The 129,733-nt window shown below is 35.7% G+C and overlaps 5 protein-coding genes across 13 annotated transcripts; 3 read left to right on the top strand and 2 right to left on the bottom strand.

Moving 5' to 3' along the window:
• Positions 1-8,044: 8,044 nt before the first annotated feature.
• Positions 8,045-10,815, top strand: LOC106134251 (twist-related protein-like). Its single transcript, XM_013334247.2, has one exon. The coding sequence runs from the start codon at positions 8,274-8,276 to the stop codon at positions 9,060-9,062; it is 789 nt and encodes a 262-aa protein (XP_013189701.1). The 5' UTR covers positions 8,045-8,273; the 3' UTR covers positions 9,063-10,815.
• Positions 10,816-12,456: 1,641 nt separating this feature from the next.
• On the bottom strand, positions 12,457-22,392 carry LOC106134342 (zinc finger protein ZFP2). 3 transcript variants are annotated; one of them, XM_060948798.1, is made up of 15 exons: positions 21,889-22,392; positions 21,496-21,774; positions 21,078-21,232; positions 20,697-20,847; positions 20,400-20,510; positions 19,828-19,968; positions 19,333-19,419; positions 18,694-18,799; positions 18,327-18,558; positions 17,979-18,084; positions 17,159-17,279; positions 14,600-14,758; positions 13,756-13,924; positions 13,267-13,395; positions 12,457-12,926 (listed from the first exon to the last, which is right to left on the bottom strand). In XM_060948798.1, the coding sequence occupies exons 1-15, from the start codon at positions 22,154-22,156 to the stop codon at positions 12,882-12,884; spliced, it is 2,259 nt and encodes a 752-aa protein (XP_060804781.1). In that variant the 5' UTR covers positions 22,157-22,392; the 3' UTR covers positions 12,457-12,881. The 3 variants fall into 3 exon arrangements, with proteins under 3 accessions (XP_060804781.1, XP_060804782.1, XP_060804783.1); XM_060948799.1 differs by having other exon boundaries at positions 18,694-18,784; XM_060948800.1 differs by having other exon boundaries at positions 22,067-22,392.
• A 552-nt stretch (positions 22,393-22,944) lies between these two features.
• On the top strand, positions 22,945-25,432 carry LOC106134252 (transcriptional adapter 3). Its single transcript, XM_013334248.2, has one exon. The coding sequence runs from the start codon at positions 23,227-23,229 to the stop codon at positions 24,613-24,615; it is 1,389 nt and encodes a 462-aa protein (XP_013189702.2). The 5' UTR covers positions 22,945-23,226; the 3' UTR covers positions 24,616-25,432.
• A 735-nt stretch (positions 25,433-26,167) lies between these two features.
• LOC106134308 (uncharacterized) lies at positions 26,168-53,859 on the top strand. 4 transcript variants are annotated; one of them, XM_013334321.2, is made up of 20 exons: positions 26,168-26,359; positions 27,939-28,024; positions 28,472-28,512; positions 28,870-29,082; positions 29,375-29,466; positions 29,719-29,834; positions 30,060-30,280; positions 30,596-30,803; positions 30,931-31,341; positions 31,765-31,872; positions 32,260-32,304; positions 32,644-33,276; positions 33,446-33,601; positions 33,701-33,893; positions 34,127-34,490; positions 35,099-35,264; positions 35,711-35,906; positions 36,340-36,469; positions 36,941-37,079; positions 53,621-53,859. In XM_013334321.2, the coding sequence occupies exons 1-19, from the start codon at positions 26,247-26,249 to the stop codon at positions 37,073-37,075; spliced, it is 3,627 nt and encodes a 1,208-aa protein (XP_013189775.2). In that variant the 5' UTR covers positions 26,168-26,246; the 3' UTR covers positions 37,076-37,079; positions 53,621-53,859. The 4 variants fall into 4 exon arrangements, with proteins under 4 accessions (XP_013189775.2, XP_013189776.2, XP_013189774.2 ...); XM_013334322.2 differs by lacking the exon at positions 53,621-53,859 and adding an exon at positions 43,844-43,916; XM_013334320.2 differs by lacking the exon at positions 53,621-53,859 and having other exon boundaries at positions 36,941-38,314.
• On the bottom strand, positions 38,328-86,879 carry LOC106134310 (protein gustavus). Of its 4 annotated transcripts, none has more exons than XM_060948756.1 (5): positions 86,627-86,879; positions 45,089-45,391; positions 44,055-44,316; positions 42,841-43,096; positions 38,328-42,155 (listed from the first exon to the last, which is right to left on the bottom strand). In XM_060948756.1, the coding sequence occupies exons 2-5, from the start codon at positions 45,277-45,279 to the stop codon at positions 42,019-42,021; spliced, it is 846 nt and encodes a 281-aa protein (XP_060804739.1). In that variant the 5' UTR covers positions 45,280-45,391; positions 86,627-86,879; the 3' UTR covers positions 38,328-42,018. The 4 variants fall into 4 exon arrangements, with proteins under 4 accessions (XP_060804739.1, XP_013189779.1, XP_060804740.1 ...); XM_013334325.2 differs by lacking the exon at positions 86,627-86,879 and adding an exon at positions 79,106-79,849; XM_060948757.1 differs by lacking the exon at positions 86,627-86,879 and adding an exon at positions 64,655-65,047.
• Between the last annotated feature and the right edge of the window lie 42,854 nt (positions 86,880-129,733).

Below are 129,733 nucleotides of genomic sequence, written 5' to 3'. Positions count from 1 at the left end.
CATTCTGAAATAATTCATATCAACTGAAGGAAATTTAGTACGTATAAACCGCTTATATCGCATTCAATAAATGTCATAATGATATAATAACCGACAATATTTTTATGATTCCTGAAAAAACCTGTGGTAAATTGACAGAGAGATGGAATGTGAGAGAAAAAAATACGTCTCTAATTAAGCTCACATACATAACATGCCTTTTGATGGAGAGGCAGAAACAATACTTAGTCACTAACTCAAAGGTCACATTTAGTTGGATAGTTTCATAATGGAATTTACCTAGATTCGAGTTACAGACCGTGCTAGCCTATCGTCTAGAAGGAGAATTTCAAGTAAAGTGTAAGCCAAATAAAAATACCTACCGAATGTTATCAATATCTACTCAGTCTATTCTATGATTAGTTTCGAATCATCATCACATCAGCTTGCGTTTTTCCCGGTGGTTTCCACTGATCTAAAGGAAAGAGATGGAAACCTTGTCAAGAAGGCCAAGTAACCAAAATTCATTTTAAAAACCCTTAGGTTAATGAATAAGAGCATCGGCTATCATTACAGGACTCCGATTATATTGAAACTCTGTAACTCTAGTTTACAAGTCCGTCGACCAATTTAACCAGCAGATGTAATATAACCAATATTTGCAACTAACGACTCTTTAGTTGCCGACGTGGCGGCGCGGCTTTGGCAGCCCTGTAAGTAGGTCTGTAGTACCTACCTACCTAGGTATAGTATATGACACGGGAAATGACTAACTAATGCCGTCCACAGAGGTAAATTAAAATACAACACGAAGTAATTTTAAAAATAGTAGGTAACTAGGTAAATAACTACTAATAGGTAAATAGAAGTAGTTCGATAGGTTCTTCCTTACCATAAGTAACTATGTAGATAACTTAGGTAAAGTTGTTAGGGTGGGTAAGTCAGATTTAATTTGCATACATAAATACATAATAGTCACGTGGAAACCTATCCCTTGCGCTGTAGACAACAATCTTGAAAGGACATGTTCAGCTGTATGGCTTTAGATGGAATTTTAAATTTATTTCGTGACAAATTGAAAGATACCTATGGTCTAGTAAAATGTCACTAGAATGCAATTTTTTCAAATTTTTGATCCATGAACATGATGAAATAATGGGTTTCAAAGGAAAGCATTTTCTGTAAACGCTGCCGTTTGTACCTACAATTTGTTTCGTTAGATAATTCGATATTTAGATTTATTCGTGTAATTAGTTGGCAAAGCTCCGAGTAGGTAGGAATGCAGGGGTTGCGTTACGGGCATCTGCTGAAACAAAACATAATTCGTGTGAACCGCCGGACAATACGGTGACGAGGCGGTGACCACGCTTCCACGCCTTCTCAAAATTTTTGAGATACTAGCCTGCTTAAAAATAGAAAATATTTGCATTTTTGTTTGCAACAAATAAAACGGAAATCCACTGCACGGTTTTTAAATCATTTTGGCACTGATAAATCTGGATGGTAAAATGGCAGAATATTATCACTATCCTTTGAGTGACTATCAACACGCCAAGAAGAAAAAAAGATACTTACCTAGACCAAAAAAGAATACCTACTGTCCTAGGCCAGAATCTTTGATTTCCTTTCATTGAATAACATAGACTAGGTACTTTTAATTCTTTGAAATTTCCACAAGAGCATAGCACCAGCCTGGTCGAAAATCTGGTCTTTTGTTATGGATATCTACATCTACCTACATATAGTTTTTACCACACATAGTAATCTGAATTTTCATCGGATATTATTTAATCTCTGACTAAGTAATGTACTGTTTGACCCCTACGAAGTTAGGTTCATGGTCTCCCTAACTAGGGCGGCGTCGTTGGTGCGGAGAAAACACCACACATGGGACGCATCTGTGAGCTCGCCGGAGGTGTACCAGCCGACTGAATCTATAGTCCTGACTTCTTTGACTTTCATTGAAGGTTATTATTATTTATTTCGAACTTGTTACTTTTAATTTAAAATACTTAGTGCTTTAAGCTTCAATAGATTAAGGAAAGCCAAGAGATTTAAAAAATTATGTGTCAAATATATTTAAATAGACTTACTGGTATAAACAGACCTTTAAGCCTGAAAGAGTTGTGTCTTAATTAGATAGGTACTCAAATAACATCCAAACTAATTACTAAAAAATCTTAATGAGTATGTAGCGGGAGCGATGATTCGGCTCGACCGCCACCAAAGGGAAGATCTTCCGCCAGGCTAGGTGTTATGCCTGGGGAACCGCGGCTCCGACGATGTTATGTCGGAGGTTGTATATATAGCTCCAATCCGTGAAATCTTTGAAATCGCGTCTTAGATTCTTCGCTGCTATTGGTCGAGCGCGTCAATTTCTTCGCGATGATTTACAATAGTTGTTTGATTTGATGTTGTGACGAGTGGCGTAGAGATGTCGCCACAAGTAGGTACTTAAATCAAAGAGATTGTGATCAAGCACTTACATCTCAATTTACGTTAACGTACACGTTAAATGAAGATAAACCAATGTAAGCCAAATAAACTCGATAACCCCAGCGCCGCATTCAATAAAGCGTTGTGTAGCGGGAGCGAGTTAGGATCCACCGCCACAACGGGAAGATCTTCCGCCAGGCTAGGTGTTATGCCTGGGGAACCGCGGCTCCGACGATGTTGTGTCGAAGGTTGTACCTATATATGATCCAATCCGTGGTGAAATCTTTGGACTCATCACTGTTATTGGCTAATAGCGTCAGGTGATTACCTAGCTATTGTGACTTGTGGCGTAGGGATGTCGCCACAGTTCTGAATAACTATTTCGGTATTCTTGTCCCCTTGCCATTGTTTTATCTACCTAATCTATGATTCAAAGGTAAGAAAAGTGAGAATTTGTTTTGATACGGATTGAAATGTTATCTTTTTAACTTGCAGGTGTTCAAACAATGCACTAATAAACAACTAGGGTAGGGAGTTGCCAGACTATAGATATGGCACATGTGACGTAATTTCTTCGCATCGCAGCTGCTGACGCCTCCGCAGATGTTTTATGGCACTGAACATTTCTATAACTTATTCATTCCGATTTTGCCGTTTAGAACCTAATCTTCGCTTTTATTCTCGTGAAACAATGGTCACCGCCGGACAGAGCATTTTTGTCATATGGCGCGCAGATGTGGTATCTTTTACCGTATGAAGCATTTTCAAAGTTATCCCACTGTTGTAAAATTGTTTTTTCCGTTTATTATACTTAAAAATGCTTCCAGATGATTCAATAAGTACTTACTAAGAATTCGAAAATTTTACCTTAGTAGGTAATGCTCTATTATGCACTGCCTTTATTCTTGTATGTAAGTATACCTACCTAGGGGTATTAGGGTAGGTACGTTAGTACTAGGTTTAACCTTTAAAGAAAAGAACTAAGTAAGTGCCGTGTGGTTCCCGGCACCAATACAATAAAGAATAGAACCACTCCATCTCTTTCCCATGGATGTCGTAAAAGGTGACTAAGGGATAGGCTTACAAACTTGGATTCTTTTTAGGCGATGGGCTAGTGTCACTATTTGAATCTCAATTCTATCATTAAGTCAAATAGCTGAACGTGGCTATTCAGTCTTTTCAAGACTGTTGGCTCTGTCTACCCTGCAAGGGATATAGACGTGACCATATGTATGTATGTATTACTAAGTATATTTAACCATAGTTTATAAAATAATTTCATCATAATAATATTAGTCAAAGTCACCATAAAACCTTGTTTTCAGTTTTGTGTTTATCTACTTATTTATTTCTATTTTTTCACTTTCTTCGGAGAACATACAGTCATCCGGCCCTCGTTAACTAACTCCTTACAACTTAAGGCCTAGGTATTACAATATTCTCACATATAAGATTTATACTTATATAGATACTTAAATAAACAACTTGTCTGATGCAAAAGAAAATAATACACTGGAAACAGTAAAAAGAAAATGTTTAACTATGCATAATATACATACCTTCTCTTTAGAGTACCTACTTAGTAATGTTTACATTATGAGCCATTGAACCATCCTCTAGAAATTAGAACTTGTTAAGTGTAAGCTTGCCTAACCTCACACTTAACAAGTTCTAATTTCTATTTTCTAAGTTCTAATATTACCTTAAGGACCTACCTTTTAAGCTAAGAGCCTTCTTAGAATATTAGGTAGGTCCTTAAGGTAATATTTATCCTCTCTTCTACTTCATTCTTAATAAATGGTATACTAAACCTAATCAATTCAGGCACCATTTGTTAATTACTATGAATTTCTGTTAACTTAACATTATAATTTTACTTACTTATCTAATCGCCCGTAGTCCCCTATTTCCGAATTCTCAGTGATAAATTAAACTCAGCAGTTGACTCATAGAATCTCAACCAAATTACGACTTGGCCGCTACCGCCGCCAGGGACATCTTTGAGTAGGTATCTGTGAATAGTGAATCTAGTAGGTACCTACTAGATTCACTATTCACAGATAGCTGGTCGCTTTACTTTACTTAGTTGGAAGGAAAAACATTTTTTTCTCTGTCATCTTTGGACCATTTGCATGTTCTTGCATCGTTGCTGCTCCAGGGCAAGAGGTTCACTTTTCTTTTTTATCTCTAGGTATAACTTCATCCAATCTTCAACAATGTTAAGCACCATGGTTAAGCCCTTTTTAGTTAGCTAGTTAGGTATTTACCACTCCACCACTTTCCATTTTCTTCTCTCCCACACACCATAATTTTTCCATGAATGTCGTAAAAAGCGATTAAGGGATAGACTTAAAGTTGGGATTCTTCTTTAAGGCGATGGGCTAGAAACCTGTCACTATTTCAATCAAAATGCTATCATAAAGCCATAAAGCTTTACCTAAGTCTTATTAAGACTGTTAGCTCTGTCTACCCCGCGAGGGATATAGACGTGACTATATGTATGTATGTATGTAGTCATTTACCAAACATATGAATGGAAGTGATAATACAACAAACATTACTAGGTAATACCTGTATGAACAGAGCACGCGTAATACAAAGGCGTTCCGTTCGCCTGAATGTGATTCGCTGCACTTGGCAGGTAATAATAAAGTAGGGCGGAGTCTCCGAGTGGAACCGTCCGCTCGTGCCACCATACCAGACCGGCATTGAATAGATTATTATTGACAAAGGTTTACATTGTATGACACGATGATTGATTTGGCACTACCCAAAAAATATTGTACACATTTTTAAAAAGCAATAACTAGGTATGTCTCAGAAAATGTGATGAAAAAATAAAATATGGTAGCACACACAAAATCAAGAAATATCAAAGAAATTCTTTCTCCTGCCTTCAGTCCCGGTTTCATCCTCACCTCTCTGGAGAGGAGCCCGGGGTATGCTCTTGACCATGGACCCTGGATTGGATGAGTCAGGTTTTTACACGAAGCGACTCCCATCTGACCTCAACTTGTGCAGGTTAACCTAACCCTTACAGGATCCATGGTTATACATCCAGTTGCCTGAATGTGCAAGTTTCCTCAAGGTGTTTTCTCTCACCGTAAGAGGATCGGTTTGTATTCAAATGAATAAACTTCACTTTGAAAATAGTCATTGATGGTCGAGGTGTGAATTGAACCTGTGCCTTTTTGCGCATCACACATTTATACCGGACACCATACCGATTCGAGCACCGACGCTCAGCAACATTGTGCATCGTCCAACACAAATTTTGAGCCAGAACCTTTCCACCTTAGTATCAACGTGTCCAAGCATAAAAATAGGCTTATAAACTTGGGATTCCTCTTTTAGGCGATGTGCTAGCAACCTGTCACTATTTGAATCTCAATTCTATCACTAAGGCAATCAGCTGAGCGTAGCCTATCAGTCTTTCAAGACTGGTGGCTCTGTCTGCCCCGCTAGGGATATAGACGTGATCATATGTGTCCAAGCAATATTACAAAAGATAATCACAAACGCATAAAGACACTTACAGTCATACTCATTATCTAAAGCAGGTGTCATTTACACAAAAAAGCGAGAATTAACTGCAGGCCGCAGAGTCGTAAAACTCTTAAGAAAATAAACCGAACCGATAATCTCGAAAGCTAAAACATGTGTTCCGCGCCCCTAACTGGGGGATGATGTTTTTATCGACACCTATCTTCAGACGGATTAACGCCGATAATTTTTCCACAAACTTACCTATACAAATCCTCTATTATAAACCTAAGCAAGTAGGAAGTACTTACGCTTTTTTACTTTTGTACTCATTCTAAAGTTCATGATTCAGTAATACCTTCTCTGCTTTTACCGTGAGAACCAAAGGAAGAGCAATTCCGTATAACGGCAAGCATAGTTAGACCCACCAATGAAATTTTATTGAGGGAATCCCTTGCCAGATGTTAATTTCATTGAACTTACCGACGGTGTGGCACAGTGCAAAACAAACTATGCGCAAGCAGGTAAGTTGTAAAGGAATAAGAATAGAACAAAAAAATTAAATATATATTTTTTTTAACTCCAGATCCTAATTTACGCTCCCTTTAAAAAGTGAGAAATAATAGAAGAAACTCAATATAGTATCTAGTATGTAGGTATTAAGAGATTCTTTGAATTGGGGGCATTCCTCTATGTTAACTTATGTGACATTACATAGGTATTTTGTTAATGAGATGAACGATGTACCTATACCTAATTTTTCGTACTGTATTTACACAACATACCAATTTCATTGAAATTTGGTTTTTATTAAAAAAAAAGTTTTTAATTCTCACATATTGTTTAAGAGTTATAGATAATTCTCAAGCATAATAATTTAAATTATACTTACGATAAAATATATGTTTTGTTTAAATATTTTTCTTATGAAAATCTTCATAAATCAAGCGATCTCTTTTCTTTATCTCTACTTTCTTTATCAAAACAAAAGAACAAACTTTAGATATAAATTTTGTAACTGGGAAATGTATTTTTAATACAATGTGTAATGAACCTAATTATATCTTGTCACCCGGTGTGGCAATTTTAACTGAAATAGGCAAGTTATAATGATGTTAAAATACATTGTTTTATTTTTGGTTATATGTAGGTAGTATACGAAATGTAGGTGTTCTTACTTTCGTTTTACGTGTAACGATGAACTGTTTTCTATAACTAAGGTACCTATGACGATACATTTTATTGTTATTTGTAGTCATAAACACAAAATTTAACAGGATACTTATAAAAATAACAATTAAAATTCATAAAAATGTTGCTGAGCTGTGTAGTTACTTAATATACCTACATCCCATAAAATCTGCTACCGACCTAACCATAAATAGGTATTAATTATGTTATAATAATATAATAATGTTAGGAATACCTAAGTAACATGAATATACAGACATCGACTGGTAATAAAATAGGACCAGATTATACAAAAATGTGTAATTTTCAAACGTAGTTGAATCTTTCACAAGAAAACTAATCACATGTTAATGATCTATGATACAACACAGAGATTGTCAGCGCAGTTAGCCCAAACATTGCGCAGACGCAGGCGCTGTCATACCTATCTTTGTTATTGGGAGCAAGATAAATAAATTAAATATTTATAACGTAGGTTGATGGTCGTGCGCCCGTGGGATCGTTTCGAAGTTCCTTGGTCACATTGCGTCAGGGATATTTTTAGGATAACCGCCTCGGCAGGACGCGACTGGAACAAAAAACGAGCAAGGGTGGCGCCGAACTTTATGTCACGTGAAATATTATAATGGCCATTAAAATCGATTTTATTACGGCCATAGTGCACAAAACAGCTCTTTTAAATTTTAGAGGTTAAAATAATATATTCGTTTACGCAAAAGGCTCTACTTAAAGAAATTTTATATTTACAGCATCGAAATACTTATCAAGTAGGTAGGTATGATTTGACAGTATTAATTTGCAAAACGCCATCCAATAACTTAGCGTAGGTATAAGTAAGTATTTTCTTTATCATCTACAAAGACCGATTCGTCGAAGTCCCACAGGATGCGAATTCACCGATGCGATCGGTTATGGCGACCCACCCATATCTACATATCTTATACATAGATGATGGACGAGATAAACAGAAACAACGTGCGCGGCTTTTTCCGTCTCTGTCTGGCGCGCGTCCTGCGTCCGGGGGCGGGCCGCGGCGCGATGGAGATGGTTATTTTTTTAATCTAGTCAATGAAGGGACGGCTCGGGGCGGATCGAGGCCCAGGCGCAGGACTACGCAGTCGGCTGCAGTCCGCCAGCGATTCTCATGTCGGGAACGTCCGGAGCCGCGAATACTTCGCCGGAAAATGAACTATGAATCTTGTGACACATCTTTGCCAATCAAACGCGAGCAGGATCTCGAGTACGAAGATGAGGAATATTTCGGGTACGCGCCGGTGGGGGTAGAGCGGCACGCTGAAGCGCCCGCTTTTGCACCTTCCTCGCCGACACTCCTGATGGACCTCAGCAACGGCCACGAGCAACCAGTGCCGCCGCAGTGGCAGACGAACGGCACCTTCGAGTGTCAAGACCGGGATTATAAACCACAGCTGTACTCGTCATACGAACAACAGTACCAACGACAAGCTCCTAGAAGTTTCTATTTCGACGATTCAAACTCGCAGGACAAAATAAGAAACTACTACGAAAACAACGAACTACCGAAATTAGTTGATGCGTACCAGTCGTCAGAGGACCGAAGTTCTGAAAATGAGGAACAAAAGCGTTCGAGGAAGCGTTCTAAGTCTTCGCGGAAGAAGGCGCAGTCGTTTGAAGAGTTACACATTCAGCGAGTGATGGCTAACGTGCGGGAAAGACAGCGGACGCAGAGTCTGAACGATGCGTTCGCGAGTTTAAGACAAATCATACCATCTCTGCCGAGCGACAAGCTTTCGAAGATACAAACGCTCCAGCTGGCGACGCAGTACATTGAGTTTTTGTACCAAATCCTGTCGAACGGCGAGGCGGGTTCGAATAGCGAGGGCAGCAGTGACGCGGGGAGCGAACACGGTAAGTATTTGGCGCAGGACAAGCTGAGCTACGCTTTCTCCGTCTGGAGGATGGAAGGCGAGTGGACGACTAATGGTCAAACGTGATATCTTACTAGGTATCGCAGTCGTTCTTTGTGATATTGAAGAGTAATTAAAGACTATTGTAGATAAAAATTGAAATTAAGCCTAAAGAAACTTCCCAATTGACATAAGGCGCTATAACTAAGGCATTTTAGCACCAAACAGTGACATAAGCCTACTATAAGGCTTATAAATGCTATAAACATTTTAAAAGAGTGGTTTAGTTTTATAAGATAAAAGAGAATTTCGGCCCTATAAATTGGCTCTTTAAACGTTTACTGAATCCTCAAATGAATATATTTAATTTTTTTAAGAGAAAACTTTCAAGAATATAAAACATGCAATTATAGTACTATTTAATACTGTAGACAATCTTTGTGACACTTTAATATATCACTTATCTCTAAAAGTTCGTCAGTATCACTATTGTGGTACTAGTACTATAACAGTATCGAAAACTCTATTATAAAACAAATTTGCACCACAAAAGTTCCTTAAGCTTTAAAAGCTCCCTAAACATCGTTATTCGGTATAGTTCTTTTTTAGCACCAAAGTGTTTCCTAGTGCATTTCGACATAATTTATACATACTTTAATTAGTCCCATAAATGAGTTTGTATTACTGTTATAATATCTACTAATATGTAACATTAAAAACTCATAAATCTACATATATGACTTATTAAAATGTTATTATTAATATTTCAATTTCATATAAGTCAATTAGTCTGTATTTCTTTTCTAAGTTTAGTTAGTTGTAAATTTGACGTTGTTAAATAAAATGCTGCAGTGCAGTATGTTACCGCTTCTTCTACACTAACCCTTTCGAAGCGTCAACCAATGTTGTGATTTTGTTTCACAACATTAGTTGACGTCAAAGATTTGACAATTATTAAGTGATATAGAAGTGTCCCATAATAATGAATAAAAGTTTAGAAGTTGAATTTGTCATGGTAGCACATTAGCAGCACGGCTGGAGCCAATGTTTACTAGAGCAGCCATTGGCAAGATAAGTTTTTATTTCAATATTAAAAAAATAATTAAATCAGGAAAGTTATGAGGGCGCATTGTCAAATTTGAAATCAGTATATTGACTTTAACGATACAATTATTTTCGCAAGTATAAATTACTGTAGATTCAAAAGTGTCCATCAAAGTATTAAATATGTGTGTGTATTACACATGACGTTCATCAACAATGGCTATAGCGACATAATTATTTTAAATTTTTTTATGAATACTACGACACAACACGCACCTACGAAATAGAAAACAACATATTTATACTATAAACGCTGCAAATTGTACCTTCATTCACTCACTTCATTCATACAATCACCGTGACCTGGTATGTAATTTTTTAAAGAATAAATCATAATACTGGGGCCTTTTTTAAACGTTTATAACATTAATATAATAATGCTAATCATGACTACTATTTAAGCAAGTTCCAAAACGCTCTCAGATGTTTTATAGCACCAAAATTTGTTACTTGGGTTGTTTCTACCAACTATGGAGTTACATTCACCTTCACGTATCACGTTTTTTTATTAGTGTATGAAAAGACACTTATTCCATTACATATATAAAATAATACATTATGTTGATATAAATAAATGTGATAGTTAATTAAGTAGATTTAATTAAAATTCGTAACTACTGTATAGATCAGATAATGTTAATCTATTGTTACGATTATTTGTTTCTACGAGATGCTATATTTGAATACAGCTGTATACCAAAAAATATGTACCTATATTGAATCATATGATTAGGTTTAAATGTGTTATATAAATATTGTTTAAATTTCCTTAAAATAAAATTACTTCATAAAATACCATATTTCTTTTATTACTCACAACTCTCAGAAAACTTTGATTTTGACAAAACAAGAAGCTAAATAATTCGAACCGATTGATGTAATTCGGGGAGGTAGGTACTTACATTTCATGCTCACATATTGTAGTTGACCTACACACAATGAATCGACAGGTTAAATGTACGAAGATCTCTTTTACAAATTAATTTTACCCCTGTTTTTGTTACCTACCTTATAATATTACAATAGTTACGAAAGTGGGAGACACAGTTTTGTAAAATAAATCATTATCTGCCGTTTCTTATAAAGTACTTATATTTAATTAAAATTTTGATAAGTTATAGTAACACCTCTTTACAAAATGTGACGAACATTATTTTTATTTATTGATAATGGTTTTTCAGAATAATAAAAGTTACTAAAATAGTAATTTCTAAAGTATAGGTATTGCGATTCCAAGTTGATTATATAAATTGATATCATCCGGTTGAAGTTCCATTTTTCTCAAATGATACTAAACTTTCTTTCCATTAATGTATTGAAAAACTCTTCCTATATTTAGATTTTGTTTATAGACCTACGAGTAGGTCTTTGTCGTTCATCTCATCATAGATGTTTATTGATAAGAGAAAACTCATATTGAAACAATTATCGAAGGTTATACATAATTTTGTTTCACTGTCCACATAAAAGTATATTTAAGTTTTAGAGAAAAACATTGGAAAAAAATAGTTCAGTGTCCTTGACTAAATCTACTATAACGGATTTTAAAAAAATAAAGTCAATACAATATTAAAATATCAACAATTTAACAAATGCTTTTAAATATGTTCGCGATCTTATTTTTCGACTAGGAAAACATATTTTCTAAAACTTATCATATGTAGCCAAAAATGGAATTAGGAACTATTTTACAAATGACGATTAAGTAGTATCATTTACATACTTAGCTTAGGTAGCTTACATATTATTAGGTATGTGTTCACTATAGACTTTGATAAACCACATACGCGGTTAACCCTGTACTGGAAGGACACTGCCTTCAAAGTCATATATTAGAAAATAATCTGACTGACGGCCATAACATAAGCAGCCAAAATAATATAAAAAAATATATAAAGCCTATACTCATAATTGACAATTATAAAATCATAGTCATAAAAACATAATATATATTTAAAAGTACCTACAGAGAAATACTCGTTTACTTACAAACAAGCCAGAATTCATTTAAACTTATCCAGAAGTCAAAATACTGACAAAATATCGGTTAGGTCTCTCTCGGCAAGATAGGTCTTATTAAAAATTGGTAAAGGTACTTCATTTGAACAATGTATTCTCCCGTCCACATTATATTCTAAGTATAATTTAATATTGTGAAGTTGACGTTGTTAAAGAAAATGCTGCAGTGCAGTTTGTTACCGCTTCTTCTGCACTGACGCCTTGGAAGCGGCAGTAAACTTAGTTTTTAAGTAATATATTTGACGTCAACCAAGTTGTTAAACCATACGACAATTATTAAGCGATATAATAATATCCTATAATAATGAATAAAAAATTTTGAATTTTTTGAATTTTTGAATTTTTTTTTTGAATTTCAACATAAAAAACGTCTCAAAATCTGAAATTCAGTTTGTATTTATTCTTTCCTTGGGAAATGAAGGGGAACAGTTTTATACAATTATTTTAATTACAAAACCATGAAGAGTGACTCGCACATAAACATCCACATCAGTTTACTGACCTTCTCAAGGATGGACCTTCACGAGGTCCGATCACGACCACGACCCAAGATTGGAAAAGTCAGGTAATTACATCACATTAGAGATGAGAAATAGATACATAAAATTTATAATTATGATCAAGAGTTTTCTCCTTACAATTAGAAAATGAAAAGATATATTGTCACAAGTGAAAAGTATTTCCTGCTTTGTTTGATTTGTATAATAGAAAACACAGTTATGTATCTACACAATATTATATAATGTACACATTATTTCCTATATTTACAATATCACCGTGAATTCACGGTACTATCATCTCTCCATCGTTTATATCCAGGATTGTAATCTGGAACAAGAAGTATTCCATTTATTTTTATATATTTTAAATAAATATTGTTTTAAATAGAGGGAAAAAGTGAAATGGTTCATCCATCAAGTTATTTCTAATGGTAGGGACTATATATTTTCACTCATAGTTTCGAATATAGTAGGTATAGGTACAGGGCCTGTTTAAATAACTACGCAATATAACAATATATAGCTAACAATTTAAAAATGTTTACTTCCAAACGAAAATTAAAAACAAATTGATGTATTATATATTACTATTTAATAAGTTTACGCGCGAGGGACTCACGCTGCTATCAAGTCCTATCGTGGGTGCGACAAAGCAGCGGTTTACTTACCAATGAATTGGATGAATTGTCTTTCGATGTCGTCACCTCTTCTAAAGTGGACTTGATGATTTCCGTTTTGATAGGCTCAGGTTCACCATCACCGAGAATTATACTCCAGTCTTTTTCGCCATTAGGGCCCTGTGCAGATAAAAATAGGAATATTGCAGCGCACTGGTAGTAAAGGACCCCCAGAGGAAAATATTTAGCTAAGTTTTTTTAATCTATGTATTATATTTAGCTAAGTTTTTTTAATGTTTGTATTTAAATTATCTTTTTCGAGAGTTTAACCTTATTTAAACATGTCTTTTTTTATTTTTTATTTAATTCAGGACATAAAACAACAGAATATATAAAAATAAGCCAAAATAACTTAATTACTTAATTGTACAGAAATTTCTTGCATATCATGCCGCATAGTGGACATGTAACCTTCGTTTCTTTATTAAGTAGAAGGAGTACAGTATCAACAATTCCAATATATATATATATATTACTCACCACTTTGTCTATGGAGTCACCGTCCAACTGATGCGCCTGTTTCACATGGTCCTTCAAAGCAAAAGCTCTTGCGTACCGCGCGCCGCATAGTGGACACGTAAATTTCAAGTTGTTTTGACGCGAGTGCGTCTCCATGTGCACTCGGACCGCGTATAGTGATGCGAAGGGCCTGGTGGATAGGAATCATTTGATTAAACTTGAAAAATAAGGCTTCGTACACTAGGGGGAAGATAAATCTGAACAAAAGTATATATAGTGTAACGAATAGTAGGTCAGACTTATGTCACAAATTAGTTGCAAGACTTTTTTACTGTAAAATTTGAAACAGTTCGGTTTCTTCTCAGTGTGGGAACATTTCTAATATATTTGCATTTAATTCTTTTGTGATATGGTTGCTTGGGTTTAGTGTGGCACTTTTTATGTCCAGCTGGTTGTACGGAGGTTTTAAATGCTTTGGGGCAAATATTTGTACGCTTGCTTCTCAGAATACATCAGAACGTAGAATTATATAGATAAAAAATGTTTACTTGTTCAGATTCTAGATTGTTCCAGAATACCTGTTACAATGCTGCTATGAGAATGGTTTAGTCTGACAGTTTTTGTGTCCGGCTAGTTCTACCGATGTTAAGAACGCATAGAGCACATCGGACAGTTGTACACTCACTTTTTTTATTTCTTAATTTTTCCACAATACCTGTTACAATGCTGCCAGGAGAATGGTTTAGCCTGACAGTACTTGTGTCCGGCTAGTTGTATCTACGGATGTTTAGAACGCTTAAGAGCACATCAAACAGTTGTACGCTTTTCTTAGAACGTATTTTAATTCTAAATTTTTCTACAGTACCTGTTACAATGTTGACAGGAGAACGGTTTGGTGTGGCATTTCTTGTGTCCGGCTAGTTGTACGGAGGTTTTGAACGCTTTGGGGCACATCGGACATTTGTACGCTCGCTTCTCAGAGTGCGTCAAAAGGTGATGGTTGTACACGCTGTGTGCTTTAAACCTGTTGAACAAAGATTAAACTATTAGAACAATAAACTATTCAATCGCCTGATATGTAAACGGCGGTCTTCATTCAAGTCTAGGGCGCTCTTTACAAGTCACCTAATTCAAGCAATCTCCAACCCCGAGAAAATTATACTGTCTTTACACTTATTAACTTAATTAGCCCGTAATATCCTTGAATATGTAGTTCAATGTATAACGGAGAGAGCATGAGGGCCAAAAGGAACCATCACACTATATTGTACTAGCCCCAAAGTAAGTTTGCAACTTATATGAAGTTTAAGACGAAGTAGGAAATAGAAATACATTTACGTGCGATTAAATAACAGCCCAGCACAGTAACCATTGTACTTATTATTAATGGTTTGCCCAACGTCCGCGGCCATATTTTCTCCCCGCCATAAACTGCACATTACTTGCGCAAAGTGATCGTCAAGACAGTTTATATGCAGTTTACATGAGCCACTCCAAAATCATAAATCTGTATATGTAGAGGCAAAATTTCACATCAACGATTTGGCAACGTAAAAAAGTAAATATTTTGTTGTTCATATAAAACAACACATTAATTATACGGATCAATGCAGAAATGTACTTTCAATAATTCAACTTACAAAAACGTACCGAATTTAAAATGCACATTTGACTAGATTTAGGAAATAAATAATCAAAGCTTCACAAATTTACGCAGTGATAAGCGTCTCTACCTTAGATAGTAGTGAATAATTTTGAATATGAAGTGAAAAAACATTAAGTACCTACCTATGAATTACAACAATTGGATTTATAAATAAGTTAAATAATAAGTAAATAAGTTAAAAATACTCCAGGAGCATATAATATTTGTGTTTTTAAATCGTTTTTATATAATACAAATCACCGAAAATATTTTTTTTTCGCTGATTTCTAATACAGTTCATCTCTTAGAATGCGGTAGTTACTGTACTAACTATAACTCTATAATGACTGTTAGATAATGGCGAAACGCCATGTTGCTTGTAGCGCATATGTTAGTGTAAATACTGCAATTATTTTAAAATAACACACAAGGCGAAAACGTTGTTTAATTATTATTGTTATTTATTTTCATATAAAATATTAAATAAAATATAATTTGGCCTGTTATTTAACTACAAGTAAGTTATGTATGAAACTTAAAAAAAATACTTTTTAGTAAATCAGCGTGTAGAATGTAGACAGTCAAAATAAAAATCTCTCATATATTTCTATTTATTCACAGACAAAAATATTTTTTAACACACCATACTTAAAGTTTTATTGATTAAAGGATTTTAGTAAAATTCCTATTCATTCTAAATTAAAACATTTCTATGCAAAATCTTGTTGCATAATTATGCCTAACAGATTTCGCCACCGGATAACGCATAGCCATTATTTACAGTATTGAGCTATTCCTACAGACACATGTGGAAGATATTGCAAAGTCATTTCACGAGTATATCTAGAAGCATTATATCTTATTTCCGGACATACGACGTCGAAACAACGTTCTATGTCTCATGAGAAACGTCAGCGAGACTATTACGATATCCGAATGGGTCACATGTGTGGGGAAATAATTTTACGAGTATATTATATACTGATGGTTCACTTTGTGATTTCGCTACTCAGTTGCTTTACCGTTGGCTTACTATGAGGGACTAAAGTACACCCTTATTTGCTATATATTTTCATCATGAGGGGACATTCATGAGAACTTGTTCCCTATTGCATATATGTTGCTTCAGAACGCAGAGTAAATTTTCCCTAAGCGGGGATAAATTGAGTTTTAATTGAATGACGATTTCGCGTAGACTGCCCAAATAATAAAGGCTAGACAATACGAGTATATACCGCTTCTCGATAGGGAGAGTCAGTGCGACAATAGAAAATTGTAGGTTTCACTCCTGTCACAGAACATTCTGCGTCGTATAGACAGGATATAGCAGTGTAGTTTGTTCTGCCGCTTCTTCTACACATGCGCTTTGGAAGCGGTTGTAGTTATAATTAGATTTAAGTTATGTGACGTCAATAAGTGATACCTTGTATCCAATTTTGAAAATAAATCTACATATATACATACATACATACATATGCTCACGTCTATATCCCTTGTGGGGTAGACAGAGCCAACAGTCTTGAAAAGACTGCTAGGCCACGTTCAGCTGTTTGGCTTTATGATAGAATTGAGATTCAAATAGTGACAGGTTGCTAGCCCATCGCCTAAAAGAAGAATCCCAAGTTTAATAGTACATATATCCCTTAGTCGCCTTTTACGACATCCATGGGAAAGAGATGGAGTGGTCCTATTCTTTTTTCTATTGGTGCCGGGAACCAAACGGCTAATAAATAATCTATTCAATTCTATTCTTCTATTCTATACGACACAGCAACATACCGCTTCCCGCAGTGCGGACAGGCGTAGGGCCGGGCGCCGGTGTGAGTGCGCATGTGCAGCGTGAGGCAGTACGACACTCGGAAACTCTTGCCACATATCTCGCAGCTGTGGGGCTTTTCACCTACGAAATCGAAACATGTTAATTCTTATAAATGTATGCAAATGTACACGAACATACTGTTATTAACATTAATATTGCTGCAACGCGAAAGTTTACAAGTATTGATATTAATTATTCTTCCTCCTTACGTAAATCCCGGTTACTACTCTGGAGGAGCCCAAGTTGAAGCTTTGACCATGATCCTGGATTGACTGATTGACCTGACTTCAGTCTGACTGCCACAACCTTTGCAGGGAAATCTGTCCCATTGGATCATAGTAAAAGCTACACTAGGTGAATGTGCCTACTACCTCAGCCGCCTTTTACGACATTCATGGGAAGGAGTGGGCTGCGCATTTAACAATGATCCTAAATTGGGTAAGTCAGGTGTTACATAAAGCGACTCCCGTCTTTCTAGGTCGTCACTGTTTTCATACAAGGTAGTTGATTATGTGTGTTCATAATGTATCATCTTTAGCCCCTGAAGAAAAAAAGACGTATGTTATAAGTTTGACATGTCTGCTGTGGCATAGCACCTCCCAAAAGGATAAATCGATTTAGATTTTGTTTTGTTTGAATTCGAAACTGTTCTTAGTAATGATCAATCACGACTCATGCAATATGGGTGTCAAATAAAAGGACTAGAGTAGTAGAATGTATAGTATGCCATGCCATGCTAAAATTGTGTTTTAATTTTATATTAAAAAAAACATTAGGTACCCGTGTGAATCCTCTCGTGCTTGACTTTTTCGTGCGGTCTCGAGAATTGTCGCGGGCAGTACACACAGCTGTAAGGGAGTTCTCTGTCTGTTTTGTTCTCAGGAATCTGTAACAATACTTTGGAATATATTTCGGATAAACGCCAAAGCCAATACAATACCAATATGGCGAAAATCAATAGGGTATAAATTTTACATCGCCACGCAAAAGTAGTACTTATATTATAGTGGTCCATGTATCATAAAATTTGGGGCAACACACTTAAGCAATTTTTGATGCAATAAACCAATCGCAACTTTTGAAAGCCCTCATTTACTTAGACTACGAACCTTTACAGTAAGCAATTACCTTATTCATATTATGCGCCTTCATATGCATATCCAAATACTCAGCCGACTGGAACTTCTTGTTGCATATAGTACAGTTCATCTTATTACTAGTCTTGTGCGAGTGTTGGTGTATAGTGCGGTAGTCGACGGGTATCATTTTGTTGCAAACGTTGCAGAGGTAACGCGCGTCATTTGTCACTGCGTCTGTGGTGCCATCTATTGATCTCACAGGCGGATCTATAGGACGAGTTCTGGAAGATATAAATAAATACATATTGATCAAACATATAGGTAGTCAAGGTCAAGGCGCACACTGGGCCCCTCTACAGAAAGTAATATTTAACAATATAGATGTGAACATCAATATCAAAGAAAATAGTACTCACTTGACTGGATCATGCATTCGTTTGTGCAACTTCAACGATTTATTCGTTTGGAAGGTCGTGCAGCAAATCTCACAGTTATATGTGGGCTCCACTGAAACAGATACATCTTCAAACCTATATAAGACAATAATAAAAGTTACTTTTAAACCTTATCTCAAACATATACTATAGAAATTTTATTTCGATATAAGTTTTTATAATAAAAAATATGAATATATATATGGGACATATTACTCGAATGAGTTGGCTTCGAAGTGAGTTCAAAACTTGTGTCACGAGATACTAACTCCGAAACCTACTGTTTTAATAATAAACTAGCTTTTACGTGCGCGAATTAAGCACCACCTTCAAAAAGGCGACGTATTTAGCATATTTTTTACCAGGATGAAAACCTTGTGTACTATCCAGAATGTTAATTACATACACGCGAAATTTCAAAACGATTGGTTCAGTAGATAAGGCGTGAAAAGAAAACAAATGCCTCCATACTCCTACATACATACCTAATTTCAGATTCCAACGCCCAGTAATTTTGCCAGTATGTTGACATTAATCAGCAACAGAAAAATAATTGAATATATGTATTACTTATAAGTACAGTACCAATTTAGGAATACTTGGCAGACATACAACACTTACCTTTTGATGCTTTGTGTACTTTCATATGTGCGCACAGTGACTTTGAGTTTTCATATGCTACTGGACAATGTGGACACGAGTATTTCACTGAAAAAAAAAACAACATTGTTAGTACATAATTGTGTGATGAACTTTATGGTTAGATTATTATTGAATAATTAATATTGTGGACTGTGTGTGTGTTAAAGAGGTAGTCTCTGCCTACCCCTCCGGGAAAGAGGCGAGATTTTATGTATGTATGTGTGTTAAGAGCCACAGTTATAGTAGTTTTGAAGAAATATTTCTTCTCTATTTGCATGGCCTCTGGATCCACTTTCAGGATTTAGAATTCCCTCCTGACGCCCTATTCTCTTATCCCCTTAACTCAGTAATTTTCAAGACAAGAGTGAAAAATGCCTAATTTGAGCTCAAGTGTGGCACACAAAACCTCTACTTGCTTTCCGAAGCAATCAATTTCTCTCAAATTTTTAATAAGAAAAACTATTATACACTTACATGCTTTACAAGGTTGACTCTTCATATCAGTAAGAGATGAGACGTAAATATTACATACTATACATTGAAACATCTTTACTTTCTGTCCGTCTGTTGTTTCCATTTCCTTTACTATAGCTCTGTGAAAAGGTTCATCTTTATCTGAAATAAAAATGTGCAGCATAATTTTTATAAATTTTTTGGGTCCACTCCAATATTTCTCTTTCTCATCCTAAGAGTAATCTCAATCACACTGCAAGATTTACTGTGATAGACAGCTACAATTACTTATTTATATGATAAGGTACTTCTGTTAGGTGATGGGTTAGCCAACTGTCACTTTCAGAATGTCAGACAATTCCATCATTGAGCCATACAGCTGAATGTGGCCTTCCAATCGTAAGGGAAAAACCGTGACTATAAGTATGAATGTATGATACCAAGAAGGGACATTTCATCAGCATAATATCAGCCGTAGGACGTCCTACTGCTGAACATAGGACTACCCCATTGACATTATGTGTGATTAGAAATACCAAATAACATCCTCAAAATATGTTTACAAATAAGATAGGTAATAATTAAGTTATTACCCTTGCTGGGGTTGATGTCTTTGATGTGACTGTCACAAAACTTGTCTATTTGAACATACCGCCTTGTTGGACCACGGGCAGGTTTCTCTGCATTATTTTTATCTGATGTTTCTGGAAATTACACATTTAAATTATCAACGGTGAAGGAATTTTGTTACAAACTCGATTTTTAAGTATGTTATGAATCATCTTTTGTATGGTATAGGTGTACATACATGTGTTTTACAAATAAATGATAGTTTTTGTCTTTTTACAACTCGAAAATCTAAGAATTCAAATGTTGAATGTTTTTCTTACCAATAGGTTTCATAGTGGCTGGAGCTTCAACAATATCACCTGTTTCTGTGATCATACGTCGTGGTGTGAACTTTGTGTCGTTTATGCTACCCTCTGTCATCATGGGATCATATTCTATTGGTAATTCTGTTTCTCCTTCCTCTGCAGGTTCCTAGATTTAAATAAAAAATTGTTCATTTAAAAAGATTTGCTTTGTGTTGGTTTTAGTAAATGGTGGATGAATGCAGAAGTTTTTTACAACACTTTGCATGTTCCATTTTGTCCATTCTTCTGTTAACTTTTAGTCACTGCCAACAACAATGGACCCATTAATTTTTTAATGTCATAAAACCAGCAACTTTAATTGGAAAATAATTAATGACTTTAAATGAAAAATAATACCTCGACTACCACCTCTTGATCATTGTGATAGTTCTGTATATGTTCAATGACTGATGAGAATGAAACGCCACATGAGTTACAACTGTACACTTCTTGATTTTCTTCTAACTCATTTTCTGCTGAATTTAACATTGATTCTGCATCTATTTTTAAATCTGAAAACATTGCATACCTTCATGTTTAAAATAAATAATATTTTTATAAATCCTTTTTTCCTTGAAAATCCTTTTTACATTCAAATCTTCAAAGCACAGTACCTACTTGTAGATAAAGGAGAGTTTATGTAAACTGACTATAAATCTAAAGTGATTTTTACAACATAATATTTCATTGCAAATTTTTGATAGTATAATAATGTTACAATTTAATTTGAATTATATAAACATTATTTATCAACAAAACTTGAAAGGTACTTCACCTTTAACAGTAGTCAATGATATGGTTCCATCATTATTTTGTTTAGTGACGACAGTATTTCCGGAGTCCAAATCAGAGTCCATTTCTTCCATAAACACAAAACGACTCTGTCCATTTTCCTCCACAAACTTCAATTCTTGAGTCTGGAGGCATGTCTTCATAGTATTCTTATCAAGCAATACTGTATACATTTTGTTAACATTGTTTATATCTATGGTCTCATTTACCTCTTCATTATTGATTTGGGAAGACAGGTCTGTTTCTTGACTATTTACATTTTCTAAAAAATAGTTTATGTTACATGTATGTATAACTATTTGCAATTACGAATTTCTACCAAATAGTCAACATAACGTTATTACTTTTAATTAAATATAAATTCAATAAAACTTACCTATAATTTGATTATTGGAAATATAAGGTTTATTATCAGCAGTTATATCTTGATTTCCTTCTAAAGTTTGGACATTATAAGTCTGAGTTGTGTTATCAGACTGGCAATTATCCAGAGTGAGATGCTCTATTAAATGAGTTACGGAAGACCATTTGTTTTTACATATGGGACAACTTACGTTTGAAAGCATTTCTGATAAGTGTTGTATAAGTGATAACTTAGAACCGAAGGTTTTATCACAGCACAAAGGACATTTAAATTCTCCCATCGTATAATCTCTTATTTCGTATTGCTAGGAGATACCAAAAATCATAACCATTACGGCATTTGTTTACGTTATTATCATTCAAACAAATCACTCCATACTCGCTACATTCAGTTTGGATCTAAATTGTTGTGATATTTGAAAATGTTCAAAATCAGAAGAACTTCACACTAATTTATCACCGTGAAGAAAGCACCGAAAGAAAAATTACGAAACACCATTTTGTCATGGATGGAGAATTTGACGTGAAACGTCAATACTTAAAAAATAGTACAAGTGTCAAGAGTGTCAATATGACGTTTAGTAACAACCAAAATCTTTTTCCCTTCAATAGGTATGGCAAAAATAGTTAACCTTGACCTACCGTTCACACAAATTAGAATGTATTATATATAATAATTTTATTTTAGTTTAATCAATGCATGTTTATAATTTGTATATTTTATTTCCAGAAAGTGAGTAGGTTACGAATTACTTTATTTTTAAAATATAACAATGTAGACATATTACATAATGACTGTATCCATGAACTTATTTTTTAGCTTTTAGTACATTTATCCGCAAAATAACAAAACATCAACTAGTGGAATGGCTTATTGGTTTGGACAAGTACACTGCAAAACACGAGCCAATTCACTATGGGAGTGGTAGCGGAAGCATTGGCTCCGCTAAATTTAAAACTGTTTTATTACAACGGAATGGCTTCATCAATAATTGCTCTAATGGAATGTCTTGAAAAATCGCCTCGTGTAAATGGCAAGAAACAAAACGCTATCTTGCTGCCTGTCAGAAATGTCAACTCAAACTTGGAACTAAATTAAAAAGAAACGCCATTTTGTTTATCGTGATCGTGGTGTTTTTAACATTCTTCACGTCATTTTCATAACGTTTGTCTTGCAGTATGTTATTTTCTTATATTTGAACAGTTTTCTTTTATGATCAATTAATATTTTCATACTATTGATAATAGAAGTGTCAAAAATAATCGAGGTGTGATATACGTTAGTACATACATAGCTATGTAAATATATTCTTCAACTGTTTTCGCGGGTGAATTTGATTAAACAGCAAAAATGTTAGGAAAGAGAATGCACCATAACAGCAAAGGACGACTGGCGAGTAAAGGGCATGAGAGCGGGAAACCTTCTAGCCCAGGAATATCACCATACAATAAACCAGCAAAAATACCAGGAGCAGTGTCTGTGGGAAAAACAAAAATAGATATGTGTCCCATACCATACATTAAGATCCAGGATAATGCTGTTAGTCTACCGCGTTTCACGGCAATTGCAGCACGATCTGCTGATGAGCCCATTGGCATGGATGAGCTTGATTCTCTGCAATTGGAATTGGAATCATTGCTATGCAACACAGCTCTACGTGTAAGATATTTTCAGTCTGAAATTGATAGTATTGATACAAATGAGTCAAAACGGGAAAAAAAGGGCAAAGCAGCTGGTAAACAACTGCAATATCCCGTGAAACGGAAATTTATGGAGGAAAAATTTGTTAAAACCAAAGACTACACAAAGCTTTCAAACCAACCTAAAGTGCCTAAATTTAAAAACTATTCAAGTGCATCTAATGCTTCACATAATTATGCTAATGAGCATAATATGAATTCAGATAATTCTGTGAAATTAGAAATGCCTCAGTTTGCATTGCCAAAGAATAATATACCATATAAATTTTGGAATTCTGTTGATCCTTATTGTGCTCCCATTACTCTGGATGATATCAAATTTCTGGATTCTTTATTAGCAACAAGTAGTAACACAACACTGCCTCCTATACCACCACTTGGTAGACATTATTCTGAAGTATGGGCTGATGAACATCTTGCTGAAGATCAGAATGCATCTAATGCTAATAAACAAAAAACCGGAATGTCACCTGACACATCAAATATTCGCAAAAAAATAGAAAAATCAAATGATAATATAATAACAGGACCATTAACACAGAGATTAGTCTCAGCATTATTGGAGGAAAATGTGATGTCCTATGATGTACCTGATGTAAAGGTTAAACAGTCTGGAACAACAAAAAGTTATAAAAATTCCTTAACTTTGGAAAAAGTTCTGAGGAAAGAATTGGTGGAACAAGGTATATTGGATCCCGAAGATTTGCCCCCTCTCACAAATCCTGCTGATGATGAAATCTTGGCTGAAATAAAGAAATGTCAGACAGAACTTACAGCTGTACGAAAGGACAACTGCAAAAATCTAAAAAATCTTATTGGACTTTGTAAGCAGGAAATGATTCGACTTAATTTGAAGAAACAACTGGACCAAGTTGACATGGAGTGTATTGAGGTTTACAAAAAGATGGTGGCAGCCAAACAAAAGAAACGGCCAATAACTAAGAAAGAGAAAGAGGATGCCTGGAAGGTCATCAATGAACAAATCAGATTAAACAAAGAAATAAATGCACTACCTTTAACTGGACCGAATTCTAGTTAAAAGAAAGCATTTTAGACATATGTTTAAGTAAGATTTAATGCCTATTGCTAGAAGTGTTATTTTTGTACAAGACACCACCAAATTACATTGTTAGTTTCCCACTTTTTCATATCTCAATGTGGGGCTTTCTCTCCAATATACCACCAAATAACTGTTCTATAATGTTTGAAGGATCATTTGCTTCTATTTATTGTATTGAAATCTTCAACCATTATTTACCCTCAGATAACATCAATTAGTACCAACCTCATCTATACTATGAGGACAGCTAGTTAAAAAGGGATTGTGTGCTCTTTTTTGTACTAATCCTGTACATTCTGCAGCCAAGTCAAATGATAGAATATTCTACTTATTATTATTTCTTCATGGCTGCTATTTTGTTCAGTATGATTTTTATCGAAATTTAGTGGTGTCTTACCAGAGATAAATTTATTGTAAAAAGACTTGCTTTACTTAACTATGTTGGTAGATAACAGGGTTGCTACATAAGACCACAAAAACTTTTTAGTAATTAATTTCCCAGGTAAAATCATGTATGAAGTAAGAAATAAAATTACGTACCTATATGAGTAATTGCAACTTATATTGTAAAGAATTTTGCAAACTGCATTTACAATCATAACTATAGTTTGTCCCTATAATAAATGCCTATATAAGAGACCTGGCATAGGCTGTCTGTATATTTTGAATATTCAAACTATGTACTGATAGGTATATTTATAAAGTTCCATGGGTCACTACCTGATCGTGTTTATTTTTGGTTATAAAATCAATGTCTGTTTATTGTACTAAAAATAATAAATGATTACTACACTTATGCACATATTTTTTTCCAAAATATCATTATCATATATATTTTATCTTAGTACCTGGGTGACTGAGCGGTGCTCGAAGGCCCGACGAACGAATAACTAAAATGTAGTAAAAACAAAAATCGAGAAATTCCCTGGATGTGGGACCCACCTAGAATGATTTTTTACCTCTGTATGTATTAAGTATTAGTAGTAGTAATTATTTCAACGAAATCTTAGAGCCGTTTTCGAGAACGCGAGTACAGATTATACAAATTTTGCTAGTATAATAGTAGGTATAGGATATTATATACATACAAGATTTCATTAGTGTCAACGCTTAGCTGGTATGTTAAGTAATAGTTCAGATTATTTTCAGTCGTAGGTGTTCAGTTTTATTCCAAACGATACGACATTGCCAATACTTATGCTTTGGAATTATAGTGTTTGATTCTAGCCTCAGCCCAGGTGTAGAATAAAAGCTGCTTCTCTTCTTACTGCTTGGATCTGCTCGGGGCTCGGTTCGGACAAATAAGTACTTGGTCCGAAGCTTGGGGCAAAACATAAGGCGACGTCATGCCGCAGCAAAGTCCGTGCCATATCTTGACGAGGCCCACGCACGTGAACAGATTTTAGTTGTACTGTCGCGACTGACGTCAGGTGCATGCCGTCTCAGAAAAAAAGAATGTTGACATTTGTAACGTCAATGTCATTTTTCACAGCTGAAAATAGTATTGTTTGTTGATTTGAATTGAAATGAAGTCAGTTTGAAATTCAACGAATTTCTGTCGACTTTTAATAAAGTTACTTCCTGAAGCAAACGAACGGTTTTATTAAAAAATGGATATTAATCCTTTGACCCCTAATAAAATACAAAGACTTATACATTTAGCCGAGGACAGGTCGTTCAACTTCCCTCGACGTTTGTTACTAAACGATGAAGATTTGAGCAGGTAAATTGTTGAGTTTGAAATTTGATTACCAAAGGAGCCTGGGACCACTTATATATATAATTAAGGCTTACGCTTCAGGGTGTAGAGTTGGTTCAAATTCAAATTAAAAAAAAATCAAAATTCAACAATATTTTATTTAACTCCACAAGTTACACAATAGATAACACAATAATAGTAAAAAAGAGAAAACAATTACAAAAACTTGTTAGAGTCCTGGAAACTCAAACTAGGCCGGAACCTGTATCTTGGGTCACCAGGTCCCCTTGTTACTTCCGATGTTACAAATGTGAAGTTACACAGTCTTCTGTTATACATACTCATATATATTTATTTATTAATTTTATTATTATTTTTTAAGACATAAATTCTAAAATGCTCTCCGTAGCCTCATAATCTAAATCAATGAACCATTCCTTAAGTTTTAGTTGAAATTCCTTTTTCCTACAATTATATAAATCCAATTTCTTATTAATAATATTATACAACATTCCTCCACGAAAGTCATAAAATTTATGTGCAAAAGACGTATTTACGAATATACGCTCACAGACTGCGTACTTTCTTCTTTCTTCGGCCATATCCTTCTTTACATTCGCGAGAAGGGTAGAATGTATATGCGTAACCGTTGCCGATATATATAGCTGTCTAAAAGTCAATACTCCTGCCTCTTGATAAAGTTTATTTGTGGGATAAAGTGGCGGTTTAGACAAGCTTACTTTGAGTATAAGCCTTTGCGCCCTTTCCAATTCTATCATATCTGTTTTGGTACATCCACCCCAAGTGGAAATGCAGTACGTTATAATTGACTTAGCCAAAGCATCATAGACCATATTAATTGTACTTTTATCTGCCATGTCACGTAATTGTTTGAATAAATAGGTCAATTTCCTGACTCTTAGTGATACCGTATGTATACGTTGGTCACGTAGTTATATGAATCGCTTCCCATGTGTATTAACATTAATAAATCTATGAACTTAAATGACCTAGAATTTCTCGCCTTTAAGGTAACTGTTGATCAACAGAGTGATGAATCTATTTTTTATTAACTATATGCTTTCTGTTTAATTTATAGAATTCATTATCAGTTTAACGAAGAAAAAAATAAAACAATTATCTACTTATATTATATACTAATACTAATATTATAAAGTTGAAGAGTTTGTTTGTTTGTTTTTTTGACTGCGCTAATCTCAGGAACTACTGGTTCAAATTGAAGAATTATTTTTGTGTTGAATAGACCATTTATAGAGATATGAGAAAACAAATGTGAAAAAAAACAGGGAAAACTGCACAGTTAAACATTTAGTTTATTGTTAAAGTGTGGGGAAGTATTTACTATTACTTCCCCATACTTTAACACCAAAATATGTAGAAATTATACATTTTCATTGCACAGTTAATCATTTACTTTGCAACATAAAGAGTTTTATGTGTTTTAATTCATCATAGTCTGAGTGAGAATATACTATTCAACATTTCTTAAGCATTTGCTCAAGAAATATTGACAGATTGTAGGATTTAGAGCTTGAAATTCAATACAAAAAATGTACTTCTGAAATTTATTTGTTGTTTGCAGATTGGCATCTCATCCTGCAGCTCAAGACAAGTCTGGAGCAAACACAAACACATCGTCAGGCATTATAGACCTGGAGAGAGTTGAAGGTAAGGAAATCAAGTGTTTCTCTCTGGTTGTGAACCTATATAAACCATTTGTTATTTGCTACAATAGAATAAACTATCTTAACTAATATGAGTCCATTAGAAAAGAGTAGATTTATTTTCAAAATTGGATACAATGTATCACTTATGGAAATCACATCATTTAAATCTAATTACAACTACTACCGCTTCCAAAGCGCATGTGTAGAAAAAGCGGCGGAACAAATTACACTGCATTCAATTGTAGAATAATTTTTATATGAAAGAAAGCCCCTTTGTTATACTTTTTCTGTAATGAAATTTATTAAAATACTTTAGATTAGGTAAAGTGAGAAATCATAATGTATAATAACATTGATTATGATTTAATACACATTTGCAATTTTATTTTTCTGTATGGTTTTAGAGTAATCATGTATCACAATGTCTGAAAGTTATACTTGTTTTCAGGATTTGGAGACTCTCTTGGCAATTTATCTCTCAGCAAATCTGTAAGTACATATATCATAATACAAGAACACATTTCATATATAAGAACTTCAATGTTGGTCTAATAATAAAGTAAAAATGTAACAGCTATTTCTCTTTCCATGCAGATTCTAAATGTCAAAGAGAAAGGTAAATGAGTAATTTTAAATGATTATTTCTTTTAGAACTGTTGGCTTGTGTCTGTACGTATATAGAATCCTTCATTGTCCCTTCAATACAATTTTCTGATTTTAACAGGTATTCTGCAAAAACTATACACGCACACACATTTCACATTCTTTTCTCTTAAAAATAGCGCCAGACTTGGCTTCATTGACATTAAAAAGGGCTCACCATAACTATGAATTATTATTTTTCAGACCGCTTTCAATCCCGGCGAGATGACAGGCCGATCGACTGGAGCACAGGAGATGGAAACTAAACTAATGAGCACCACCCAGACTTTGGACCAGCAGTACGGCCGCCACTCAATAGCCCTCGACAGCATCACCAATGAAATGGACAGGCAAACCACTGAAGTTCACGATATACTCAGACATTCCATTGCTACTGATTTTTCTTTTCATTCAAAGGTAAATTTTTTATAATGATAAGATATTCTTATAAGCACACAGATACTTGAAAAAATACAGGGGCGGTAAATTCAGTAATTTAATAATGGGATCGACTAGCAACCTGTCACTATTTGAATCTCAACTCAACAAGCCAAACAGTTGAATGTGTTGAATCAGAATTTTTAAGATTGTTGGCTCTGTCTACCCTTCAAGTAGACGTCATTATTTGTATGTATGTTGTTTAAAATTTTGGTTATTTGTGGACAAGAAATGGTAAAGATAGTTTGTAATAAACATTTTTGTTTTGCAGAGAGATCTTACGGCGGACGAGTCATCTTTTATCAAAAGAGAAGCAGTTCTACCAGTCCCTACTAACCAGAGAACAAACATCACAGAAAGCATGTATGTTTAGTTGAATTATTTAGCTACAGAATACACCTGGCAAGTAACTTTTTCGAGGGAAAACATAGTGAGAAAACCCGCATATTCAGGCAACTAGATGTGTTGCCATGAACATTGAATTTCCCTGCTAAGGTTGTGGAAGTCCCAATTGAAAAGCATAATAAATTTTGTATATTTTCTGCATCACTATTTGTTCCATGGTTTTACTCTGGACTGTACTTGTTTCATTTAGTATTATTATTTTGATTGTAGGGTCAGCAATAACACCTCAATGGGAGCCTATTTTCAAAATAGATGTCCCGATTTCGGGAAAATTCTTGGAAAGACCGATAGTCCCGACAGATCCTATGCACCCAGTATTAGTGAAGGTAAAAAATACATCACCTGTTTGATTTGTAATTTATAAATGAAGGTTGTTAATATGAGTATCAACTATCTACTACTATTATAAGCAACCAATCATTATCCAAGTTAGTTGGTGATGGTGAAATCGTTAACAGCTAAAGAAGAGAGATAGAGAAACAATCTTTATGCAATAGATTCGGACAAATCAATACAAATTGTTATTCTTTATCTTTTATTGTTTTTTTCAGTATCAGCTAGTTATCAGATGGATCCAGTTGGGCATTCAACACATTACAAAATGGATCACACCTTAGATAGCGTTCCCGTTAAGCAGCCGCGCATTCCAGATAATGTACCAGAAAAAAGTATTGTCAACAATTTGAACAACACAAAAACATTGGAGAAAAAAAACAATTTAGATCATAAGAAGGATATTCAGAATGTTTTCAGTGGAAATCTGGAAAAACAAGTAAGTATTAAAATTATATTACAATAATTAGAATTTACCATTAGCTTTCTTTAGAGGCCAAAATACATACATACATTTAATCTCAATTTTAGTTTAATGATAGAATTGAGAATCAAATAGTGATGTAGGCTTCTACCCATCAACTATAAGAAGAATCCCAAGTTTATTAGTCTATCCTTTAGTCACCTTTTGCTATATCCATGGGAAAGAGATGGAGTGCCGATAACCACGGCACCAAGATTTGTAACTAAAAATGTGTAATGCATAACATCGTCTCGAAGTCTTGCCAGGATTTTAATACTTTCTCTGATGCAGGATAATACGAAGGTGAACAAATTACTGGAGAAGCCGATGTTGCCATTGTCATACAACACCATGAATCACAAGTCAATGATCAACATGGCGACTGCAACGCCATCTGACATTTTGATCAGGAATCTGGAACATTCAATGAGGCTTGTGCAGGAAGATACAGATGGTGACGAGCCTTCTCTGAGCATTTCCAAGATTCAGGACTTTTTGGGTAAGTGAAGAATATTTTTGGAAAGTTTTTGATGTCATCCTAAACGAACATTTGATCAAATCGGGAATTTCTTAGCTAGATTAAGGCAAGAGTACCCTAAACCTTACCTACCTACTTGAATTTACAGGCAGACAATCCAGCACTAACGTTAGGGTATCAGATATGTTGAAATTAAACAAAAAGAAAACACAGCCGCTCACAGAATTACAGAACATACAGGAATGCAAGCCAAACAACGAAGTACATGTAACCCTTTTGAAGGATACGAAAAGCCTGGCCACAGCCAGTACAGCGGGTAGCATCAACACCGTGATATCAGTTGACAAGAAAACTAATATAAATGAAGAAGTGCCAGCCGTATTTGTTACTGCGGATACTTTGAGTTTTAACGAATTGAAGAATGCTCTAGAAGAAGATGTTAAAGAGAAACTTACGTCTGTGAGATCTAGGTCTCCATCCACTCAGTCAACTTTGACTACAGTTCAGGATAACTACTCGAGTTTCAAGGCTAGCAATAGCCCTTTACATACCAGTAGAGGTAAATTATTATAGTTCTTGAATTTATTTGTAGTACTCAGTTGTAATTGAGATTGTGGGTAGTTATACTTGTTTACACTTGTTTGTCTTTCGCCAAGTTACTATTGAATTCACAAAAGAAATGCTGTATATAGATTTTTATTATTACACAGTATGATTGCATTATTTTATTTTTATCCCTAACTTTATATCAATAGAAATTATTATTTCAAAAGCAAAACAAAACTTAATATATCTGTTACCGTAATACTATACATATGTGTATCGATTAAAAAGAAATATGACCACTATGTAAATTATGTAAAAGATTTGTATTATTCAAAGTAATTTATCATTAGATGTGTATTTACTATATTGCTGCTCCACTTAAAATGTATTTATATTTATTTATACATATATATTTCTTGTATATTAAATTTTTCAGGCGACGCACATATCCCCTCCCCAAATAGCGAGTATAAAGAATTAGATAAATCAGTTAATTGGCACGAGCTGTTGCGCCATAGGCATTTGAGGCAGTCGCTCGCGAAAGGTTGGTGGGGCTTGCTTCTTAGCTTTTCGGAAGTGGAATTCTAATAACCAGTTGCATAAAAAATTACCATAAAATGGTATACCTAACCCATTGCAAAAGCTAAATAATATACTAACATGCTAACAATAAAATATAGTTTTTCACCGAACTACAACAAAGTGATGTTTTACTGAAATAGTCAAAATGAAATTATGTGTACTTGACACATAATTTCATTTTGACTATTTCAGTTTGTAAATAAGCCACTATATACTTTGACTGTTGGGGAAATCGATGTCGCCATTGAAAGCTAATTTGTTTTCATCATTGAAACATTAAAGTGTCAAAGTTTTACCGTTATGATCTTTTTCTTTTGAATAAAGTAAATATGTCCATTTATATTTTCAGAGCAATGGGCTGATATTACTGCCACAGTAGCTAACGGATACGTGGGTAAGTTTAACACAACCGTATGATTACAATTGTTATAACTTTTAAAATTCGAAAACTTTCAATGATACCCTCTATTTCCATGGAAATAGTGGGATACACCAAAACTTTGTGTAAGTTAGATCCAAATTCCGTCTTTACACTGAACTTAATTATATATAGTTATTTTGTTACATTAAGATTATATTTTCTATTAGTTAGCCATTGTTAAAAACTACCCACTTTAGTGGTTTGGCAACTGCATTCTATTTAGTAGCGTGCAGACACTATGTCGGGACTATTTCCAGTTTTATTTAGTTAACTTCCTTCCCTCACCTTACCTAATGATTTTTACTATTCAAGGTGTAAGCTGCCCTGTCACCGTAACAACGACAATACTGACAGAAACCTGGTTGACTGCCAAGTTTCAATTTGACGAGCTCCCTGATGATGGCAAAAATCTCACTATAGAATTACCCCGATTCCCCATTCTCCTGGCTCCGGGGAAGGATGAACGATTCACCCTACACATCACTTCTAACGTCGAAATGAGCACTTCACTACCTTTCACTATGTTCCTGAAAGATGCATCTATAGATTTAGATGTAATACAGAAGGGTAGTGTTGCTATCGATATAAAAATGCCCGTGATACAAGCCATGTCGAGTGATGGAGTCAATAAAGTAACGTTCCCGCCGATTCAAGAAAAGACGGTGCTCACGAAAGCATTTGTACTTTTGAGTGACTGTGAAGTCGATTTGCAGTTAGACCTATCTGTGGTAGAAGGAGACAGTTTGTTTGCTATTAAAAATGTACAGGAGATAAAGAAGTGTGATGTGAATAAAGTGCTGATGGACCGTCAAGGATCTACAGAAGAGGCTCAGGGGAAAGGGAAGGGCAAGATCCTTAATAAGCAGCTATGTAGACTTTCTAGCGGGAATGCTATTAGAGTCACCATAACGTTCAAAGCGCCCAAGTTATCCGATATACAAATACGTAAGTAACAATACATACATAATTTTTTAGCTGGATGGAAAAAAATAGTTGTTAAAAAACAGCCATTGAGGCATTTTTGTACATGGTGGTGCCAAAACATTCGAAATATAAAAAAATTTAATACATTGTAACACCAAATTTGTGACACGAAACTAATTACACATTTCAGCTGATGCAATGGCATCTTTCAACGGAGCCTTGAACGTAAACCTTTATGGGTTGAATACGACCCTGAGGAAGGTGGATCTTATAGCTAGCGTTGGGTCGGTCAATCTGGTGGTGCAAACTGGAGTTACGCCAGAGACCAAGTTAGAACTGACTCATGGTAAGTTTTAAAATTAATGCATTTGAATTTCGGTGTGTTTGTGGAAATAAGTTTATAAATGTATGTATATAAATATATTTAAATCGTTTTCATTTCCAGAACCGACTAAAATAACTCTAACTAACACGGGCACAATCCCAGGCATGTGGTTCGTTAAATTCGCAATGGCGAATGTAGCGGGCCATAGTAAAATTCCTTTCAAAATATCTCCGTCTAAATTCGACATACGGCCTGGAGAAAGTAAAACCGTCGGTGTGGCGTATACGGGACCCGAAGACTGCATAACTGAGGCGTTAGTGTTTTCCTACCTGTTTTAATTAAACTTTATTAAGATTTCCATTACTTTTAATAATGTAGTCGCGATTGTACTCTCAACTGTTTTGTAAGATAATTGTTAAGTAACAGTTTACATATCAATTCATCCTTATTTGTGGATGTCCAGAGGTGACTAAAGGACTAAACACGAACAACTTGTGCTAAAAAATAAATGTCACTAAAGTTATTTTCTCTTATACTCGTTTTCAGAATTTTGGCGTTCGAAGAAGTCTCAAGTGGAAACAAAACAAAGATCGAAATTTGTGGTGGTTCTGAAAAGCTCAAGATATTCCCTGTAAAGTCTAACCACAACGTGTTATCCTGGGTTCGCCCTGGCCGCAAAGAGCTTAGTATGCGGAATGTTCTGGATAAGAAGATTCAAATCAGATGTCATATTACTGGAGATGGATTTGCTATAGATTTACCTGGAGGGGAATTGAAAGGCATATATTTGGTGTCGTTTTCAGCGAATGAGTGTAGACCGCTGCCGATATTGTTTAATCCAAGTTCGAACAGTCCCCAAAATGCAGTGCTTCATTTGGTACATGATAAGAACAGCGAATTTTCGAGAGCTGTAAGTATTGTTATATCTGTCCTCTTTGACCATACTATTTCGGCTATCTAAGCATACGTTTTGCAGTTTTGGCAACCCGTCTAAGCTAGTTATCACCTTGGATATCGTGAGAAGATTCCTATTGTTTACTTGTCTGACAGTCCAAGGGAGTCCTTGAAGCATTAATTGTTAGTGCCTTTGTCTTTTAGTAGAAGTCTCCGTGACATTTACTAAACATAGTTTTTTACTATTTATATTTTGTCAGAAAGCACATGATGTAGTTTTTTGCGTGTAGATAACACTATATATTTATATATTACTAGCTGTGCCCGCGACTTCATCCGCGTGGAATAGTTATTTTGGGCATCATTGAAGCTCTCAAGGATGAATAATTTTACCTGTTTTTTTCACATTTTACATTATTTCTTTGCTCCTAATAGTTGCAGCGTGATGTTATATAGCCTAAAGCCTTCCTCGATAAGTGTTTCATTCAACGCAAAAATAATTTTTCAATTCGAACTATTTGCCGAGATTAGCGCGTTCAAGCAAACAAACTCTTCAGCTTTATAATATTAGTATAGATAACAAGAAAACATGACTTATTTCCTCCTCACCCGTCCACACCGTAGATCCGCCTATACGGCTGCGCAGGCGGCGCGCCCGCGCGCTGGAGCGGGCTGGTGACGTACGGCGACACGGCGCTGGTGCGCGCCGCCGCGCGCCGCCGCGTGGAGCTCGCGCTCTACAACAAGGCGCCCGCGCCCGCCTTCGTCTGCGCCACCGTGCACTTCAACCGTGAGTAGCCCTCATCTACTGGATTTGCACCTAAATTATCCCAACTGGAAGGGATGTAGACTTGATTATATGCGTAGCTGTCATAAATCTCGCATCTGCCTGTAGGGCTACTTAAGAGGATGTTTCAATCGTGATTACTTGATGCTCTTTTTTCGGTTAAATTGTTTGGCCTGTTAGTCGATCTTGGTTTTCTTTGGTCCAATGACTCCATTGGTTTCAAGTCTTAATATTGGTTGACCCCCAGTCCTTCACATAGCAAGCGAGTGGCCTATGAACATCTGTCAAAAACAGAATCTATGAAGATCTTTATCGTATGTAACTATTTTTGAAAAAAAGACAGGAACCGCTGAAGCAACTTCTGATTCAGGCAAATTATTCCTGTTGCGAAATATTAAGATAAATTACTTAACAAAATACATCTCACACGAAATTCGTTTTTGTTCCAGTTCAATTCATGTTCGCGACGGAATCCTCTCAGCTAGAGGGCGCTCGAAGCGTGGTGGGTCCTAGAAGTAAACACGTGGTGAAGCTAGCGCTGGACTGGGGGCGAGTGGAGCGGCGAGCGCGGGACTGCGCGGGCTCCGCGCTGGCCACCGTCACCGTGCTGTGCGGCGCCGAGGTCACGCGCAGGAGGATACTCAGGTCAGTGTCTATGGTCACATTCTGTTTTGTTTGATATTGTTGACTAGAGGGTGCTAGCGTAAGTTGTGAAGCTGATTCTGAACTCGATCGTGAACATGGCCTTTCTGGTCTTTATCCTTTACGGGGTAGACAGAGCTTAGTTTAAAAAAATTTAAAGGCCATGTTTACCTGGACGAATTATTGCTGAAGGCGTAAGATTTAGATAGTGCTAGCCGATCTTAATTAGTCCCAAGTTTTTTAGCCTTTCCTTCGATTGACTTTTACAATATGTACGGAATAAGAAACAGCTATATTTATACAAACAGCTAAATTAGTAAATTATTGTCATTTTTTAAAACCTAGCCAACATCACAGAACTAATTATATCAAAAGGCACACATGATTATACCATCATTTATCCATATGTTAATTCTCAACTTTGCAATATTTACAGGGTGCTTCGTAACGAGTCCGGTGCAGTGGACGCCGACCTCCTCCCTGCACACTTACAGGCGCTGACCGATCAGTACGAAGGCGAGGACCCGAGTATAGACGAACAATTGGCACATTTTAACGAAACTAAGGTATATATTTTTTGCAAATTGTTAGACTGCATCATCGTCCTGGCGTTTCACTCCGTTGCGTCCTAATATCTTTAATGCACACTATTGTGCTACATTTACACACTACAAATGAGAAATTATACTTTGCAGCAGTATGTTAAATTTAAAGTACATGAACAACTAAATTTTTTTCAGAATTGGAAATTTAATAGTAAAATCATGTTACTGTGAAAAACTATGATGTCAAATTTTACTAAAGTGCAATTAAATTTGGTTAGAAGTTTTATTATTATTATAAAGAAATATTGTTCTTGCACAATAAAGATCAAACTAATAAAAACTTTTTATATACCTATGTAATGTAATTTGTTTTCTATTCAATAAATATTCTTTCCATACATACATATAATCACATCTAAATCCCTTGTGGAGTAAACAGAGCCAACAATCTCGAAAAGACTGATAGGCCATGTTCAGCTGTTTTCTTTCCAGTCATCGTTAAACGAGTTGCTAAGCGGTTTACACGAGCTGACGGCCCAGATAGACCTGCCGCAGGACTTCACGGACGAGAACACCATCGTCATCACCGATGATACCGTAGTAGAACATCACACGCTGCTTGATTAGATTTGTAAGTATTTGCCATTGTAAAAAATACTAGCTTTTTTTCAGTGAAATTGTCTGTAGTTTATATTGTAAAGTCAATAACTTATAAGTATACAGAGCCAAAAATTCTGCTATACTTTATCGTACGCACATACAAGGTTACACGTTACGTACGCCTACGCAACGCCGCACTACTATATATGTATGTTGTTCAATCTATTTTGGACAAATTGATTGAAGAGATTTGTATGCAGAAACTATTAGCAACACGTGTGAACGTTTCTTTCCTTTTGAAATTAATAAATAAAACAAAGTTGTAAAAAAGTCTGAATGTAATTATGTATTTACAACAATATTTGATAAAATTATAGCATTTGCTCATAGATATGAGCTATCTCATAAGAATTAGCCTTTTATGTAAATGTAAACGTTGGTTTAATGAAAAACTTAATTTTTTATATCACAGCTCTGTATTCTTACGATTTTGACAGTACACACATAAAGTATTTTTGTATGGAAATCCAAATAACTTAGTAGGGTAGTTCAAGACTGGAATTCCATTTCGTCTACAAAACTTTATTATAATCAATTTTAATTTAGTATGTTAGAGTAGAAGTAGTATCAATTTAGTGTTGTTAACTTTCTGCCAATTGAAAATCTATTGTACCTATTTTTTAAAGGCTTTGTATGGATAATATGGTAATAAGTTGTTTTATATGTGCTCGGGCCGCCTTAATCCACGACGTAATGTTCTGCTGTGCAGACGATTTATGTGTCGGTGTGGAAACAATTTGTTTCTTCAAACAGCCAAAGAATAAAGTAGAAAATCGCCTTTTAAAAACAAAAATAGGTATTTAATTGAAATTTTCTTTTTATGGTTTTAATTTTTACGTCATGTCCAAATTAAATTTGTGGCAATGAGTAAAAATTTATCTTTTGCATGAAAAACACAATTTAGAAAATCCGACAGATTAAAAAATATTATTGTACTAGGAATAAGAATTAGTAATAGTAGTACAGAATAGTGCTTTAAGTTTATTTTGATCTATTTTTTAACACTTCCAAGATTACAAAATTTATTAATGCCTTATGCATAGTATTAACGTATCTGAGACTGGTATTTCAATTGACTGAACTTTGAAATATGTAACATTTACAATCCGTCCATATTTTACATAAAGATACGAAAAATTGATTCGCATGAGAAATGTGATGCCAAATAGGATAGTTATTTATAAATAAAAGCATATTTTTGATTCATATCATTTATTATTTTCTTAACGTTATTTATTCCAATTGTTTTCCTATTTTTTTTATTAATTAAATCATTGTATCTAAGAGATTCGACTGTCAATCGCAGTGATCCGTTAGAAATGACCATTTAAAAATATTGCCTAAAACTTAAACTAAAATGCATTTCCACTTATAATAATCGTTAGACACTGCAAAAAATTATAATATTTTATATACAGGACTAAATTTGACGGTTTATAGAATTCGAACGGTTATTTTTCTCTAATATAGCATCCCTTTGCGGTAAACCCCCTCGTCTAGGATATAGTCTGAGAACGGGCAAGGAAACTACAATACAAAAGAGAAAGTAACCGGTGTTTCAAACGAGACGGTTGGTCCCCGAGAGCGGTTTAGCGCCAAGGGCCGCGTCAACATCGAGCTTGGTGTAATAATTATCATGATTATATCTCTTACACAACGTAAATATCCGTCTAACGCACTTCGAATACATATCACAAACACCCGCACACATTCTTCGCCAGGCACACTGTCCTTCTCTTGCACTCTCTCACACGTTTGGCAGTTTGTCAATAGTCATTCTCACTATGTTAGTATCCACGTTAAACTCATTAAGTATAAAATTGATTTCGCTTATTGTAATTACGATATTTGAGATTATAAAATATTCGCGAGAGCAGAGATTAAACGTGAATAACAACATTGTACAAAAGTGAGCCCTCGAGGGATGTCTACCTTGCCGTACAATCTACATATGAAAAATCTTATTAAAATGGAAGTACTTACACATCTTTATAAGGATAAGATATTAATAACTAATTTGGGTCAAAATGGCTGACGAGTCGATTAGTACAGTGCTTTGAAAATACTATTTTCAATAATTTATTGCATTTATACCTATTAGTCTAAAATTCGCAAAAGAAGACGTAACAAGGAGATATTAATTCAAAAATTTTAACACGCTAGGCTCATGTACAGTACAGCTAACATAATCCCTGGGTGACATATTCATTTGGATACAATGCGTATAGTCATAAATATATACATTACACACGCACACATTTTTACATTAGGAATTAAACATACTAAACTAAAAAATATAATCCAGTCACTTAATGAACTATAAAATATAGTATTTAAGATTGCCAACGATACACTGGCCTAGTGAACGACCGCGCCGCAGCGGATCGCAACGCTATTGTTACAAGAACGATGACATCTAGTTACATTATTACAACTTGCCGAGGCTCGTGAGTTTTACTTCGTCGATCTTCTAAAATATTTCTTAACAAGTAAAATACGCTTCTCTGCTTCGACTGGCGTCAGGTCAGAGATCGTATTTTCTAAGAGATCAATATGGCTTGCATTACAGTTGATCAGTGTAAACATAAATTTATTAAGCAATCGACTTCTACATTAACTTACAATAGTGTCGTATATAAAGCGTTCATAAACTGTATATCGGTAACAGAGTGTACCATATTCGCCCACCATCGAGTCGGATAGTCCAGGCGAAGGCTCGAATAATTTCGACGTCACGAATAAAACAGAAAACCATGTATTGAATTCAGTACAAACGGGCTGATTTCAATTTGTCATTAAAGTATAATTATCACAGATAACATTTAAATAAAAGTAAGATTTTATAAGTCATTGATATAGTTTGCAATGTGTCAAAATAATAACATCTAAACTTTATACCGATTACGGGCGCTGCAAGCTAGACAGAACAGATATTTTTATTTGTCAATATATTTCGCGTTTTCGTCTTAGTATATAAATAGTAATGCCTCCTAAATTTAAAATCTATTCTATCCGACTTGCGCCTTACATAAGTTTCTAATTACTCAGAAAGTTATCGACAGAGGCCTGTAATAACATCTTTTATTTGTAACTCGAACATAACACAATTTTATTGAACCTGAATTTCAGTACCTTTTTATTTCGATTAATCAGTTGCAGAATTTTTGGCCACGTGCATTCTGCCTACCGAAGCAAGTCGATTGATCGCCATAGTTGTCGTGATTTTACGACAATAAAAAATACGCCCTTTATTTGCCTTTAAGTAATAATAATAACAGACTTGTAGCGTTATACGATAACAATTTCAGTCCTTAGGACCATGAATTAAAAAAAAAATTCTAAGAATTATTATGGTACAAATTTGTGATTGCACACGGTACTCGCGATAGGCAGAAGAGGCTGGCGGACGGATTGTAGAACCAATGACCCTTACCACTTAAAATAACATTATGAAATAAAATTATTTCTATCACCACCTGGCTTCGACTAAATATAGCGATTTAATCATTAAATTGTTTATACTTTTGAATTAATGATAAACATTTTTTTTTCTTTAACATCCAAAGCTCACAATAAGCTTAATTATAATTCATTATTTAATTATAAAACATATATTTTGCATGCTTACGGATGGAGTAAGGCCTGTCATAGAAAAAGCTTTCAATCCGTCCGCTTAACCATTTATTAAGACCCCCAATGCAGTTAAATATTGCACTCATTTTATGGACCAATAGACTATAAGACATTGTAATGTAGTTAGTTAAATCACGTCCAAAAAAGTCTTACAACTATTTTGTGATGCCTAATCTTATAAAAAAAATAGTTTTATTGGACTCACGAAATTCATATATTCTCTATTGTCTTTGGATTGTTGTCTATTACAAATTTATGATGACCTTGTGGCAAGGGTGCAATTTCGATTTCGACTATCCAAACTCCTTTGGACAATTCATTTCTAGCAAAGTTCGTTTTGGAAATGACACGCCGGACCGGGCGCCAACTATCGGCATAACTCATTCTAGGCCATATGGTACGCCTAAATAGCATATTACCTCATATATACCAAAACAGACTTCTTGTGGAACAGAACTGTGGTTCTTTTTAAACTACCGGCAAATTGCCTTTTTCTTAATTAAATCTAAGCTACGAAAACCAGGCGGTCGCGGTGGAATTTAAAAACAGCATAAGCACTCCTCCATTTTTGTGTTAGTTTGCGCGACGATAAGCCAAATGATCTTTTATTAACGGCCAATAGTTGACGCTGGGCTGTGGTCGTCGACATATTAAAATACAATTTTAATTATTAAATTAACTAAAAATAGCCGCGAATTATTCGAGTTCCAGATCAAGTTCATAAATGTAAGATCGTAATCGATTTTTAATAATAAAAAATGTTGCTTTATTTATTGGTGGCTGCTGAATATTTCATGGTTGCGGAAACACATTCTGATTTCATTACATTATAGTCTTGGTATAATTTTTAGTATTTAGAAATCTAATCGTGTCGTTTAGATGAAAATATAACATGTTTTCAGTATTTCGTACAAGATCTGTGAATAAACAGTTCAGCAACGTCGACAGCATACTACCTTCTCTCTACAAGTGGAATACTGCAACGGAATCTATCTTGACTAAATCCAACGAAGGCAGCTAATAATTGGGGCCTTTTACCAATAATACGATCTATTCGTTCGAGGCTAAAGTTGCAGAGCAATCACTCCAGGAAAACGTCAAAGAGTGGAATTTCGCAACGGAATCTATCTTGACTAAATTGAACGAGGACTAACAGTGCTTTCGGCGCTATGTTTGCTAAGCGATCACTCAAGAAGTCAAAACAAAAGAGTCTTTCCTCGAGCAGAGGCTTAGGCGACGTCCGGCACTCGCCGGGCGGGGTGGGCGCGCAGGCGGCGCTAGGGCGCGCGGTACAGCAGGTAGGCGGCCAGCGCGGGCGGCAGCGCCAGGCGCTGCGCCGCCGCCGCCAGCCGCCCGCGCCCCACGCGCTGCCGGATCACGCGCCGGCACAGCTCCATCAGCGGCAGCGGCTCCGCTGCGGGGCAACAGAGCGATTCATGAATTGGCATATCTAGTTGACTTCGCTTGTTCACTAACTTATTCACATTAAAAATATTGCAAAAGCAATGGAATATTAATTTTATTGGAAGGGTGGACTTTCTACCAACGGGTTGCATGCGACCACTCTTTAAAATGTATTGTTTAATTTACGCACTGACCGTGAACAAAAAAGTAATAATTTTAAGAGAGGAGAAAGTAAGATTGTCTTTTGTTAGTTTTTCACACAATGATTTAAGGCGCAATAGAAGTCAGGATTATATTTATGTTTTGAATTTTTCTATTATAGTTTTCTTTACTAAAAGTATATTATTTTACATTCCGGCCTAATTATCCATACAACCACATTGATGCGAAAAGGAACTCGTGTCTTGACCCTTCGCTCGGATTGCTTTAAAAGCAGTTTAGGTACTTCCACAGCTCTGAGCTGCTTTTCGCAAAAAACTTTCTAACGTCTTTACTAATAGCGGCATGTAACCCGTAAGCTGTTCTGACTCTGCTCATAATACGACCGGCTGATTTCGAGGCCGGGCTGGCAAAAGAAAAATACGTAAACGAAGTTGAATTCGTAAGAATTGCAAATTTTAATTAAAAACGCTGCTATTACGCACTCCATACAGTCGTCACAGAAAAATTGCAAAACCAAATGAATGAACACTTACGATCGAGCCCGCCGATGTATTTCATCGTGATCTCGGCGTGCCCCCACACGGCGGACACGATCGGGTACAGCGTCTTGCCCCGCAGGCCGCGCGCCGCCACGCCCAAGTACCGGCCGTCGGCGCAGAAGGCCAGGGTGCCCTCGTCCATGTCCAAAACTACTAGAAGTCTGTCCGGGACTAGGAACTGCTCGTTTGGCCGTAATAAAGCCGGATACGTCGTGCCGCTGCCGCCCGTGCCTTTCGCGTTGTGGTATACCTGGAATCGATGACACAAATGTTAAGTAATTTACATACAATACATATATTACGTCTTAGACAGTCGAAGGAACAGTCTGTAAAAGACATGAACGTTCAGCTGGCTAGATTAATGATGGAATTGGATTTGAATAGTCCCAGATTGCTGCTATTCCTATGTCTATTGCATAAACGATTAACATTTACAATCCGCACGGTAAGACGATGCAGCTGTTTTGTTTTTCGAGACTAGACTGTTGTATATTAATAAATAAGATTTGTAAAGTGCATACTTAGTTTTATTTCAAGACAAGACTGATAATGTCATAACTCAAGACAATCTTAACAGCACTAAGAAGTATTTATACAAAATAGACCAGTGGAAGCTTGCACAAGATGATGCGTCTACACTTTTAGTTAACTTACGACATCACACAAATTAAGAGCGTCTTAATGTGTTTTCAGTTTCCTTCCCTCTTTTTAAAATAGTAATTGTTCATTTCTTTGTAAATAAATAATGTATTTGTTATTATGTCACCAGATAATGATATATAGTTAACCGGTTTGTTTAATCACAAATTCATGAAATGAAGTTATATAAAAAAATGTTGTACAGTACAAAGATACTGCCTATTTCTAAATAAGTTTAGGTATGTAAAACAACAAAAGAATACTTAGAAGTGTTTGTCGTTTCATAAAATCACTTTATAGACTTCTTTCTGGGTTTCGTATTTAACATTCATGCCGAAAGATGAATATACTTTTTCAGGATTTTATAATACATAATCACGTTTATCTTCCTTGTGGGGTAGGCAGTGCAAGCAGTCTGAAAAGTAGGCCAGGCTTCAAACAGCACAAGAATTGACGGGCTCTGGCCCTGCGTCAAACTGGCAAAAAGCTGAGAATTCTATATTGTTGTACAAAACTCTTCTGAAGAATTGTTTCAGAATATAAATATTTGTTCATCTTTATATACTCACTTTATTTCTTCCCAAATCCCATCCCCAACTCTGGTCGGTCGCGCCGACTAAACTCTGGTACCCGACGGAATGGAGCGGCGCGTGCGCTGTTGCCACCCCGACTACCGCGTGCGTGCCGCGTTGCCGTGCCGGCCACACTATTTCCCAACAGTGGAGCCCTCGGGAGTAACCCACTCGCCCTCTAATACAGTCTGTACTTTGTGCCACCGGGTGTCGGTGGAATGTTAATGCATCTTCTTCTTTTACAAATATGTTTAGTGATCTGAAAAAATATAAAAATAATGTTTGAGTCTCAGTAGGATGGAAAAGTGGGATAGATAATAATAAATCGAGGTTAACTCTGTCGATTAATTTGCACATTTATGACATAGGGTTCTGAAGTACTCTGCTGTTGGATATACCTATAAAAAACAAATTAACCAATGTTTGCTTGCTTAAAGTAAAGTTTGATCATAACCACGGCAAACAAAATTTGTTTAATGTTTATGTTAAAGAAAATACAAAGCCAGATACCAATTAATTGTTGCGGATAGTAAATGATCGCGCTCAAAATACAACTGCAATGAAGGAAGTGTTTGCATCAATGGCGTCATTGATGTTGACCATTGCGATACGTTGCAGGCTATTGTTTCCATGGAGCAACGTGGAAGAAGAAATCTAAATCGTAAGAGTAATTAGATCTATGACGAAATGCGTAATGGAAGTGAGAAATATTTTCTGAGATAGATTCTACCCTTTCGTAACGGAATATTATAACACGGATAATATTAACACACTTATTCGCTTCGATCAATGACTTGATAAGGGATTACTTTAAGAATTGTTTAAAGATAATAAGTCACAATTTATCAACAAATCTACATCCATACTCAACCCCAAATTTCAATTTGATGGGTATGATGATGCCTTATTTCTTCTTAGACATCAGCCTATTCTAAAGCATAAAAATGTGATATACATTTTGTTCTGTCAATATGACGGCCAATTGCACAACTGAGAACGGTAGCACGTAAAGAATGATGCTAAACCCTTACCTATCTTCGGGATTCCACGCGTGTTTAATTTGTAAGTCAGCGTGCGCTGGCGGCGCGTCTAGCAACGCGTCGAGTCGCGCTGGCCGAGGCGATTCCGGTGCCAGCTCTCTGGCGACTACAGCTTTGAATGGCGCGGTGCACTCGCGCGACACCGACTTCACACCGCCAGATAGCTTTTGCCCCATGTTCATACCCCTGCAGCGTGTACGGGCGCGCTTGGGCAGCGCCTTGAGGCCGCCGCGCCGCGCCTCCTCCGCGCCGCCGCCGCCCCCGCTCCTCACTGAGCGCACCCCGCTCTTGTATCTGCAAATGAAAAATAAAAAATACTTCATTAATGCTTGGAGGTTTTAAAAACATAAGTTCCTTTTTTAAATATGTAAGTTTAAAAGATATCAATCATGTTAAATGAGAAATACAAAACTACACAAAGTACAAAAAGTTTCAACACAGATAACATGGTTTGTCTGGCATGTATTTGTCTCTGCTGTCTTATTCTTTGTTGTTGGCTTGTGTTGCTGATTCTTTGTTAAGTATCGTTTTAAGTATAAGTTTGTACCTTAAACAATCCAAAGATTTGGTAAAGTCTTAACGGTTGTAACAATCCGCATTGGAAATATATTTCAAGTTTTTTTTTAGTTTAGTCGAATATTTACGTTATTCACAGGGTGGATTGAGCGGTGCTATTCTGCTCATTGTCAATATTCAAGCATTTGTGTTGTATATTGATATTGACGCTTTAATATGGTAGAACAGGGTGATGTGAACTTGAACAGATAAGATTTCCGCATCAAATTTGTATTGGTATTATTATTTAATTCTATTACCGAAGCGTGAGGAACCGGTTCGTGTGTTAGTGAGTGGCATCTATGTCGTCAGAGCAGATGCCGGGGCGTCGGCTGCGGATAGCCCGCTCATCTTATGTAACTAGACGGCCGTCTAACCGTGAAAGTCAACGCTCAAAAGCCAAGGTTAACACGGCCCTGGAGCCTCATTCTGACAACACATGCGAATGTTCTATTGCTGACCATTAATTGCTATTTATTTTATCCTTGACCATGATGTCGTGTAATTGTACAGCAAATCCTTGATTATATACACACGCCTTGATGCTTGCCTGTAGCCAGTCAGTGTAAACAACGTATGCAGTTTCATTCACATTATACAATGATGATGATTTTGTACAGGACTAGGGGTCCTTTCGGGAACCGGCATGATGGATGCTTATAATCATGTTTTAGATGAGAAGGGACGACTAAAAGGCACGCAAACCACAAGGCCGTCTGCCTTTCCGTTGCCTAGAGCGACTGCATGACAAAAGCGGGAAGTGAAAGGCAGTGAATGTGTCCCGAACCGCTCCGCGCGCAGCACCGGCATCGCTGTTTAACAACTTAATGTACCTAGACTGCTGTTGATAAACAGTAAGTTGAACTTGTATAACATCCCTATTAAGCTCGTGTTGATTTTATATATTAGTATCCAGAAAAGCCGAATTTGCAGATCAGGATTGATAAGCCAAAGGTTCATGAAGTTATATTTTAACGAATAGGTCTTTTTCAGCAAGGAACGTGTTGTTATAACGGTGTTCAAATATAGATAACAATGCTAATATTTTCCCGATAAAGTAAGAGATTAACCGGCGAGTTCACGTGCATACCCAGTGGTTGGTAAACAAATATCACACGTGACTATATCATCGATGTGACGTCAAAACGGCCCAGGAATAGCCGGCTCATGCTCGGTTCTCTATTTGCGCAAAAGTACTTTTTACTGTACTATATTCTCATGCTGTGCGAAGAACATAACTTTCATAAATAAGCGTTATCGATATTGTGCGTTTGCCGGCAAGTAAACATACCTACTACGCAGCAAACAAATCAGATAATTCAATTTTGAACCCATGACATCAGATTTTATTTTTGTAAGGAATTGGGTACAGCTAAGTTCTAACATTCTCGCTCGGTGAGAGGTGAATGGAACAAAACTACGTTGCTAGGCCAACAACATTAGCGTGTGCCAACGCGCTCGAACAATGAACTAGCTAGCCGAATGACGCGCACTTCTCGTCCGTCATTTTTGTAAATATGGGATCCCTCACACGAACATTCGTGTCACCAATGTCAACGACTCTTCTTTCTCTACTGTCTCACACGATTCATTTTAGTAAATAGATGATAAATAACAACTTTAAGATGAACCGGTTACCATACACTGGTTCGGTATTGCGTGTAATTTTAGCGCCTATCTAGCTTTACAGGACTTTATCGAATATTATGTTCAGGACGCCACCACAGTCAGGAAATGGAAACATAATAACCAATCCATCTTCTTCAATCATACCCAAGTTTTTTTTTGTGATGTTAAATAAATTTAATGGATGGTCGTATAAATAACTACTGATTGGCAACGTTTAATTTGGTACACAAACAACATCTACGAACGGAATTGAAATGTTGTTCTGTCCCAAAACTGAAGTGAATACTGAACGAGCCTGTGAAGGACGGATTAATTGTTAATTGGATTACATCATGGATAATCTGTTTAATAAACAAAATTTAAAAATGTTACAATGTCAAACAGCGCTTAATTGAAGTGATAATGGTTATTTATGAAATGAGGTTCATATAAAAAACTTCATGACAATTGTCTGCCATGAAATAAACAAAATAAGAAAAGAAGAAGTACAAGTCGCACTTTAATATATCGCGGGTCATAAGTAGAAAGTGGGGCTACGATAAGGGTCAACTTGCGAAATGCTGCACAACCGGACGACCGAACCATATAGGGAGATATTAAAAATTTTATGTACTTACCAAACTGGTTACATTAAAAACTCAAAGTTCACGGGATACGCATACGACCGACACCAATGCATAGAATTAACTGAAAATATTTTCTTTATTCTGACCATTAAATTAATTAACTCGGACAGGTATCAGGGCATTAACAATATTAATAGCTCGTTAGGATTTCTATCAGTACATTCTATCGTAAAAATAGATTGAATTCTATCGTTAAGCTACGGTCCAGAAGTAAGATCACTAAGGCATACTTAGCTATTTACCCACAACCACAAGCGTCAAATGGATTATGAACTAATGCGGTAGTATTACATGGGCATTTGCCTAGAGGCACACCAATACGAATTTATATATGTGATGGGTTTAATTTAGAATTTAGGAAAATGAAATAGCAGATAGCAATTAAAGTAACTATAAAAACTGGTACAGAAAAAGTTGGCTGATGCAATGTAATTTTTGGAAATCCTAGGCATTAAGCAGTCTAAATGATCATACTCCCGGCCAGGGCATGATGAGAAACGAACTTTTTCTGATTGGCCTGGGTCTTGGATGTTTATCTATATAAGTATTTATTATAAAATATAGTATCGTGTAGTTAGTATCTCATAACACAAGTCTCAAACTTACGTCGAGGCTAACTCAATCTGTGTAATTTGTCCCATATAAATTTTACTTATAAACATTTGCAAATAATTTCAAAGCTTCTAAGATACCTTACAGGCAAACTAGATTCTTCAACAGAATTTTGATTGCGTTTGCCCCTATCTTGATTGCGTCTTAATTACCCATTTAGCTCAGATTTCTTGCGCGCAGACCTCGACATGGAAGCGATGCACTATCTTTGGTTTAAATAACAATTAAATAATCGCCAGGGCGTGTCTTTGCAACCTTGTAACTGTTGCCGTGTTGCAACTCGTGTCAAGGAAAAACCTACTTAGCAGTTTCCCCGGCAGATTTACAATGAACTTCATACAGTGCTTTGTACGCCTATAAGACTCCTTCCAAATAAATGCATGCATATACACACAGTCAAGTCTAACTTAAGACTACTCGATGATATCGTGAAATACTACAGAATATTTCAATGACGTCGTTATAGTTCAAAATATTGTTATAATTATTTTATAACATACACTTGTAATGCATCTTTGTCATGATACCAGAGTGATACCCGCGGCTGATGATTACATAACAAGTGGCGTGGTGTGACGACGGTGCGCTCATGTTGCGCTGCTGCATTCATCATGTCAAGGATAAACGACGCACACTACTTCAACGGTGCCACGGTCATTCAGATTCGATGAGTCGGGCTTTGAAATGTGTTGCCCTATAGGATAAGATGTATTAGTCCTTTGCTTTTATTTTAATTAGTAGGATTGTATATTTAATGTTATCTATTGAGTAGTATTTATGCGCGTACCTCTGCGCTGATTTCAACGAAAGAAATGCTTTTTGCACATGTTGTGTTATTTAAAACTAGAATACAGATGTCAAAAACGATAATCTTTAACAAGCACAAATACTAAGCTTGTCAATTGCTAGGTAAAAACTGCAAGAAGGATTCAGCGTCAAAGAACCCCGGACTTCTTTGACGGTCAAAGTTGGCGATATTGTTTGTTCATTAGCGCGGTGCATATTTCTGGCGGGTAGGGCATGCACCGGTAGTCGAGGGCCTTGACTGCAATGAGCGCGCGCCGTAGCATGTCAAGGGAGCGCTGCTTTCGCCGCAAAGCCTGCTTCAAGTCTAGGCAAATTTCATGGACCTACTAAGTTCCTTCAAGAATACATACATTGTTCTTCTAATATTACGAAAGTCTAAACATAAATAAATAAATCAAGACTTTTATAATGTATAAATTTCAATAAAATAAAATCTGACTTACGAGGAAGTTTTTATGAAGGGGAAACTAACATCGAATGTTTTCCTAACATTTGTACACAATAGCTTATAACAACACAGCGAAGGCAAAAACAATTTAAGCACGGCCTTCGTGCCAAGAGTTGTGTAGGCCTTAAACGTGTCATATGTATTACGTAGAAGTCTGTGCATCGCTAATTATTGTATAGCAATACAGAGTGATTAAATTCTACCTTGTATGCAGCATGCAATGTAGTACAAAATACTTGCTAAATACCCGAAAAATGCTAAACTCGGAGGATATCGGAGCATATGGATAAACGATAGCGCAAATTTTATGGACCATTTTAAGCAAAACAAAATAAACACGACCAAATAGGAGGACAAAGAAAAGCACGAAGCAAATTGGAGCAATCTTCTAAGAGGCGGGTTGGTGAGGCCGATATGAGAACAAATCTACTCAGACACCGTTGGCAGATAAGCACATCCTTGCCGTATCTAAATACCTTCGGCGCAACCGAAAAAGCTTCCGACTGCGGGTGGATTGGAACATTTTGCAATAAGAAATTTCATAAATGTAAGTTTTGTGAGAAAGAATAAGTTTTTAAGTTCATTCACATTGGAATAAAGCAGCCTACTTAGCAATATGTGTACTTAATATTTGGTCTATCCTGATATACTATGGATGATAGTTTCATTTGACATACATACATACATATAATCACTTTTTTATCCCTTGCGGGGTAGAAAGAGCCAACAGTCTTGAAGACTAAATGGACACGTTCTACTATTTGACTTAATGATAGAATTGAGATTCAAATAGTGACAGGTTGCTAGCCCATCGCTTAAAATTAAAATCCCAAGTTTATAAGCCTATCACTTAGTCGCCTTTTACGACATCCATGGGAAAGGGATGGAGTGGTCCTATTCTTTTTTCTATTGGTGCTGAACATATTTCAATGATTACCTTCCGAATGCCAAAAGAATAAAAAAATGTTCAGTAATTCGAAAAGCTAATCGAAAACTTCGCAGTGAAAAATATATCTCGCTGTTAGTGTTGGGTGGGAATGGAAAACATTTATGAGAGAAGACACAAGGCATGGCAGGAAATAGGTACTATTTGCCAAGCAAATCGCGTCAGTGAGGCGTGACCTAAGTTGATGACGAGGTTCAAGCACTTCCGTGAGTACAGATTGCATTTAATATGGAAGCAGCATCTTGGGCATTGATCTGTTTTCTTATTTACTTCAAAACGGAGGAATTTAATCGGAGTTAAACTAAAGAAAGATAAATTGAAAACTAGACGCCGCCCGCGACTTTGTCCGCATGTTAACCCTATCAATCCCACGGGAACTCCGGGATAAAAAGTTGCCTTGTTATTCTGGGTCTTCAGCTAACCTACATACCAAATTTCATCGTAATAGGTTCAGTAGTTTTTGCGTGAAAGAGTAACAAACATCCATACTGACATCCTGATATACTCACAAACTTCGCATTTATAATATTAGTAAGATATACGCTATGGAATGGAACAAGCTGAAGTATGACTTGGAATAAGACTGTAAAAAAAGATTGTTTTATTTGTTTTTCTGTGGAAGGATCAACAATGCAACGAGTCTCGACTTGGAAGAAACCGGTATGGAGCACGGTGGTGGTCGAATCAACACAGCTTGAGATTATCGACCATACTGTCAATGCCATTTTTATATTATACGTACTCAAGCAGATTATACTATCAGAAATCGAAATTGAAGTTGCAGATGTTTAGAATAGCTCACATTATTTGTCCGTGAAAAATGGATAATGCGTAAAGATGAAAAAAGAACACTGTGCAAGCAAAATACTATAAATAATAGAGCAACAAAGGGCAATGGATTGTGTACGTCGTATGTGCTTGGGGCTGCGAGTGGGGTCAATGACATGCACCCCGCCCTGCAGTGGGGCACAGACACAGGACGTGAGTCACTCATGGGGTTACCAGCTGCTGTCGGCAAAAACTTACCCTCTCAAAACCCAGAATTACAGCGCGTGTTGCTGCGTGCGTCACTTTCTATTGTAAATTCTAATTTTTTTATATGCTAATCTATTTTATTTATCAATAAGATAATAACATGTATCTCGTTATGCATTCCCTAGAAATTTAGGTAATATTTATTTTGATTTAGATGGTTTGCAAAAGATCTATTAAAACTAATTTATATTATTTTATCATGCGCGCCTATTATGTGTTCTTAGGTAGGTATATTATTTCTTTTTGTGCTATTGTATATTTTTATAAAAATACTAAAGCTGGAATAATCCGAATGTAAATTTTTTGTGTGGCCTGAACCAACTTTGTGATGGGAGTGAAAGCGACAACATATGGCCTCGTTCGCTTTATGAAGTGTAGATTTCGCTGCCATATGGTATTCAGACAGCTGATTCAACTCTTTAGGTAAAAACAAACCCAATATTATAATATTACTTAAATCGAAAGTAGGTCGATTTATTTTTAAAGACATGCCATGCATGCTTATAAGTTTGGAGGTTGGTATTTATAATAAGGATTAAAAAATAGGTTGGTATAATTGCGTAGAATATTGAGTGATTATTCGTAAATAATATATTTACTCGCTATTCATTGACAAAGCCGTTCCAATGGGAGCGAAGAACTGGACAATCGTCCTTCACCGAGGACTGACTGGGCATCGATCCTGAATAGGTAGGTGCTCGCTTGACGAGTATATTTATAGATTGTGATTGTATTTGTGAGTTGGGCACTCTTGTGCTAGTTGTCTTCGCTAGGTAATGGCTGACCTCAGTTTTAACCAACTAGGACAATGCACTTCAGATTTTATTATGAAGCGTGGCAGTCGCGTGACTCACATCGTTAACTACCAAACATTGAAGGCGGAAACTGGCTTAGCAATGACGTAATGAGTATTGTAGTTGTTCATTATAATAAGATCGACGTGAGAACAAATACTTCAAGGAGAAGGCGAGCTAAGTCGGACCAGTCACTGTTCGTAGTCGAGTTCCCATGAAAAATAAAATAGTTGTCGTGTGAGGGTAAGCAACCAGGCGTCAATAACCTCGTCGGTACGGATCGTGGAGGTTGCAATAAATACAGCATCGGCGACGCTGGCCTGGTCAAGAGCCTTTCAAGGCCGGGAGGCAAGGCGGGGAGTGCGCTTGCGCCCCACATTTGTGTTTCTGCGTCTGGCTTGGACTACTTCTACAAAAAGTTTGCATTCCAAGACAGAGAACACAATCGTTCAATATGTATAGTATACTGATGCCATTTCAGCAAATTAAACAATAAGGGTTTAACATTTAGATTCTATTTCTGAATCTTGCGAAGGCTTGAAGAGAAAATCGTGACCGCCAATTTAGTTAAGATTACGTGTGCTTGGGTCGCTGGTTTCATAACTTAGTCTGTCAAGGTCGTAAACACTAATGACTTTGTACTTGAAAAATTTTGCTCAAAAGAATGAAAAAGTACTAGTTATTACAGTTTTCTAAGTAATGCATTTCTGAGAAATGCATGCCACACTACACTTTAATATCAAATTATATAAAATAGAATACTTTAAAATGGAATGCGCACACTAAAATTAAGTGAAATTGTTTCTTGTAAGAAACTCAAGTCCCAAGCACAACACAAACACTGAAAACATCTGTCGGTTACACAGCGGCAGGTAGATAGAGCGCGGTGAAAAGAGACGGGTGCACGTCACTCCGAGCGAGGATTCAACAAAGGATCCGCGTCCGTGACAGGAAACATGGTGAGACGATGCGAACTCACCGCAGATCGAGGAAACGCGCGGCTCTAGTTCTCCTGTCACAGGACATGTCGTCAAAAATATTGCACTGCATTAATCACTTCACGTTCACCAGGTAGACAGCACCATGCTTGCGGACCGCACATGCGCCCGCGCACAACGCACACTACCACCAGCGGCGAGAGAACGCGCGCACTGAGCTACAGTCGTCAGCGGCGCGCGAGCTACCTGCTTTTTCCGCGGGCGGCGAAGCGGAGGTGCGCATCGTGGCGCACGCACACGCACAGGTACGCGGTGCCAGCCGACCAGGGGAACTCACTGCTATTCCACTATTTATATTTTGATACCTAAATAAGAAAGCGTCAGTATAAATAGTTTAAACTATTATCTATTCTAACTTATTGACAAATGTACAATTCGTAAAATACCCATTTGACTTTTATTTTTTATAAATTCGCTTTTGTGATCTCTCTTGAAATGACTTAAAACCGGTGGCTGTTCAATGCTTAAAATCATAACCTTGGAACATTTTATATGCCGATGATGTCGTTTAGGTTGCAAGGGCCATTTATGAGCTTGAGAAAAACTTTCGATTCCTGAGAAGAGACAATTGAAACAAATGGTTTGAGAGTCAGTAGAAAGAAAACGGAACATATGTCCTGTGTGTTCGAATAATAAAACAGATCGTAATGACTAAAAGATAAGCAATAGAGTGACGAAACTATCTAACCTTATTCAGTTTAAATATTAAGGTTCATTATTTGGCAATGGTGGCAAAATTGATTAAGATGCTTTTGAGAGAACAACAAATGGTGGCAGCTCACAGGTGTGATGTGTTAAAAACAGATGCCGCTCGATATCAAAGGCAATTTATACAAAATTACAATTAGACCTGCAATTTTGTATGGATCAGAGTGTTTGGCTACGAATAATCAACATATAGCGAAGTTATACCCTACAGAAATGTGCATGTTACGCAGGTCAGCTTGTCACATTACTGGATAAAATTCGGTTCGGATATATAAGAGGAAGTTTCAAAGTTGCCTTAATTTCTGAAAAATTTATTGATCAACGTCTCAGATAGTACGGACATATACAAAGACGGTCAGTTGATATATATACATAGCTATATTATAGTTAAGGTTGCTCTGGAACTGCTAACAAGAAAGCGAGGACAACACAGACCGTCATCCACTTGGTTGATGACGATCCAAAAAGATCTGAAAGAAGCCTATTTAGACGCCAAAATGGTTCAAGATCGTCTGTTGTGAGAGGAAGGAGAAGAATCCGAAAAATTTTTAAATTAAAAATTCACCTTATAATACAAATTTTAAATTTGAGACGTATTTAACTTTATATTGAGAAATTTATAATCTAGAACGGGTAAAATTCTCAATTTCTAATTAGAAAATAAGTAAACGTTTTTAGAAATTGAAACTGTTAAGACGAAGTTATGCATTGCCCTAATTTACATGTGAAAAGGTATTGTTCGTTCAAATATGACTCATTTTCGAACTCTTGGTTAACTTTCACCATTGCTTGTTCTCATTTGTTAGATGCAGATTTAAGATGAAAAGGTTTTCATATTATATAAAACTTCTTAAAAAATCAACTTTGCTACTCAGCCTCACATCAAACGACAATGCTGAAAAAGTTATATAAATATGGAATTACTGATCTACAATTATGAGTTTGAGGCCATACCCACGTTTATTCGTTCGCCGTAAGAGATCAGTGAGAATCTTTTATCCCCTCTTTTAACCCCTTCTCCCCAAAATATCACCCCCATCTGTGTACCAAATTTTATCAAAATAGGTTTAATCGTTAAGGCATAAATGCGTTACAAACAGACAGTTACTTTCGTATTTACAATATTTGTATAGGGATTCAAAGGACTTCTAGGCACATGTACCTTCTGAACAGATGCTTCGTTTTAAGTTTTATAGAGATCATGAGACAGAAATATGACAATAGTTTTGGTTCATTATTTTAAAATCGTTCTTATAATATTAAACGAGCAAAATTTGTATATATGTAAATATATTTGTATGTACATATATTTGTATCGGCGTTCTCGAAAACGATTCTAAAGATTTCGTTGAAATTTGAAATATAGGTGCATACGGCGGTGAAAAATCTATCTAGCTGGGTCCCAATTTAGAAAAATTCATTTTTCTCTTATTTTAACCTAAAAATATTTTCCCATATAAAACGGTCGTTAGAGTTCGACTGTGTTACCGATGGAGGCGCTCGATTGGCTTTCACATAGGTGGACCCCTGTTTGATTCTCGGCAAACGGTAGTTTTATTTTTAATTGACATTTGAGGCTGTTTGTATCGTTTTTACTAATTTTGTGTAGTTTTCCTACGTTTTTGGACGCTTGTTGATTTTTTTTCTGACGTCCACCGAGCACTGCTCTGTCACCCAGGTACTACAAAATAATACAGCGTGGCAGATCTAAATATTAAAAAAAATACCTATCAGATATTTTCTTGAGCTGTTTTCATTTATTTTCCTTTAATGCGAACACTAACAATGGACTCTCTGTGTCGAATTATAAGACTTGCTTTTTTCATTCTACTAAAATATATTTTATGTAACTCCCAGTAGTTCCGCCAGTAATTTACTTTCTTGTCCACAACGAGAAACAAGGTGTAACATGTGGTCGTATTTATAGTATGTAATCACAATAGTAACTTTTTGGCCCAATTTATCAATAAAATAAAAAAAATGTATGTTGTATTCAACTAGTTTAGACATATCGGGAATCTAAAACATCTTTAGAAATATACTCGTATTTCAAAATAGCAACTCGGCGGATGAATCGATACCGCCATGAATACGATATTTATGGATATTGAATATGCACTCGTAAAATAACGACCCATATTTTGTACACTTTGTAGACATTAGATCGGGAAGAAATAACGTTATATGGCGTGGTGTAAAATAGTTATCAGTTGGGTTGTTAACATATTTTATTTCGTCGTTTTAATTCTAATGTAATTTAAGTGCAACAACAGACATTGTGCTGAATAGCAACGTAGTAAAGTACAGTAGTACACAAAAACTTCATAATTGTCTTGGGTAGCCAAGCCAGTTCCAATAAATAGTCGCAACTCTTTCGGCCACGTTTAGTTGAATGACTCAATGATGATATTGAGATTTACATTGATATAATGACAGCTGAAGTCCATCATCAAAAGTAAGAAACCAAATTATATACATTTTTTATAGTTAATAGCTTAGCAGTAAATATTTGTAATGGTGAATATATAATAAAAAAAAGCTAAATGCACGCGAAACCGCTATTAGGAAATAGGCTCTGCCTGCCGCAACGAACAAACGATAACGATTTCACTAGGCAGCCATAGTGAATAGGGAAAATTGCGCTTTTCAGCGAAATGAAAGCTCGCCACCGTTGCAGAATTTCCCGCTAGAAAAAAAGATATATAAATGTTCGGGCTGTCTCTCCTTTGATATTTATATGCTTTCAGGAGCCCTCATAAATCCTGGACATATAGCCAAATTAAACCGTCGCTTTTAAGTTAATATCAATTTTATGCTATGCGATTTGAATTAATATATCGTTATGTTCGGTCTTCTAACTTTATTTTTTAGAAAATACAATTTATTTCTTCGGCTGCTGTGAGCTTACTAATACACATTATTCTGTCTGTGGGGAACTATATTGTTTTTCTATTTCTGCATGTATATCCTGTGGCTGTCATTCAAAAATAAAAATATTCATACTTATTACAGAGAATGCTATATAACACCTCCGTAGACTTTTCTAAGAAGAGTCTCGGCGGCGGAAGTAAGACAAACTACAAAGAAGCGAACGAATAGGAAGAGGAACCGATGTGTTAAACAACGGAGGTCACCAGAACACGCAAAAAATGATTTAGATGGCGCCAGAACTACAAGAAAAATTGTAATTTAGGTATAACGCGCTATAATTTTGTAAGTGAAAATACAAATATTTTAAAGCAGTAAAAGAAACGTTCATAAATGTTTTCATTGTTTATAAAATGTTATTTACTTAATTAGTGAATATTGGGGTCGTTTTAACGTAAAGCGAAAACTATTAGGGTCAAAGGTGATATGATACTTGAGTTCCATTATGGCAACCACCTACTTTAGTTTACTCAGTCATAATCATAATAAATAGTATAATTACGTATACAGAGATATAATTGGCTTACCAAGCCAATACCTACAATACACGCATAAGGCACAGTTGCACTGTTATACCGTCCCTTACGTGCCGGTTGAAGTATGAAAAGATATTATGTTAGTAGCTATTTGACTCTGTCATACAATATGATAACGGACATACATGACAGTATATCATATATGTACCATTGGGGTGATCGTATACCTGATCGTCTACTATGGAATATAGATTGGACCCCAATGTATATACGAACTACGAAGCCACGTGGGAAGCAACAAGAATGTTTTGGAAAAAAACTTAGCATCAAAATTTTAAAGAGTAATTCGGCTAACAATAACAAGATACAAATAGAAAACAATGTATGGGACGGATTTGTATAAGCATCGCATATAATATACCTATATATATATGTCGGATAATGGGAGCATCTCTGTAGCATAAGTTTCATATGATCGTCGATAGATGGCGTAGCTAGATGGATTTTCCGCTAAGAAAACATTCAATGGCGTTTGTTAACTTATTATTTGTGATTGTGTTAAATTAAAGATTAATCAGTACTCAATAATTATGATAATTCGTGATTTGATTTTTGATAGTAATTTCTGCATTGTTTACGTAATAGATAACGGTTGCTATTTTTTTTAATGTACTGCGCCGGAAACGCAAGCGCGCTTGTTGCACCCAAACGCGTTTGGACATGACCCTCTCAGTCGTTGTTTAGAGCCGTGCCTTTACACATCGATTTTGAGGAACTTGTCTGTGACCGGGCAGTGACTATTTTTCTTTATTTAACTGTGGGGTAGTTGCGTTATTGTTATTCGATTATTAAGTACTTTTGTATCTCGGAATAAAACTGTTTAATAGTGAAAGTGTTTTTCGTTGCCTGATTACCCACTCAGCGCCCACGAAATGAATAATGAGGAAACAAATGTTTACAATGAGCCTCCGAAGTCGCCTCCGGCCACCGTCGACGCGACATCAGAAGTGGGATACCTTCAGGCACGAAATAATTCCACGAGTTTACCCGGATTAGACGAATCTCTTCTGCGTGTTCTTCTGGAGTCGCAGAACAGGAATATGATGAGCCTGATCGATGCAATAAAACCGTCTGCATCTGCTCAAAGGATTTCTCTGCCCGAATTCGACCCAGACAAGTCCGACAACGACCCTCGTGCATGGTGTGATACCGTTGACCTCTGCGTGGCTGATCGTGATCTATGTGGCAGTGCTTTGATAATTATACTGAGTAAAGCGCTAAAAGGAAGTGCCTCACGATGGCTATCGCAAGTGTCTTATGCTGGGATAACTTGGCCGGAATTCAAGGACATTTTTAAGGCTAGATATGACTGTATCGAGACACCAGCAGCAACGCTGATTAATTTGCAAAATAGTCGCCCAAAGGAAGGTGAATGTTATGCCGCTTATGCTTCCCGTCTGATGACTTCGCTATCGTCACGTTGGCAAGGTATGAGCGCCGAGCAGATTGCAATTTCTACGATACTTGCTCATGTGTCTCGATTCGATGATAGATTGCAACGTCTTGCTTTTACTACCGAAATTACTTCGCGTGATAAACTCCAACGAGAGCTTCAGGCATTTTCGCATATGAAACGAAAGAGCAATACCGTGTCATTGGCACTCGACGGGCCCAATGACAGCAAGCGCATGAAGCCTTTTTTGCCAAATACCTTCAAATGCAACTACTGTGGCAAACCTGGACACCGAGCTGCAGACTGCCGTCAGCGACGCGATGTGAAGCGGACCACCAGCGGTCCTTCGGCAACGCCTTCAACTAGTACCGGACGAGAGAAGCAGGACCTGACATGCTTCAAATGCGGTGGCAAGGGTCACTACGCATCAAGGTGTACTCAGCGAGCAACCAGCGGCGGCGGCCAGGGATCGTCGAGCAACGGTGCATCAACCAACGCGGCCAGCCAACGACGGGTGGATGTGTGCTTCGTGAGCAATCCACGTGGTCACTTGATGAATAATGGTGAGTCGTTTCCTTTTCACTATGACTCTGGGGCCGAATGTTCTCTCATCAAAGAATGTGTTGCTTCCAAGTTTTCGGGAACACGATTTGATAATGTGATAACCCTCACGGGTATTGGGCAGTCTTCAATTCAAAGTTTAGTTCAAATTTTGGCTGAAGTTACAATAAATGCTATACCTATAGAGATACTTTTTCATGTTGTTCAAGACAGTTTTCTTAGGAGTAACATTTTATTTGGAAGGGAAATATTGGATCAAGGTCCCATTCTTGACGGCCTCTGTGGCGCAGCGGTAGTACGCTTGTCTGTGACACCGGAGGTCCCGGGTTCGAATCCCGGCCAGGGCATGATGAGAAAAGAACTTTTTCTGATTGTCCTGAGTCTTGGATGTTTATCTATATAAGTATTTATTATAAAATATAGTATCGTTGAGTTAGTATCTCGTAACACAAGTCTCGAACTTACTTCGAGGCTAACTCAATCTGTGTAAATTGTCCCGTATATAAAAAAAAAAAAAAAAAAAAAAAAAAAAAATTGTATGTGTTATGTGTTAATAATAATCTTTTGAACTGGACATTGGCGGTTGTCAATGCGATAAAGCACTTTCGCCATTACCTGCAAGGCCTTAAGTTCACCGTAGTAACCGACTGTGCATCAGTTCGAGCTTCAAAAAGTAAGACTGATCTTTCTTCGCGAGTTCATAGGTGGTGGGTTTAGGCAATAAATTCGACTGTCAATCGTGTAACTAAAGCCAGTCCCTTAGAATTAATGATTGGGAAGGTTGCCCGACCGTTCAACTTAATGACTATTGATGAAGAGCCTATCGAAGTTGACTTAGATATGGTGAGAGAACAGGCGACCCAGGGCATAAAGGATAACGCTTCCTATGACAAGAAACGGTTCGACTCCAATAAGGCTAAGGTGCATAAGTTTTCTGTAGGAGACTTTGTGCTTCTTGAAAATGAGGAAAGGAACCAGACTAAGCTGGATCCTAAGTTCAAAGGTCCCTTTAAGGTAATTGAAGTTTTAGATGGAGATAGATACCTACTGAAATCTCTGAACTCTAACAGAACCTATAAGTATCCCCATGATCGTGTTAGGAGGATATCAGACCATCAAGTTCCCAAAGAGCTAGATAATACCGATGAAAATGATTTTGTTGATGATGATGATTGTTAGTTTGTTTGATGATACATGTCATGGTGCTGCTGATGGTACGGGTAACCGATGGACTGGATTACTCATGATTTAGATGGCCGATGGACCGAGCCATGTTAGTGTCCGATGGACTGGATACTATGAGTGTTCGATGGACTGAACACTGATGATTTGACGAGACATGATAGTATCCGATGGACTGGGTACTGAGGGAGCCGATGGACTGGCTCAGAGCCGATGGACTGGCTCGGAGCCGATGGACTGGCTCAAGTATGCGTACCCAGACTTGTGTCATTGATTTTTCTTTTCATTACTGTAGATTAGTACCAATTGGAATATGGGAACTTGTCGGTCAGATGTTTTAAATTAATGATTTTTAGTTTTGTAAACAAAAGCCCTTGAATTATTTCTGGTCGAGATAGCCGAACGGTTTACTGTCTGTGTTTTGTTTTGTTCTCAGATGCAACACCCGAGGACGGGTGAAGACCATCAGGATGGCCGTGTCGGATAATGGGAGCATCTCTGTAGCATAAGTTTCATATGATCGTCGATAGATGGCGTAGCTAGATGGATTTTCCGCTAAGAAAACATTCAATGGCGTTTGTTAACTTATTATTTGTGATTGTGTTAAATTAAAGATTAATCAGTACTCAATAATTATGATAATTCGTGATTTGATTTTTGATAGTAATTTCTGCATTGTTTACGTAATAGATAACGGTTGCTATTTTTTTTAATGTACTGCGCCGGAAACGCAAGCGCGCTTGTTGCACCCAAACGCGTTTGGACATGACCCTCTCAGTCGTTGTTTAGAGCCGTGCCTTTACACATCGATTTTGAGGAACTTGTCTGTGACCGGGCAGTGACTATTTTTCTTTATTTAACTGTGGGGTAGTTGCGTTATTGTTATTCGATTATTAAGTACTTTTGTATCTCGGAATAAAACTGTTTAATAGTGAAAGTGTTTTTCGTTGCCTGATTACCCACTCAGCGCCCACGAAATGAATAATGAGGAAACAAATGTTTACAATGAGCCTCCGAAGTCGCCTCCGGCCACCGTCGACGCGACATATAGTATACCAGAGAAACCATTTAAATATGCCTCCGCTATCTGTCCATCACAGGGCACGTAGCTTTTGACAGATGTACTTAAGACAGCAAAATGATTTACAAAATGACTAGTTACAAGGCCACTGTTAAAATAGTAAGGGAAGGGAAAATCTTATATAATTTAAACTTTCTTCCATATAATCTTACGTGCTAGATATAAGAATGTTATGCAATAGTTTTGCCTAAACCAGGTGGTTTAGGCAGAACTATTGCCCCAAATTTTCCATTTCCAAAATTTCCATTCTGCACAAACAGGGAAAAGTGCACCTACGATGGTCTAATAATCATCCTTTTTTCTTTAAAAAAGTCATTACAAGGAAACTCTGAAATTGTGATTTTTCCAATACTTTTAATTAACATCACATGCGTACAGAATGGCGGTTTATGAAAAGTCAGCTTCGCTGCCCTTACATTTGCCCTAAAAACTAAATTTTATCAACCGTAAAAGGTTTTAAAACACAAAGTAACACGAAATGTAGCGTGCGTGTAGCCCTTTTCGCTTAAGAATACACGGAACGGTTAGAATTATTTAGCAGCATTTTGACAAAGAAAACAAATCTGGCAAGCCTTGAAGCTTGCTTTAGATAGAATAAAATTTTATTTCTATATTTTGATTGTTTTTGTTGATCAATATTATCCTTCGGCTTAATCTGCACTAACAAGTATAAATGTTTTTTTTGCGTGAAAATATCATACTTAATTGTCGGTATTTTATTTCTTATTTAGTTTATGTACTGGTGCTTTTTACAGGAGATTTGGGTAAACATTTTACTTTTTGATGTATTTGGATGGATATAGATAGAGGATATTTCATTTAGATGTTCAATTATACCATAGTTTTGCCTGAAATTGCATAATGCGATAAGTCCGCCTTTATTTCGTCTTAATATATGTTATAATTTTCGAACAATAAAGATTATTATAGATAGCAATTCTAAGAATAAAAAACATACTTAAGATAAGGATAATTAGTAAAAAATATTATGTCAATTATTGTCCACTTTACCTTGCTTACGCGACGCGACCAATGTCAAAACAGGTTTTAAGAAGGATTTTAAAATGTTGAATATTAAAACAATATTTTATATTTTAAGGCAAACAAACACCAAGGATACTAGGTAAGTGATTCAAAGACAGCAGTCGTACTTACATGTGTATATCATCGTAAATGCTTATTTGTGCTTGTCAACCGTCCGTACGTGCTGCCGTTACTCCAACATGTGACGGTTTATCGGCTGAGCTTAAATGTCTAAGTAACTGTCGTCTCAATGAAGAATTATAAGCATTCTTAGCGTATGCTCAACGAATACCGAATGCTTGAAATCTAAAAATGAACGGCACCATAAACATTTGCACAATCACGTAGCGAAGAGCGAAGCTCGTGCAGCTAAATATTCGTGCTCCCTACCGATATTACCAAGGCTTTCCACTTTCAGTAACTATGTTTACCTCGCGAATAGCCACACGTAAATTCTTATCGTATTTATAAGCAAACTTTATGTCTTTCATATTGTAACCGTGCGAATCGGAAGAATTTTATCAGAATATGTATGTCTCCGAATACAAAAGGTAAACTTCATTTACCAGAACAATTACACACAATTGCAATAAATTGTCGGTGAAAATTTATTCGTAATGCAAAGGTCAGACTTAACTGATGGGAAAGGAATTCGTTAAAATGTCAATATTATAGCTCTCAATTTCTTTAAAGCGAATATTAATATGAGTTCTTAAATACATTACATAGCCACACATGGTCATAAAGGCTACAATATATGTAAAACAGAATCGCGTAAGACGTCAGTGCCACTCAGTGTAGTTACATATGACATCCGCACTGATAATGATAAGCAAATCGAACTAGTCGTGCGTATTTCTGGAAGGGTATATCGCATTGCCGTCTGTTATTAGTAAACTTATGGGCATAGGTCAGAGATAACGCCATGTCAGACGATCTAGTTCTTGTGTTATTTATTTAGCGTCATTATAATTGTGTTGCAAATTATTTCAAATGTCAACAAGTTTCTACAATACTTTTTTAACTTAATTTTCCAAAGTCGAGTAATTTGTTCATAATATATATATATATATTTTAAATATTAGAAAATGTTTACCACCTTCTAAACACCACAATTTTGATTTAGCTTACCGTGTCATCCAATCATTTTACAAAATGCCTCTATATAAGTAACTAAATATGTACTAGTTTAATCAAATGTCTTATTCCAGCTTAAATTATTCACGTGCCAAGCAAGTTGAGAAAACTTTGAAATGCCAGTATCAAACTTGTTTGTTTCTTTTTCTATATTGTATATGAAAATAATAATAAAAAATATAGATCCTTGAAAAATAAAGCACCGAAGAATTCGAGTTGTTATAGGCCAATCAATTAGGCTCGTAGCGTTGCTCTCGTGTTGCGCGAAATATCTTGAAACAGCTGATTTGTAAATAAGTGATAGGAACTAAGTGTTTTGTCAGTAAAAATATCTATAATTTATATTAAAGCAAACCAAGCTTTTTTATTTGTAGTTCTCTCGTAATAGACTGCTGTTTTTGCAGATAAAATTAAAGATGTCCTGTCTATTATGAAAAATAAAATTTATAATATTACCACCATTTGTATAGTAAGCACAACACTATCAGCAAACAAATATATGTATAAATTCAAATTTAAGTTCACAAAACAACTAGGTTATGATTACCACAAACATACCTCAAATGGGACAAAACACTGAAGTGTGCATAGTTCCAATCATAGTTAACACTAATGGCGGCACAAAAACTGACAGCGAGTCACTTGTTTCAAACAACAGTATAACATTGGAGGCACCAATTGAATTAACCGCGACGCGATACAGTTGTGAGTGTTGCGACACCAAAATATCGTAAATACACGTGCTCAGTGCAACGCGCCGAATCCAACTGGGACGTGTGACTATCTATTATAGCGGTGCGCGTGCACACAGGCTCTCGGTCCATTTCCCCCACGCGGCTCAATCCGTTAGATATATTTTGCTGTGTCGATCATGTGTTACCAACACTAAATCAAACTATACATATACACGGAACCAAATTAAATTTCAATCAAACATAAAATTAAAATTATATTGGAGGCTAACTTGTTCAAGAGTTGACGAGAAAATCTTGGAAAAATATAGTATTTTAAACAAAACACACATCTAGAGATAACAAATGTCAAATACAATTTGTCTGCGGTAATTTTATCAGAAACGTCGAAAAGCAATTATGATAAAGGTACTTCAGGCAAAAGTACTCGAATAGAATGTCCTCTTGGTAGGTTAATAAACCTAGAAACAATGTTTGTTGTCTTCTTCATTTATGCATTTTATGTCATTTTCATATTTTGATGTACATATGTTATGGACTGGGAAATACCGAATAACAAATGATTGGCATTTTCCATTCATCCATCTATATAATCACGTTTATATCCTTTGCGGGGTAGACAGAGCAATCTTGAAAGGCTGACAGGCCACGTTCAGCTGTTTGGCCTAATGATAAAATTAAATTATAATTAGACATTTTCTAAGATTTAAATAATTAGCTGTTTCATTATCTTTACAATAACGACGGAGTTAACTAAAAAAGGAAACTGATAATTGTATTTTGCCCCAACTATTACAAATTTACAACAGAACCTAGACCTTTCTCATCTCCGAATACCTCAACTTTTTTATTTTCGTTAGTTAAGTTCGTTAGCACCGAGGAAATTATTATCACATAAGTTTCGATACAACTAGCACTATTCCTTTATGTCAAACTGACCCAGGGCTTTCTACTTTAACTTTGAACCAACATTGTAAAAGTTGCAGTCTATTTATTCCAATAGATAAATCAAACCAGCCAGCGCGGGGTATGTATGTATGTCATACGTTCTCCGAGAGCGAATTGCAGTGAAGATGCACCGCTATGTTCAACTTTTTGCACCCATGCAAGGCCGTTATTCACCGCTGTGGGGACAGGTGTCGCAGTTACCGTCACGTTCTCTCCAGTGCGTTTATCTTCCGAGTTTTCGAACGCTACTTTCCCATTACACGGTTTCAAACTTGCATATATTGGAAAGGAATATGTTGAATGGAGATTTGATAGCACTTTCATCACCTTAATGTAACTTCAACAATGATCTTTGGAGTGTATTTTCAAAGAATACATCCAAATAATTTCAAAAGTTGTCTAGGTCAAGTATTTACGGATTTCTTTTGCACAAAAGCCTTGTGCGTTAACCTTGTAAATAATATAGCGTAATACAATTTATATGTTTGCGACTTGCGGCGCATAATCAGTAGGTTCTGTAGTAGAGTAATATGGACAAGATCCTTTAATGAAAATTTACTCAGTAAGGAAAAATATTTAATACTTAGAATAGAACTTGCTTACATAATATCGGTATTTCATTTCTGCATGTTGAAGCAGCTTTGAAGCCTGATAATTACCTGCAAGGATAAGAAAAGACACCGTTAGTATTAAGGTAAATAACATTAAATGAATAAATACAAGGTGTATTGTCTTTAAGGAAAATATATGTAAATGGTTCTGACGTTTTGACTAACGATTGATCTTTACACAGAAACATATTAATTTGACAACTTAATTAATAATTTGTGTACTGAAACTTGGCACTGGTAAACTAAAACGCGATTAATGCAAAAATAAAAGTGAAGGAAAACGAATGAATATTATTTCTATATTCATTTGTCTCCATTTGCATCCTTTACGTGACTCTGTGACTAGAAATGGAATACTATTCGAATAACTGGCTTCCGCGCGGCTGGCACGTTTTATGCGAAAAACACGGATTGAATCGATGCGATAGAGCATGGCATAATCAGTTATGTGATGGTATAGAGATTAACCAAATTGTCACATTGTATATACTACATATGTGTCACTTTCTATATAAATCTGTTTTTATGATGTAAAGTAAATGGATCGTTGGAAGAAATTTTCTTCTAGGCTTCTTTTTTCTTTGTATATTATGGCCCATCTTAGCAGAAAACTGAACCGTGAATAAAGATATGGTTCATAATATCCGGTAAAATTATTTAACCAGTTATGTACCTACTCATTGTAACTGAGAGAAACCAAATTCATTCAACTTCTCCGTTGATCGGTTAACTTGATAAATTGGTAGAAAACCATAGGCGCTTAGATTCTATTACCTCTAGCTACATTTGGCTATATAATCATATGCAATGGAATAATCTTGCTAAGGCTCATCTAGTCCCTTTCTCATCATAACGTGTTCTGGATAGTAATCTCTCTGTTGGTTTAAGTATCGGACTGCTAAAGACATTATGTAAGTGATATTTACTTTAGCTGCCTGTGGAAGGACTTAGTTTAGGTCGGACTCTTGTCTTTATTGGTAAATAACCCACCTTGGCAATGTTTTCCTTATTTTCCTTAGTTTGATCCTGTTTTGATTTATGAAAAACTACATCACAAGTTGTCTCCACGGAGAACGATAAACAAAGATATGAAAATATTTATATACGATTTAGACTCATTACGTAGTATAATGATTAAACATTTAATCCTGACCTAGACCGTGGAGGGCGTTAGAGCGTTTGCTTAACAATTTTTCGTATCCGCATACACATTGAATAAAAATATGACATAATAAAATTTTAGGCAGGCCAAGATCTTACAAATATAGCTAGGTTTGTTGTGCAATGCAGAGACTAGCTAATGGAAGAGAGCGGTCGTTAGAATTGTTTGTTGCCTAATTTGATTACACTTGTACGAATTAGTAATGCAATTTAGTTCATTTTATAAATAAAAAACGAGCCGTGTTGAATGTAAAAATGGAAAGCAAAGATTTTAAAATGTTATAAACTATAAGCTGTGAATATGGAAAATAGTGCTTATAAGACCCGTCGTATCAAATATGGCGACCTTATGCGGTTACGAATAGGTGAGGCATAAGCTAAAACCAATAGCCGGTAATGTTAGCCACTGGCGAACGACAAGGTTATTCGTCTATACATACTATAGATATGCCTGAGGGCCACGGGAAGTATTTGTAACAAGGTATCTGACATCATTAAATATCATAACTTTTCGGTCACTTAAGGAAAATCAAGAGATCAGTCCGGTAGAATCTCTGGACTAAGACATGATTGATGTTTTGATCGTTCCTAGGTCGTTTATTTTCAATTTAACGACTTTGATGTAGGGCTCCTTTTATGTTCTTTAATATGATCATAATTTATTATTGTCGTTTAGCTTCTTTATACGTTCAGTGAAATAAGCTTGTTTACGTTCATATTGCCACTGATGAACTAATAGCCAATCATTGTCGTGACATCAATTAGTGGCGATGAATTGGTCGCGTCACTTCCAATATACCCCACTTTAAAATAAAGCGCGTACAGTAATGGTCCATCGACGGTTCTGCCCTCGACGATATTGGTAACGCCCACAGTATTCGCTTTAAATAAAATTTTGCAGCAAAGCGTAGCAACGCCGTTGTCTGCTTTTATAGTGCTGCAAGTGGCACGTTATCATAGCCGAAGTTTTATTAAATGGTTATATTTATCCATGTTGGTAAAATGGTTCAGTTAGACTACTTCAACAATAACCAGAAATTCGTCTTCGTTGTTCATAAAACTATACGCGCATTTAAAAAAAAATCATATGAAATCCATACATTCATTGAGTTTAAGCTATTTTAAGAGTCGAGATACGCATAATAAAACATGTCTTTTATATTTTGTTTGGTAGTTAAGATTGGGTGAAGGTTTTCGGTCAGCTTAGTCACATTATAAATTTTTGATAGTGTTTTAAGTGTGTCGTCATTAAAACATTTTTTGCGACAGCATCCACCTGAGAGAGATATTTGGTTACCCAGAATATATTGTCGTATATTCTGTTCAGGTTAAAGGGCGCGTTTGATGTTTGCTTTATATTAGACATGGTTTAATTAAATAGCGTCTGATTTAATCAACGCAGCGCCACCATTGGCAACAAGTACCTACAAGATCAAAGAAGATCCTAAACATATTTTCGTTGAAATTAATATTGTGACTTTAATGTTGTTAATATTGAAAAATGTGTTAAGAAAGATTAGGAAATTTTTTGATTAGATTTTGAACATAATCTTCAGTATATTACAAAAGTAAAAAATCTGCTAAAAGAAAATAAAAGTAACGGGAGAGCTTTCATTAAACGCTCTAGAATTTGTTAGAAAAGTATAAAAAAATACTTACACTGGCTAACGATATCGAACAACGAAGTTACGATTTCAAAACAATTACTTATCAGATTAGACGTTCCAATAAGAGGAAACCGCATTGTAGCGAAGTGGTCAGAGGATCTCAAGACAAATGTAGCCACGGCCGGCTTCATCTGTCGGGATGCGGCGAGGCGAGAGGGTCGAAAGAAACGGGGTGATTAATCACACGGGAGGACGCCAGATAAGCGGCGCCTCGTGGGGAGGGTCTGCCCACACAGCTGATCGGTGAATTTATACAATAACCCCACGACTTTATTTACTTTGATAAGATAATTTTGTATTTGATAAGACTGTTTTAGATGTATTATTGTATTATTTCTATACGCCATATTTCTATACTTCATATTATTAAGGCGTTTTTGGTATTAGCAAAATACAATAAATATATAATTTACAAAAAACATTATACAACATTATGATAATTTGTATACGATTTTAGCAATAAATGCGTATCGTTTGGTATACTTATGGGATTGTATTACTAAGAAAGAAGGTAATAAAGATCGAAGTCGGAGGTAAACAGGGGAAGATCGAAAAGAAATGAATGGATAACGTGAAAGAAGGAAGCACTGTTTTGTGAGATGGGTAATGATAAAACAAATTGGGAGAGTAACACACTGTAGTGAACCCATAAGAAAACGAATGAAGGAATGGGAAAACGTAAAAAGACATAATCCGCTATAACTGATATGATCAAGGTAGCTTGTAGCTAGTACGACAGCATCTCATCCGTTGATGGTACTCCGTTGTGACTAAGTGTTCCTTTCAGATGTGGCACGCCAGCGAATCGCTTCAGCGACTGTCTATGTACACTTGGGCAGACGTTGCGCGCGCACACCGATCAATAACCAAGCGCCAAGTTCGCATCGCGGGCTCTCTAGATTCGTGAGCCTATTTTTTGGTACGCAACAATTGAAAGATTAAATAAAAATTCAACAGAATTTTTTTTTTAAGAAAGTACAACGATTTTTTACTTATACTGTTCAGCTTTATAATAAATAAAATAAAGTTAGAAGAGAAAATATGCAAAGACTTTCGGTTATAGTGTGAACGATCCTTAACATGTCTTAATGCACAGTATGCGAAGTTGGTGGTTTTATGGTTTAAGTAGTTACTAGGCGCCGAAAATCGATAGCTTCACTTAGTTCTCCGGTTGTCTGCGTCATCAAGTCTCTTTGGACGACACTTTAGTTTAAAGACTTTGCACATTCAAACTTTGGAAGCTTATTGCCGTGCTTAGAATGTTGGAACAGTTTGCTCAAATATTAATTAGTAATGGTGAGATGAATACTACTACTCGGCAATTAAATCTACTTAAAATATTATGGACTATGTTATGGCGGATTTTTAATCTTAAATTATGTATAATCTTAATAAGCATTACAATCTTGTGAGAACGTTAAGCTTGGTAAACCACAATGCTTCACAGCAAAATTTAGCTGAGCTTACAAAAATAGTAAAATGTTTTTTAGTTTTCTTTGCTTGAGTAAGCTACTTATTTGTCAGGCCAATGGAAATTATACAAAATAGAGGGCATTTGAACCAATTTAGTTTCATTGTGCTGCTGTGACTTTTCAGATTTTATACCGCTGTTGTCCCCGTGGTAACATCGTCAACTAACAATTCTTATGCCGTAATACATTAACGTTGTTTATTTGATAATAAATAGCCTTATCAGCATGCCCTCTTTACTTTATGTAAGGGAAATTAAATTGGAATTCCTTTCTTAAACTCTATATTTCAACTTGTTGAATGAAGTAGGTAGGTACCAATAAAATTATTAAGTATTGGTAAATATATCGAAACTGTAATTTTCCGTTGTTAAAATTTAGGGATTTAGCATAAATTTCACATTTTAATGTTGTATTCTCGTATCTCCTTTACCAGGTTTGCTTTACTTTTCGTAAGTTGATTGTTATGTTCATATCGAACTTAAATAATTCATATGCACATAATAATCACTATCACTATATATATATACATACAGTAGTCCTCTTATTTTCTCTGCCTGTATGTATGCGCTAAGCTCTGAACGTTGTGGACGGATTTCGTTTCTATTTGAAAGGTTGGTAAGACGGTTTCTCACTAAGTTTTATATTTACTACTACCTAGTGCTCGTGCGAAGCCGGGGCGGCGTCGCTAGTATATGATAAATCTATGTTGTATATATAAATATATAAAGACCGACCAGTAAAAACAGACGTTTACATTGAAAGAAATATTAGTATATGACGCATTTGAAATTTAGTTTCCTTTCTCGAAAAACTAACATAAATTGAATCGAATTAGGACTAGGGCAAATGCGACGTTTTCAATGCCTGGTCTAAACGCTTCAAATACTACAATCAATAACAATAAGGATTAAAGTCCTTCCAATCTAATAAACACGCATGAAAATTTTCTCTCTAAATGTTAATCTCGAATAATTAAGTTTGCTGTTTGTTTTGCTATGGGTACTTACCAATAGCGAATTGTATTCGGTTAACAATAACGTATTAAAAAGATTTTGTTTATTTATTTTGGTCATACGCAGGTTACATAAAGCTTTCAAGATCAGTCTAAGAGTTATGTCAAATAAACACATAGGTATAACATGTGTAGGCGTTTCAGACGGCATTGTTGCTCCATGTCGCCCCATATCACCATAAAGGTCACATTTCAAGTTGAATACTTATTTGGTTATCACAATATAAATAGCATGACAACATTGTAGAACAGTTCTAAACTTGTATGAAGTACTTATGTATGTCAATGTAAGAACTAAAACTTACCAATAGGCTCAGAAGTGGACGCTTAAAATACTTTTCGGTTTACATGTTAAATCAAATCGAGTAGACACAACAGGCTTTGTCCTACCTTCACCATGTAACTCAGGAAGTGACAATAGCGTACGTACGCAAAGTTACAATGATGACTGGGTGGGCGTCGCATTGAGTTCATTGAACGCTATTATGGATCTTCAGGTACTTTGCCAAGAATACTTTCCACCTTGTTCCCTACACAATGCACAGCGGAAAAGGACCTTTATACAGAATCGTCAATGTTCTTTTGCCCAGTGAATACAGTCTAGCATGCGAATACAAAATTGAATTTCCTGCACTCTTTGAAAGTTGGATGTTGTTGGAATGAATTGGGGACTCGTAAAGTGATCTGTTTATGTTCGATGAATAGTGCACCGTTCCTTTAGTATTTAAACTATCGTGGATCGAGTATAAATAATTCGGTGGTTTAAAATGGTTTCCAAGTTGGAGAGCTGTGTGCTGGCGGCGCACACGTGTTGTCGCAGTTAAATATAACCGGCGGTTCAACGCACGAGGGGGGCGCGTCGCTGGCGTCCGGGTAACCTACAGCCAATGTTTCATTGCAACGATTATTCTATTTAACATGTTATTTCTGGCTTAGCACAACAGCATTTAGAACTAAGAGTAAGTAAGACCTTAAAGATTTCAAAAAACTGTTCTTAATGGTAACAAGAAAAGACATTTGAAGTTGTTAGAAATTTTCAGACTGAACATCGCATCCAATTAATTCTCACTTCATTTATCGTTGAAATCTACAACCAAACCTATATGATAGTATTGAACTTGGCTCTCCATTACTTATATTTATATATGTTACTCTTAGTATTACATCAACGCCCCTTGCGTCATGCACAAGATAAAAATGCAGTTTACAAACATGTGAGTTTATCGTCATCGTGTTACAAAATCCATATAGGTATTATATGCGATCTGTTGTCTCTCGTTCATATGATATTGCATAAATATGCATCATGACATAATCCGCTGAATGGTAAAACAATAATATTATTGCGCCTGTCATTACAATAAACTGCATATCGAATTATCCTGTATGAAACTACGTTAAGTTAGCGACAAATAGGTACCAAGAATGTCATACAGTAAGGATTTGTAATACGTCCTACCTAGAAGGTATCCATTATTATACGGTGTGCCAATGTATTTAAGTTTAGAACCTCAATCGGTAATCAATTAATCTTTGGCCTGTATTAAAATTAGAATAGACCACGAAAGAGTCCTTATTCTAGCTATGAGTAGTAAAAGACACGGACTTTGAACGGGAAAAGGACTGAGAAGAATAAGGGAACACGAGGATTATCATTTTGCTTACTCAGCGGATTACATGTGTCGCTCAAAATTTTAGGAATGTACGTGAAAATTTGCAAATGGAATATTAAGATAAGAATCCTTGCATATTTTGTAATATCGTTGCCCGATCATGATAAACTAACAAAATATTAAAAATTATCAGATGGTACTATAGTTAGAAACGAGTGGTTCTCGACACTTTAGAATATATCCACTACTTATCTTCTCATGGATAGGATAGATGGAAAGGCTAATAAATTAATCATGTGGCAATTAGCTCTGTCTATCACGTAAAGAGATAAAGACGTAATATGTTTGAATGTAAGTGTATAAATAAACCAATTATAATAATAAAAGTGCCGTGTGGTTCCCGGCACCAATATAAAAAAGAATAAGACCACTCTATCTCTTTCCCATGGATGTCGTAAAAGGCGACTAAGGAGACTTATATACTTGGGATTATTTTTGTAGGCAAAAGGCGAGCGACCTGTCATTATTTTATTCTCAATTCCATTTTTAAGTCATAAAGCTGTCCGTGGCCTGTCAGTCTTTTCAAGATTGTTGGCTCTGTCTACCCTGCCAGAGATATATATATGTGTACTACAGTTATAATACGATAAGTTCATGAAAGGCAATCTTAAGAATAATATAAAGGTTACTAAAGTGGAGTATGTATTCACTGTTTTACACGTGTTTGATTACGAACAAAGGACGGTGATATTATCTTTTGTCTCGAAGCGACGTTCAAACGAATCAACGATCTGGTTACATAAGTATTCTGTAACTAACACCATGTGCTTTGATTTTGTAACATCACGTAAGTAACTGGTAGGAGATAAGGATCATATACTACAATACATAAGAATTATGCCTGAGTAATGATGGGTAAGATTCTTATGCAAAAAGATGGCAAAAATAAACCTGAATAGACGTAAATACAATATATTTATTAATAAACATTATTAAGAGAATAGATTTTCATTTTTGACTTTATGAAACGTATAGGTATACTTATTTTGATGATATTTGGCATTCGAAACAGACAGAAAGACAAAAACTACCTTTTTCTTTTGGAAAGTACCACGGAGAAGCCCCGGGCAACAGCCAGTATGTATGGTACAAATCTAAACATGTGTCATAATTTGAGAGGTTTTGCCCCTGGTTGCCCACGTACGCACAGACAAAGAAGTTCGCACGGCCTTGCCGTCGTGTGGCGCTGGCAGAAGGCTGACGAACGCGGAAACGCCTGGCCGATCACTGACTGCCCCGCCTACGAGGGCCACAATTATCATGCTGATTCTCAAATCGTACACAAAACAGCAACTCAAACCGAAAACCATAATAATTTAGAAAATAAAGACAAACTTAATACGCTTTAAAATTCCTACATTTCGAGTCATTCAGTTACAGAAAATTAGTTTATTTGTGCTTGATTACTATGTAGATTTTGATGGTTTTGTGTTATAATGCTAAAGTAAAAGGATAAAATATAAGATTTAAATATAATCAACATACAGTTAATAACAACTTATGCAAAGCCCATTGTCGTGACCGCCAAGTAAATCAAATTAAGATGTCATTATTACATTGTTCGTAAGCATAACATTACAAAACTTAAGCTAGAATAATCCTAGCTAGTTTTGAATTTTGATCGAAGAACACTAAGAGCGTACAGCGGGTTTGTATAAATTCACGACCCGTATCAAGCGCGATACCCCCGGATAATGGCTAGGGACGTAATTCCAGCAATAAACAACCTGCTATTTGACCTTATTCTAGAATTGTACTTATATACGTCAATGGTTATCTTAAGAACCTTCACACAAAGTAATATCATTTAAGACATAAGTTTTAAAATATGTGTGAACGTATTGACGAATATAATTACGAGAATGATCGATTATGATAGTCGTCTTTCGCACTCATTAAGAGGTATTTTATTAATTTCTACTGGTAAAATGTACCAACTAGTTAATGAAATACTAAAAATACTTCCAATATTATCACAGGCAATTAATTTGTTAATAAAAAAGCGACAAATTTATGAAGTGTAAGATAAGATCATTCAATGACTAAGGGTTAAAAATTAGAATTTGAAAATTCTCCAAAGTATTATTTGGTGGTTGGTAAATTGGTTAAAGTGAAACCAAGCAACTGTTCTTTAATTTTGGAGTAATCAATTCGCGAAAGGAATTCAAGTAAGTGATTTGATGGATAGGCTATAAACTTGGGATTCTTCTTTTAGGCGATGGGCTGGCAACCTGTCACTATATGAGTCTCAATTCCATCATAAAGCCAAACAGCTGAACGTGGCCTATCAGTCTTTTCAAGACTGTTGGCTCTGTCTACCCCGCAAGGGATACAGACGTGATTATATGTATGTAAGTATGTATGTATTTGATGGATAACTAGTGTTTTTAAAATACATAAACAATCGAACGACGATATTTGTGGCTAGTTTACAGTTAGTCAGTTTTCCCTACTCTTGTTGGTGTTCTGTAATTTAGCATTTCTTCTATTATAAATATTAGTATAGGGGCTCTGATTCTTTTTAAAATAAATTAGTATTAAAATAAAAATTGCCATCTCTTCGTCATGTGAATTATTTAGATTAAACTTAAAATAACAGATAATTCTTCAAACTTTGATGCTCGTAAAACCGACATAGATAATGTGCACCACGTTCGTAATATACTAAAAGAATAATCCAATCATCTGCGATGAAACCCAGTTTCAGCATGCAAAGTAACTTAATCAAGTTGCATATTGCTAGGCCGGAAGTTAATCAATTAAATTTAGTACGTGGGCAATGTATGGAAACCTATGTTTAAAAGAGGTAAGCTGGTTGAACCATTATGTACAGTTAATAATTTTAAGTTGAACGCAGAAACTAAAAAGTCTGCATCGGAGTTCTTTATGTAATTTTCTAAAATCTTGAAAACCCCAATTTTCAGGTCCTAAACCAATGAATAGAATCACACATATAACGCTCTTTTAAACTTTACCTGTGAGGTTGTTGGGTATAAGGCTGAAGACGGAAAGATTGCTGCGTTATTTGCGAACGGGAGAAGCGTTCCAGTCCGACAAGTCTAGTGTCTCTCAGTCTTTCTCTGGCACTCCACACAAATGTTTACATGCTCACACAAGTACACTGAACTCGGTTGAAATGTACGCGGTTCGAGGAAACGCGCGGAGAGCGGACGCCGATCCCTTTTATGTGAATGTTAAATGTGAGCAAAGGCATTACATTAACATTTTTTCGAACCAGTTCATTGAGTAAAATTACTGTTAATATACACAAATTACTTGTCATTAGAGAACAGGCGAAGTTTTGAAAGTCACATGGAATTTTGAGTTTCTAATTAATGTTTAACAAATGCACTTTATCGAATACATTGTTCAATAAAGTGCAACAAAATTATTCTCCAGGTAATGGAATATGGTAAGGATAAAGTTTGTCCTCATAAATTATTATGCAAGCACATTGAAAAATAATTGAAATATGTAACTTTTATTATTTGTACTATATATATAGTCTGTGTAAATAGTCCAAGCCAGCCAGTCCGGTATCGCGTGCGTTTTCTATGGTTTAATTTATAAGTACCAAACAATAAGTGTAACAAATGACATTAGAATCAATTTTCGCTTTCCGACTTCAATTATACCAAATGTTTTCATTACGAATCTTGGTTTAACCAGACCTAATTTGTTACTTCATTGTTAAGAATATGTACATATAAATTACAAATCGTTGATCGATGGGTTAAGTTTTCTGAAAACATTCAATCTAAACATATACCTTACGTCTAAAAACCAATCTCTTTACTCTTGAAACCATGACAACAAAGTTGATAAGAAAAATAATAACAAAATTCATAATTTAGATAGCGAAACCTAGAAATGCCAGCAAAATATTTGATCTACATTTTAGTTTGGTAGCTATCTACTGTCCGACCAAGAGCGTCGAGAAAATAGTGTATTTTCGTTACATTGGTAACCGGGGACGTCGACTAGACGCTACAACTCCTGGGGGAAAGCAGATAGATTGCCTTTGTAAATACGATGCCGTCTCATAGATACAAGTTAAACCCAAAACTATTTGTCTTTACAAAAAGATAAAATTGTCATAGTCGGGTTGGGTTTGGAAGAGTGATTGAATAGTTTTATTACTGCACAAAAAGGAAATTTTAGAAAAATGGTGTTCAGAACATGGGTGGCATAACACTCTTTTGACAAATTATAGCAGTAACTTTATTATTTTTAATGAAAAACAAATCTTTTTACCATAAACCACAGTACGTGACCAAATTACAGTTTGAGTGTATAAACTTAATTACTTTTACGCAATGGATAGCAATCATCAAAAAAAAAAATTGAATAAATATAGATGAATATATTTCAGACACATCAAACTAAAATGAATAATGTAGACTAACTTAAGAGTAATTAAAAAATAAATCTGATGTATTTTTAATATGATTATTATCATGAAGTGATAACGCAGGTGCGTTATTCAATCAATGCTAATAATAAATCAGTATTATTTTTATTTTTATAACGAAATCACAGGTTTTGTTTTTTGATCATATTCATCAAGGAATGTTAACTGTGGATGAAGAAATCATAAACAATTGTAAATCGGACCTTAATTTCCCTCGTATCACACAAAGGCATTAAAACTATGTTAAAATATATATTTTTCTTTCATATTTGGAACGAAGTATCTTATAGTAAATGCACGTACGCCCAGCACGACAATTTATTATTCAATTTTGAAGCATTTCAACAGATTTGACCTACGAAGGGAATTTAAATTCGTTTATTCCGTGTTAAAGTTGACTAATAAGGAAGTTTGAAAAATGATGAACTTGAATCATATTAATTGTAGTGACTATGTCTGTAGACTGATGTTAATAATTATATTCAAGTTCTTACACGAGGAAGATTCTTATTCATTTATGAGGATATATTAATATGTTTACTTATTAGAACGACACGATTGGTCAAGTGACATTGAAAATCATTACTTGCCGTTCCGGTCGTATATTATCCATAACTACACATAACGTCTAAATGAAAAATAATAGAATAATTTTAAATAAAGATAAAGGTTTGCAATTCTTGTATGATTTTTACTTTATAATGGTTGAAAGAGGATACATAAACAAACGTTACACACAATCATAAAAATTTGCTTTTACTTCCAAAGAAACAAGTTGTCTTTTAATAAGATTTCTTAATACTAAAGTAATAATTAAAAAGTTTGCTTAGAGCTTATGGTATACAAATTTTGATGACATAATTTACTATTTAAGTTCTTTTGATGATCTTCGTTTTTATGTGCTGGGTCCTAAACTTGCCACAAGTAACTTCGGCTCGCTGGTTAAGGTATAAGTTCACATCTTTTTTTTTTTTTTAAACAACGTGGGTGGTCTTAGGGTGAAACAATTTATTTTAATTTTGAGATTCCATTGGGACGTCCGTTCAGTTTCTACATGATATAGGAGTAAATAGGACCTATGATTTCAGGTTCGTTTGAAATCAAACTTATACACATGCACGCTTTCTATATTCTTTTTTTTTAGAACGATTACAGTCTTGTGATACCGACCACTTTAGATAAAAACACAAGACAAGTAGTCGGCTCGAGTGGAAATAGGACCATTTTATCTTCCTGTCCTCCTTTTCCATTGAGAACAACTACCTATTTAAATAATCTGTTATGTTATAAAAAAACTAGGGCGAAAGATCATATATAAATTTTACAAACAAGGAGAGACATATAAGGTGTAAGGTGTGTTACCTAGTTAGCTCAAGGGCTGCTGGCATTCCAGTCGGGACAAACCACCAGGGCGGCAGCGGTGTGCACATCCGCTGCAGCGGCGTCCACACGCTACCATACACTACACCTGGGTCCCCTCGCCAAGTCCAAACACCAGTGTCACATTCACTTACACAGGGAAAACCAGCGCGCCAATGTCAATGCAGAGTCATGGTTCAGCGCCTTGATTGACCTGATTACAGATAACGGTGACGCAAAATCGTTTGCCAACTTCGTCTTACGCAGCCTCGAAAGATAAAGCTTTCCGGTAAACGATTTAACAAAAAATGATTGTCAACTCAATAAACTAATTAAAAGATCGCGGAAACGAAGGAGAAGGCACTGCCGGTTATTTCGAAAACAATAGAACTGTAGAATCTTTACTTGTGAATATTAATATGGGAGAGCAAGGATATAAAAATATCAGAGCAATAAAACTGCCGAAACGAGAGTAGTATTTTTCAACAAACTTTAGGGGAGTCAATAATTAGAGGGAGAGACTACGACTGAAGTGAATAAGGGTTGTTATGGCAGTAGCGTAAGGGTCGATAAACTTTTTATTTAGGGCCACCGGTTGAGGTCGGGCGCTTTGCGTGCTTAGGGATTCAGTCTGGAAGGGTAGCTGAGAACTGAGTGGTATATTGGTGCAAAGGGCGGCGACTGGCGAACATGTGAGTATAGGTTCGCGGGCGCGTGTCGGCGCGAGGCGCTCGGCCTGTTAGTCGCTCGGTGTGGGACTGACGTCTGACAGTCGCGGTTCGCTCACAGAGCGCCGCGGCGCCGCCTGCGTCCACCCCCGCGTACCGCTGTGCCATGTGCCAGAGCCACCCTGTGATAACCTACCCCTGCCATCGAAAAACCAAATCTGACGAAATTCATCATGGCATGAAAGGTTTCTCTGATGCCGATCAAACATTTTTTCTTAGAGTTAATAATAGCTTCTGACATTTGCGCGGAGAGAGACAAAGATTAAATAGGTAATAAGATTCGTGATAGGAAATCTTGCAACCATCAATCATACTTTTTGTAAACTTATTAATACTACCTTACCAGATAAAGATATCTCTACTTATATGATTTTAAATTGGATTTGCCAATGCAACCATGGTATGGTAATGAGTTGTAATAATAAAAATATTAAAGATAATTCTCAAACATATGCCTAAAGCATATTAGCAGAATACATCGCTTTATGACTTCGATGAAAAGCTATTTGGACGATTTAATATAAAATCAAGCTAAAAAGAATTGGAAGGCGGAAGTGCAAATAAACAGAATCAGACCCTTCCTAAATCGGACTCGAAAGTCAAAGGATCATTCATTGTATTAAGGTGTTTGTTTATCAAATAGACAAACAATGTCAAAAAGTAGCTCTTTGTATACTATAAATAAAAATGAACGACACTAGAAGCAAATGAACTAGTAAACAAGTAATATTCAATTACTATCGTCTGAATTTGGTTGTTTAAATAATTGTTGGTAATGGTTTCTTAAAATCAGAATTAAAAGAATTTGCTTTTGAAACATACATATCATTACGTCTATATCCCTCGTGGGGTAGACAGAGCCAACAGTCTTGAAAATACTGATGGGATAGAAATACGGAACAAAACACGCAAGGGAAACTCGCTCGTGCTTTACCTGTTTATGTATTTTTATTTTAGTATTGTTTGCTATACCCGGATATTTTGTTAGTCCAGAGAAGTAACGAAATAAGTGTCGAAGTAACAGAGACAAATACCAGAAATATGAAGATGATTTTGATTGTGCTGATCAAGCCTTTTTTGTTGAAAATTATAATATCGCTTTGTGTTTGTGTTTAAAACGGCAAGTTGCCAACTTGGCTCGAGATTTTGAATTTCTTATTTTGTATCTTATTTTCTAATTTTATAAAAAATAAAATTTCAATTTATATTTTATAAATTTAGTGCCAGGGAACTTTCAGGCTTGTAATTTACACTATATCATTGCGTTGTACCAACGATCAAGATCAGATGTCATGCCGTGTGGACAGTCATCTGCTGAATTGCCAAAGCATCATTTATCAAGCAAAAGTGGAGTAAGGTTTGTTAATTTAATTGAGACAATTAGCTAACTGTCGCGGGAACCTCCCTTCAAGCAGAGTAAGTCAAGGCAGTTATTGATAAGATGCGAAACTTATCGTGCAACACGTCAATAATCATTTGTTGTTTGATTAACTGCGATGATAATAAAGCAATCAGGAGACTTGCGAGAACTTTCTTAGGCTGCAGTGCCTAGAATCACTAGTAGGTTGGGTAACAGCTTAGTGTGGTCAAGGAATTGCGCTCCCATAGAATTTTCGAGTAAACTGGTAATTCGTAATCAAAGACTATCTGCCCATCCTTACTTTCATAGTAAGGATGGGCAGATAGTCTTTGATTACTGTTAAAAAATTACTATTACTTTTTATAAATTTCGATTAAAATACATCGATCGTTGAGTTTCTCTGCTAGGCTCGGGTCGCCTCGCCTGACATGTTAATCAAAAATAAGACTTACTAAAAATGTGTTGTGTGAAAAAGTATATAATACTAACCGCTTTTTAGTTAGTTTAAATTGACCTAATTTCGTCCAACAGAAGTTGTATGTGAAGGCCTGCTAGTGTCATTTAATGTAACGGAAAATTACCGTGTAATTAGGTAATATGGTCGCACTGATTTGCAAATTGTTAAATTTTCTTTCTACGTTATCATCATGAGTGATTATTAGTAATTCTCAAAAGTTAAGTTCGTATTAAATAAAAAGCAGGATCTCCTAGACTTGACATGGTTAAAAAAAGGACACTATGTCATTTAATATGAAACAATGAATAATACAAAATCAGGCTTTTTGGATTTTACTTTGATTGTGTGTCTTACAAGAATGTGTGATGCGACCTCAGTACTTACGAACACTTTGGCACCACAAGGTGAAATTTGGTACTAGTGAGTGAATGGTTCTACAGAATAAGGATGATAGAGGACATATGACCAACGAAACCTTGGTTTTACGTTGGTGCTGTCAGTGTTACTATTGCTCAATCTCAGCATAATTCAAATGCGACATTTCTGTTCCGCGTCTTAACTATTTTTACATGATGATTTACGTTTTTATTAACCTAAAGGTTTCATGTAGTGAATTGTACGACTTGAACGTTGAATGGGGACGTTATGAAGAAAGAGTTCCAACAGAAATAAAAAGATCAAAGGATCATGATGATTTCTTTGAAACGAATGAAACTTGGCAAGTAAAAAGATGTGGTCTCTGGGTACACCTTCGGGAACAAGGCGTGATATTACGAGTATGTATGTATGAACGTTGAATGCAGTAGGTAAGGCGCTGTACACATCTTCACAACCTCGGGTGTCTTAGCCTTCAAGTGTTGGTGCGAGTGACGAGGCAACATTGCGAAAGTCGACAATGCCGTACGTGACCCGCTTGCAGACGGTTCTTACTGAGACTGCGTTTTACAATTCAGTTTCCTCTTCACGTGTGAAACAGTTTGATTTAGCTTGAAATTAAACTATGAGAAATGTTAACATAAATATTGCGCATTAATTTTAACTTTGTACAAAATACAAATGTATAGCACAATTGGCATTATCCACCAGCCAACCATTGGGTCTGAAAGAGAACTTTAGATGCGCTGGCAAGTTACTGTAAGCAATTTAAATAGATCCTTGTATTCTTATCCGCTAACTTTCCAAGCCTTCCAATGATTTCTGATACTGTTTGCACCGTGAAAGTTTCTTTGACGTTAAATTTTATGTAAATAATATCTACGATAGATTTTCATCATAAATCGGAATGTCTTATGAAATTCGATAGGCACCACCTTTATAATATTCGCATTCTAAGCGAATATTGCGCTCTATAAAATGGAAGGTACAGTAGATGATATCATAAGAAACAATTGTGTACAGATTATAATTACAGTCCCTTATGGGTTCTCCGCGTTTGTTAATGGGTTCGGCGGTAACAATGCGATATTACGACCCACTCGGGAACCTACACAAATGGCGAATTATGTCCATAACTCCGTACACAAACAAACAAGCGCTAACGCCTGTGGTTTCAGATGGTATAATGTTCTAAGTAACTGTACATATATACTGTCGCATGCATAACAGGCATCAATGAGTGTGAGTGTGTGAGATAAATAAACCTAGAATTATTATCATTGAATTGTCGTCAAGTTCTACAGACTACTTTATAAAGACATCCAATTCTGATCCTTGAACAAGACACGAATTCTCATATCAAGGAAACTAACAATGGAGCCGAGTCAATAGGCAGTGGTAGCAGAATTCATTCACTAAGTCAATTAATCATCATCAAAATGGCAACTTGATAGGTCCAATGCCCACAGGAATCGTGTTGCGGAATCTTATTAAATATCTCTACTTCACTATTATTGTTTGCCATTGTAATAATTGTTCATTAATAATCTGTTCTGACAGTAGTTTGGTGTGATTACGTGTTGGGTAAATACTATGCCTAAGATTGGATATTATTAATAAACATAATTGAGCTACCTACGATTTTATTATCTACAATTATTATGTCAATTAGAAGCTTAATGGTCAAATCAATTGAATATATTTGATTTTGATAGGTCCAGATTTAAGTGTATACCTATAAATTATTTATAGCAATACTGGTGCAATTTTATATGGGTGTAAACAATTATTCAAAACTTTTTAAAAAACTGAACAGTTCCGAAAAGTATTCATCTTTGTCGCCGTACTTGTAGTTATTTTAATGCTTTTGAACTCCGCCGATGAAGGAAATTGATGCGGAAGAATCCTTCTCCACGAGCCTAAGTTGAATGTCCTAGACAATTCAAGGCCTAGAACAGCTGGTCCTCCGAGTCTCTGTTGGTGACCGTCGAACAGTTCAAGGGCGTCAGGTGAATGCCACCAGGCAAGTTTTTTTACGATTCGCTTACGTGATGACTGGTCTTATAGAAGCCGGATGAACATAGACATTCACTTCTAAAGTTATAACTAATAACATCTTAGACATTTGCTGGGTAGAAAAACACGCAAACGCTCATTTTATTAAACATTTAATCTTTTGTAAGTAAGACTTACATGTTTGTCGGTTTTAAATAGTTTATTCGCTTTATTCCCTGAAAAGAGACGAGGAAACAAAACGTTAAGATGGTATATGCCGTGTTGTACAATGATATCTTAGTCACAGCTATCTTAACATGACTTAAACACAAAACTCTTTTACTTTTACGCTATAGAAATTTTTCTGGCGTGAACTTAACGAAAAATAAAGAAAAGAATTTCTCGGTAAAGATAACAAGTTACACCTGCAGGGAGCCCGAATAACTAGCTATAACTAGGTAAGAGCGTAAAACCTTTGTTCTTTCTCGTCCGAAGCCCGTCGACTCCACGAAAAATTTATCTTTTTACTTTTTGCTGAGTCGCTCCCGGGCGACCGACCGAGCAGGTAGACAGTTGGCTGAATATCATTTCTCGTGTGTTTATTTTCAAAGGAAATATGGAATGCAGCAGACCATTAAATAGTCATATTGAACTTATACCAAGATTTGTAACAGATGTGTAGTGCATGTAGCAAGTAGTGAACCAGCAAGATTTAGATGGAAAACGGATCAGCAGGATTACTAAAGAAATATATGTGGATACAGTGCATTAACTTAAATATGAATAATTAAAATGATCAACCAACTACTTAGTTAAAGAGTATTTGCTGTAACAGACATGTGTTTAAAAAATTTAGTTAAATAATTTGATTTGAACATGACGTTCTAATGATGAATTCTTATAATCTTAATATTTAATGAGAGCATACCTTTGAATTTTGCCTCGAGTATACTGCTAACATTAAAATTAAAGTACCTGCAAATAAAAGAAAAAGTTAATAAATACAAAATAAGTTGAATTATCTTTCACTGCATCTTGTCACTTGCTTTTTTCATGCATAAATTAAATAACACTATTTTCCTGGAGAGGTGGGCAGAGACAATATCTTTCTATTTCCACAATTCCCCCATAACTATTTTGAATAATGCCTGGCTTCTTTACTATTTTCAGTGGCAGTATAATAAGTTATTTGTGATAGGGATTTCTCTCATTTTGATATGGTTGTATAGTGCTGTGCAATGTTATCTAACCATCAATATTCATTAATATAATCATTAGTCAATCACTTAGTGTTGCACCACATTAAGTTTGCAGAACTGTCAGAAGCGGTCAAATCTCTGGTGAAGCAAAATTAGCACCTATTGCACCACAAGACCACATTAGTCAGTGTCCTATTCAATTATTCCAAAAATGTCACAGCTCTTAAAAACATACCTTTAGTTGCATCTTTACAAGTCACTTTCAAACTCAGGGTCCAAACCCAGTTATCTGACCTCCACAACAAGCCAAGCCTATAGTTTAAAGTTTTGTATAGATTTTCTACCTATACATATATCACCTCATTCATAGGGACTAAGTAGAAGTTACACCCCTTCCACTTGCCACAAACAATCCCTAAGTACATTTTTTAATTTTTGTCAGGACATCCCTAACATATTCACAGTATCCTATAATCTTAAAATGGACAGGTTTGGAGTGATTCTATTCTACCTCCCTTGCCAGGGGCTAAACTGTGTACCTTAAGCAGACAATTATTAAATTTTAAATGAATAACAAGTTATGCCTAGTAAAAACCCATAAACACATTAAATCATGGCCTGTTTATTGCTTGTATCAGTTCCAATAAGGTAAATAAAATAATATTTCCTTATGTCTGCAACAAAATATATGATTTATTTCCTTAAGGTTTTTAATACATAAAAACAGATGTTTTATGAATGAACCCTTGATGCTTGTTTCAGGGTTAATGTTCTTTTTTTAATGAGGCTTTAATCACTTGGAGAAATTTAATGTTAATAACTTTTTTACATGATCAAGTACAATTCTATGCTTATGCAAAAAATGAATGCAAGATTGATGAATGTCAATGAAGCAATAGAAGAATGTAGGGATCTAGAAAACTGGAAAGATGTACTAGCACCCTGGCACTGTTTGAATCTCAATTCTACCATTAAGCCAAACAGCTGAAAGTGGCCTATAGTTATCATGGAGTAAGAAGGCACCAGTGATGCTGGGTTGGTAATAAATATTTATTTAGCTTTCTGAAAAACAAACCTTTGACAAAATGTTACTATGGAGACAACTAGTACCTAGGTACTCTCGTCTCATCTAGATGAGTCCAGAGGGGAGAAACATTTTTTTCAATCTAGTCCAAGCACCCCAGAACACCCATCTAATTATAATACGTTATCGACCCATGTGCGCAGCGCTAACTTTTTTTCTTGGTAGGTAGGTACCTTCACTCTCATTGTGGAAGTAAACAAAAATTGGGATTTCTATTGCAAGTATTGAATGTAAGTTCATTTTATACTCAAAACTTAATTCGTCATCGATTCCTTATTAACATACAAAGTTCAAGCGTCCGTAGAAGCAATGAAAGCAGTTTATACCTTCGTTTTCGTGACTCCACGGTGCCGCTTTAGTTTCCCAGGAAAGATTACAGTTATTCACAGCACTTATCATCACAATACTATATAAATTGTTAATTAACTAGATCTACCATAAAAAGTAAATTATTCAGATAATTACTAGACCAACTTAAAATACACAAGCGGGATATTACAAGCAGGGGATCGGGACATGACACAAATCACAAAACAAACCAATAGAAAAAGAGAAGGAACAAAACGAAGTGCGTGACGCGCATGCGTTCAATACTTTGATCTGTCGGTAAAACAGTGTATTATTGTTTTTCGTCAATAATAGTGATGCGAATATGCGGTACAAAAATTGCATAAATCCACTAAAATGAAACATTATTTAGACCAACTTATAAAAAAAACTTCCTCCTGGCTCGGTACCATCCTCATTACTCTGGAAAGGAGTCCGGGAGCCACAATATTGGATAAGATGCGTCAGTTTTTACACGAAGCGACTTCCATCTGACTTCTTTCACCTTTGCAGAGGAATTTACACCAATATTAGATCATGGTTCTGGTTATGCATCCCGTTGACTGAATGTAGCTTTCTCACGATGTTTTACCTTACCGTTAGATCATTGGCTAGTATCAAACCTTGTACGAAACAAGTCTTCGAAAATAATCATTGGTAACATGGTGAGGATTGAGGATTGAGCCCATCACGCATTTTAGTAGGTTTATATGCTAATAATATCTGCTGTACATATATATTTACAATAAAGGCACTTGGGCGTAAATCACTACAATAAGTTATAAAAAAAAATTAATAAGAAATAAAAAAAAACATTTATTCCATGATTAATCGAGTGATTAATATGAGATAATATTTATTGAGCAAGCCCAGCACAATATGATAAAACTGCACGTCAAGCTACCGCCATCTATTGGCACATTTTCAAGTTACTTAGTTTATTACAACAGTATAGGAGTAGCTCCAGGATATAGTTTTTTGCTTTTGAGTATTTTGTGATAATGAGTTGAAGCACTAGATGTCGCTGATAATATTTTTGTATCAGCAAATTATGAGAACCACGTCAGAAGAGGAACGTTATAGGAATCCGGAAAAATCAGGGTCTGAAAGTGATTAACATGCGTAGATATGAAGGGAAGAAGGAAATCATGTATATTTACCTTATTACTGCAGAGAATAAAATTTTATAAGACCATCCTCTGTTAAAAAAATCTAAAGCTGCGCACCGGGACTTCGCTTCCGTGCGAATTTAGGCATAAAAAGTAGACGAAGAAACGTAAAAGAACAAGTGCACGCTATACATATTCTACCAAACTTTTACATTTATTTTAATAGTAGGTGTCGTGTGGTTCCCGGCACCTCTATATATATATAAAAGAATAGGACCACTCCATCCCAATTCCCATGGATGTCGTAAGAGGCGACTAAGGGATAGGCTTATAAATTGGGATTCTTCTTTTAGGCGATGGGCTAGCAACCTGTCACTATTTGAATCTCAATTCTATCATAAAGCCAAACAGCTGAACGTGGCCTAGTATCAGTCTCTTTAAGACTGCTTGGTCAGTCTTCTCCGCAAGGGATATAGACGTGATTATATGAATGAATGAATTTAATAGTAGGATAGGGTAAGAAGATAAGTATCGACCGTTTTTTTTTCTCTGCACTACCAGAAGACAATAGAAGCAAACTATATCACTGAAATGAAAGTGCGTTGCATTTGTAGTAGGAAAGTTAGTGCCTATTGAAAACTGGTTCAAATGTTATAAGTATGTGTTGTTAATATGAATATATATATTAACTAGTTGTTCCCGCGACTTCGCCCGCGTGGAATAGTTATTTTGGGCATCATTGAAGCCCTCAAGGATGAATACTTAGGTAATTTTCCCCGATTTTTTTCACATTCTCCATTATTTCTTCGCTCCTAATAGTTGCAGCGTGATGTTATATAGCCTAAAGCCTTCCTCGATAAATGGTCTATTCAACACAATAATATATTATATAATAATACTATAATTTTTCAATTCGAATAAGTAGTTCCTGAGATAAGCGCGTTCAAACACACAAACAGACAAACAAACAAACTCTTCAGTTTTATAATATAAGTATAGATTTGGCTTTATTTTCTGAAGATGACATCCATGTGTTACCAATATCACTTTACGAGCGTCACTAACGTTACAGTTATGGCTAAACTTCATGCAGTGTGCTCAATTACACGGTTAGTTAACTCGGGGGTGTCCTTTTAGAGTCTAAAATAAATTAGCAAATCTAACTACAGAGGCCGAAGATCCCTTTTAGGGTTCCGCAGGTACCCAAAAGGTAAAAACGCGACTCTATTACTAAGTGAGTTAATGCCGTGTGGTTCTCATCACCAATACAAAAAAGAATAGGACCACTCCATCTCTTTCCCATGGATGTCGTAAAAGGCGACTAAGGGATAGGCTTACAAACTTGGGATTATTTTTAGGCGATGGGCTAGCAACCTGTCACTAGTTGAATCTCAATTCTATCGCTAAGCCAAATAGCTGAACGTGGCCATTCAGTCTTTTCAAGACTTTTGGCTCTGTCTATTTATTATTTATTTATCTTGCTCTGCGCCAACGCCGATCTCCTGTTTGGTTTCCTTCCACCCAAAGGTTGACTGGAAGAGATTGCTTTAGCGATAAGTCCGCCTTTGTACCATCTATATCTGCTTTGTGTTGTTTTGTATGTTTTCTCTTATGGTGCAATAAAGAGTTTTATCTATCTATCTATCTACCCCGCAAGGGATATAGACGTGACCTTCTGTATGTGTGTATGTCTATTACTAAGCCAGGTTCGCTTTGTGTAACAACTAGACTGTCCCTGGCTCCGACCCAGGAAACACAAATCCGTGACAAATATCCAAGAAGTGATGATGATCTGCTGGCAGTAAGATATAAATTGTCTAGGTAACCTTAAAAACCAATGATATTATTTACCTTTGACATAATATAGGTAAATGGGTAACGCCAAACTTACCTTTTTAAATTGCCTTCGTTCGGTCGGGAACGTCAAAGGAGGGCCGACAGGGCGCGAGAAGTTGGCCTGTCACAAAATAAAAACATTGCAGAATTAGGTATTCTTACTAAGTTACCCGATTGCGATGATGAAAAAGGTTATGTGTTTTATAAATACTTACCACAGGAAATGCCGTGCCGTGCCGTGTGGTTCCCGGCACCAATACAAAAAAGAATAGGACCACTCCATCTCTTTCCCATGGATGTCGTAAAAGGTGACTAAGGGATAGGCTTATAAAATTGCGATCCTTTTTTTAGGCGATAGGCTAGCAACCTGTCACTATTTGGATCTCAATTCCATCACCGATTATATATATATAAGCCGAGCAGCTGAACGTGGTCATTCAGTCTTTTCGGGACTATTGGCTCTGTCTACCCCGTAAGGGATATAGACGTGACTATATGTAGGTATGTATGTACCACAGCAAATAGACAAATGTGGAATCAACTTCTAGACTAAGAGCCAGTTTACACCCCGCGATGCGACACACATTTTACAGAAAGACTCAAAATTTAGTTAGTTACTAGCTACGCCTCGGGGCTTCGCCTCCATGGGAATTTCGGGATAAAAAGTACCTACATATATCGTACCCGTGTACCAAATTTCATCTAAATCCGTCCAGTAGGTTTTGCGTGAAAGAGTCACAAATATATGTAATCCCGCATTCTTACAAACTTTCGCATTTATAATATTAAGTAGTATGATAACTTCCGCATGCTGGGCTGTAGCGAAGAAAGAACATATTGTGTGCTTGTTACTTCTTTTGCCGTTAGACCGGATTCTTCTTGTAGGCGATGGGGTAGCCAGAAAGCATCTGCCCCTTTTTAAATCTCAATTCCATCTTTACGCCATTCAGCTGAACATGGCGTTTCAGTCTATTCAAGACTTACTCTGTCTACCTGTAAGGCAAAAGGAGTGATTTTATGCATGTTAACAATATTTATAGCTGAACATTCAGGCTTTTCAAGTCTTTGATTAATAATTATGTGTCTACTACATAAAAAGATACATATTTAACACAAATTTTGATCAGATTGTTATGGCTCTCTATATGAACTTTATCAAAACCGAATACTTCAAAGTTCATGAATGTTAACTAATACATACATGTGGAAAGTTAATATTGCGGTGTGACCGAGAGAATAAGAGCTAGACGATTGTATGTGATGTGATACTCGTATGCGTAATGTGGGAGAATGGCTATTAGTGTGCAAATATGTTATCTACGATAGGCTTTGTTTCCTTAAATTAAATAAATAAAGTAAGTTTCACCCGTACTCCGAATTTTATTTTATGCCCATAAGATTGGTGTCAGAAGTGGGATTCGAACCCACGTCCACAAAATTAGCCAAAAAGTTAGTTTCTCGGTGCCTTGGATTTAATTTTATCCCCACCTACAGGATACAGCTAACCTTAGACTCCCTTTTTTGAAGTAGGTACTTTTGTTTACACCGTATTTTGTATCTCGTTTCCTTGAGAGGCCCTATTAGGTCCAGCCTCTTGGCTTTGTCAAGCGTCGGGGCCACGACGTGTCTTTGAGACATGAATTGGGTCGACATTTTGTTGAACATCAAAGCGGATTCGGAGAGCCAATTTACCATTTACTTACGGTTATAATATGGAATGCCAAAATTAATGTTTTATGTACTTACGTTGCCTTGAGGTATACTATATAGCCTTACTATCTACCGAGTCCATTTGTGCTGTTATTACAAAAAATTGCATCTTCTTCAGTTGTTAAAAGGTTTTTACAGACTGAAAGAGAACAAAATTGTCTGCGCTGCCTTTTTGTGTTTGGATTTTCGTAAGTATTGGAATTTGGTTGACAGGTAGAAATCTCAATTAGGATAAATCTGCCTCTGTACTTTTTTTAAATTTTAGTAGTTGTATTCTATTAGGTTTGTTGTTATAAACAAACAAAACAATATATCTAATCCGGATTTAATTTACGATTCGTTATGGTAAACCACAGAGTCAAAAGTCAGCATGAAAAGTTAAATTTTACGAGTTGTAAGTTGCTTTGACAGTTAGCTCCCTAACACCATCTCACCTTGGATACTTTTAATGTCACACATGATTATGTGCTTCTTTTTGTTGCCACTAACATACGATGCCCCACAGGAAAGGAAAGTGGCCCTATTCCGTCCGAAATCACACGACTCCTAATTTATATAAGAAAATCGGTAACCTTGCGAAACCAACTGTGGACTACCGGCACCGTTTCAAGGTAAGGCACTCAATATATGATGATGGTGAAGGAAGCAAAGAAGGAAAGATATTTTAATGATACAAGGATAATATCCTTGTTCGCAAGGGATAAAGGCATGATTATATTATAATCATGCCTTTATCCCTTGCGAGGTAGACAGACCTAACAGTCTTAAAGACTAATCACCACCGCGACGTTCACCTGTTTGGCTTCATGTTAGAATTGAGATTCAAATAGTGTCAGTTTGCTAGGTAATCGCCTACATGAAGAATCCCAAGTATACAAGCCTATCCCTTAGTCGCCTTTTACGACATACACCGGAAAGAGATGGTGTGGACTTAAAAAATCATCCTGTAGGTAGTCAAAACTGGACCAGTGCTAAAGGCTGCTTATTGAATTACGGATTAAAAGCATAATTGGGCGTATTTATGTGGCGTGGCAATTATGGGCCACACGCACACAGAGGGCACGCGATGTGACCAAACGGAATCGATCAAATTAATGAAATTTTATGTTACGATTGTTGATAATCTCTAACCGATATTAATGAGCTGTTTGGTAAATTTAGGTAGGCTACAGTTATCAACATTTCTGGTTTCCAACTATCTGGAAAGGTGTAAAGTGTGTACAAGATCCTTGCTCCTTAGATTTTTCAAGAATTTCACAAGATTGATCACAAAGCGACTCCCATCTGACCTCCGCGACCTTTGCTGGGGAACCTTTAAACTAATTAATTAACCGCCTAAGACAGCCCAATGCTTGTCAGATCGCTCTTGTTTTGGGTCAGTTTTTCACAGCATTAACTTTATATTTGTACTTCGGTGTCACAAATATTTGTCTGCGTTTCTGGGTATGCTGTGTGTCATCGGTCCAGTGCACAAAATAGTATTGGGCCGTTGAGTGTTGTTCATATATACATATATTTCGGTATGTATATGTTGTAAATAAATTGTCACTAACACTGTCTTCTCTTTTTGGTTTTCTCTAGTTTCTCAAAAATCTTATTGCTCTTACTAACTGAAACATATGTATATAACTTACCGCCTCGGCTTTACACGGGTAGCATTTATACATATGAACCTTCCTCTTGAATCACTGTATACCATACCCTTAAAAAATCTGCAACTAAATCCGTTGTGAAGTTTTGAAAATCTAAGCATACTTACATTGGGACAGGCGAGGGAAGTAAGTTTGCTTTATACTAAGTATGTAGAAATACTACACTTGTTATAGCTACTCATAGCTCCTATCCTACATCTCGTAAGGTCCTAAAGTCATCAAAGGTTCACGACAAATTTCGTGCGTTTTTCACAAGGACTATGTACCTACATACTTGTACAACATACTCTGAAAAGAATGTTTGGTCTAATCTAATAAGATCTCAATTTCACCCGTCTTTCAGAAGTTTCAGATGCTGCCTCCGGATGACCTGAATACGGGTGGGGGTAGCGGGAGGGGAGGGGCGAATCGATGTGTTGCCATGGCGACTGCGACGTCTGCCGAGGAGCCTGCGCTCTACTGTCTCTTTCTGTCTCGCCTTGATATCATATCACCCGTCTCGTGGCTCTAAACGAGCTTATTTACCAAACAATTGCAAGGAAAAGTGGATCATGATCATGTTGGTATAGGGTATAAAATAGATTGGCTGTAGGTGAGAAGAAAGTTTTTTGAATTGAGAACGCTTTTCTGAACGATATAATATAAGGAAGAAACTGTTTCTCACCGCAATATAGACAAAAATGTGGGCAGTTGTATAAGAAAATGGATTTTCTGCCGTTGAATTTAACGTGCAATATTGCTTAATATTGTTACTTTGTCAGTGTGTTAGTCAATGCTTATGTTGTGGTTAAGCAGACAGGAGGCTGTGGGTGGATAGGGGATTCTTGGGGCTTGTTTAGAGTCTGTTAACATCTGTCCCCTAATTTATAGGAAGGGTAAGTGTAGCTTTCCTTAAAGGTGTTGTAATTAATAATTTATTACGACCGGAGGCTGCTCGGGGAGCGTATTGTGTTTTGCGGAATGTAAACTGTTTTTGAAATGTAATTATCAAGTCATACAGGATTAAATTGGATTTTCTAATTGATAAGGGTATATATAGGTTTTGAGTTGGGTATGATTATGATAAGGAATGTTTGGAAGGTAAATAAACTGGATTTTCTAAGCGTACCTATTTGAGAACTGGATCAGTCAAGTATTATACTTACTTAATAATGTATTAGGTAGGTATTTAAGTAACAACTTAACTGATAAAAATATACCATATTTTACATTGTTAGTTTATATTACCTATATATTAAAAATATTATAAGTTTACACATACGAAAAGAAAAGCCTGAAATAAAATGTTACTTTTATTTCTTTTAATAAGTACTTACTTACTTAAGTTGTTGCTTGGTGAAATGTTTAAACAGGCTGCACTACTTTTTATTATAATCAGCAGAAAGAGAAAGACAGAAGAATTCATAATTTTTTTTTCGTGGTCTACTCGTGGCTCACCAGCGCCCACCACCACCATATCACACCCCACATCCTCATAAGTCCAAATTCATTCTGAACTAAAAAAACGAACGAATCTGCTCAATTATCGTCAAACCCTTATCCTAAATAAAAATCGACAACCCTAAAGTTTCATGAGCTCAAAGGCGCCTTTAACATTAATCACTCATAAAAAAGACAAAGTCTGAGTATCTACCATCGGCCTCCGTTTCATTAAAACGGCTCGACGCGACCTCTCCTAATGACCGCTCGGCCGTGTGTACTGCCATAGAGTTAATTGAACGTCGTAGAAGGGACGGCACTACCCGTTTAAAACTTCCTCTATAATGTTGTTACATTTCATTCTGTTGAATGAAAAAGAAAATGTATGTTTGTTTGTAAAAAAAAAACTTAAAAACTGGTTGACAGAGTTCCATAAAATTTGATACGACACTTAACTAGACCTCCAGGAGTAATATAAGTATGCTGGCACTATATCTGGAAATTCACATGGAGCATCAGACTAATACTTAATATAAAAAGACAAACTTATACTTTTAATATACATATATATTTTTATTATTATATGTACTTAGAAGTCATAAACTTTTTAGAATGGACGGTGATGCGATACTATACAGTTAATAATGTTATCTAAACTACCTACTTCTAAGTTAGTACCTACCTTTTTTTTTCGTGAATGTTACTAAAAGGAATTTAACTAAAGATAAGAAACAATACAGTCACAGAAATTAATATTGTGTGAATAGATAGGACACTGTTGACTATATATATAATTTTGTGAAAACATAATTACATATTTTATTTATTTACTATCAGATGATTTCAGGGCATTCGACGGGGACTCAATAAAGTAGACAATGAACGCGAATGTCTAACAGAGAGAGTAGGGCTGAACACAAATAGATAGAAAAAGGCGCCCACATACCGCAGTAGTTCTTCTATGACCAAACTCCCACTTACCTCAGGCGATGTGTCACGTCACGGCACCCGCTAATATTTATGTAAATTGTAGAGAATATGATTAGTCCGCGCCTCCCCGTTGATAATCATATTTACGGCTCCCCCCCACCACCACCCCCCACCCGCAGACCTTTCGTGCTTAAGGTTCTTCACTGTGATAGATGTTTAAAATTATTTCAACTTTTCATTCTTACTTTAAGTTGCCTTCTTTTTTTAGGGATGGTTATTAAAATGTATTTGTCGTATTGTAGCCATATTTTATTTCTGGTAGGCATTTTTAGACAGTTTCCTTTGTTGTGAAAAATAAATAATCTTACCTATATAAGCTCAACTTCCTCAAGACCTTGATTGCTAGCGAATGCTCTTACGGCGAGGGAAAACATCGTGAAGAAACCTCCTCATTCAGGTAGCCGGATGTGTAACCACGATCTTATTTAGTGAACGTACACTTGGAAAGTTTGCGGAGGTCAGACGGGAGTGGCTTCGTGTCAAAACCTCTGATTTATCCAATCCAGGATCTTGGTCAAAGAAAGAAGAGGAGAGAACGTAACCGGGTCTTACCCTAATAAATTGACGAGAATGACCAGCGGATTATGTGACTTGCCATTCGAAACATGAAATATTTTTTTTTACATCAGTCATGCCTGTCTGCCTACTTTGTTGAAGTGGTCGACCAAGTACTTATCGACTCCGCTATAAACTACAATAATGAACGAACTCCAAAGTCAATGTTATCCTATTTTATGTGGGAAATAAACCTATATTATAGAATTCGGAACAATATAAGACTGTAGAACTGGCAAGTATCTGGTGAATGTGATGTCGCAACCGATGGTTGTGACCGCTTGTTTGCAGAATACTAACGAACGTTTTCATATTGCGTGGATGTAAGGCGATGCCACATAATGCCTATAGTTTTGAGTATGGTATTTCTATTGTCTTATTATTTCCATTTCTATTCTATGCCCCGATAAATCACTTTCTATAACAGGTGTTGGGGAAAATTATTCTGGTATGATCTCCAAAATCTGACACCTTAGTAGATCCGTCTTATGTTAATTATTCTCTTTTCAACTTTGATCCCCCGTTTAGTGAGGACTGGGAATCAGAACAGAATAGAAAATATTTCAGAGTGTATTAGATCGGACAAAACTTATAATAGACTGGAATTACACGATGGGTAGAGCAGTAGTCGGACTTTTGCTGTGATCTAGGTTTAAAAATACATACATACATATAGTCACGTCTATATCCCTTGCGGGGTAGACAGAGCCAACGATCTTGAAAAGACTGGCCAAGATAGGCCACGTTCAGCTTTTTGACTTTATGATAGAATTGAGAGTTTAAAAATACCTGTAGATAGTAGGATTTTGATGGACCAAATAACAAAAAGTAGTATAAGTATCTCTATCTATTAAGTAGTTATTTAAGCAACAAAAATTTAATCTAAATCCATATTTTTGTTTTGTTAAAGTAACTGCATGGTCATCGGTTTAGGATAGGTAAATATTGACCTCCTTAACCGCTTTGCTTTATCCCGTGGTTCCCGACACTTTAGAAGATGACCAGTCCATCTTTTTTTCATGGATGTCCTAAAAGGAGACTATAGGATAGGCTTATAAACTTGGGATTCCTCTTTTAGGAGATAGGCTAGCAACGAAAACGATCCCATTAATTCCCTTTCATGAATGGACTTTTGTATTCATTAGGTACTTTTTTACTAAGTTATTATCTACTTATAAGTCATTGAGTATCTATCTTCTTACTTATATAAGCAAAATAATTTTATTATTACCTACTTAGATAAGTAACTACCAAGGTGGAATACTTACCTATTCTATTACACTTATATTTAGGTATATACCTACTTCCCTAAGTAAAATTAGTATTTAATTATTTAAACATCTATGTTACAAGTATACAAAAGTTTCAACAAACTAAGTTGAAGCAAGTAAACCCCTCAGCATTCGTCAGCTACACCTCCGTGTAGGAATTTACGGCGCCTAGGACGAAGTGGGCTATAAAGAAAATGTAGTTATGTAGCATTTTTCCTATTCATAATCGCGTTCGTGGAACACGGTCGTGTGGCTCGATACTGCTCGTTAGCGACACAGCCGGTGGGTGGCGTAAGGTGTCAATCTGACACAGTGTTGCCAACCCCAATGGAGAGTTAAATTTCCTTGTATTAGGAATTTTTTTGTGTTATAATAAGTTTACTTAAGTGTTTGCTAGCTTTCGCAAATCTAGAAAAGCTTATGTAGGGACTGTGCTTACATTTTTCGAGATATGTTGGGTTGAGTAAGTGATTTTCTTCTGTTATGTGGGATGTGTTTTCTTTTTGTTAAATGAAATTCCTCGTCTAACAGATTTTTAGAAAAAAAATTGTAAATTTTAGTAGAAGGTAAACTGAGAACTATGTCATCAAAGTAACTGTAGATCTACAGTTTATACGGTGGGGTTGGCCACACCATTCTGACAGTTGTTGGACGGCCGCGGCTGAGACAGCGCGGTCGGCGGTCACTATCGTTTCCCGCGTGAAAATCGCTTTCCCCGCTGTCGAGCGCTCCACGTGAGCAGTGTCCTGCCGACCGCTCGCGTGACACGCCGCGCTCCTCGGCCACACGACCACATCCTACAGGAGACGTACGGACCCGACGCCAGCCCGCATCACACTGCGCCCGCCTTCCGGACTCCAGCGCGCGCACAAAAATTCTTGTTCCGAATTCAAAAACTTTTCGAAATAGGCCCGTTGTGACATCGATCGAGATTAATTATTGAGGACTGTCTTGTTTACTGTAGCGTCGTGGAGGCGATGCGTTCCAAGGCGGTGGCGAGGCGGCTGCAGGCGCAAGGTGAGTTACTAACTTATATGACTTCTTTTTCCCTTCAGATGCTACACCTACCACAAACAAATAGAACAACTAAATAATTAGATTTTAATTATTGACTACACGAACTTAATAGTTAGTTTTCCTAAAATGCTATAATACAGCAAAATAAAACTTTACTCAAATTTCAGTCAAATATTCGGGTTAAATTTCTAGCCAGTACAATACTGGCTGGAAAACTTTTTTCACACAAAACAATTTTGTTCAGTTCTATTTTGAATAATTTAAAATGATACACTTGAATTTTCCGAGGAATGCGTTTGAAATTCGAACTGAAAGCGTGCGAGGATGCGCAATAGATAAGGACAGTGTGATGCGCTCGCCGCGCGCCGCCATTGGTCGACGCCTCCCCCGCTTGACAAGATAACGAGGGCCATCCTCTGTATAGAATCGTGACAAAACATACTCTACTGCGCACTCTTAAAGTTTATTTTACATTGAAGCTTATTGCAGAGGGATGTACCCTCCTTTGTCATTTGTCATTGGATGAGCACAGAGGCTTTTCATTATTTACTTCCAAGTATTTACTTTGTGGAATGACTCGAGCTTTTGTTTTGCTCTACCCATTTTCCTTTAAATGTAGGTACTTAGATGTTTAAGTTCTATGAAGTTTATATTTATTCAATTGTTTTCTTTTTTTCTGAGTTAAGTAGGTACAGACTAGCGGTCCTTTTTTTAAAATAAAGACTTGATTTCAAATATGCAAAGGTAATTGGTAAGGCGGATGTAAGTACATTTGACCCGGTACCAAATTGGTGATCGTGTTTTTCTACAATAATTCTAACCTACTTAGGTATTTATCTTAAAAAAAGTTATTTTGAGATACCTATACTTACCTATTTTTCCATAAGTAATTTGCTGAAAATACATATATATGTCATATGTTTCGATTTATTCTTCTCTGACATAATTTATGGTAAGGGAAGAAAGTAAATTGATTATGACATTACTCTGGCGTTCGATCTTCGGTGAGCCATGACTGTAAATGTTCCTTTTTTTCGTTTCGAATTTTAAGTTGACTTCCCGTTCTAAAGACTAAAAAGTTCCTAAGTGACGGTAAAAATTAAAGACGTGCTCAAAAAAAAAACTCATAAAGTTCACGGTAATTCCTATTTGTAAATTAACTTCTCGTATTTTTGCTCAAGATAGGTATATAAGACAAATAAATTTTAGTGACGGCATGAATTGAGAGAATTAAGTACCAACGCAACAAAGTTCATGGTAATTTCTATTTGTGGCCGGGGGAAGTCCTGATCTAAATCGGTTATATTCCCGAATCGAACCCGTCAATTCCTAACTGCAAAGGTGAACCACCTTACATCGAGTTTCCTTTAACTTAGGTTTTTATCAATACACTTATATCTGTAGTAGGTACCTACTGCCACTGTCAAATCTATTTTCCACTTTTGTAGATTGTCATTACAGACGTACCTATATATGTACCTACATATAGATATCATCCTTAATACCTTACGGGGTAGACAGGGCCATAGTCTCACAAACACAGGCCACGTTAAGTCGAAGGGCTTAAATTTCATTGATATTCAGATATTAGTTCATAAAATAAAACAAGAATTTTACATAGAGTCACGTTTATATCCCTTGCGGGGTAGACAGAGCCCGCAGTCTTGAAACACTGAAAGGTCACGTTCAGATTCTTATAGTGACAGGTTGCTAGTCCATCGCCTAAAAGAACAATCCCAAGTTTATAAGCATATCCTTTAGTCGCCTTTTACGACATCCATGGGAAAGAGATGGAGTGGTCCTTTTCTTTTTTATAGGTACCTATTGGTCCCGGGAACCAAACGGCACCAATATAAAAAACGGAACAAGAATTTTATATTTTATTAAAGCCTTTTCCTTGCTCAACTTTTACAATTTGTACGAGAAAAGATGCAGTAGCACACACCTATGTTTTATTTCGTCGCCACCAGACCACCTTGGAAATTTTTTATACATTGATTTAATTCATTAAAAAGAAAGCGTGCATCGATTTTTATAATCGTCTTAAAATAATATTTCTCTGCCACCAACCAAAACCCGATACTGAAACGAAAATAATAAACGTGCGACATAAAATTCCTTCAAATAAGTGTCTTGGTTGCATGCTATAAAGTTGGTCGTAAAACAGATGATTGTATTGTGAAACTGCTGTTTGGTGGTGTCCATTATAACGCAGTTTTAGTCCTACACCGATAATATGCTGAAAACAAGGAAAACCTCTGATTTGAACTGTGCACTGTCATCAGTTAGTCAGTCAGGTAGTTACGCGAAAGCTTATATAAGTATGTATTCATGTCTGCCTGAATGTTTATATTTGTTTCGTAAGAGTGTAGTAATAAAAAGAAAATGTATTCGATACATACAAGTACCCACGCAACCACCCTCCCTTTCAAAAACGGGCCAGAATTCGAACAGTTTCATTATAACAGAAAATTCTATAATTAAATTTTCCAAGTATTGAATTCTTTTTGAAAGGTATGTAGTCTCCTGAGGAGTATTTATCATTCAGGAGTAGCCAGGAGGCTGAAATGTATAGGATGCCTCCTCAATTTTACCAGCGCCAAATTCTCTGTAGAGAAAAGAATGAAAAGTATGGGATCCGGTCTTACAACATTTTTCCACACCATTAATACCTAAAGAGAAAAGATTTGTACTTTTGTATGTTTGTAAGTATTTTTTGTAACGAATACATACACTCCAAAACTACTGGAATGATTTCCACTAAAATTTGGCACAGAGATATAGAATAGACCTTCGGGAGTGACACAGGCTAGATAGATAGGCTTCTTTGTGGAATTTCGCGCCAATTAGGATTGACGTGCCAGCAGCAAGCTTGTGTTTAATGAATTTAATTAAAATAATTTCATTAATTTTTTTAACTATCTCTTCGTATGAATACCTACTTATTGTAAAGCAACTGAAACACATGTTTGGCATAACCAATTTTGTTTGTTTGTTTGTAATTACTTATTTATTACAGGTATCTGGAATATAAAAGTTATCCCAATATTTTAACCTAAATTATAAATGACTTGTTCTTCATTCGAGCCGTATATGAATTACTTTACTCAATAATTCGTACGGCCCAGAAGGGAGCCATTGTAATTGCGGTTTTGTTTGTCTCTACTTGTGAGAAGATACTGGGCGATTAGAACAATGCAAGGGTTTATCGGAGGGGAAGGCTGTACTGTTTCTTAGACAGTAGGAAGGCACAAACTTATTCTAACTAGAAAACCGAATAGAAAAGAGATTGATACAGTCCACATCCATATCTGTACATTTTATCGCACGTCATTAAACTGTAGCACGAATGCGTTTCGAAATGCCTGCACTTGTTTTATCACAGTTTTATTTAGCGTAACCGACTGTTCTATGATAAAAGATATATTCTTTGTGTATTTTTGCGAAATGCAACATAACACAGATGAAAGTTGTATTCGAAAGATCTTTACAGCCACTTATTTGAGAAAATCAATAGATAACATTGTGTAGGTGACACTTGAGTTGTATAAGTCATATGTATCTCACTAAATAAACTCCTAGATGCTATGGTTATTGGCTCTGTTTATTCCGTAAGAGTAAAGACGTGATAGGTGTTCGTCCATTATAAGTATTTTTCTCTGACAGTCATTTACTATAGGTAGAATGTAAAGGTATGCTTTCAACCGTCTATGTAGGGGAAGACATTAAGTCTTCAAGTTTTAAGATTAAATGTTAAAACTTGAAGACTTAATGTCTAAAATTAAATAAAATTTTTATCTTTTTCTTATTCCATTTAGGGCACATATCAAAATGGCCTTTGTATTTATAAATCAAGTGTTATTCTTAATTGGTTGTTGTGTAAGTTTTAGCTGAAAATTACTTAGACCTTAGACATAAGTAGGATAAGCTTAGGTTCTTACAGTAAATTTTCTATAGTTCCTGATTTGTATTGAGGAATGGCAAGAGCTACAAAGTAGTCACTCGGACGCCTTTTGTACTCATGACCACTAACCCCAAAACGTAAAACCGTACACTAATCGTGATTGGTTCCATAGAAACAGTACCATTGATAGAATAACAAGTCGCTGTCTTTACCCTGTTTTGCATAAGTAAAGAAATTTACTCTTGAGTTTTGAGACGTGCTTTATTTTTGTTTGCCGCGGCCGCCTCGGGCTCGAAACCCGAGCTGAATAGCCAGGTCTCCGTGACAATACCGCTGTCTTCCATAAATAACCCGCAATATTCAATAACCGCGACGGTTTATTCCTCCAGGAATAGTAGTCGTAAACCCCGCAGACATACCTATGGACGGATCCTCGAATCACAATACTGAGCTCACCAGAATCCATAATCTTATTTTTGTACCGCACCACGAAGCGTGAATTTCGCAATTACGAGAGCGGACACTTTCTCATGCGATTGTAATTCTAAAGACGAGTGCTGGAGAGGTAAGTATGGCGTGCGGCAGCTTTCTCAAAATAAACAGTTCTTGTCTGTACACGTGCGAATGTCGACTTTATCTCGGAGACGGAGCGCTGTGCAGTAGGCCGGGAGCGCGGAGGAGGTAGGTGAAAGAGGACTGTGTTCCCTGTTAGGAGGGTAGGAATTGGCGTGGTGTGGTAGGACGATATCCATTGTGTTCCCTCCTATAATTTTATCGAAGCTGATTTACGATCGATTGTTCGGCCAGTGGACAGTTGGCGGGGTAGTGTGTGTGCGCGCGCGCAAGTGTGCGGCGTGCGTGCTTTGCCGAGGCTCATAAGTTACCTGTGGATATATTCTGCCTGCAGATGGCGGATATGACGAGCTGAGAGCTCGCCACACAACACCCTCGTAAATTAAGAAACGACGTCTTGGTCCCTGTTCTTTTAGCTTTGTTTTATTCAATGTGGAGAAGTTACGATGTTGGCATACGTTCTCTATTATAGCGCTGCGTGGGTACTTATGTATCGAATACATTTTCTTTTTATTACACCCTTACGAAACAAATATAAACATTCAGGCAGAATGATGAAAAAGATGAATAGATACATTATATAAGCTTTCGCGTAACTATCTGATGATAATACACAGTTGAAATTCGCGGGAGAACAGAGCTGAAATTTGTATGAGTCCTACCTTTGTGGCCTTAGGGATTGAAAAAATACCTAAGTGCATATTTTAATATATATAACTCTCTATTTTTCTCTCACTTTACAAGGAAAGCCTAATTAAATTGTGAATTATCTTTTGCTTTGTAAAATATCAATCACCATTCATCCACATGTCAGAAACGACACGACTATTATTAATATGCTATATTTATTGAGCACCTTTAAAGCTCCTTAATGTTGTTTTCATCTCGCTCTATTGTTTCACCTGATGTTGCTTGAAAGCTCAATCGGCAGATGTTTACACAAAGCGCCCGCTAACGCCATGATAAAGCTTTCGATAAAGTTCTCGTTGCACCTGAAAATTGTTTTCCGGCACAATTAAGATTGAGTTTCAATAGCCTATAGTCCACTAGAAAGGTTGACTATAAAAGCTTGTACAATGGTCGACATATTGTATTAAATGTCATTGTTGGTCAATGACACCGAACAGGGATATGAAAAATTGGAATTTCAGAAGATCAGTAACAAAAGCTGGTTTAAGCAGAATTTTAAATATCTTTACCTGAATACCCGAAACCGCCGAGCTTGCTTGAAGAGAGTTATAAATGTGGATGAAGCAAAGGAAATATGCAGAGAAAGTGGAAAGAGGTAGTCTCTGCCTACCCCTCCGGCAAAGAGGCGTGATTTTATGTATGTATGTATGTTTACCTGAATCTGCAAAAATGAAGAGTTTGGGGGGTTTGTATTCTTAGAACATCTTCGGTACGATTTGAACCGTTAAGTACCAGCGACTAAGGGTGGACCTCAGTGAAGCGGGAACAATGGTTCACCCCGGGCCGCCATGGATTTGATTAGAGCGTTCGAGTCCCATGTAACCGAACGACAAAACACAACTGATTTGGCCTTTCTTCTTCTTTTTATTTTCAAACATTTTGGTGAAGGCCTGTTTAATTTTTCGAATCCTTTCTGCATTGAGCTCGCTCTCTTTCCTAACTAATTATAAAAGATAATCGAGGTCAAAACTTTCAGGGTTCATACCTACGTTTGTGAATAACTCCAAAAATTCCGAATTACATCACGATTGCAAGGAGTTTTCTTATCTAGAAACTTCTTATTCCCCTAGACCTTTGTGTCGAAGTCGACGAGTACATTGACAGATGTTTAGAAATGATTTGCTTGCTTTCCGAGCCGCGCATTTCCAAAACATGGCCTCATTGTGTGGCCGCTGTTTAGAAACAACTCGGCTACAGACAGCTTACGTGTTTTATAGTCTTCTACAAAGGAGAACGGACGAATGAAATTGAATAATCGACCGAGTGATAAGAGGGTTTATAGGTATAGTTGGTATTTCATCAATTATGTGTGGATTTTTCTACACTGTTGCTACAAAATTAGATAACCCCGGGTTTGGATATGTCAAACTTATTATGAATACTTGTAAATTCTCGTTTTTGCAATAAGGGTTAATGAACAGTCCGATTACTAGCAGTTAGGGTACCTGGGGAATTGATAAGATATGTCTACATAATATTATTATATTTCTATTTGAATAAGAAAACAGTATCTATGTATTATGTGTGGGTTGCCGTGTTTTCGTATTAAGAAATATATTATTATTTTTAAAAGAATATGACATTAGATAAGGCGACTAAGGGATAGGCTTATTAATTTAGGATTCTTCTCTAAGGCAATGAGCTAGGAACCTGTCACTATTTGAATCTCAATTATATCATAAAGCAATACAGCTGAACGGTCTATCAAGACTCAAGATCTTATTTATGTTGGTATGTATGTATCATGGATTCTGTGTAGGTACCTTTTTCTTACGACCTCAGGTTTGACAAACTTCATATACCTACTTTATCCCTCACATTCACTGCTGCGCTCTCTGTATGTAGGTTATTAATTGTAAATCAAGAAGCCGCCCAACGCCGACCCCGTTCCTAGCTATTTGCTGTACAACCACGTAATTATAACAGCTGTCTACAACTAATTAATTTTGTAAGGTCTTGCGGAAATGCACCTACGGTTTATATAACATCTTCGTTTGCATCAACGTGAGTGCCTTTGTGGTTGCTAGTAATAGATATTTAATTGACTAATTACAGCATGCATGAAAAGATTGATGAACGTGCGTGGATGAAGCAAAAAAGTATGGAGGGATCGTGGCAAGTGAAAAGATGTAGTCTCAGCTTGCCCTTCCAGAAAAGAGGCATTATTATACTAGGATTACGTAGATAGCCTGTCACCTTTCATACGTTTCCTTTGGCATCTTTATTAATCTTATAAATTGCGAAAGTTACTTTCTTTTTTGTTTGATATCTCTTCAATTTTGTTTACATATTATTAAATTGATGTTTCCTATTAATTTTGTACTTATGTACATGTAGTACGGAAAAGTTCAGAAGGTAATTTCTATTTATCCGCTCTCTTAGTCTTTCTCCGTATTATCTTTTACAAAGTTCCCTATATTATGTATTCAGCAGTGGTACAGTTTTATATTGAGTAACGTTGAGCTATAGATAATTACGCACGCCAACATTTATGCAACGCTTTTAGAAAATTTTGCTCTTTATTCAGAATTTTATATAAATGAGCGAAGAAGATTAATTCGATGATTTCCGTTGCAACGATTAAATATTTTTAATCACATTGAGTAAAACAAAATTCATTTAGATTACAACAAGAAAAACCCGGCTAAAAGACAGATAAGAGCTAATTGTTCTTATATTGAGACAAGAAAACAAATTTTTAATTACCACATAGGACTGGTATCAAATATGAGTCATTGAAATGTTGTAGTGGCTACTTCAGAGGTGATCTCAACGTGATACGGAGTGATACGTTATCTGTGACTCACGTCGCGGTCCGCTCGCTCGACACACTGCAGAAATTAGCTGAGTTAGGATTAGACATACTTTTGATAAGACAAATAGTCACCCTGAAAATCTTATATTCCCAATAAATGTCCTGTATCAGTTTCGTAAAAAAATTACTAAACTGAACAGTTTGTATTTTGTAAAATAAAGTTTTAAAAAATAAAAATAACTTCGCTTAGTTTTTCCAAATCTAACCAATGGGTTTCTGTCTTTACCTACCTACCTGTCTTTCTACTGAAATTGTGCTTATAGCTGGATTTTAGGGGAATAAACTGAATGTAGTCTTTGCCTACCCCCGCTAAAAGAAGCATGATTTTATGTATGTACTTAGGTAAGAAAAGTTGTGGCTCGATTCTGGTATCAATATATATTAAATCTATATGTATTGCTAAATGTAATAACTGCCAAGAGCTTCGGCCATTGATTTCTAAGCTCTGTTTATCGAGCTTTCTGTTTATTGGAAGCTCGTCGCTGATTGGCTTCCAAAGGTCACCGTAATGTGCAGCGTGATTGAGGAAAATTGCCCGGGAACGTTGGAAGTAATGACATTTCTGAATCACGAGGTCAAGGTTTTGTTTGATGATATGTATGTATTATCGAAATACAAACATATCATCACGCCTTTTTCCTGTAAAGATACAAGTAAAAATATTTAATCAGATGTATAAAGTCGTTCAAGAGTACCCGAAACCGACGAGCTTGCATAAACAAAGTACTTATTGTGGATGAAGCGAAAGAAGATAAGTAAGTATGCAATGGCCGTGGCAAATGGAAAGATGTAGTTCTGCCTACCCTCCTCGGAAATAGGTCGTTTTGTTTTGCCATAATATAATAATATTTTGTGATGTATATTTTTACAAGGATGAAAAACAGTCATGGAAATGGTAAATTGTATTTCTACTTAATAGAATTATTTTTAAGTGGTCACTAAAGTCACGGAAAAGCTGATTAGTACTAGCCTAATGAATTTAGGCTGTATGAATCGCCGCTAACACGAAATAATACGGAAGCAGAAATTTAAGCTAACTATGCGTAATAATAATATAGATTAGGTATAACTTTGGTCACCATCGTTGGCAATTCTTACCGTATTAGGCTCTAGTTTAGTACATTGGTAGAGTACAATGGTTGTTCCAAGCGATGATTTTTGTTTGGCAAAATCTTTTTATTTTTTGTTCGTATTTATAAAAAATGTAGGTTTAATGATGACGATATCTCATTCTTTCTGTTACTAGTGAGTTTGTTTACTAAATGTTGTGTGTTTATTTTATACCAAATTACATAAAATCGGTTTAGTGTTTCAGTTTCAATGCATTCATTACTCTGGAGTTTGGGTATATTAGTGCCTTTAGTCCGTGTAAATTTTTATTACTATCATTACACTACAATTTTTTTTAAAGCGCAGGATCAATACAAGCACTAATTAGTTTGAAGTTTTAATTTCTTTCTTTTATATTCGATCTTTCTGAATCTACTCCAAAAGGTACGCATGCGCGTAATTTACGCGATATCACGACCATAGAAAATATCAAAATTTATGCCAGTGTACAGTTTTATGATAATTATTATAAATTAATGTAAGGGTTATTGTCCAGTGCGCGCGATGCGATGCTATCAGGGTTCCGAGCGTCGCGCCGCCATTATTATGATAATAGCTTCAAGACACGAACTATACGAAGCTAGTTGTGATCAATCGGCTTTATTTCATTATGTGAGATCTAGAGAGTGGCATCTGACGTAAATGTTGTTTAGAAGGGAATCGATGAAATTATGATTCTTGAATGAAAAAGTCTCTTTAAAGAGTTAGATTTATTCTATCTTTCCTAATATTCCAATGTTAAGGCAATAGTATAATAGAAGGAATTGGATGTTAGAGGCATAAGAATTTAATCTGTATGTATGTCTGTATTTCTTTTCTAGGTATCTGTTATACCTACTTACTCCTGCGCCATCTGCCAGCCTTGCCTGGTTTTTCCACCCAGGTACAATGGTATTTTTCTTGAAGCAAAGTCCCAAAACGAAGATTTCCAAAAATTATCTTCAAGATCTACGCGTCGAATTTTTAATCTTAAACTTGAAAAGAGAAACCTTACAACTCGCCAAAAATCGATTTTCAGACTTGAACTATCGTTCCTATTGTCACACTATCAATAACGTCACTGTGATAGATGTGACGTCACGCGAGGGAATCGCACCCATTGAACGCTAGAACGGTACACCTTCAGATTGAGATAAGAATGATGGACTTGTGAGAAAACGCATTAGTTTCAGATAGATAGTTCGTTATTGTGTCTTACGATGGAAAAGATTGGATGAAGTCCAATCGATTTTCTTTGCGTGTCGGAGATAAGATGCCCAGATAATGACTTAATTCCTATTTTATTTTGTTGTTTTGTTTTCATTGAGACAAACATTTGAAGATGTAAATATTAGATTTTATGAATAATGGCACTGTGTCCTCGTGGTCATACTGGTTTGGTCATACCAGTATGATTACAAAGATATAATTGTCCTTGTAGTGATACCATGATTCGCACCTCTTGTAGAAGAAATAAAAGAACGAATGAAGAATAAGAAGTCGTTTACTGAATCACAAAATTTATTCTGATCGTACGAGTGTCAACAACGTCTGCCTTAACTTGCAAACCTAAGTTTACATGGTATACATCGTATATTTTTGGATACATCTAGCTGATAACGAATGTTGATTCAGGCAAATTCCATTAATTAGTTTTTGTTGTACATAGATCGATATCTCAGTCGCCTATTACACTAAAATAAATCCAACAACTGTTTAATTTTATCAAATAGGTACTTAATTTACGAAATGTCATCAATTATCAAACAGTTCAGGCTTATGTTCTTACATTTGATCTGCAGACGCAACTCTTTGGCATCAGGACAAAACAACTTCTGTTTATATGTACGGCACGCGCGCAATCGGAAGACCTTATTGTTCAAATAATTTATTGCCGTATTTACGTGTTTGAATCTGATCTCTGTTATTATTTTGCAGATAAGAAATGAGATGTGTTATACGTAAATAGGACTGCTAAGTTCGTTGTTTCTATTGGGTGTAGATTTTTATACTCTAGTGTGGATTCATGGAACATATTAATGTATTATACCATTCGTTTAAAAAATATTTCTTATTAAGTAAGTAGTAATTTGAAAAATTACTATATAATTTTGTTCGTGAATAAAATATCTCGTGGAAGGTCTCCAGATGAAGTGCTAAATTATATTCACGAGTAAGCACTAATGCGTATTAGGTCCATCTGCTTGCTGATATAGACCTGAGTAGACCACGACCTTTGACTGAAATCCTACACTAATATCATAAATGCGAACGTTTGTAAAAATTCATAGGTTTGTTTTGTTTTTCTTTCACACAAAATTTACTAAACGGATTTTGACAAAACTTGGTCAATTGGTAAAATATAACTTGAAACTTAGTACTTTTTTAGACCGCAATTCTAATAAAGTTATATTTATTTCATTGACAGGCATATCTCACGATGCTGCTAAATCTGAAACCAATTAGGGTTAACGTGTGCGCAGATTTACGATATACATAATAATTGATACTCGATCGCATCGTAAACGTTTAATTGTCGAACAACTTCAGTAATTGGCGGCTATCGCCACTAATGAAGGCATTAAGTCGAATGACTGCGGCTAACGATCCGATTCTTACCATTGCAAAGGTATTGTGGAAGACCATTGTTCTGGAATGTTCCTTTCTGGAGAATGCGTTTGTTTCCCTTACGTATTCTTTCATATCAATAGCTTAAAGCTATTCCCTTATTTATAAAGGAAAGGTTTTTTTTAATTTCTCTCTTCTTGAGGAGCCTTCGGAATTTTTTTAAATACACATATTAGAAATTTGTACTTGTATTTTAGACGTTACGTACGACATCTTATACTGTAAGAAAAACGTGATATTTATTATTCATATAAATTATATCCAAATGCACTTTTTGAAACCTATTTCAGAAACCTTCTAAGCCTTCCTGTGATTGATCGGTATCTTTTCTTTAAATTGTCATCTAATTGATACCTGTTTGCCCTTTTCAAAAGTATGACTAGTAGATAATGTTATATTCATAGGCTAAATAACGTTTTAAATAAAATAATAAAGCGATATAAGCTTACCACATGCATTAAGTGGCTTTCTCAGTGTGATCCTATTTATAGCGGAAAAAATATCACAGAACCTGCAGTCCAATTGCGTGTCCCTGAAGAAATCTTTTCACGCCCTGAAACCCATGTTGTATTAATATTCGTTTATCTACACACGTCACGCACGTCTAGCGTGACGATTGGAATACAGGCCGATTGAAAGAAACACGAAGCAATTATAAGATTTCGGCGGCCATTCGTGCTGAAGGGCAGTGGACATGTGGCCTTTCTGTGACGTAGGAAGTGTTTAATTAGGTATCAAGAATCACGAATTCACGGTATTAAGATTAGAGTATAATGCTGTAAATTTTTTTAGGAAATGTGAAGAAGAAGAAGTTTTTTTTAAAGCAATCTGTATAAATTTATTGTCCGTTGCTATCACGTCATAGCGTATTTCTGATTGAGTTTTCAGCTATCGTTCTCAAAGCTTTGAGTCGCCAAGGTAGCAGCATGTATTTTAAATATGGTGTGGTTGTAATTTAGTCGGCTTTTACAACATTTCTCCCAGAATATTAATATAAAACAAAAAAAGGACAATTATGAAAACCTATTTATTTAACTCAATTATATCATCAAGCCATCCTGTTAAACGTGGCGCCTGGTCTTCGAGGCTCACGAATATATTAACTCTGTCAATTCCGTATTTGATACGAGATGTGTGTGTATACAATTTATTTATGAAATCTATGACTAGGTACTACTTCTGTTTACCTAGTATGAAATTAAAACGTGTCTGTGTGTTGCATAATTTATTTATGGCTCGTTATTAGCAATAAACAACTCCATCCCTGTATAATTAATGGCATGCACTTTGACGTGTTGCGAAACGTGAGCTTTCGCATTGTTTCCTTCAATGTCATTGCATATTTCCGTGAAATACTTTAGATTCACGTGTGCAATGTTAAGTTCATTGTTGTCGGGAATTGTATGAAAATACCATGTTTTCAAGAAAATATAGATAGGGAGAGGATGTAATCTTCTGTATTACAGAAGATAAAATCAAAGCACTTGCCATTCATTCGATTTTCAAAGGGAATTTTATACATACATAATTTTATACATAATTTATAATCACGTTTATATCCCTTACAGGATAGACAGACCCAACAGTCTTGAAAAGACTGATAGGCCACGTTTAGCTGTTCGGCTTAACTGAGTTGAGATTCAAATAGTGACAGGTTGCTAGCCCATCGCCTTAAAGAAGATTCTCAAGTTTATAAGCATGCATTTATTATTTTATATCTCACCGGTAGCTTATTAATTTATTTATTTATTTATTGTGACAAAAACGGTTTACACCTATTACAATTATCACACTTTACAATTTTAAACACAGGTATATCATATTAAGTTAACCATATTAAATCATATAAAAAATTTGAATAATGAAATTAAATTTGAATACACATAAATTAAAAACAACAAAAATAATATTTTAAAAATTTTGTCAATAAAAGTTTTGTCCGTCAGATCTTATATTTAATACAATAATTAAGTCCTCACGTATCTATGTCCAATTATATCCACGAATTCTGCTTCAAAGGTCACAACTGAAAATCAGTGCATTGCTTGTGCATCAAGCAATAATGTCGCTGAGTTGCTGCCTTTTTGTATCGCTGCAGCACACGCATGCGTGGTTTGCTTTACCTATTAAGGCCAACTTTTATTTTCTCTTGTTAATGTATGTGTGTTTTGTAGTTGCAAATAAAAAATGATCTATCTATGTATCATAAGCCTATCTCTTAGTCGCCTTTTACGACATTCATGGGAACGGGACACACGGATACTTGATTTTGGTATATATCTATAAATATTACAAACTAGCTAGTGCCTGCGACTTCGTTCGCGTGGATGTACGTTTTTTATTAAGGCGTCTTTTCTATATTTCCTACAGTTTAGCTAAGCTGACTCTGCATCGGCTGTTCCAGATCTTAGATTATTATTATACCTCACCACAAACACTTATATGGCTGAACTAATATATATATATATATTTATTTATAATAGTTACCATCATGGATCACTTATTTACTTCGGTGGTTATTAGTTAGAGCGGAATGGCGAATTATTGTCAATAATAATTTTTTTTTTAAAAACAGATAAAAAATAAACAAGACATTTTAATCGCTCGGAAGCATGGAACGGAAACTTTATTGCCACTTAAACTAGACCCAATAAATAGGTTAAGTATTTTTGATAATAGCCGTTATATCGTTATAAATGCTTATTAAGGTTGGCCAGTCGTACTCACGTCAATTAGAAATAATCTTGATTCGTGACCGGTGACTTATGGCAGTGCGATGCGATGCGTGGCTCACACTCTTAGATATTATCGCTAACTATGTGCGTATGCCCATAAATAAGATTATGGCATGTATATTTGGTTAATATTTGGTTGCTGCTATTATAAGGTTGTCATTCGTTGGGTTTGGTATTTTGATATATTAGGAATGGTCGAAGTTAACTAGGTTTAGTTATATACATAGTCATATATTAAGTACTAGCTATGCCCGCGACTTTGTCCGCGTGAAATAGTTATTTCGGGCATAATTGAAGCCCTCAAGGATGAATAATTTTCCCCGTTTTTTCGTATATTTCATTATTTCTTTGCTCCTTATAGTTGCAGTGTATCCTGCCTGTGCCTCGATAAATGGTCTATTCGACGCAAAAAGAATTTTTCAAATCGAGGCATTAGTTCCTGAGATTAGCGCGTTCAAACAAACAAACTCTTCAGCTTTATAATATTAGTATAGATTTGATAGGAGCGTCAAGAACTATTTGCAATTTCCTCCCTGTTAAATAACTTGGTGAAGTTGTAATATTCTTTTAAATTATTTTCGAGGCCAAAAGCAATGATGGCGACGTAGCGGTTTCGTAGCAATTTCGTAGCGGCAACTCGTAGCATCTGCGTAGAGATTTACGCGCAGAGCAATTTTTTTTTAAATAAAATTTAATTTTCCAAATAATAATATAAGAAATTTATACTATACGTTTTTACTAAGAATTTAAAAACGATTCTGAATGATGAAATTAATAAAAATCTTATTGAATGTAATAATGATTAATATTTGGCGATATTTTGTATCTCATATGGATTAATATACATAAAAACTTCTAACGTATACTAAAAATTATTGTTGAAAACAAATAAATCATAATGTGATTCTCTATCGCTACCAAGTTGCTTCCGTTTGATGTTGATTTAAGGGTCTGATAAGATAATCTTAACAATTTAAAGTTCTTATCAATAGGAAATGTAAAACAACAATTTAAGGTCTATATTTACGTTAATTAGTTAAAAGTCCAGTCAAGGAACCGATCAAAAAAACTGTAATTTTATGAATCCATACTTAAAAAAATATGAGTGGTTTGCCACGAACCTTCTCCACGTAAATTTCTATACTTTAGTCATATTTTTATCAATCTCATTTTCTTGTTTGTGCTCTAAATAAAACTAAAACTTTTGTATCGATTTGAATGCGGTATTCTAGGAAGTGTCTAAGCTTAGACACTGGTATACAAAGAATTTTCGCCCACCCCTTTAAGGGCGAAATATATGTCAGCTTTTTTACTTTGTGCAAGTACTTTAAAATAGGAAGTAGTTAGTGAAAAATTAAGGAAAACTTTTTCAAAACAACTTCTTTATAATCCAAGTAATAGTAGGACAAAACAATTAACTTTCAATTTGCACACATGAATAGCACAAACAAAGAAAGTGGGCATCAGATAGCCCTGATTTACATGAGGGCCGGCCCCTCCGACAATTAGCCTCCATTTAGATGTAGATACAGGTCATTATGGCGCATTATCATTGGTTGTTTTTGATTTCTGTGGGAAATTCAAAATTAATTCATTCCTATAATATATGTGTATGCAAGGATGGTCAGGAAATATAAGACGTGTCAAATATAATTTGCCAGCTGAGGCGTAGGAAATTACATTCTAATTCAATATTTTATATATATAATTTGGGCAATCTTATAAATTAAAATAAAATTTATAAGATTGTTAATTAGTTAAAGTATGCATAAAACTAAATACATATTCTAAGACAATTTTTGGTCTCTAAGAACGTTGGTAAGTATACTTTTATATAACCTAAGCTTGCTTATGTTAAGACTTAATAAATAAAACGAATTGCTTCTGAATTGATTGATTTAATAGATCTGAATAAGATCCTATGTTAATCCTAATAAGTTCAAATTAACAAAACCGCATTATCTTTAAACTGTATAGTAGAAATAAAGTGAACCCAGAGAAAGTTCTTAAAATTATTTGTCCGTCTATTTGTCTAATTAAAATTATCTTTAAAGTACTAAACACTATGTGCAGGAATAAAACTTCTTAAAAAATGTATACATTTCTTTAATATTCTGTTGTACGAGTATAAAGCACAAAAAGTCAACCTAATAAAGTACGAGTCGTATGGAACGGTCTATATCAAGTGTTGGTAAACTTGCTTATGGACTTTTTCATTACACTGTACAATTTCAACCTCTAACATATCTATATGGTATGTCAGAATGTATATTAGTCAGAATTGTATAATGTATGCATTGCTTCCGTATTCAGCTATGATAATGAGGGTGAAGTAATTATGGCTGGCCGTGTGAGTCGGATATCCTTGCATGATAGCAGGCAGGCATTCTACGGTAGCTTGTCTATCTAATGTCGGGTGGTTATTTAGAACAATACCACTCCATATCTTCTCCATGGATGTCGTAAAAGGCGACTAAGAGAAAGGCTAATGAGCTTGGAACTCTCCTTGTAGGTGATGCGGGCTAGAAATCTGTCATGATCGTTAACTCATTAAGCCACACAGAAGAAAGTGGCATTTAAGTATTTTCATGTATTAAGAGTGTATCACAAAGATATCCAACTGGACGTGGCCTTACAGTATTTTGAGAATTTTGGCTCCATCTAATTCGTAATGGATTAAGGCGTTGTTGTAAATGAATATGTGTATGATAAGAGTTAGAAGATTCGAAGTAGGTACATATAAAACTCTTCCGTTGCTAAGAGACAATGGACAGCCCAAAAGATTGAAATTGGCAAGTAGGTTCCGTATGAGGTTTAGAGGTGCACTAAGGGAGGATTCCCGAAATCGGGTTCGGTTCTATTTCTTGGTTGTCTCAGGTTCTTGGTTCAGGGGCGAAAATTTATGAAAAAATACATACCTACATTACATACATACATACATGTGCCATAAAAAGATATTAGTTTCTCTAAAATCTGAATAAGTCCTATCCGTAACAGTGTTGTTAGCGGTCGACGACCTGAAATTTATAGGACCACAAAATTTACAGATTTGACATCATGAAAACTAACGTGAGCCGTAAACAATTAATATAAATGTGAAATGAGTTCAAATACCTATATAGGCGTACACCACATATAACACGCTAATATTAAGTAGTTAGGTAAACCCATTTATCATTGATACACGTAAGCAGATTTTAATCTGGTGTATTATACAACCGGGGTTCAAAAGTGTTTCATCTTGCCATCCTTATTGATTTTAACCCGAATGCAAGAAGGGTTGTGTTTTTCGATAATTAAATACTCTAAAATTGTGTAAAAGTTTCCTGAAGTCGTTTGAAAAACTAAAACTAAAACTTCATGATCACTATCTATTATACTTAAGCATATTTAAGTCATCGCCTTTTTTTTTCCATTTACTAAATATTATGAACACACAGCTCATGAGATACCTGGGTCATCTCTTATTCATCTTTTAAGGCGCGGTGGCACATCTATCTTTTCAATGCAAAAGATTTTCAAAATTTCGCAAGCATATTTAATGATAAATGTTAAAGTTTAAATTAAACTTAAATAAACAATTAGCTATAAAAAACTGAATCTTTAAATAGATCAAAGTTATCAAGAAACAAAATCATCAACATAAGTTGACTTAGATTTATACTGCCCAATTATAACAAATCTCTTGAATCAAACCGCCCAGCGCTAAGTCTAGACTTCCAATCTCAGGTAAGATCTTATACGAAATAGCTCCATAATTAGATCGGGGACAATAAAAGCAGGATCCGTATGTCGTGTGAGGCGACCGCGCGACACGTCGCGTGACAAAACTTGTCGTGTCGCTGCGACAATAAAATTATAAGTCGGCCGCAGTGACAATCCAGTGATTTACGTCGGCACACACGCGAATATTCTAATATGAAAAGTCTTCAAGCATTTTGCCAAGCAGCGGGTAGGGACAGAAGGTTAACGTTCGATTTTCTACTGCTGTATTTACGAGTATAAGGTAGTTTGTAGCCTTGTGAGATTCGATAATTGAATAGTTAATAGAGAATAATTTGTCCGATTTATGATAATCAATGTCAAAATTATATTGCATAAATGTAGAAATCTTTTATATTTTCTTTCATAGCAAAAAACAAAAATTAAGCTAGCAAGATGTGGTACATGGTAGTTTAAAAGAGTAGGTTGCAACGGTATAAAAGTGATAAAATACATGCCGTAAAATCTTGGCAAAGTCTGTTTGACATCAATCCGTCTAAAGATATTTTAATGCATTATCATTCAGTGCTTCGCTATGTTAATCGTACTTCAAATTGTAATTCCAATAACATAAGATTAACTTCTGTTGTTTATATAACTTAGTCATTTTACAGCGACATAAAAACATGGAGGCGGACAGGTTAATGAAGAAAATGTGTTTCCAGCAAGATAGAAGCCGGCGACACGCGCGCAGGCAATTATAATGGTTTTTACTTGCCTGCCGCCGGTCTAGCTTAGATCCACTGATAAATATTAAGTAGACCTTCGACCATCGTAACTCGGCCTTTCATATCGCTGCTATGCCTTGAATTATGAGATGTGAGTTTGAAGAGACCTACTGGTTTGAAAATACATATGCTTCATCTTCTCTCCCTGTCTTTCTTGCGATTAACCTCTGTATTTACCTAGTTATGTAAGTATATATTTTTTAAAGCATATGCAAAATAAGTATATATTGCATCTACTGCAGCGCCTCCTTTAGGTTTTGCCTCAAATAAAGGCAACTGATCATTTATAGGTATAGTTTATTTACATAACAGATGAGTGAGACAACAGACTGTGCAATGTCGTATTTAGTAGGTGTGAAAACTTGTAGTATTCCTTAGATAATAACGGAAAATAGCGGGATTTCTCTATATATAATATATAGAATTTACAAACAAAATAAATCGTATTATCAAATTATTGATATGTTGATTTATAAAGTTTGGTTACACAAATTTGTGTGTGCCGTAAAACATCTCAAACTTTAATCAGCCATTGACTTTACTCTTGTGCCATAGAAATAAAATAAAACCATGTTCATGTCTACAGTCCATGATAATGGAACAAAAAAAGTATAAGGTTGCCGCTTTCTTGGTGGGCTAATTAATTTTTACTAATGCTAAAGGCCTACTTTCAGATTATTATCGTCGACTTATCGTTTTTGTTTTATCACCACAATTATTTTACTTTTGTTTGCGTCGCGAATTGTCGGTTGGTTGTGGCAATTGAAAGCAAACTTTATGTGTGATTTTCAAGACTAGTTTTGAAACTAATTTGTCTTATAAACTAAACACACGTTTGTCTAAGGTCTTCCCACTCCCCGGTTCCCATTCACACTCTCCTTAAGTATATTTGCTCTCTTCACGCAAGCTTTGCCCGGTTTGATTTCGTTAGATTTTCTCCGATATTGATAAATAAAAATTCATAAAAAGGCCATCTCACATGCAAACAATTTCCATCGGCAATCCTAGATTACAGTTAATACCTTCGCATTTGCCCTCATAATTTGAATACGCTACAGCAAAAAGGCAGTCTTCCGTTCATTACGAGAAGTCGTTGGGCGCCACGAATTCCCGCACGGAAGGAAACCCTGCAATGACTCGGAAAAGATAACACGTAATAGCCGGTGTCCGCTGGAGCCTTAATAACACCTCTATTATGTTTATAAATGTTAAATATGTGAGTTTGGTTCATATTTTGAAACAATTGCGTTTTGTGGGTATTTTTTATTTGTTTATTTTTGAGTTTTTTAACAAGTTAACTTTGTTAAAAGAGTCATTTTGCTAGTTGACTTTTACAAATTGCAAATACAATGCAAACAATTTAAAAAATTTCATTAATGAATAAAAAAGAAAAATATAAATCTAGAGTATTTTTAAATGACATAGTGGTTCGGGCTATGCCATTGATTTGTCAGTCAATCAATACAATCTTCTTTTGTGCATTGAAAAGATAGATAATATTGCAACTTCTAAAGACGTACCTAACAAATATGGAGTATGTAAAAAGTAGGTTGTCCCGCCCCAGTCTATTACGCGACAGGACGGCCTAATAGCTGTCATTATGTGTTCAGAAATTGCTTCACTATCGGACGAGCTATCACGGCCGCTTTATAGTCCCAGATTACATGGTTACACATGCAAGTACATAGGCTTCATGCGACGTACCGCCATTTTCAATTAAGTGGAGGATTGCTGTGTTTAAAACCGGAGTTAAATGATGTTAAAAAATGCTTTTGTAGAAAAATACTTCATTTAAACATGACGTGATTGGTTTTGTTATTAAAAAGGAATGAAGTTTTGATTCTTATTGTTCTTCAGAAATATAATAATAATTTAACTGAAATCACTTAATTTGGGCTCAGCATAATGTAATATAGATACTAATTTACCTAAGTTTCCTTAAAATATATAAAGTTGATTAGGCACCTACCTATCGGCTAAAGTAAATTAAACTTAGAACTATTGAATTCAGTCATTCTTATAAACCCTTCTTAGTAAATAAAAATATTAAAGTGTCTCCCCTAAACGATAATTTAAAGACAACAACTTCTACCTAAAGCAGCAAGTCACTATCTATGGCAGTTATGATTTTTGAGGTCTTTGACCTGTAGACATCATTAGGGGACACGCGGACTAAGGCGTTAATGAATCTCATTTTCATATTTTCCATAACAAAATTTAGGTCGACGGTCCGTTAGAATGATAAGGCTATTTTTTTATTTGTCTGCGGAGTAAGGAGGGTTATGTCTATAGCGTTTTAGTTTTTGTTTTGTTTTCTAGCTCCTTTGTCGTACAGTTTAAAACTTGGGAATATAAGAGATGACTAAAAGTATCTTTACCTATATAATCACGTCTATATCCCCTGCGGGGTAGACAGAGCCAACAGACTTGAAAAGACTGGTAGGCCACATTTTGCTGTTTGGCTTAATGATAGAATTGAGATTTAAATAGTGACAGGTTGCTAGCCCATCGCCTAAAAGAAGAATCCATAGTTCATAAGCCTATCCCTTATACGCCTTTTACGACGTCCATGGGTAAGAAATGGAGTGGTGTTATTAGTTTTTCTATTGGTGCCGGGAACCAAAAAAGTAACGGGAAGTATCTATAAGTAGTGCATAATGAAAAGTTTATTTTTTAATCTCCTTTAAACTGTCTCGCTCTCTCATATAAGTACGTTGTTTAAAAAACTCTGTATATTACAAAATCTTCTACTTTACCAAATTACACACTTGTTATTCCAAGAGGAGCTCTCACTTGCATTAGTTACATTTCATTTATAGCAACAATCTCCGTAAAATCTGCGATTATTTTAATGATATTTTCATCCCCCATAAGTTATGGCCGATAGGAAAACATTTAATATTGCAATTCAGAAATATTGTGTAATTGTTAGAAAGTGGCACTTAACGCGAATCATCGTGCATTGTATGAGTACATAAAGTTTGTATTGCTCTTTTGTAGAATTACTGGAAGAGACAGTCAGGGTGTAAATAATTAATAGTTAAATTAATTTTTTAGGACATTTGTAGGTTACAAAGATCAATTATCTCTAGTATATCAGAATATTGAAGAATCTAATTAAATAACAATTTTTTTAAAGTTTACCGATTTTCATAGATTATAACCGTGTGTAACTGTGACTGATTGTTTCCTAAATAACTCGTGAAAAAAATTTAAGGTTTATTTATTTAATTCACGAGAGAATGAAATATTTAAGGATTATCAAACTTCTATTTTTTTATAATAAAATATTGAGTGCGCTTGATCTCAATGTGCCTGGTGGCAAGCAAAATGAGGCCTAAGGTGGTGCACGCAAACTCAAATAGTGGCTATTCACTCTTGCCTTGATAATCCCCAAGTTCTATGTATCGGGGGAGATATATGCGGAAAGGGAATTCCCATTTACAAAGCTTACACAATATAACCTTAATTTTCTTAACAACGCTTTCATTATTGTTTTTAAAAGTTAAAAATAATGTCACATCTAGCTTAACTTTACATCCTTGTTTTGCCCATTAGTTCATTTCAGGGGTAGATGATGTATCCAGATAGGAGGGTCAAGTGTCCCCCTGGGGGGTGAAATTATTCATAAAAGGGGGTAATATCTGACCACGCAGTCAGATTGAATATGGAGATAGGAGTAGGCGGAAAACAAGACAGCAATTTCATGTGAAATTCGGAACCTCTTAATTGACTTAAAGATAAGTATCACGCGATGTTTATATTGGCTTTTAATTATTTTGTTAGTTTGGAGTCGTGATTGTTTGTTAAGTCAATATGATGTTTAAGTGTTTCATTTTGTTAGTGGAGTTAGAGAAAAACGCGTCGGTGGTCGAACGATTAAGACCGAGTGTGATGTCCAGGATTGAATCCTACCATTAAGGCCATAGTGGCCTACAGAGAAACTTGACACTCCCTTTAGTCAACATTCGTAAATGATCGAGGGATCAGTTTGACCTTTGATTTTTGTTCGTATGTTCAAGAGATAATAGCCCGACCACGTACCAGATACTATTTTCGAAGTTATGCACATTCAGGCAACTGGATGTGTAACCTTGATTAATGCAATACGGGTTAGGTTCCCATGCAAAGGCTTTGGAAGTAAGACGGGAGTCGCTTCGTGTAAAAACGTGACTCATCCAATTCAGTATTCATGGTCAAAGGCATAACTCGGGCTCCTCTCCAGAGAGATGAGGGTGAAACCGGGACTAAAACCAGGAGGAAGAAGAAGAAGTACAAGAGATTATTATCTGCTAGCGACTGTAATGTCCTAAGACCCCGAAGCACGGAATGTAAAGAAGTAATAAGTTTATGCCGTAAACAAATGGTTATATTTTTTTATTTATTTTGTTTTTTAGTATTGCATGCCGAAAGGTAAAATGTAGCGATACTATTTATTCATGTATTAAATCCCTGTGTTACCTACATTTGCAGTAAATAACTTGACTATGACTTTGAAATTACAGAACAAACTGGTCGTTGTGTGAAATTTGATATCTCCTTGTGACTACACTGCAGAAGGGGGGAGTAACTGCCCTTTGACCTTTTTCTTTTTTGTGCACTTTCTTATAGGCTTCTGTGATGTAGTGACCAAAATATGTAGAAATAAATAAATTAAGATAAAATATTAAATAAACCTCACGCTTCAACACTCTCTCTTTGTTCTTAAATCAAAACAAAAAGTTCGCATCCGCAAGGGATATGACCCCAGATATATGGAGCCCTTACAAGAAACTATCACAACTACACGAATATTGGCCGACAAGAGGGTAGTTTTTATAACGCTCACCAGATGGCGCATGTCATTTACTGCACCCGCATTACAACCATTTACACTTGATCCTTCTATTCCTGTATATTTAGATGGAATGTATGGGGATTGAAGGGTCAAGTTGTCCTGGTGAAGTGTCCAAGAAGGTTAGGAGTCAAACGGATCCGTTCCGCCATAACATCAATATTTCCCAAGTAATTGATTGCAGGGCATAACAATATCATAATTCAAGTTGTTGTGATTGATTCACTATGTTTTTGAACGTTTTGCAAATATTCTTTTGTGTAGATAAATATTTTCCAAAGACTAGTCGCAATACAAGATCTTTGGCAGTAAACATTATAAGGAAAATTTATACAACATCGCTGTCTCTACATTGAAACATGTAAATAGATCTTTATGTTGTGTAGGGTTGCACTAAGAAAGAATTTCCCGATTTCTCGTTTAGAAAGCAAAGTTTCGGACGGTAGCTTGCCTTGTTTTGGAAAATATTGGCAACACTCACTACAATAACATTCTGATTTTGCTAACAAAGGATTAAATCAACGATGTTTCAAATTAGGTGCAATAAACAGTTAAATTTTGAAGCGGAGTGCACTGAAAGCACGCAAGCCAATTTCACTAATGACACCACTATCGTTTGGTTCTCCTTTGAGGGATTTCCCTACTAATACTTTAAACAAGCCGTAATCCTTTTGTATAGACATATTAAAAGAAAAGCGCTTATTATTTCAAGCGGAGTCATTGGTACATCAATCTACCGTTGAATAACTTGAAGTTATAGAGTACTGTACCACTTTAAATGCGGTTGACAGTAATTTACATTGATTTAATTTGGTAATTTTCGTAAATCATAAATTCCAATGATTAGAAAGGTCAGTAATGCAGAGGTCAGATATCGAGTTAAAATGACTATTTCTACTTAAATATATAAGACTCTAAATATAATAAGTAATTGAGTACTATAATATATTACAGTTGCTGAGGAGTATTAGGATAATTTATAATCTACTGTGCTTTATAAATATTTAAGTGATCTAACTCGTATCAGATTATACATTTCGTCAAAATTTCCAACAATTGTATGACTAATTACGCGAAACAGTTTCTTTTCATTCCGAAACAAAATTTTTGTTAGGTGTAATTTCAAGGCCCAAGCTGACTCCTACATAAAGAATACAGGGTGTTCAAGCTAATGGTAGCCGGACGTCGGTTAATTAACCAATAAATACCAGTAACTGTTATTATACTTAAAGCAGTTTTGAATTCGCATCACTCTCTAGTAATGTGTCAACGGGAGGGTGGGGGCTATTCTTAGATATTATATTTCTACGCTACTAAAAAACTTGTGCGAAAAATACGGCCGGTTTCAGGTTCATCAGAGACGAATGCCCATGATAAAAACTTGCATGACTTTGAGGACTAATTACATAAGTTTTTTTAGCAGACCAAGCTAGGGCAGCGTAAGGTTCAAGTCTTTGCGTGCAAAAAAATAAAAGATTCTTAAATGTAATGTTTCAAGTGCAAATTTGTATATAAACTAGTTTGTAATGATGTTTAGAATACCGATTTTATTTAGATGATGTACCATTTATTTGAAGGCATCATTAATCATTAAATAAGACTTGTTACAAATTAATTAACATATATAAAATAAATATACGAGTATACAGAGTAGAGAGAGCCAACAGTCCCAATAAGATTGAAAAGCCAGGCTCAGTTGGAAGTCCCAATGATACAATTGGGATATCCTATTCGATCCTATTCCTATAAGAAGCATCCAATTAATATTTTATTACCTCCAAATAAATAAGAAAAATTACACCACAACACTATAACCTTGCCAATACCAACGACTAGAGTTCAATGCTTGCAACATTGAGAAGTTGATCGCGTTCTAAAACTAGCGGGCAGTTCGTATACGTTCGTAGTACTCCCAGAATAGTCTCCCAGTCATTACCGCTTGCTCGTTAACTCTCTCTAATTGCATCGGGTTAATATAGACTTTGTTAAATAAAATCTCTCATCTCGCCCCCCTTTTCCCCCCACGGCCTTTTTTCGTTATTTACCGCGCTGCAGATGGCTTTAATGACGTTCTGAAACTTACGATGACACTTGGCGTTGCGCGCCTCTGGCCCGTCTGTTAATTGCTCAGGAATTAAAGAATTTCCTTCTGATTTTATGGGACAGAGGGGGCTCTGATTACGCAGGTACTTTGTTATAAAAATTAATGAATGCAGATTCAAATTAAATTATATAATAAAAAATTTCAAATAAGATTTCCTATATCTTTAACTTGTGGTGTTTTATTTTATTCATTAAATTAATTGTTTAATCGTTAAAATTACAACAATATAATTGATGATGTTTGGGACCAAAATAAACTGTCTGTCTGTAGTCAATCAAATATTTCAATGAATTCTTTCTGGAATACTCGGTGCTATTTGTGTCTTATTTGAAAATGTTAATTTGATTTCTAATTAGAAATACAAATAACAAAACTCTATTCTTGACTTGCGGACCCGACGAACTTGGATTTGGAACAAATCAAGGAATGAGCAGATTTTGGATTAAAAATTTATAAAAAATTATTGACGTTAATATTAATTATCTTATTCACAGAAAAATAATTGAAAGACACAAAAATTGGTCCTGTTTTTATAGTCTTATAAATAAATTAAAGTTATAATTATAACGACTTTCTTTTATATTCAACGATTAATTTATTATTTAAAATGCCTCAAACTCAACGATATTCACGTTGCTTTCTATTATATAGTATTTGTAACTTAATTAAATAACTCCTAACGCATTAAGCACAAACTGGCACCTCTATTCTCAAAATTCACCCACATTTCATTAGGGCCTTAACACACATCTTCCAAGATTTCTGCTATAATTAACTGATGAACTTCGAAGATCGCATACAGTTAAGAGTACAGTCGGCGCCGCGTGCTCGGGACATTACGCTTCGCAATTCGCGCACGATTAAAATTATCCAACTCCATTATCGCTAAGGGAGTGATGTGTAGAGTTATGAAGGGTTAGACAAGTCGAAATATATTTTTGAAGATTTAACAAGATAATATTGATATTTTCTTATAAGAGTGTCATTGCAATGAATTCCCTAATAAATAAACAACCCAAAATTTTAATTTTGAATTGTAATAAATCGATTTTATATTTATTTTAAAATGAATTCAATACTCATATCTCTTCACAAATCAGTAATGTCTTCTATCCTCGTGAAGTATTTTCCAGTTGCATTCTACTGGTTTCCTGTCTCCACGGTTGAGGAAATTACTATAATTATTTATAACATTTAAGGAAAGGTAAATATTATTTAACTTTCCTTAAATGTTATTGTTGGAAAGGTAGTGCCTTGTAGAGAATACTTAGATCTAAGATATCTTAAATTTAATTCAATAAATGAGAATGTCTATCAGTTCTTATGTCTACGGCAGCGATGTTAACAAAGACGCTCAGTAAGACGGGTAAATTCGGGCGAACGATGACGGCGTGATCGGCGTCCTACTTAATTGCGGGGCCTCTAATTAATAACAATAATTCCAGTGTCGCCAGATGACGTCACAAGTCATGACCCGACAGCGCCAATCTCAACTTTAATTGTTCGAAACTTTGAGAAACCGAATTCAAATAGCTCGGATATCCTAAAATCTAATCGAATTTGGAATGTGAATACGAGTAGAATATGTGAAGTCGTATAGTTGAAAACATTTCCTTATACTCGTACAATGGTAGGTAATTAATTTCGAGGGACATGTCAAGTTATTGTTACATCTAGGTTAAGTTATATTCACTGAGATCCTGTGAGGTAATTATAGAATAAAATATATTATTTAGTCACAATAAAGATAAATTAATATAAGAACATCCCATATTAAGGTTTGTTTGTTTTTTTACCTTTAGTTTTTTGGTGTTGTAATGTATTCTCACAGTGAAATAGAGTGTTCTATCTATCAATCTTCATAAGACAATACCGGGGTTTGTCTTCGTAGACGACGCGTAGCACATTCGTAGCAGATCGTAGTAAATTCGTAGAACGGCACGCTCCGTGACTAACTACTGTGAATGAGAGCCCTATTCGCCCTTTAACTTTAGGGTTCCAGCACACATGTCCCGCAGACAATATTTCACGCAATTGATCCAAATCCTAACACAATAGACTTATGGATCGACACATGTCTACGCCCAATAGCGGTCTGCGCAAATACAGATATGAAATAAATGGCCTATTGCCATTATCTGTAATGGGGTCATTATGTTTCGTGTTTTTTTGGGATAATTTGTAGCTTTTATTTGTTGAAAGAATATGTGGAGGCGGGCCGCGGCAATGATAAAATGAGATAGTAAAATTGTATTGTGCATTTTTTTTCTTTTTTATAAACTAGATAAATTTATAAAGAATTTGCTGTCTATGTAAGGACAATGTTGTTATTTTAAATGAGCAAAAAAATGTTATAAATACATAAACATCTTAATCTTTCACATTTGCCTTTCTAGTCCATGTCTTCTATTTTGTACTACTTCTTTCATTTTATTAACAATTACCATTATTATCTTTTCATGGACATATGTATTGTAGCTATTCTTTTTATAAGAGAGTATACCCGCGGGTTGGAACTGGTCAGACATAAATATTTAATTTGTGGAATGTATGATTGGAATGACATGTCACAAATCATAATAAAGGCAGCAGCTGCCGCAAAAAGAGGGTAAGGAGCTTGGTGTCATACGCAGAAAGATAAATATCAGAGAAATATTGCCAACTTGAAGATCTTTATATGTTATCTTATCTCAAAATAATAGAGGACGCTACTCGAAATATATTATGGCTTAGTAATATATACTTTAAAGAAAAGGTAAATTAATGTGTTTAAACAATCTTAAAAAGGATAGATAAAATAAAACATAGCAATGAGAGGTGGCATAAGGACGAAATATTTAATTACCCCGCGTTTATAAGAAATAAGCTTCGTCTTACAGACCTCATATGACACCTTAATATCCTTTCGACCTTCGAAACTATAATTTGAAAAGCGAAACCCATGTGAAGCTTCGTTATTGCACAGATAAAACAAAACGGTTGAACTTAGAACAGCGCCCCAGTCACTTGTGTGGTATCATACCATAGAAAATGGAATTGCCATCAGTGTATCCATACAATTTGCTTGAGACGACGCTTTTGTAACTGTAATTACGACGGCTTGGCTTCCGTCTTATTTTGCAATGTTTGATGTTAACTACATTTTTTTTTGTGATAGAATATTTTACGCACTGTGTTTTTAAACGTACCTTTCGTTTATCTTTAAACATGGTTTAGAACAAAGTTTTACCAGGGAGTCCACAGTTGTGTGAGTTTTCTGAATCTATGATATGGTATAAAAATACCTATGTGTTAAATTTCAGGTGTGAAAGTTCGTTTGGTAGTTTCGGCTATGCATAAATCTATTAGTTAGTCAAAGTAGTAGTAGTATGAAGTAATTTTAATATAGGAGTGGAAGCAATAAATCTTTGTACATAGGACTTCTCGTAAAAAGAGACGAATCTAAAAGTAACGTAAGTACAATGATTCTCAAATTTTAATCTTAAAAAAAAAAAGAAATTTATTTAGTTATTTTCCTGCTCATCTCTAAATCATCGCAGTAACAGATAAAACGCGCCCCGTGTTTATGAAATCGTTTTAATCTGTAATGTTTCGCTAATTCGTTACGCAGAGGGCGCTACAGTGCCTCGCAAAAAATGTGACGGCTCTATTCGCGGATATTTTATGCGTCAATAGAAATAAATTGATATTTGTGATAGGAAATAGAATAGTACACTGATAGTGCAACAAAATATTCCTGACAGTTTACTCTTCTGAAATGTAAAATCCTCGACTAAATGATTTGTGCGTCTCTGTGTTAAAGAAAATTAAATATATTTCCTGTTGACTCTGTCAATCCTGTAAGTTTATGGTAACACTTGGGAGAATCACGTCAAATACTTGTGTACTAAATTTGATTCGGTTTTGACAGATTTTCTGGCTCGCTGTGAGTATGTTTCAACGTTAATTAAAAAAATTAAGAAGTTTAATACAACCGTTACTGCCTCGCACGTATTATTTGATTCGACATTAATAAACGATGTAAAAGTAAGTTGGTAAATCCTCTGAACAATTACGCTAGCATCATTACTCCAGCATATCTCATCTTGATCCCTAAATCGACAATATCTGTTGAGTCGCGTGTCAGTTGATCCGTTAACCCTCCGCTCGCGTGAGAAGTGAATTAAATCGCCGCGGGGTCCGATCGACCACTTAACTGATCGTGTCTTAGGATAGTGGGAGGGTTGACTGAAAGTTAATTCGTGTTTGATGTCACTACTGTCGCGTTATTGCTTGTTCGAGGAAATACGGTGGGGGACTTCACGAGTGCCTGAGACATTGAAAGATGGATTGGAAAATATAACTTCAGTTCAAAGGTGAAAGGTTACGTTTGTACCTAACAAACGTTTCCTTTAAATATAATTATTGGATGTAATAAGCAAATTCAAAGGTTCTGTCTGACTTATATATTTTTTAGAGTGGTTCTTATAAAATTTTAATTATGTAAGAATTTAAATCAAATTAAAACCTATACAAATTTCGAGTTATAAATACATTTGAAATACTCAAAATAAATTAGTTCGTCAACTGAATAGCGGACTTTATCATATCTTTTATTAATCTTTATTAGTACATTGGGCGTGAACAAAAGTGATGAATGTTCGGAAGTTATTGTTTGAGTAATCCTTTCAGTTTACAAAGACGACCCTCACTCGGCCGAGTTAACCCTAAATGGCGTTGTGGGGTCGCAGCGACACGCGGTCTGTCACATTCATAATATCGCTTCATAGATTATTATAATATTTTCGAACAATATTGCCTCTATATTCCGACTATAATTCGATATCTGTAATCACACTATAAAACATTTTGTGTCTCTAATTTTTTTTAATGATATTAAAATATCATTAGTACTTTTGGTTTCTGTTGAGCAGTAGTATTGGACTTAAATTTGAGTGGAAACGATTCAGCCGTTTTAGGTGTCGTCCCTTTCAGGCCATGGTTTAAAAGTGAAGTTTGTCTAAAGTTTATCATTTTTATTTTTATTCAAAAGAAATTAATTTTTTTGTTAGCTTAATCTGTAAGTTCTGTCTGTCTTTATTGTCTCTGTAAACCAAAAAAAAGCATATTTTTTTCTTAAAGAGAACATTATTATTAACAAGTTACATCACAAAATTCAAAAATCAAAAAAATAACCCCGTGTGTATAAACCACCCAAACAAAATTGTCGCTTGATCCGAGATGACAATAAATCATGTAATTTGGCGACGAAAAGCGAATATCGTATGATTCCATACCGCACAGATATGGTTGGATTTTAAGTTCAGGCGACAGCGGCATGCTGTTATTACAAGACTCGAAATCTGACAATTTATACTCGGAAGTATATTAAATTGTAGGATTGAGTATAAATCTCTTCATGTGGGGGACAGATTGTCATGTTCATATGTGTAATGCTCGTAGCGGTGACATTTTGGGATAAAATTATATCCCTTTAACCCCTTGTATGAAGAATTATTAAAATTCTAGAAAATATAATGCGTTTTGTTTAATACCCGAATATATGACTAACTTTTGAGCACCTTGAACTTTTAAGCATATCAATAAGAAGACTGATCAATCTTTTAAAAATGGGATATTTAAGTAATGATAATACGATTATGCATTTGCTATACCAATAATATTTATTGTAACAATTTTTACAGA

The sequence above is a fragment of the Amyelois transitella genome, chromosome 17 (assembly GCF_032362555.1).
Source record: "Amyelois transitella isolate CPQ chromosome 17, ilAmyTran1.1, whole genome shotgun sequence".
Classification (NCBI taxonomy): domain Eukaryota; kingdom Metazoa; phylum Arthropoda; class Insecta; order Lepidoptera; family Pyralidae; genus Amyelois; species Amyelois transitella.
Note: the sequence above shows the minus strand (reverse complement) of the source record. Positions and strands in the feature narration are given on the sequence as shown.

Excerpts from the sequence above, each read along its gene's own strand:
- LOC106134308 (XM_013334321.2), top strand. The coding sequence starts at position 26,247 with ATGGATATTAATCCTTTGACCCCTAATAAAATACAAAGACTTATACAT. Across the intron at positions 26,360-27,938 it reads AACGATGAAGATTTGAGCAG|ATTGGCATCTCATCCTGCAG; the intron begins GTAAATTGTTGA and ends TGTTGTTTGCAG. Across the intron at positions 30,804-30,930 it reads CAAGATTCAGGACTTTTTGG|GCAGACAATCCAGCACTAAC; the intron begins GTAAGTGAAGAA and ends TTGAATTTACAG.
- LOC106134251 (XM_013334247.2), top strand. The coding sequence starts at position 8,274 with ATGAACTATGAATCTTGTGACACATCTTTGCCAATCAAACGCGAGCAG.
- LOC106134310 (XM_013334324.2), bottom strand. The coding sequence starts at position 53,599 with ATGCAGTGCAATATTTTTGACGACATGTCCTGTGACAGGAGAACTAGA. Across the intron at positions 44,317-45,088 it reads GCGTGGAATCCCGAAGATAG|ATCACTAAACATATTTGTAA; the intron begins GTAAGGGTTTAG and ends ATATTTTTTCAG. Across the intron at positions 43,097-44,054 it reads GGGATTTGGGAAGAAATAAA|GTATACCACAACGCGAAAGG; the intron begins GTGAGTATATAA and ends CATCGATTCCAG.
- LOC106134252 (XM_013334248.2), top strand. The coding sequence starts at position 23,227 with ATGTTAGGAAAGAGAATGCACCATAACAGCAAAGGACGACTGGCGAGT.
- LOC106134342 (XM_060948798.1), bottom strand. The coding sequence starts at position 22,156 with ATGGGAGAATTTAAATGTCCTTTGTGCTGTGATAAAACCTTCGGTTCT. Across the intron at positions 18,559-18,693 it reads CGAATGCATGATCCAGTCAA|AACTCGTCCTATAGATCCGC; the intron begins GTGAGTACTATT and ends TATATCTTCCAG. Across the intron at positions 18,085-18,326 it reads AGGCGCATAATATGAATAAG|ATTCCTGAGAACAAAACAGA; the intron begins GTAATTGCTTAC and ends GTATTGTTACAG.